The sequence below is a fragment of the Heloderma suspectum genome, chromosome 7 (genome assembly GCF_057233095.1).
Source record: "Heloderma suspectum isolate Gila_16-S chromosome 7, 16-S_ref, whole genome shotgun sequence".
Lineage (NCBI taxonomy): Eukaryota > Metazoa > Chordata > Lepidosauria > Squamata > Helodermatidae > Heloderma > Heloderma suspectum.
In genome coordinates, this window is record NC_139464.1 from 4,303,259 (window position 1) to 4,444,166 (window position 140,908).

General features: G+C 51.0%; 3 protein-coding genes across 4 annotated transcripts; 2 read left to right on the forward strand and 1 right to left on the reverse strand.

The window, feature by feature from the left end:
* Positions 1–2,662: 2,662 nt before the first annotated feature.
* Positions 2,663–39,768, forward strand: IRF5 (interferon regulatory factor 5). Of its 2 annotated transcripts, none has more exons than XM_084808925.1 (9): positions 2,663–2,761; positions 22,995–23,198; positions 25,907–26,096; positions 28,908–28,954; positions 30,231–30,264; positions 32,614–32,952; positions 33,970–34,359; positions 36,321–36,439; positions 37,912–39,768. In XM_084808925.1, the coding sequence occupies exons 2-9, from the start codon at positions 23,025–23,027 to the stop codon at positions 38,149–38,151; spliced, it is 1,533 nt and encodes a 510-aa protein (XP_084665051.1). In that variant the 5' UTR covers positions 2,663–2,761; positions 22,995–23,024; the 3' UTR covers positions 38,152–39,768. The 2 variants fall into 2 exon arrangements, with proteins under 2 accessions (XP_084665051.1, XP_084665050.1); XM_084808924.1 differs by lacking the exon at positions 2,663–2,761 and adding an exon at positions 3,095–3,324.
* Positions 39,769–41,520: 1,752 nt separating this feature from the next.
* TNPO3 (transportin 3) lies at positions 41,521–87,837 on the reverse strand. Its single transcript, XM_084808923.1, has 23 exons — positions 87,359–87,837; positions 69,444–69,644; positions 69,111–69,184; positions 68,393–68,549; positions 66,070–66,213; positions 64,288–64,463; positions 62,448–62,586; positions 62,117–62,263; positions 60,477–60,584; positions 59,931–60,022; positions 58,043–58,182; positions 57,468–57,659; positions 56,812–56,903; positions 55,747–55,823; positions 55,392–55,452; positions 53,987–54,127; positions 52,507–52,635; positions 50,988–51,082; positions 50,338–50,494; positions 49,339–49,506; positions 47,966–48,078; positions 43,447–43,539; positions 41,521–42,570 (listed from the first exon to the last, which is right to left on the reverse strand). The coding sequence occupies exons 1-22, from the start codon at positions 87,518–87,520 to the stop codon at positions 43,479–43,481; spliced, it is 2,826 nt and encodes a 941-aa protein (XP_084665049.1). The 5' UTR covers positions 87,521–87,837; the 3' UTR covers positions 41,521–42,570; positions 43,447–43,478.
* A 20,898-nt stretch (positions 87,838–108,735) lies between these two features.
* TSPAN33 (tetraspanin 33) lies at positions 108,736–140,176 on the forward strand. Its single transcript, XM_084811677.1, has 8 exons — positions 108,736–109,008; positions 119,210–119,267; positions 120,904–121,031; positions 125,390–125,464; positions 127,472–127,567; positions 128,982–129,110; positions 136,883–137,044; positions 138,182–140,176. The coding sequence occupies exons 1-8, from the start codon at positions 108,898–108,900 to the stop codon at positions 138,281–138,283; spliced, it is 861 nt and encodes a 286-aa protein (XP_084667803.1). The 5' UTR covers positions 108,736–108,897; the 3' UTR covers positions 138,284–140,176.
* Positions 140,177–140,908: the final 732 nt, after the last annotated feature.

A 140,908-nucleotide genomic window follows, 5' to 3' on the forward strand; every position in this document is an offset into this window, starting at 1 on the left:
GTAACTGTGCATTTGGTTTCTTTGCCCTAGGTATACAACTTGGCATTTATCCCTATTAAATGTCATTCTGTTGCTTTCTGCCCAGCGCTCCAGTCTATCCAGATCACTTTGAATTTTGTTTCTGTCTTCCAAAGTATTAGCTATCCTGCCCAATTTTGTGTCATCTGCAAATTTGATCAGCATTCCCTGCACCTCCTCCTCCAAGTCGTTAACAAAAATGTTGACGAGCACTGGGCCCAAGACTGAGCCCTGCGGTAGGCTGCTCGTTACCTCTCCCCAGTTTGAGAAGATCCCATTCATGAGCACTCTTTTGAGTCCGATTCTGTAGCTAACTGTGGATCCACCGGATCGTTGTTTCATCTAGCCCCCTTTGAGCTAGTCTGCTCATCAGGATATCATGGGGCACTTGTGTCGAAAGCTTTGCTGAAGTTGAGGTATATGATGTCTACAGCATTCCCACGGTCCACAAGGGAGGTGACTTGATCAAAAAATTAGAACCTGGGAACTTCGGCATGCAAAGCAGGTCCTCTACCCCAAGCCATGGCCCCTCCCTAAGGAGTGCAACCACATCCAGAACAGGTTGAACACCATCTTCCCATCCAATTAAGAATGGAGCCACTGAAGCACAGTGCCTGGATTCCCATCCTATACGGCTGATTCAGAAGGATGCCATGACTGGTGGGGCTGAAAGCTGCTGGGAGGTCCAAGCAAATTAGCTGGGTCACACTCCCCTTGTCCTTCTCCTGACTTAGGTCATCCATCTACCCATCCATCAGGGCAACCAAAGCCGTTTCAGTGCCAAATCCAGGTACTAAAAACCAGGGACCGACTGCCCCAGGTAAGCTGAATTTCTGCTGTTTGTGTGCATCGGTGCGTGTGCCTGTATTAGTGTGTTTTGGCTCAGCCCCTTTCGTTACAATGGGGCTTGTACTAGAGAATTGTTCAGTGGTTGTGTGAAGAGTGCCTCCACTGGACAAAAGCAACGGGAAATCATCAGTGGCATAAATTGTTGGCCTCTGATTCTGTATGAGTGACATCAGGAGATTTGCTAATCAGCTGCCTATTGCATATTGCTTGGCTGTATTACAGAAACTCTTAGTCAGAGCAGTCACCCATTTCTGGGGTGAATCCTTGCTGATGTAACTGGTGTATTTGGGTAAGGGCCCTGGAGGATTTTGGGGGATATCTAGGTGAGTAATTTCCTCAGAAGCCAAGTCATCCATTTAATGATTGCCAGTGGAAGAACCCTCAGGGGTTGGAGGAATTTGCTCTGCCTGGCTTTTCATGAACTTGCCATGTCCTGGGTGGGGTGTCTGGTGGAAGAGAACCAGGGATTTCCCCTGCCATTGCAAAACATCAGAGCTCCGGTTTTGTTCACATGGCAGTCCCAAGTCAGTGTTGGCAGGATCTGAGCCCTGACTGACACTCAATGAGATGGTTGTGAGAACAAGCAACAAACCTTGTATTGTGAATCATGGGATCTTCATGTCTTTTGAATAATGAAAGGAAGAGAAAAAAGTCCCCTTGGATTTCATGCAGGACCCAAAACGGAATAGTTGGACTGTCTAAATATATCTTAATGCCTTAGGTCAGGCTTCCCCAACAGGTGCCCTCCAGATGCATTGGGCTACAACATGGCTGGCTGGGGGGATGCTGTGAGTTGTAGTCCAACCCATCTGGAGGGCGCCAGGTTGGAGAAGGCTGCCTTAGGTGGAAAATCCAAACGGCACACCCTGCCACAGGTCACTGTGGGGCACAACTCACCAGGAGATTCTTCCACACACACTTCATTGAAAGGAACAGGAGTTGCACACGTAGTGCTGCTGCAGTTTATGTTTGGTTTCAATTATGTTTGCACAGAACTTCTTGGTGGATGGTGCCACATGGGGTCAGATCCATATGTCTCCCCCACTGCTGCCATTAAAGGGTCCCTGATAACCTGTGTCTCAGTTTGCTGCATGGCAGTTGGGAAACGTAGCCTTCTCTGACCATCGCCTATCCAGACTTTTCTCAAAAGTTCCGTGATTTCACCATGGAACTGCTGTTACACCACACTACATATGCAAGCTCATCCCCTTGTACTTCCCACCTCGTTGTGAACATATCTTTTTATGGATGGAGGACATGCCCTTTTCTCATGGTTTTTGCACAGCAAATTGTTAACCATGCATCTTCGATCCACAGTGGTCATCAGAAGATGCTTGCTTAAGAGTGCAATCCTGTGCATGTTTAAACAGAAAAAAAATCCTGCGACTCCCAGCATTCCCCAGCCAGCCATGTCTAAACATGCATAGGATTGCACCCTGAGTGTCATGAACTGGATTTTAAATTGGAGGATCCTCAGGGCATGGACCTGGCTTCTTGTACACGGTCTGTAAAATGCCAGGCGCTGATGGTGGACTATATGATTATGATTATTGCTGCTGCTCCTACTAGGAAGTATTTGAAAGATAAAGGAAGGGGGAGTGGGGAGGAGCTTTTTCTATAGGACAGCAACGCACAGGAGGTTGGTAGTTCAGGCAGGTCCAAATCTGGGTACGGGACAGGTAATGAGCACGGACTTGGGCAGTGAAGGTGGCAACCTGTTCAGGTTTAGGAACACATGAGATTGGTGCAGGGCAGATAAGGGGGAGTGCTCTGTGCAGGTGCGCGCGATCCCTAAGAGGGAGAGGTGTGGTCTGCTACAGGCGAGGGCCCGGAGCGGCTGCATTAGGGCCGGGCCGGGCCGGGCCGGGCCGGGGAAGAGAGGCTCGCTGGGCAGGTGGGCTAGGTGGCTTGCTAGGGCAGGGTCCGGGGAGCTGTTTCGCTGGTGGGCTGGCTGCGGGCGCCGGGCGGCGCGCGCAGCACAGGTGAGCGCCGCGTGGGCCGGGCCCGGCCAGGGGAGAGGGGCAGGTGCGGGGCCAGGCGAGCGCGAGGAGCGCGCCGACGGGGGCGCTGCCCCCGACGGGCGGCTCCGGGCGGGCCGGGCTGGCGGCGGCCCGGAAGGGAGGCCCCCGCCGCCGCGCCGCGCCGCGCCGCGCCGCGCCGCCCTGCCCGCCTCCCTCCCTCCCGTCGGGGCGGGCCGGCCGGCTCCTCCCCGCGGAAGCTCCTCTGGGACTCGCCGCGGGGACCGAGGAGAGCCGCGGCGCGCAGCCCCGCCGGAGAGGGCAGCCGCCACGCCGCCGTCCTGCCTGGGGCCCCCGCCTCGGCCCCGGGAGCGAGCCCGCCGCCGCGCGCCCAGCGCCGCCGCCGGCTCCTGCGGCGGCGAGGAGTCCGGCTTCCCGCACCGACGACGCCGGGCGGCCCCGCCGGCGGGCGCCCCGTCCTCGCTCCGAGGAGAACCAGGTGGGCGCCTCGCCTCCCGGGGAGTCGGGCCGGGGAGAACCGTGGCGCCCCCGGTCCGCCCCCCAGAGCTCCCCCTCGGCCCTTCCCCGAACGTCACGATTGGTAGAACTTTGGCTTTCCGCGGATTTCACGTCCGGCTTTTCTGGGGATGGACGGTGGGAGCGCCTCGCCCGTGAGCGTGACAGGTCGAGGGGTTCCCAGCATGACGGTCCCTGTAGACGGCCTTCCCGCCAGGAGCAAGGCCGCTTACCGTAATATACCCGCACAGCTCGAGGCTAAAATTAGTAAATCGTGTATATACACACGCACACGCACACGCACATGTCAAAAAAGTGCTTTTTGCGGATGAGATCAGGTTGGGGAAAGCAGGACGTGAGCCCCGCTCTTGTGCCTTTCAGATGTGTTGGACTACGACACCCATTATCCCCAGCCAGCAGATGGTACCTGGAGTTGTCAGCCAACCCAGGGGTGGGCAGAAAGTAGCTCTCCAGATGTTTTGGAGTCCTGACCATTGGCCAAGCTGGCAAGGGCTTCTGGGAGCTGACGTCCAAAATACCTGGAGAGCTACCTTCTGCCCACCCCTGGCCTAACACATCCGGGGGCACCAGGCTGGGGGAGGCTGGCACCCCATGGCCTTCTTAGGGAAGGGGGATCCCCTCTGTGCGAGTGACTGACCAGACGGCTTGCCGCGTTGCATGCCTTTTCCATGCTTACCTTCCGTATAGTTTGAAGGACCATTTTATTTCTGAAGAGATAGGGGCTGTGAACACTGAGGTAGCCCAGGTTGCTTCCAGAGTTTCTCCTGTGTGCCCCTGCGGTGAATTGTCGAGCCCCTGAAGTTTCCCGCCAGGGCAGCTGTGCAGCACTCCACCCCGTCGCAATGTATTTTCACAGAGGACAGGTCAGAAAGACAACCTAGTTCCAAAGGCAGGGGCCTGGGAGACAGAGAGGACACCAGGCAGAGAGGAGGAAAGGGGTCTTGCCCCCTGCCAGGACAGGTGTCTTCTTAATGCTCCCTGAACTTCATTTGCCTGCCCAGATCCTGCTGTGAGTGAAAGGCCCTGGGTAGCTTGCTGGCACAGTCTCGCTTTCTTCTGGCTCTGTCAACAATGCAGAAAAGTCTTGCTTTGGAATGGAAAGCCCTTGTGATATAAAAGCAAAAATATTTCTACCAATATTACACCCATTGAGGTGCCTAGCAAAAACCTTTTTATATACCCAGGCATTTTAAGTATGATATATATATTTTTAAAGTCTGCCTCTGTAATGTTGGTTGATTATTTTATTTAGTTTGCATTTTAAGTGCTGTAAACTGCCCTGAAATCTGTTTCGATGTAGGGAGGTGTATAAATATTTCAAATAAATTACATAATGCAAGAGCCAAAGTAAACCCCTCTCGGTATTTTTTTTTTTTTAAGGACCTTGTGTTTTTGGTCTGTGGGCATGGATTGCATTCTCTGTTTCAGTCTTGGGACCACATAGGTAGTAGCTGTTGTTTTAATGAATATTACCTTGTGTATATGTGGTCCTTTTAAGATGCAAAGTGCTTTGGAGCTCTTCTGGTGTTTGCTCTACAAAACAGCCACCCTAGGGGGTAGACCATTATGATTCTTTCTGTTTTACAGTTGGGAAACTGAGGCTAAGAAGGAGAGAGGAGGATGTCACCAAGCCATGGCAAAACGATTCTGGATTGGAACCCATGGCCCCAGTGCTAAATCCAACTGGTTGGGACACATCATTAGCTTATATCTGACATCTCAAACCCCACTTCCTTCCTTCCCAAAAATTGTGTTTCATTTTTTGTGTGTAAATAATTATGGAGTTCTTGATCCAATCTATCTTGTGTTTAATCTGGAGGCTAAGACACAAGCAAGGTAGCCTTATCGCTTAAATGCTGGAAAGACAAACTCTGGAAAAAGATGGAATCAGTTGTGGTTTCAGTCTATTCTTTCACCAGTTGTGATAAGAGAGGCTACATCAACTGGCTAATATCAGTTGGTGGTGGTTGTGAGGAATACGCTTTCTTAGTGCCTTTTGAATAACATTGAACAACATCCGTTTGATTAACATGCTCATGCAGTCGTATGTTCTGTATGTTTGGGTCTTCCTGTAGCACTTGGTTAAACTGTGGAATTCACTGCCACAAGATCTCGCGATGTTCACAGGCTTAAAAGTCTTTAAAACAGGATTGGGCAGATTAATGGAGGATAAGGCTATTGGCAACTATCAGTGATCGAGCCTCCATGTTCAAGGGTAGTGTACCTCTCTAAATATCAGTTGTCAGGGGACAAATCGTGGAGGTGGTGGTGGTGTCTTCCCAAAGACATCTGGGTACCCACTGTCAGAGACAAGATGCTAGACTTGATGTACCATTGGCCTGATCCAGCAGGGCTCTCTTTAGGTTCTTACGTCATGAAGGACTTAACGCTGCATGGACGCTTTTGCTCAAACTGCATCTCAGAAATTGCTTAGATTTTGCAGATATGGAGAGGAAGCAGAAGTGAGCATGGTTGTTTTCTGATGCAGAGGCCAGCAGTGAGACGTAGAAGGGAGGGGCAGGCTGGAATAGCAGAAGAGAAACTCTTTCGGAGCCCACGGTGAAATGACAGGAAGAGGTGCGCAGGGCAGAAGGAAAGCCTTTCAGACTGAGTCGTGGGATATGAGGGAGATCCTTGTTTGCTAACCAGTCGCTGAACTGTATTTGTGTACATGTACTGGAGAACACCAGAGTTCCCAGAAGTTGACCGTATGTTCCCCAATTATTAGAAAAATAACCCTACCCCCCCCCCCACAACCTTCCCCTGCATGAAACAGGCACAGAGTTGCGTTGAAGGCTTGCACTGATGCTCTCCTGGTTCACACAGGGCCTCGTCGGTTCCATGTTGAGAGTGAACTGAGTGAGCATCCTACAATATGTCCAACGGCGGGTGTTCAGAGGTCTGCAATAGACATTACTGCAGAAAGGGTTCCCTCAAAGTAGAATATCTACATACTGCTACAGTAAGGTAAACTGGAAATTGTATCCTAAGGAAAGCAGGATTCTGTGGCTAGCATTAATTATGCAAACAAAGCAAATTTTAATGTATCTATATGTTTTTGCCTGATTTATTCAGCTTTTCCTAGTCATGGGGAAGGGCAACGCATGACACCATAACCACATCTTCTTTGCTTTGAGGTTTGTCCAGGAATCGCATCTTCACATGCATGAGGGCTAAAAACTTGCTTCACACTGAGATGCTGATTTCTATGCTCAGTACTAGATTCTATGCTTATATGGTGTTTTAATGGAACCACAGAATAACCCACAAACGTAATAATAAGAGTTTAGCTTGGCAGTAGATGGCATAGTAATTTTGTTTTGTTTTCGTTAATTTGGCAGCTGTCCAGCATAAACTCCCAGGGTAGCATACAATTGAAAGAGTTCAACAATACCGTCAAAGAAACATCAATAAGAGTCAGTTAAAAAGGGGGGCATTTGAACAGTCTTATGAGTCAGATTTTACAGAGTACTGTGCCAGACAAGATCACAGAATCGTAGACTTGGAAGATATCTTGGAGGTCATCTACTCCAACCCTCTCCTAAGTGCAGGAATCTGCAACTACTGCATTCCTGACAGACGGCCATCCAACTTTTGCTTACATTGCTCCCACGAAGGACAGCCCACTGCTTCTCGGGGCAGTCTGTTCCTCTGCTGAACAGCTCTTACCATTAGGACGTTTCTTCTAGTTCTTCGCCGAAATCTGCTTCCCTGCTATTTCCATCCCATGGTTCTAGTCCTGCCCTCTGGAGCAACAGAGAACAAGTCTGCTCTATCTTCTGCATGGCAGCCTTTCAGATATTTGAAGCCCGCTATCATGTCTCCCTCTTAATGTTCTGCGCACTAAGGCCAAGCACACAAGACGTGGACAGGGCTGAGGCCAAGGTCTCCAGCATCAGTGCAACACTGCAGCTGTGATGTTGTGCCAGTGAAGGAACCCAGCTCAGAGCAGCTGTACCCTGAAAGGCCTTTCACAATTCAGGTCTGAGCAGTGAGGGGGATTGGTCAGGGCAATAGTAATGGTAAGCCAGGTTTGTAGATGGCCGCAGGTAACTGGAAGAGCAACCAGGAAGGACAGCATCCAGGAGGCACGGAAACTTTTCTGAACTTGGTTCTTTATTTCTTTTGAGCCCAAAATGACTCATGCTGTGTACAGACCCTTGTCTCTCATGCACATGTGTGTATAAATTAATGCAATTGAACACTAAGGTACTGTGGAATGCAAGGGCTTCCATTTCGTGCACAGCAGCTGCTGAGGGTATGTTTTGAACTGATGTGAACATATTGTAGAACCATTGGTGTGTGTTTTTTCTAGTATCCTGCAGTAGCCTGTCCTGAACTGTTTTAAAAGCAAAGACCATGTCTATTCATTTGGTCTGGCAAATCTGTATCAGAGATGTATAACTGTCAGACGGTGTGCTATTACAGCTGAAAATGTGTCTCAGCGGCTGCGGTATGTATGTGAAATGAAAGGCTATGTGCCACATGGCGGTGCTTCGGAGTTCATGCTCCTGCATGAACTATGCATGAGCTAGATTAATCCTAACACAGTTTTAACAAGGCAGCCCCGAAAGGCAAAACTGGGGGTGGGGGGAACAGGGACACTGATCTACCAGGAACAGGTAACAAACAACAAACGAACAAAAAGAAACTGTCCCTATTAGCAGGATTGCAGGACCTCTTTCAGCCTGAGGGCCAAATTCCATTTTGGAGAAGCTTTCGGGGGTGGGGGGGACCCCAGGAGGGCCAAATTGGGGTCTGGACCTGGGGATCAGCACCCCTGCTATTAAGGGATAGTTGGAACATATGCAAAAGTACAGATTTCTGTTTTGCACAGCCCTGAAGTAGAGTTGATCTGGGAGTCCTTTTCTGTCTTCTGGGCCTGCTGCCGTGATCAGCCGTGGTTTTCAGCCGACCCCTCTGATTTCCACTGGTGTCATCCTGTGACACAAGCTCCTGACACAGCTGGAAGCCAGGAGAGGCTGACTCATGGTGCCGAGGCCTGAGCGGGTTGTCAGGAGAGGCCTTGAGCTGGTTTAGCTGCTTTCTCTTGCTTCTGAAATGGCATCACGCAATTTTGGAGCTTGCAGGTTGGCTTGGAAAAGGTCTTTCAGCCCAGTCTCCTGTCCTGAGGTGGTAGAGATTGCCAGCAGAGTATTTCTAAATATCCTTGGTAGATGCTTATCTGAAACCCTTTTTTATGGTGTTTAGAATGAAACTTGGGGGGGAGAGTGAAAAAAAGGAGGTAAACTTACCATGGAGTTAATTGCACTGATTTGGGGATTGTTTGTTAAAGCTAAACTGGAGGATCAATAAAAGTGTTGTCTGGGCTTTGCACAGAGCTGTTTGTAACAAAGAACGAGGGAACCATTAAATAAGGAAAATAGGTGAAATAATGGCCACTTTGATTGGGCTAGTTTTGGTGGTTGTAGCAATATGCCTCCTACCGACTTTGGACCCTTTCCCCCTTGAGACTAATGAGACAACCACTACCTGCTGAATCAAAGTGGGTGAAGACAGATATAATCTGCAAATGGAGCATGCAAGTGCATTTCTCCGCCATAGGCTGAGCCCAGCTTTTCCTTGGTTTCACAAGCTAAACGGCAGGCATACCAGCAAACTGAAGCTGTTATTCCTATCCTTTGCCCTGTACTTCTGGGGGCTTGCCCACGTTTTGAAAGGTTAATTTTATTTTAAAGATCACTTTTTTAAAAAGTGCAAAATTGCCCTGAGAATTGGTGTGGGGAGTTTTCTGGATGACGTTGCACTCGCCAGCCAATCGACACTGAGCACAGCTAGGTTCTCCTTCAAAATTGCAGAATTCTCTCTCCGCTCCAGGGGTGTGATCCTGAAGAAGAAATTGTAAATTTGGATTGAACAGAATGAGTGTGCTTGTCAGAATGGCCCCACGGCCCTACAAATATTACATCTGTCTTCATCTGTTCGTGTTGCCTGGAGGTCTGTCTTGGTTTTTATCAGCATTTCTTGAAAATTGTAATTGCCCTGATCCCTAGGTTAGGAGTGGGCAGGGAGTAGGTAAAAATTAGCTTCTTGAAGGAAAGGATAAAATATAATGGGAAGAGAACTGGACTGGGGTTTGGGTTCAAGTCCACCTCTGCATTTGGGCCACGGTGAAGCCTTGGCCTCGTCACTGTCTCACTGCCTTGGTTCCCCATCTGTAAAATGGGAACGATTTCAACCTCCCTTGCAAAATGGTAAATAATGTAAAGCACTTTGTAAGTGTTGAGGAAACGATAACTATGATTGCTAAGGAGCACTGGCTGAGAGTGATGGGATTTGCAGTTCAACACATCTGGAGAGCCCCAGGTAAGGGATGCCTGGTATAGAAGGTGCAGCAAGCTGGATTTCGGGCATATGGAAATGTGCGACCTAACTTTCAGAAGAGCTGGACAATGGAACTATCTGCCCAGGTGTGACAGGGGTCCCATCTACACCAGGCTTTTACTCCGTGGCGGGTGCAAGTCAAGGTCCCTCGTGATAGATGACATGGTCGCAACTTCGCAGCCATCCATGGTTTTCGCCCGGGAAATGTGGCAATTTACTGCGATTAGGGGGGTTTGCTGTGGGTTTCCCCAGGGTTGTGGGCCGTCTGTTTCTTCCCCGAACTGACTTCGTATTTTACAGTGGGTGTTTTGTAGGCATGCGTAATGCCTGCGTCACTCTGTAACGCCCCTTTACTCCCCCATCCCTTTGCAGCTGCGCAGTTACAGGGGCACAGAGGGGTGTTTTCATCTTTTTAATCACACTTTCACACGGTTTTGTAGCTTCGTATCTTTGCAGCGGTTGTGGCCTCAGTACCCAAGAGCTGGACGGGGGTGGTGTCTTGAGCAAGGACCAACATCGCTCCGGCCACCATTTTGGAGCAATGGCTAGGCACGTAGTGCTCACGCTTGTAGGTGCGAACCATCGTAAGAGTCTCGGGCTGGGGAACTGACAAAAGAGCACAAAACACTCACTTTTTACTTTAAAAGGGACAGAAAGACACAGCACAGCCCTCAAATACAAAACAGCCGCTGAAATGTCACATCCCCATGCTCACGGGACTGCACAGTAAAATGGCCAAAAAAAAAGGGCACAGTGAGACTGTAAGGGACGAGCGCAGTACATCGCGAGTGTATCGCAGGGCATGCTGACTCGAAGCCAAATTGCTGTGCAGTTGCAACGGGGTGGGGGGTCAAAGCGGTGCCATATAGATGCGGCCAGGGCCTCTCACCAAAAGTTTCCAAGAGGAAACCGGATCAACAAGAGTAGCTTTCTGCAATAACTGAAGTTATTATTGGTAGTGCGAATCTCAACTTTTGTTTTTTGTTTTTAAAGGCAAGGTTCTAGTCCTCATGGCTGTGGAAGTAGGATTGAAAGTGTGTGGGCAATGTCTACGTTCTCCTTTGTTTCATCTCACTTTCTGCATCATGCAAGAAATAAAATGTTTCCATCAGAGAGGGGAAACTGTTGATTAATTGAAAATATTAATATTAAGCGCTGACAAATGCATGAGGTCTAAAACAAACAGACAGCTGCAGTCCATACAGCAATTAAGTCAGGGTATTTTGGTACTTAAAAAAAAAGTCTAACACTTGCTAAACTGGTTAGGGGGATCAGGGCCTGAGGGTTGTTGTAAAGTTAAACCTTGGAGTCTGTTGAATAATGTCAGAAAGACTGTAATTTATGGAGTTTTGCATTGAGACAAACACCAAGAATGCAAGGAGATAATTTCAAGAGGACATTGGAACAAATGGTCTAATTTGATGGTGTTGCAATTGTAAAGCAATATGGTTCAGTTTAGTCTTGGGAGGAAAATGCGCCTGTTTATGCAGCTAAAATGACTTTGGCCTTTTGTGCTGTAGTATCACAATGCTGGCTCATGTTCAGTTTGTCTTCTCTCATAGCCTAAACCTTCTACACTGCCTCACCTTCTGAGACACAATCTAAGAGTAGATTTTTGCTTTAACAAGTTTTCATAGGTTCTTAGTGTTTTCATTGACTGTAGTCCCTAAAGGGAAAAAAAAAAAAGAAGCTATTGTCACAGTTGGAGATTAGGAAGGGGGAGGAGTGGATTTGGGGGATAGAACCAAAGAAAGGGTGAAATGGATTTGGGCATAAGGACAAAGGATTTTTTTCTGGGGTACACTTAAAAAAGGCCCAGTCTGCAACGAGGTCTAGTTTAATTATACAACACTTTTCTCCAAAGACCCATGGGAGTTGTTTAGTATATGCTGAGAATTCTCAACCAGAAATTCTCCAACCCCTGCCTTGCAGAACAACAGTTCTCACAGTTCCCTACGAACAGGGCATGACTATTAAATGAGATTCTTTGTAAGGTAGATCTGTCCTAAAAGCAGATGGATTTTGCGCTACATTCAGAGTCTCTCCGTCTATAATGCTTGTTCTGTTCTGCCCTTCCTTCAAAAGGAACACAGAGTGGTTTACAATATTAATAAAGCAAGTACCAAATAAACAATAATAAAACCATACTATCTCACTAAAACCATTAATATACAACAATAAAAATCTAACCTAAAGACACCCAAGCCAGGAGCCAAATATGTGTGTAAATAAAAAAGTCTATAAGGGCGCAATCCTGTGCATGTTCAGAGAGAGAAAAGTCTGTTGCATTGCTGGCTGGGGAATGCTGAGAGTTGTAGGACTTTTTTCTAAACATGCGTAGGGTTGCGCCTTAACGTACATTTAAAAATAGTCACAGTGGGGGCTAATTGCTTGTCTCCTGGGAAGATTTTTAAAAAGATAGTTGTGGGGAGGGAATTCCCCCCCCCCCATTCACATTGGTGAGTGGCCAGGGGCGGGGTGCACAGACAACGCAAGTGGCGAGGAAAGCGTTGACAAAGCAGTGTGAGATTCGAGAAGCATGCCCCACCAAGAAGGATGTTGTGAGATAGCAAAGAATCCTGCCAGTGTGTACCACGTTTGGAGTGTTAGAACTGTGAGGATCCAAAGCGTTAAGGACGCACCCGCTGCTGTCAAAACCCCGCTTCCGAATTCTAGACGTGTGAATGTGGGCTGTGATCACTCAGTGCTAGGGTCTCCAACATGGCAAATCCCACTCCTGGTTCCCAGCAGGCTCCCTGCTCCTCCGGATTCTTAGTTTATTTCTTAAGATTTTATAAATTATGTTTAATTGGGAGGCTGGCCACTTGCAAAGTGGAGTGCTGCCCTCCAGAGCCATCTTTATTTATGTTCAAAGTAGCATTTTTGTGTTTTGGAGCTCAGATCCCGCCTCTGCCTTATACTTCACTTCTTGGCCAGGTTACTTTTCTTTTAGTCTCACCAGTTTGCCTCCTGGGAAATGAGTGTTTTATGACCAGCCACACCCACCATGGTAGCTGTTTTATGAGTGGGCAAGCCCCTGATGGCAGCCATTTTGTGAGAGTGCCCACAAGACCCACAGTTCCAAATGTGCCCACCGACTCAACAAGGTTGGGGGATCCCTGACCCCCTGGCTCCTAGGGAAAGGGCACTCTATAAATCAGTCTGGTGGGACGACAGAGGGTGCATGTGCAAAGTCTGGCCGTGCTCAGTTGCTCAAGGTGGAGCCCAATTAACATGGGGGTCAGGCTAATTGCAAAGGCTCCCCAGCTGAGCAGAAAATACCCTGGCCCCCTTGGTTCTGTCCCCCCACCCTGAGATCTTGATCTAGACTTCCCTACCCTGGTGCCTCCAGATGTATTGGAATACAGTGATGGGAGTTGTAGTCCAGCACATCTGGAGGGCACCAAGTTGGGGAAGGCTGAGATACAGCTTTGGTCTGATCCAGCAGAGAGCTCTTTTATGTCCTTTTCTCTCGTATGGCCTGACTACACTTTACAAGCAAATGACTGTAGCCGAACCCAGGTGGCCATTTTACCCTTCAGGAAAAGCTGCGGTTTGGAGCAACCAAGATCGGCTGGAGCCGCTCTATAGGACTGTGTGGTTTTAAAGGTTGTGACCAGGGCCTTGAATTTGGCTCAGAAACAAACTGGCAGCCGTTGGAGTGCTTTCAGGTTTGGTGTAACGTCCTCTGTGCAGCCAGCGCTGGGCAACAGCCGTGCGGCTCCTCTCCAGGCTAGCCGAGTTTTCCGAGCGGTCTTCAAGGGCAGCCCCATGTGGTGACGCGCCTCATGTGGGCTACAGTGGGCGATGTTGATTTATCCCTGTGTGTCATATGAGGTCCCCCGTTTTGCAGGAGATTTTGTTTCATTTCTTCACGAGTTGGCCTCTTTCCTCATTTCAAAAGCTCCCCCTCACACAATGAGTCATATTTCCAGGGGAACAGTAATCAAAGCAGACACACACTTGTTGCACTTTCAGTTCCTGCAGGCTCCGTGGGAGAAGATCACACAGGTCACACCGGCGGTGCCTCAGCCCCAGCTTTTCAGTCCTCCTGCCAGTGGCTCTTCCCATTCCCCTCTAGCCATCGCAACAGCAAAGCCATTGCCGGGGGGGGGGGGTATTTGAACTAACCAGCCAAGTCTTTGACAGCAGGAGGATGCTAATGGGTTAAAATGCATTTAAACAGCAAAGTTGTTTGTTTGTTTGCTTGCTACATTTATAGCCAGTCTTTTGCTCCAAGGAGCCCAAGGGTGGCATATACGATTCTCCTCACAACAACTCTGTGAGGTAGGTTAGGCTGAAAATCAGTGACTGGTCCAAAGGCACTCAGTGGGGATCGTGGCAGAGTGGGGACTAGAACCCGGGTCTCCTGAGTCCCTGTCTCTCACTTTAACTACTACACCACACTGGCTGTACAGTTCTTGTAGAGGGATGTCTGCATGTCTGCTTCTGAGCTTGCCTAGCTGCTGATGTTGTGGTTCTCCTAGGAAAGTAATAATGATGGGAATGTGTACCGTAATTAAATCTGAAGAAAAGATGTTCAGATAAGGCAGAGGAAAGGTTGCTTTAGGACTTTTAAAAGCATTGATCTCCTGGGAGAGATGAAAGCATACTTTAAAAAAAAAAATCTTTCCATATAACAAATATGTAGCTTTGGTCTTTTAATTTTTCAAAATAAGGTTCTGAGAATGGGACACAAGCACAAAATGTCCTAAGGAGTTTGAGATTAGAAAACGCTGTTCCAGATGAGTTCAGGACAGGCAGTCTGAGGAGACTGGTGAGGACAGATGTGAGTGGAAGGAGAGCTAGCAAGGAAGAAGTGACACGAGTCTGGATTGGGTTGACCACTGCTGAGCATGGACAAGAATTGAGAGGCACTGCATATGTGGGACTAAACACTCTTTTCCCCTGAGGTAACTTGGCTGTCAGTATTATTGTGCCAAGTGCTAAGGAGGGTGTTCCCACGCTTCTAGTGTAGCTGTGTGGCAGAAGACGTGGTAAAATGGCCACTTGTCTGGGCTCCAGCTCATCTATGTATTCAAGTACAAGGTCTAGAAAGCAAATCATATGAATGTTGAAGGTACAGTTTAGTGTTATTAAAACAGAGAGGGAAGCAATTCCCCCTTTATTAATTCATTATATGTTTAATCTGCCCAATAACAGTCATTCTCTGGCCATTAGAAACCTGGGCCTGCCATTATGTCATTTATAAAATAGCCCCCAGACAACTAGCTTCCAAGAGAACAGCTTTTTGGATTGGATAGGCTTCTGTCAGGGATACTGAGAGATTGCTTCCAGAAGTCTCCATGGGATACTGAGGCATAAATACAGTTGCCCGAACTGAAATCATCCAGCAAGGCCAGAGCTAGTGTAGATTTTGTTAAATCCATTCTGTCTCTGTTTTGCAGATTGTCAGACACCTTTCGTTCTGTCACGTGCTGATTGATGGAATCGGATTTGTGTGCTTTTTAGGAATGTATGAAAATTTCATTCCTGTTTGCAAATGCGCATTTGCGCTAATGTGCAGTAGCGCAACCTCACACAAGTGCTAATGCGCACCAGCACAAACCCCTCCCAAAGCTAAAAAAAAGGGTCAGCAAGCCTGCACGGTTCAGAAAAAGCTGCTCCACTGTGGAATCCTCAGGTCAGAAATCCAAACTCATTTGACTCCGTTGCCGATTTCTCTGACATTCCTAGCTAGAGCTTGAGCTGGGATTTGAACTCACGTCTTCCTCTCAAGAGAAGAATATGTCCTGCTTTCCAAAATGTGGCCATGGGATGTAAACAGATGGATAAGCCTCTCTCATGGGGATTGTGTAACTGCAGCCTTTGGGGAGTGGCAAACGCCCAGTGCTTCCTCCTTTCCCAACAGGAGCAGGTGGGTGTGAAGCCAAAGGCCTCTCGCTGCTGGTGACTGTTATTAAACAGGAGTCACCGAGTTGTCAGACTGGCCTTTGCTGGGACCTGCGTGCCCCTGCGGTGGTGCAGAAATGTTGACACAGCGCTTTGTACAAAAGCATTGTTAGGAATTCTCCTTAATGAGAGGAGGTCTTTAGCCCCTCAGCTGTTCTCTCTTCGGGCTGCCCAGAACCCTCTTTATGGGCCGCTTGCCTATGGTCTGCCCTGGACAGGCAAATGGGCTGTTCCAGGCCATCCCTGCTCCCGAGTCTCTGCCCAAGAGACAATTGGTGGATCAGGAATTGTAGTCCGAGCCTTGGACTTGGAGAAGGCTTGTCTGATCCACCAATCGTTAGCCACTTATTTATCGATGGCCTTGTAGGCCCCTTCCAACCCTACTATTCTATGATTCTATTGAAATAATGAATTTTGTATTATGTTAATTGAATTCTTAGTTTTTCTTACAGTATTTTTGCCGTTAGGTCATCTGTTATTGTTAAAATTGTATTTGTTTCGGTAAGTTACTGCCAGCCGCTTTGGGCGTCTTTTTTCCTACCTTGTTCGACTTGTGTCATGTTCGTTATACTTGTTTGAAGCAGAATGCTTGTCCAAAAGGCCAAGCAGTGCAGGAGAGAACAAAAGGCATGTTGCATTCAAGAAAAAACAAGAATTCAAGATACATTCACTGGATGTATCTAATTAAATGAGCCTCTGGCACACACAACCTTGTGCCACACTATATTTCTGCCTTCCCCAACCTGGCACTCTCCAGATGTGTTGGACTGCAACTCCTCTAATTCCCAGCCAGCGTGGCTCTTTTGCTGCAAGTAGAAGACGTATGAATACAGTAGAGACAAGTGGAATTTGCAACACGGTGTTGCAGTATATTGCTTCCTAGCAGGGGTGCTCCTGTGCAGGCTTCCAGCCACTCTCTCCATGCAGAGCATTCCACTCCCCCCTACCCATTTCCCTTCCCACTGATGCTCAGCATTCTATGGCTACTGAATGTGCTCAGTCTTCATTGAGCTGGTTTTGGGGGGCAGGTTTTTTCCTAAAGTTTTTTGTTTTGATTTGTTACTCCCACAAACCTCCCCAGAGCTGATACCTCCTCCTCCTTTCTCAGAGGCTCCATTTCGGCTCCATTTCGGTTGGCACTCACCACCTGAATTCGCTGTTAGAGGGAATGATGAAGATTATCTGCTCCTTTTGAATTTATACCCTGTTGTTGAGTATCTCTTTTCTGCATCAGGAAGCAGGAGACAACTGTTCCTTGAGAGAATGTTTCCTCACTGGGACATACACACAGCAAGTTCCAAATAGCATTAAATAGCTGTGGGGAGCAGGCAGATCCACCACTGTTTCTGAGGAGGAGGAGGAGGAAGCAAGGCAGGCCCTCTGTGGAAAAATCCCAGTTCCATGTGATTAGTGGTAGTATCAGTAGCCGATGTGACTAAATTTCAAGGTTAAGCATTCTTTACTGCTGATCCCTTGGGGCAACTGCTGTGCCTCAGGAGCACCTATTTCCTGGTTGCCTAACCAGTATTTTCACTAGAGCAAAACTTCACCTTTCTCCCTGTGGTGATGCATTTTTCCTTAGCAGCCCTGTCGGGAATGTGTCTTTGAATCTCCCTGGTTTATTCCAGAAGCGCGGCCACACATATCTATGTATTTATTCCTTTCCAGCATTTACGCCCCATCTTTCTATAAAAAATGTTCAAAGTGGCAAAGAACAGTATTACAAAAAAACATACCAAATTTAAAGCAGTGTTACCCAAAATACAAAGTTAAAAATTAATCTAACCAGCTGCTTAAAAACTGTGGCAATCGAATCTCATCCAAAAAGTTTTGAGACATGGTAGATTGATCTAAGTCAAGGCGATTTAAATCAGTGATCTAATCAGCAAGACAAATGGCCAGTTTAAACCACTGCTTTAAGTCATATTTCCCATTGAGTTTTTCATATATTTCCTAAACAATGGTGCAAATGTGACCACTGAACCATGTTGATTTTATGAGTAAATAGTGTTATTTACGCTGTTTCATTCTTATAACCACTAGGCCTTGCATCTCTTTGTCACAGGTATATATTTTGCACACTTTCCTTTCTTTTAGCTATAGAGGGAATGTCTTTAAAATATTCCTGTATAGGGTCTGTCTTATGATCAGCAGCCAGGACAATGTGTGAGGTAAAGTATGAGAATATAAGAAGCTGCGCACAGGACAGTTTTATCTTCTTTCCAGTGTTGCTCCTTTCTGCTTCGCGTGCCTTGGCCCAGTCTCGCCTTGACAAAAAACAAACAAAAATGAAATGCCCATGATTGATAAGTTACTAGGCAGATGAGAGCAGTTTATTTTCATAATGTGAAAATGAAATATCCATGTTTAGGAGGTAGAGTATAGATATCCATATTGAGAAATGATCAAATTGATTAACTTTAGGTCTAACCTTAAAGGCAAAACTGAAGTACTTTGGCCACATCATGAGAAGACAGGACACCCTGGAGAAGATGCTGATGCTAGGAAAGTGGAAGGCCGAAGGAAGAGGGGCCGACCGAGGGCAAGATGGATGGATGATATTCTGGAGGTGACGGACTCGACCTTGGGGCAGCTGGGGGTGGCGACGGCTGACAGGAAGCTCTGACGTGGGCTGGTCCATGAAGTCACGAAGAGTCGGAAGCGACTGACCGAATAAACAACAACAACAAGCTCTAACCTGCTTAAATTCAGATTATTTAATATAACTGAGTCATTCTTTAAGAAAAGCTTAATATTTGCCTTTGAAAAAAAAATCACTTTTTTTTGTCCACCCTGTCTTAAGGTGCAGCAAGCTACCTCACAGGCGAATGTCTACAGACTTAATCTTGATGACACAAATGATTTTATGTATCTAAATTATTTATACTTCACTTTTCCAATGAATTTTTCAAAGCAGAGTATAGGATCCAGTCCCCATAGGTCCATCTCCTGCAAGGATATCTCCTGGAGATCTTAGCCATCCACCAGGAGATCTTATGTGAGAAAATGGATTCCCTTTTGCTGCGTTTACTGCTCAGCGTATCTTAGTTCCCATTCGTAGCTTCATATGCACAGTTTCAGATAATAATATGTTGTGCCTGAGGCAATTGACTTTAGCCATTCCCTCCCTGAGTTGGGATGTGCCGAAACAGCAGGTTTTGAGCAGCAATTCGCACTCCTGTTGAAAGCGGATGCCCTCCATATGTGTCAACTTCCAAGTTCTCTTGTTAAAATCCATGGCCGCTCATTTTCAGTTGTCAAGGTGGCCAAACTCCCATCCCTGTATGAGGCTGAAAGAACAGTGGCTTGCTCAGGGCACCATGCGGGCTTCATCTGAACAGGAGACTCCCCTGCGCTCGCTCGCTCTCTCGTTCACGTTACAGAGGGTACACTTTTGTCAGGGCTTGACCTATCATCACGGTCGTGCTTTATTTGTATCTCACTTTTCCTTCCAAAAGAAAGCCCAGAACGGCTCACAATATTATACAGAATACAATAATATCAGGAAACAATATGAAAAATTTAACATTTTAAAAATACTACAATAAACTCATTAAAAAAAACCCTTTCGATTCAGAACTTAAACATCAGGTCAGTTAATAACACAAAATTTGTAAATACATTAAACAAACCAGGGAATAGTACAATACAACACGTATTTTCACCAAAAATACAGACTTATATGCCACTCCAGCAGCCAGTATAGCAAATTATTTGGATGTACCACCGCGGTGGCTTAGTGGTTAAGACGCTGAACTGCAGACTGGAAGGTCGGCAGGTCAGCAGTTCGAGACCCGAGTGCTGCGTGACGGAGTGAGCTCCCATCTTCAGTCCCAGCTCCTGCCAACCTAGCAGTTCGAAAGCAAGAAAGTGCAAGTAGATAAATAGGTACCACCTCGGCGGGAAAGGTAACAGCGTTCCGTGCACCTCGGTGTTCAGTCATGCCGGCCACATGACCACGGAAGCGTCTTCGGACAGCGCTGGCTCTTCGGCTTAGAAACGGGGATGAACACCGCACCCTAGAGTCGGACACGACTGGATGGGGACACCTTTACCTTTACCTTTTTACCATTATAAAAGGCAAGTCTCCCCTGAAACCAGGAGGGAAAAAGTAGGCATGATCAATTACTACAATAATTATACAAAATACAAAGAGCTACTATACCCTGAATACTGGCCCCCCCCCCCCCCATGTCAAGTCTGCCATCTCACCACAGGTTAATACAGGGAGAAAAAAGGAAGGGCAGCCAGCACTGCACTCATGCCAAAGAAGCTTTATGGACCGAGGAGCCTGGGATTTCTTGACTTTGCCTTGTGAGCTACTCAGGAAGATGAAGCCATGGTGGTTGGTTGCCCAGATGGAAGTTTTCCAAGGTGGAAAAGGAAGGCTGGCCAGTAGGCAGCCAGGTTTTCGGGAGGGCTACTTAAGGAAAGGGAACAGGGAAATGTGGGTAGCAGCTGTTGTTGTTGTTGTTCAGTGGTTAAGTCGTGTCTGACTCTTTGTGACCCCATGGACCACAGCACGCCAGGCCTTCCTGGCCTCCACTCTCTCCCGACCCAGACTAAATTTGTACAAATGAACGTGTGTGTGTGCGCGCGTGTGTGTGTTTGTGTGTGTGTGTGAGAGAGAGAGAGAGAGAGAGAGAGAGAGAGAAAGAGAAGGCACATGAGCGCCAGGGACTGTCCCACTGCATGTTCAGTGGTGTGGTCACACCTGTGGAACCAGAATTGGGAGGTTTTGAGTCATCCTGGGAGATCAGAGTCATCTCAAGAGTTTGAAAAAAATATGTGTGGGATGCATTAGAAGCTTGCAACGACAACAGACAGAGAGAAAAGGAAACACGTTGGGATGTACCAAGCAAAGCATCCAGAAGGAATAGCGCTGTTCTTGACTACTCTGGTAAAATCTTATTTTTCTGGGCCCAACACTTTGTCAAAATAGGGAACTGGCAAGTTCTTGAACCGATGGCTACACCACGCCAGCTGCTAGCAAGCTTAGGTTGACAATCGGGAGGTGTTCCAGTGTAAGTGATCTTTTTTAGGAAACTGGCTGCATGTCTGCTTAGTTTAGCCTTCCCCAACTTGGTGCCTTCTGGAGGTGTTGGACTGCAGCTCTGATAATTCCCAGTCAGCATGGCTATGTAAGATTCCATTTGTTAGAAGCAGGATTTCTATTACGCCCCCCCACCCCACCCCAGCTCAGTCTTTTCTTTCCTCGAGGATTACTTGTGTACAGAATTACTTGTGCACAGTAAGAAAGTTTGGGCCAATTTACTCTATTTGCATAATTTATCCGTTTTACTGAATTCTGCTTTTCCTGATGCAGAATTCTGATACTTTTAAAGTGTTCATGCAGTCCTGTACAAAATAGTCATGATGGTTGTGGGAGGCGGGGTGGGGGGCGGCATGGAGGATTTCATAAGGCTTACTATTTCGGGTGGGGAGAGACAGGTAGCAGTTGAAGAACGAGTCAGTCTTTTGGTTTTTATTTAAAAGATTTGTACCCTGCTTTTGCACGAATGTTCTGCGAGGTGGCTTATGTAACAGAGATTAAAAGCAATATAAAAATGGAGCACAGAACAAGTAAGAGTAACGTGGACAGCAGACATGGCATCCGCATCCTAAGTAGCTCTTCATTTAACAGAAAAATCATAAGCAGTGCCGTATTTATTTCCTGCCAAACGTTTGGGTAAACCAGATGGCTTTCATCTGGCATCTAAAAGAGCATAACTCAAGGGGGCATTCCAGAATCAGGGGACTGCCACAGAAAAAGCCCTCTCTCTGGTACAGGGAGCAGGGGCTCAGGTGAGCATCTCATAACAGTGGCAAGTTCATATGGAAGGAGGGGGCCCCTCGGATCTAGGGTGGTCCAGAGAAGCCAAGGCTGAACTCAGGGCTCCTCAGGAGACACTTCATGGTGAGGAGCCTTGAGGGAGAGCCTTTCCCAAATGCAAGGAGCCAACTTGAAATGTGTCTACTTCACCTGGCTTGTCAGCTTAGCCTGCCAGCACTGTGGGTTTTCTCCAAGGTTAGTCTAACTTAATTCCCATTCATTTCAATGGGTCTCCATACTTAGTGAAGTAAGACAAATATTAGATACAACCCTGTATCTTTTTTCATTTAGTTTGTTCTACATGTTTGGCTTTAAGCCTTGTGGCTGTGTTTACAGTCTCACTTGCAGTTGGGTTCCTGGCCGGAACAGGTTTATACCTATTGCTTCTTAGCTTATGTTGATTTTATATCGTCGGTTTTCCCCCAAAGAATCCTACAAGTTGTAGTTCTAGGTAAGGTGCATTGTATTCTGTTTTTAATTCCCCTCCCTCCAGCCTACTGGTTTAGGTGTTGTCTCTTGAGTTGTTAATTTGGGGGAGGGGGACAGTATTTGATTGTTTTCCTATTTTTTTATATTTGCCCTTTTTGTAATTGTGAATTACCTTGGACAATGCAATTGAAAAGGTAGTATATGAAACGCTAAAATAAGTACCTTCAGGAATAGAATGATTTCAGTCTTCAGCGCTTTGAATCTGGTAACCAGACGTCTCTCCTTCCCAGTCCCCAATAAGACAGCTGCTCCTCTCTTTCTCACAAACTCACCCCCACTGTTTAAACTGCTGTGTCCCCCGCCATCCCCTGCTCTGGGGCATAGCCCCCACACAATCGCAACTGTTGCCAAGGAACCCCTGAGAGATCACCAGCTTCTCCCAGCACAACGGAAGCAGGCTTTGTGTTTCATCCCACGTTCTGTGGTCTCGTAAACCCCAGCCAGATGTGGAGGTGCGCCATTGGACAAAAATGATGTCTCCAAGCTGGTGTTATAGTCTAGTGCAGCCTTCCCTAACCCAGTGCCCTCCAGATGTGTTGGACTACAACTCCCATCATCCCATAGCCAGCTAGGGCATACCAATTTTCAGCTGCAAACCACTGTGGATTGGTAAAACAGCCAATTTTAGCATGAAAGCAAGCCATCTTAGCCTTCTGTAGTGGTTTGCCACCAAAATTCAGCAGCAATCCACCAGGTTTTTGCCACAAATTTTGGTGGCAGTGATGGTCACATGTTGCCAAGCCCTGATCTAAATCCGCAGTGTGCCAGAGTAAGTGAATACACAAAGCCCCCTGTCTGATGGTGAGACCTTTGGTGTATGTAGCCCAGCATCATCTGCTCCTGTGATGCTTTTAGCTGGATAGGCTGTCGGGGGCGAAACCTGGGCCTCCGGCACGCAAAGTTTGTGCTCTCCCCCTGAGCTGTGGTGCCCAAAGCAGGGAGCACGCAGACGATTGCCAGCACTCCTATCGTGCTGGATGGCTTCTGGGCTGTGCTTTCTATCCTGGGGCCAGGCTTTGGGCTTCCTGACGGCTTCTCCCTTTACTTTCCAGGTCAGGGTTCCTCTGGTTGGCAGCATCGCCATGAGCTCACATCCCCGCCGCATCCGCCTGAAGCCCTGGCTGGTGGCCCAAGTGAACAGCGGCCAGTACCCTGGCCTCCGCTGGATGAACGCTGAGAGGAAGTGCTTCTACATCCCCTGGCGCCATGCCACCCGGCACATCCCCAGTCAGGACGACGAGAACACCATATTCAAGGTGTGTGAGGGTGGGAGGGGCAGGGGGGACGGGCAATGAGCCAGAGGCACGTCTGCTTACATGCTTAGATTTCCCACAAATGGATAAGAATGCAGCCTGCAATCGCAACTCAGAAATGCAATAAACTCAATAATAATAATAATAATAATAAAAAAAACACAAACCTTTAATCAGATTGATTTTAATTACTAAAAGGCATCCCTGATTAATTGGGCAACATGCTTGGGGTAGGGTGAGGTGGATTTTTTTTAATGAGTATGCATGAAAACAGCAGATAGCAGATGCCGTATTGGAAGAGGCCTTCCCCTTTTACTCCTACACACCAGTGGATACCTCTGCTGAGACAGCACCTGCTACGATGTAAAGCTGCACCTTCTAAAGCAGAGGTGTTGAACCTCAGGTTTGGGGTTCAAATCCAGCCTGCCTGGGATTCCAATCTGGCCCTCTGGGGTTACCCAGACCACCACGCCCTCTTCCCTGGCCCTACCACCTTTTCCCCAACCGCCAATTGGTTGGTGGCTTCCTGGCTTGTGCACAGACCGCCCCCCCCCCCCGCTTCTGAAAGGTTAACGTGCCTCTCCGAAGGCTTATTTACTGCCTGTCTTATTAAGAATATAAGAGTTATAAAAAACGCCATCGTATATTTAAGCAGAGGCTGGTCAGCCGGGGTTGGAAGGACGATCTCAAAGATCCCTTACACCTCTACGACTGAGATGGTCTCCTACTTATCCTCCACTCCCAAATGCTCCTTTCCAAATGGAAGATGTCTCCAGATTCCACCAGGGTCCAAACAAATCTGCCATTCCTGCAGGAGGGGAACAGAAACGTATCAGACTCTGCCTCAGGGGCTTGTTGAGTGCAGGATGCCCCTGTGCACGTTGAACGTGGCTGGCCACAGAAGTGGGTCACCTGGTCCTCTGGTGTGAGATTGGGGAGGGAATTCTACAGAACATGATCACAAAAGCACCAAAGTCCAGCTGTTTAAGACTGCTCAGCTAAGACTGCTTGGAAAAAAAGACTGCTTGGCTAAGCTTATCTGGTGGAGGAAGCTTATTGGGAGGGTGGGGAGGGGTGGAAACCAGCCATAGGTTCTCCTGCATAATCTCCACCAAATGGGACTGTTTGTCTTGCTTATTTAAAACATTTTTATCCTACTTCTCAGCCAAAAAGGCTGCCAGGGAGGCTTACATGCAGTCAGTAAAAACAAGACAGTCCCTGCCCTCAGGCTTTTTACAATCTAAGAAGACGGTGCACAAGGAAAAGCGGATGTGGAGGGAAGAAGCATGTGGCCTTTCAGCAGGACTGGTGGAATGACCACACTTCCCATCTCATCTCCCTCTGCTGATGTGCAGTCGAACTTTCTGCTGTATAGTGGGCTTGCAGGCTTGCATCTTTGGGCTAGTATCCTCACTTTCCTGGGCCTATTAGGTGAGATTAACAGGGACACCGAGCAGATATTAGGAGCTTCTGTAACATGTACTGTATGGCCACACGTAATAGTTTTGTGTTCTTCTATGTCCTTTAAAAACAACAACACCGATTCCAGATCAGAATATTTTGTCCATCTAGCCCCAGTATTGACCATTTTGCCTGGCAGTGCCTCTTCTGGTCTCAGGCAGAGAATGCTTTTTCCCATCCGAAGATCATTACTTGATGGTTTTTTAGCAGATGCCAGGGGCCAAATCTAGGACTATTGAGCTACTGTCCATCTCCTTCTCAGAATTTTCAATGACACCTTGGAAACCCCTGCCTAAGAAAGTCCCTTCTTATGATACCGTTTTGCTCTTTGTCATTTAATTAAAATTTGTCTGTTTGGGAGCGTTCTCCATGGGGTTGACTAGCTGCTTTTGCTTTCATACTACTGTCACTGCTGTGTTATGGTATGTTTCTTTTGCGTTTGGGTTATTGATTGGTTAATTTTGGTTGATTTTGAGTTTGGGTGGTTGATTGGTTAATTTTGGTTGATTTTGCGTTTGGGTTGTTGATTGGTTAATTTTGGTTGATTTTGCGTTTGGGTTGTTGATTGGTTATCTTTGCTTTTCTTTCTCCACGCTATATAATAATACTATTACATAGTCTGGGACCAGGATACATTAGAGGGCATCTCCTTTTGTACAGACCTCCCCGCTTGCTCAGATCTTTGACTGGAGCCCTGCTCTGAGTGCCTAAACCAGCCTCCCCAACCTGGTGTCCTCCAGATGTGTTGGGACTGCAACTCCCATCATCCCCAAGCAGCATGGCCAATGGGAATGATGGGAACAGCAGTCCTAACACATCTGGATGGCACCAGGTTGGGGGAGGCTGGCCTAGGCCTTTCCAAGGCCAAATCGTCGTCACGATGACAAGGAACTGTGTTTGCTCTGGTGCAGCGGCCATTTTGTAGAATTCCCTCCTCAAGGGAGCACATCTGGTTAGCTCCTTTCAGTTGTTAAGCAGGGCAATAAGGATGTCCTTGTTTCACATGGCGTTTAGAGTTAGCTGAGGAGTGTTTTTATCCAGCTGCTCTCTGTCTTGACCTTGTCATTTTGACCTTGTTTGTTTTTATTTTTATTGTGGAGTTGTTTTAAAAACAGTGTTACATTCCTATTACATGGCACCTTCCTTTTCCTGATAGTGTGGAAAAGCGGTATAGATGTTCGTTTAAAAACTGATCTCCATTTAAATGATCTCCCCCCGCCCTCACCTTTTGCTCCATTGTCCATTTGTAGGCCTGGGCCAAAGAGACTGGCAAGTACAACGAAGGGGTGGATGAGCCGGACCCAGCCAAGTGGAAAGCCAACCTGCGTTGCGCCCTCAACAAGAGCCGCGAGTTCAACCTGATCTATGATGGGACCAAGGACACCCCGATGCAGCCCTACAAGATCTACGAGGTTTGCGATGTGCCACAGCCCAACGGAGGTACCAGCTGGTCTGTGCTGTTGCAACCCAACCTTTCTGGTGCTCCCCTAAGGGCTGCTTCTCTCAGCCTCTTTCCCCAACGCAGGAAACAAAACATGAAACCGACTGACTGAAGCAGAGGAGAGGGTTCTCTCCCCCCAACCCCCAAGAGTTGAAGGTGGTACACTTAGAGCCATGGCAGCCTGTGGTGTACCCATGCTCATTTTATTTGACCCATTGTCATCTCTTGTCCAACAGGTTTGGCAGGATCTTGAAGCACTACAAAAACCTGCACAACCTGTTTGACCTGGGTCAGTCATGGGATGAGTATATGTACACCATGGGCAACAGTGCCTCTGTCATGCTTCCTTCAACTCTTCGAGGGGAAAAGTGTTGTCTGCCTCCAGCCTCTCTAAGGAAGTGTAACTTCATCCTTGTAGGCTGCCATTCCTGTACCCTCCAAGATTTCACAAATAAAAATAGTAACATGCTTTAATACCCCAGTTTCACATCAAGGATTGCTGTCCGAGGCCCAGCCTCACGGTTACATGCTGCCAAAGGCTTTTCTCCAGTTTCTCTACTTTGTTTTTGTTTGCTTCCCAATTGCCTGACTTCTACAGTTTTAAAAGCCAGGAGGTTTTTTGTTGTCCTGATTAGAGAGTTGCTAGAAAAGCTTGTCAACAGTTCAACATATATTCTAGCTCAGCTTTCTCCAACCTGGTGCCCTCTAGATGTGTTGGACTGCAACTCCCATCATCCCCCAGCCAACACTGGAGAAGGCTGCATAGTGTGTGGCCCTTAGCGTCCACATGCATGCGCTGGCAATGCGCCTGCTCCCCACTCTAATTAATGTCAGGAGCGCCCTAGCTGCCTCTTGCAGTCCCCACCAATTGCCAACTCAGGACACAGACGACGAGGAATTCTTTCTGAGACTTTATTCCTTTATTACTTCATGACTCTTTCAGATACTAATCACTAGCGACAAAGCAAGGAACAGCACTGGGGAAAGATAGCAGAGTAGCCTAAGCTCCAGGTAAGGCAGTTGGTCCTCGTTTGAAGGAGAACTGCGGGAAGACCCTGAACTTATGGGCTAGGGAGAGATCCTCCCTCTTTCCCTTGGGTCCTCGGGACGCGACCGTTGTTTGCGCGCCAAACGAGTGCTACGCCTCCTCTCCGCGCCCTCCATCTGTCGTCGCTCCCTGCATCTGCACCGAGCGTCCAGCAAGCCCCCCTCCAGCGCTCTCTCACTGCCAGGGTCACTAGCTATCCCAGGAATGCTGGCAGGAGGAATCTCTGCCAGCTGCTGTGCCTGTGAGGGATGAGCTGGCTCCTCTCCCACAGATTGCTGTTCCTCCTCAGAATCAGAACTGCTCTGGGGCTCTATGGGCTCAATTTCCACCGTGACAATTAACTCCTAGAGACCATTGGGGGGAGCTGATCTCTGAAAAATGACAATGCTAGGGACTTGCACTTGCCGATTTTACCGTGTCATTCCCCCAGATGCAAAAACAGGGGCGGTTGGAGCATGTCCTCCCTTGCCATGTCTTCATTCGAATATGAATGCCTCTGCCCAGGCTGGCTGATGACACGCATGACCCCCTTCAGGAGTCTGAAGCACCAATACTTGTAGGGATACCAGCGAAGCCACATTAGATCTGAGAGGTGGATCCCCGGTGCTTTGCTGTGCTACAGGATCCTGGTGTGCAACTTGCGGATTGTGCACGGAGCATTCTACCTGTGCTTCGTTCACCTTTCTCGCTTCTACAGCCACATTGATCCTCTGTTTGAATTTTAAAACATTTCTCTCCCACCTGTCTTGTTTCTGATCTGATGCCCCTTGCAAATGAATGTCCTTTCTGCAAAATCCACTTGTGCAGTTGTTATTAAGGTGTAAGTGGAATGAAATGTATTTTCTGAATGGTTCCCCACTCCCCTTGCCCCCCAGACACTGCCATTTTTGCTACTGGGAATACACAATCTTTTTGACATTTCCAGAGTGTCATGACTGTGATTGTCAGAGCTGTGTGGCACGGCCAATGTCAAAGACTGGCACGGTCGAGCACTGATGGCCCACACCCCAGCAGGGGCTGGCAGAGAGAAAGCAGGCTCACTGAGGGAGGGGCCCCATGGAGGGTGTCTTCATAGAATCATGGAAAGGTAGGGTTGGAAGGGGCCTACAAGGCCATTGAGTCCAACCCCCTGCTCAGTGCAGGAATCCAAGTCAGAGCATCCCTGGCAGATGGCTGTCCAGCCTCATCTTGAATGCCTCCAGCGTGGGAGAGCCCGCCACCTCCCTAGGGAATGGGTTCCATGGTCGTATTGCTCTAACAGTCAGGAAGTTTTTCCTGACGTTCAGCCGGGATCTGGCTTCCTGTTGAACATCAGGAAAAACGTCTTGCCCAAGAGCCCTCCAAGACCTGGAGCAGGCAGTGCTGTGTGGAATGTGGGCGAGCAGTCCCATTGGTGGCATCATCAACTGTGAGTGACATAATTCCATTTCTCCCTTCACCCACACCCGTATGCCATTTCCTTCCCATTTTTACTTTTAATTGGGGCAAGATTTAAAAAAAAAAATGTAAAGGGGTACACAAGAAGCTAAGGAAGCCATATTGGTCCGTAAGGGGGAAAAAATCTGAAATCCGTGGCCCAGCAATGCCTTTATTAGGACCTACCCGGGTGTCACAAAATAGTGAGCAAGCTTTTGAGATCTCCAGAACTCTTCATCGGGCCACGTGTTAAGCATGGCTGGGGTTGGAGCGGGAGAGAGAGAGAAATTGACTTGATGTTGAAGCCACAAAGTGTTCTGGGAATTCATGATATTTTACCTTCCAGAGTCCTTTGCTGGAGACGAACATGTTGGATGTGAAGATGAGGAGGAGGTGAGAAACAGCACCTTACTGTGTGTGTGCTGGTTGATTTTATCCACCAGGAAATCTACAGGAATGTACCTCAGTGTGTGAGCACAGTGCTGACCCCTGTTGATGATCCGGCAGAATTTGCAGATGGAAGCAAATGCTTCCAGAAGTCAGGGGATTTGGGTGTTTGAAGAGGACAGACCCTGTCCTCTTAAGACCCTTAAGACCCTTCCGCTTCTTAACTGCTGCATCTGTACATTCTGCAAATCAGTGGGCTTCTATCCTCCAAACAGCTGTGATTGCAAAGGAGCCTGTAGAGCAGCCTTCCCCAACTGGATGCCCTCCAGAAGTCTTAGGTTACAACTCCCAGCATTCTTGACCATTGGCTGCCTGGGTCTGATGGGAATTGAAGTACAAAACATCAGGAGGGCACCAATTAGGGAAAGCTGCTGTAGGGCGGGAGCAGGGAACCTGCGACCTTCCAGACGTTCTGGACTCTTGACTCCCATTATCCCTGACCATTAGCCATGTTGGCGGGCCTGATGGGACCTGGAGTCCAATGACTATTTTATTTTATCTATTTACCGGCAAATGCCCTTGAGGTGGTTTACAATAATTAAAAAACTGAAAAGCCGTAATAAAATAACGTAACAAAAAATATTACAGAGCCAGCAGGAAATTAATAATCAAAGCAACAGATTGAAGAGGAAATGCCTGCTTAAAGCGGAAGGTCTTACCTTAGCATCTAAATGTATACCATGACGGCTCTGGACAGATCTCCCTGGGGAGGGCATTCCACAGATGGGGGGCCACTGCCGAAAAGGCTCTTCCTTGGGTAGCCACCCATCATCGCACCATTGTGGGCGACAACACCCAGAGAAGAACCTCTGAAGACAATCTGAGTAATCAGGCAGGAAGACAGGTTAATGTATTACATTTCTAAACTGCCCAATAACTACAATAAAACCTGTGGAGGGCTGCAGGTTCCCCAACCCTGACTTAAGCTCTTGCTAGCCCAGCATCCTGTTCCCAACTATGGCCTGCCAGATGCCTCTAAGAAGCCCAGGCAAGAAGGTGTAGCCTTACCTTGTTTCCGTGGTATACTGCTTTTGCATATGGAAGCTCTGCTGCATTCCATGGCTAATGCCTGTTGAACCGCAGAAGCTGGCTTTGTACCAAGTCAGGGCATCGATCCCTCTAGCTCAGTGTTGTCTCTTCCAACTGGCATCCAAGCTGTCCAAGGTCTCAGCCTGATGTGTTTCCATTTTCTCATCACTAACACTGGCTGCTTGATTTGCAGTTGCAGAAGATGATGCCAACGCTGAGGATTGCAGGTGGGTGTTGGAACTGCCAGAGAAGGGGAGGGAGCGGGGGCTGTGGCCCTAGGAGGGAAAAGGGGCAGAGGTGTTACCGCCCTGGTCAGGGGACACTTGCTCTCACATGTTCCCAATTGCCATTGTGTTACCATTGCCAGGAACAGTCAGAAATTCTTGCACTGGGCAGGAGACCTTATGTAAAGCACTGTAAACCTTCCTCAAAGGAGAGTGGAGTAGAAATAAAATTAAATGTATCTTATACTATAAACAAGATAGCAGGGATATCTAGGCCCAGGTCAAGGTAAAGATAATCCTGTCTTAAGACCCATTAAAATCATAGGAACGTGAGTTGAGATAGGACTACTGACAATTAACTGTCACTGGAGAGGGGGCAGAAAAGAGGTATTATAAATAGGGAAGTGAGACCTGCAACACAATACCAGGAGAACTTCTCTTCAGGGTGCTAGCCACCCAGCCACGCCCTCCTCTGGGATACTGTGGGGTACCCAACATGGTGCCTGTGGGCACCAATGTCCCCAGAGACACTTCTGTTGGTGCCTGGCAGGGCCCCTGTCACTTCTGATTAAAAAAAAATACCTGGGAGACTGGCTGGTGCAAGGTGGAGCTTCAGCTATTAGGCGGTTTAGAAATGAATGAAAGAAAGAAAGAAAGAAAGAAAGAAAGAAAGAAAGAAAGAAAGAAAGAAAGAAAGGTCTCCATCACCATCTTTATTTCTAAGAATGGCTCTGGGCCACACCCCTGCCTCCTCCTCAGTTTCACAGCCAAGTTGCTTGCCTCTGAGCCTCATCAGGTTGCCTTCGGGGCAGAGAACTGTGGGTTCAAAAGAGTAGTTTTGTGTTTTCAAACTCAGACCTCACCTCTGCCTACTACATGGGTTCTTGGACAGGTTAATTTTCTTTTAACCTTGCTAGTTTGCCTCTTGGGAAATAGGTGTTTTGTGACTAGCCATGCCTGCCATGGTAGCCATTTTGCGAAGGGCAAGCCCTCCCCCATGGCAGCCATTTTGTGAGAGCACCCACAACACTCTCTCAAGGTTTCAAATTTCAGCCCAAAATGCTTGGAAAGCCTAAATGTGCCACCACCAGCTTTCTGGGTTTTATTTTGTCCAACTGATACTCAATTTTCTGTGGCTACAAAGCATGCCCAGTCCTCATTGCACTGGATTCTCCTCGACCACCACCACCACCACTTTAGCGTTTTGGGGGGTAATATTTTGCTGTGCTTCTGCAACCCTCAACACCCCCACCGCCCCCGAGCAAGCTGATACCGAGCTCTTGTTTCTCAACGGCACTTTTTTTCTAAACTCCCATTGGCACTCATCACCTGAGTTTACTGTTAGGAGGGGTGATCAGACATCCTGCAACTGAGTAAGAAACATTGGGCATAATCCAGTCGGAGGTTCGCCTGTTGACATGAATGTGAGCTGTGGTAGGAGAACTTCCTGCTGGATTGTGTCCATAGCTTCTCTCTGCCAATTTGTTCTGCCTCCGTATAATAATTGCAGGGAATGCCGTTTTTCCATGCGTGCAGAATCTCCAGACATCTACTGCATAACTGGGTGGGGTGCTGTGCACTTGTGCCCAGGGCCCAAATGACCAGTACAGTTTAGAAGGGACCCTCCAGGTCAGCTTGGCTAGTAGTGACCGCAGGTGGGTGTGGACCATATTGTCTTTCTTCTTCAGTCATGACTTGACTCACTTGTATGAGTCAACTGAACCTATTTGCTCCACATTTCATATTTACCTGACACACCTGCTCTCCAGTTGGGTGAGGCAATTAGGAGCACTTGCCCTGGACTCAGCCTGGTGCGCAAAAGACGGGAGGGGACCAAACGTCATATTATATATTCCCTAATTATTAAAACAACAAGATACAGAATGTTCCCTTTTCAGCGAGGCACAGCTGAACATGTTGACAAAATGGTAACAAAAGCTTCCTGTCACTTTGCTCAGGGGCTCAGTGGGGGCAGCAGACCAGGAGGGCAGAGGGGCAGCCTTGCAGCTTCTCACTGGCCCTGTGCCTGCAGCCTAACACAGTCAGGCGCATCCAGTGGTTGAACAGTGCTGATGGGAGAGAGGAAACCCCTGGCGCTGGATAGCCAGCAAGGTTTTTGCATGATGTCTTTGAGCAAGAGCAGTCAGTCTACCCCAGCAGTAAAAATTTTGACTTTTAGCAGTTTTATTCCCCTCCCTCCCCCGTGCCTATGAAAGGACGAGTATGCCGGCTCCCCTTGTAGTGTGCTGTGGTCTACACTGTGTGTGGGGAGCTCCGGGGGAGCAGTGTTGAAGTCCTTGGCACTGTGATTCCTTTCTAAGGTGTTGTGTCTGGCTGTCCCTGTTTTTGCAGACCCAAACCACAGTGTGGAGCCCCTGCCCCCCTACCCGTGGCTGAAGCAAGAGGTCCTGTACTCCAGTGCTTGCGGCAACGGCTCTTTTCCCCACTTGGCACACCAGGAGGTCCCGGTCATCCCCCCTCCGCCGCCTCCCGTGGGCGCGTTCGCAGTCGGAGGGGATCCCGCAGCCGCCAACTTTGCCGAACCGGCCGGCAGGATGCCTCTTGCCCCCCTTGGACCCTTGAACATGGTTGTGCCAGGAGACATGCAGCCGTTGCCCCAGGAGGGCTGCCCCGGGGCACCCATGGAGCAGTTCATCCCGAATTTGCTGATCAGCCCTCACATGCTGCCCTGTAAGGATTCCTGCTGTGCTGGGGCCAGGGTGAGAGGGGATGGCAAAGCTCTCTTGGGAAGCAGAAAGTGCTGCAGAGGAGCAGTGGCCATGAAGACACTTCTGGGATTTGGGGCCGAAAAGGAAGCCCACCCCCAGGGCGCGTGCTGCCATCTCCTGCTGGTGGCTGGGCTGGCTTGCCTCGAGCGCTCTCTTTGGTTTTAATAGATGCCTATCTCTTAAGATTGTTTGCTCACATGAAAATGGACATAAAATTATTATTTATGTAATACATTTATATCCCACCCTTCTGGTACTTACGTGCCACTCAGGACAGCTAACAACAATGAAAACCAAACATCAAATGCAATTAAAATCCCCCCCCCCCAACAATTCAGTGCAACAAAAAAGCAGACACACCTGTGGCAGATGAAACGGAGGCATCAGATGGAACCTCACCCATTTGATGAAACCAACAGCTGCCTAAGCAGGAGAGCTTTTGCCAGACAGCAAAGCACGATAAGCGAGGGGGCTGACCAAGCCTCCTGGGGCGAAGAGTTCCACCATCTGGGTGTGGCCTACATGGTTGTGCAGAGAGGCGTGATGGTGATTAGAATTAATGCTAGTAATAGGAAGCGTTTATATAGCGGCACTCTTCACGTTTCCAAACATTGGTTGGTGTTATTACCCCCGTTATCTCAGGTGGGAAGGCCGAGGGGTTTATACCTTGTGCAAAGGACCTCTTCTGTCCTCTCCTCTCCCCTGCAGCCCTGACGCGCCCCCAAAAGCTGTTCTGGGGGTTCCCCAGCCCTCCAGAGCAGATTTAAGGTGGGGGTGGGGGGATCTCTGTTGACCGGTGCCATTCCGCCGGTGGATGGCCATAACTGGATTTCACCCCTAGAGAGAGCGCGGCTGAATCAGAACTTGAACCCGAGTCTTCCCAGCACCCGGGAGGAGAGCACGGAGCCCTCTGTGCGACAGCAGCGGTATAGGGGTGGTGATCAGCAGTTGTGATGCTAAACATGGTTCTCCCCCTCAGTGACAGACCTGGAGATCAGGTTCCAGTACCGTGGCCGCCTGGTGGGGACCCAGACCATCAGCAACCCCCACGGCTGCCGCCTCTTCTACAGCAACCTGGAGCCCACGCAGGAGCAGGTGGAGCTGTTTGGGCCGGTGACGCTGCAGCAGGTACGCTTCCCCAGCACGGAGGCGGTGCCCAGCGAGAAGCAGCGCTTCTACACCCACCAGCTGCTGGACGTCTTGGATCGGGGCCTCATCCTGGAGCTGCAGGGCCAGGACATCTACGCCATCCGGCTGTGCCAGTGCAAGGTCTTCTGGACAGGGCCCTGTGCCAGGGAGCTGGCGGGGCCCAACCCCATCGGGCGCGAGAAGAAGATCAAACTCTTCAGCCTGGAGAACTTCCTCAATGGTGAGCAGGGGCCACCGGATGGCGTCCCGGGCGGGGGCTGCCCACCTCCCCAGCTGCGCAGCGGCCGGGTTCCAGACTCGCCCTCCGGCGCAGCAGCCCACCGCGCTGGGGAAACGCCTCAGGTCCCCGGGGCACACGCCTCTTCTGCGGATTGAGTTTCTCCGCTGCAAGAACGCTCGGCTTTGGTGGAGCCATTTCAGGAGTTCCCAGGCATTTCACCAGCATTCTCCCGGGGCCAAGCGAAACGTGACAGCGGGAGCATCTCCCAGTGTTTTTTTCCTTATCTTAATGCATCTGCAGGGAAGTGCCGGATTTAGTCCAAGCCGAAGCACAAGGGTGGACGTCCTGCACTCTTTGCAGGCAGGCCGTTGTCCTGATGAGAATCACGCCCCCCCCAGAGCTGCATTTCTACCCAAGGGGGGAAGTAGATGGGGTCCAAGCAAGATAGAGGGCAACTGCGATAAGAAAAACAACCAAGATGGGAGAGGATTAAGGACCCCCCCCCCCCCCGGCCACTGCTTGGGTCAAATATGGAGCTTGCACGGTTGCAACGAACTTTATCATTAGACTATTTTTATTATCATATTGCAGAGGAAGCGCTGAGGCCTGGAGAGAGCGCCTTGCCCAAGGCCACCTGGGTTAAGCTTGGCCTCCTTGCCACTCCACCAGGCCTGGTTCTTTCTCTCACCAGGGCCTTTCCAGGGCAACAGGTTTTAGCACAATAAAGGCACAGTAGCTCCTCCTTTCTTGTGTAGGATTTCCCCCAGGTCACATTTCTTTTGCAGGGATGTTGCTGCTTTGATTTAGGATTTAGTTCACCCACTGGAGTTTTCCGAGTAGAGCGGCATTGTGCAGGTAGCATGGGTGGGCCCTGCCTCAGGGGTGCCTGTGCTGCCGTTAGAGAGGAGCAACGCTCCTCTCCCCTGTGCTTGCAGTATTTGGGGAAGCCCCCTCCCCACTTTCCTCTGTTTTTTCCTGTCCTGTTGAAATGTAGATGGTCAGCTCCTCTTGGGGCAGGGACCTGCCATTGGGGGTTTCTTTATCCAGTTGCTTCTTATTCACTAAAGTGCTTCATACATTGATGGTAGTGTGTAAGTAGCAACTTCCTAAAACTTTAAACGTGTTAATTCCTTGGGGCACAGGGGTGGGCAACCAGTAGACCTCAAGCTGTTGCTGGACGGCAACTCCCACATCCCATTGGCTGTGCTGGCTGGGGCTGATGGGCATTGGAATATCCTAGAGAGCACCATGTTGAGGAAGGCTGTCCTAGAGCCATACTGCAGAGATGCCGAGAGTACACCTTTGCCCTGTCCCAGAGACCTGCCCGCACTCAAGACACATGGGTGGAGCCGAGAGGCATGTGCATGTTGCCCCAGTCTTTTAGTGGGAGGGACCCCCTCACTCACTCCTTCTTGTGTGTGTGGATTGGGTCCCTCATCTCGCAGGATTAGCCCTCTCCTCCTCCACAAATGTCTATTTTAGGCCAAATGGCCAAGCGAAGCCAACACGTTCGGAGACAGAATGCCACTGAATACCAGTTGCCGGTGGGTAAAAATAAACACAAAGACGGAGGGCTGATTGCCTTGAGACCCTCTTTGCTGAAGGTTTGGCTAACCACTGCTGGAGACAGGAAGCTGGGCTAGAAGGTGGACGTTTGGTCTGATCTCACAGGGCTCTTGCTCTGATGGCTGAAATGGATAGAAAACCTTTGCAAGCAGAGAACTCCATGCTTGCATCTCCCTTTGGAATGACCGCATCTCCCAACCATCCCTGCGTCCTCTTCAGGCGCCCTGTGGCATTTTCTTACCTCCTTCCTCCACTTTCTGGATCTCTACCCTTTAATAGCTCCCTCCAACCCCCTCACATCAGACCCCTCACTGCCATCCCGCCTTCACCTCCAAAGGGGTGCTAGTCCTGTCGTTAATCCTGCGTTCTTAATCATGCTTTTTCTTCCCCTGGAGGACTCATCATGTTCCAGAAGGGGCAGAGCACCACACCACCGCCCTATGAGATTTTCTTCTGTTTTGGGGAAGAGTGGCCAGACCAGAAGCCTAAAGAGAAAAAGCTTATCACAGTCCAGGTGAGAAGTGAGCAAGAGAGACCTACTTTGGGGACAGAGCGGGCAGGACACCTTCATCCAGGAGCAGGACCCCCAATGATCACCTCTCCTCTCCCAGCTCCCGTCATCCCTAAATTGTACTTCCTGCATCTGTGCCTTAAAATACTGGCGCCCAACGGTAAATTCCAAGTCTGAAAAGCCAGCCCCAAATTTCCCTGCGACAGCTCAGTGATGCCCGCTGTTAGCCAGAACTCAGTGGTGGTCTCTGCTGGCTTTCACAGCCGCTAAGAGAAACAAGCGGCCAGTCGTTAGTAAGACTCGGGTGACGCACTTAGAGTGGAAGGTGGGGATGTGGCTCGACCTTGGGAAGATCTGCGAGGTGTGAGCAAGTCTCCACTATTACAATCTACGTTGTTGACTGATGCAACCCCCCTCTTGGGCTGTCCGGACTATGAGCTAGAGATTAAGGCTGCAATCCTCAACAGACTTACTAGAAAGTAAGCCTCATTGAATGCAGTGGGAATTATTCCTGAGTAAACACAGCATAAACACACAATGAATATGAACTTGAGCACGCTCCGGGAGAGAGCGCAGGACAGGAAGGCCTGGCGTGCTATGGTCCATGGGGTCACGAAGAGTCGGACACGACTGAACAACAACAACAACAACAAACACAGCATTGTGCTGTAAATCTAGTGTGTACATGTTTTTTCTATGCATATGGATGCCATGTCTTCCTGTGGCAATGGGTTCCATAAGGTATGAGAGAAGTCAGTGAGAGCTTGTGAAAACCATCAGAGGGAAGGGGAATGAATTTAAGAAGTGACTAAACGTGCATTGTGAGACACCTTTCCTTTCGTACATCACTAACCTGCCCCCTTGTACATCACTAACCTGCCCCCTGGGGTAAACCCCCCTCCCTTAAAAAAGAGTCACTTTTCCTTATCTACACAAAGCCTCAATGCTGTGACAGTTAAGCCTCTTATGTAGATATTGATCCACAGTCCCGCTCATCTAACAACACAGTTCAGTACATGCTTCCTCCAAAGTCCTAGTGAGTTGAACAGGGCTTACTCACAGGAAAGTGTGCATGATCTACAGGAAACTGCAGTTCTACAGTATCCTTTCAGAGGTCGGATGAACAGAACTGCTCCCAGTATTCTCACCGTGTTCACATTTCAACCTCTATTTTTTTGCAAATTAAGGTTTATTGTAGTGCTAGATCCTGGGTTACTTCTGTAACCATTGACAGACCCTGTGGTCTATCAGCAGTTACTACTAATGAAAGGTATGTGGTTACTCTGAATACTTATGGGGGGGGGGGGACATGACTTCTTGCCTTCATGTCTTGCTGGTGGGCCTCCTACTGGAGCATCCGGTTGGCCACTGTGGGCAAGAGGATGCTGGCCTCAGTGGGCCTTTGGTCTGAGTAGGGCTGTTCTCAACCCCGCAGGGAGATTATGCCAATTCTTCCTTCCATGTCCCCATCGCAGGTGGTGCCGGTAGCTGCCCGACTCCTGCTGGAAATGTTCTCTGGGGAGCTGTGCTGGTCAGCTGACAGCGTTCGTCTGCAGATCTCCCACCCGGATCTCAAGGACAAAATGGTGGAGCAATTCAAGGAACTGCACCAGCTCTGGCAAACGCAGCAGAGTGTCCAAGTCCAAAACCTGGAGCCGCCAGGGGCCAACACCTGGGCCATGCAGACCAGCAGCAGCAACAGCATGCAGCAGTGAGGACAGCCGCAGCCCGCTCTTGCGCCTGCCGCCGAGTCTGCCGTGAGCTGGCTCCAGGGAGCTGGGCCATGTCCCTTTGCGATTCTTGCAGCGCTCTCGCAGTTCCACAGGGATTGATGTCTCTGGACAGCACCCCCCACCCCTCCCCTGCACACTTCTTTGCAGTGCACGTGAAGTCCATCAGGCGCCGACGTGGACACAGCACACTTAGCGGGGGCCTCATCCTGCTACCTGGCAATCTTTCAGTTCCGAGGGAACGCTGCTCTGCATCCTAATGCCATTAAAGGATGAGCGGCCAAGAGGAAGAGGGGGGAAAGACAGGGGGGGAAATGGCGGGGCCCGTGCCAGGGCTGGCTACCATGCAGTGCAAGAAGGGGGGAATTATTTTGACTGGGCTCGCTTAATAGCAGACGGCTTTATTAACCATAAGCAGTGCCTTGCAAAAACAGCAGAAAATGCAAATACCCTGCCTCAAAGGCTGCCAAGCCCTGCGACCCCCGGGAAGCTCCCCTGTAGGGCATCTACAGAGAGCCATGCGCTGCTGTTTGGCCCCAGCAATGCAGAGGCAGAAGCCTTTTCGTGGTTTGTTCATGGAGAAGGATTGGATCACGGCCATAGGGTGCTCTTTGCCCAGGTCAGTCTATGAGACTGGATCTCCTTTTGGAGTTTGAAAGGGAAATCTCCCCTCCGAACCAGATTGGCTTTGTTTGATGCAGGCAGCAGAAGAGGGAGTCCCTCTCACAAGGATCTTTATGTGGGAGATACTGCACCACCCAAGCGCCGCATAATGGGCAAAGCCATCCCATTTCTGCCTGGGGCTGTGTTTCACTACCAGGGACAGTACAAATGTCTAGTTATTGAAATTCTTAACTTCCATTTTTAAAAAAAGTTCTCGGCACTGAGAAGAGATGTCTGTGAGAGTATGTGAACAAGTTCTTGTGAAATCTCAGAAGGCAAAGAAACAGCAACTGAAAAATTGCTGGGGAGCAGGAGGGCCAGATCCTGCGTAGCCCCTTCTAGCAGAACCAGAAGAATGCGAAGGGCTGTGGCTTGAAGTTTTTATACAGGTTGCAGGACTGCACTTTCCTGGGCAGCAAATCCTAGTGTGTTTTAGCAGAGGCACCCTCAGCCCATCATGAAGAAAGCAGCCACCTTCGCAGTTCCAGGAGCCTGGCAGCTGCACAGCACAATGCTTTGCAGCTCTGGCGTCCCGAGACTCCTTTTTGAAAGAGCAAGGCTCATTGCCCTCATGATGGCTACTAGTCTTGGTGGCTATGTGCTATCTCCAGTAGCAGAGGCAGCGAGCCTATATCCACCAGTTGCTGGGGAACAGGCATAGGAGGGAGCTGTTGCACGCATGCCCTGCTTGTGGGTTTCCTGTGGACAGCTGGTTGGCCACTGTGTGAACAGAATGCTGGACTAGATGGACCCTGGGTCTGATCCAGCAGGGCTCTTCTTATGCTCTTATGATTTGCAAAGTGTTGCTTAAAAGCGTGTGGGCAGTTCAGTCTGGGTGACTCACTAGACCCTGAGAGACCTCAAGAGGATTGAGGAGAAGGGAGTGCAGGGGCCCTCCAATGACAACTGTGCAAGAATAAAGATGTTTTGTGCAGGTGACTGAATGCAACTTTTCTTGACGTAGCAGAAGAGCGGCTGTTTCTGTTTAATCAACTGCTCTGGGCGAGCTGCCGCCGACTGGGGCGGTCCCTGGCCAGGTGGAAAAGGGTGTGCCTCACTGACGGCAAAAGGCTCCTGCACAGCAGGGCAGGAGCAGGACAGTTGTAGGCTGGAGCCACTGCAGCGTTGTACGTTTACTCGGGCTCATTCCATCCACGCCGTGCTGGTGAAATAAACGCCTTTGCTGCTGCCTGCAACGGCTGACCAACAGTTAAGATACTGGGAGAAGTATGAGCACTTGGCCAAGGCTGCTGCCGTGTTCCGCACAAACACAATTTAAAATGGGGCGCAAGAGAAAGGGAAGGGGCAGTGCTGGTGTGAGATGGAATCGCATTACCCACATTGTGCCTGAACGCAGTGGTGGGTCTCACAGGGCCACCATCGCCACTGCCAGGGCACAGAACAGGGGCAGCGGCCACATTTCACCAATCATTTCTGCACCCCGTTCCTATTCCCAAAGCTGCTGCTGCTGCTGCTCCCTTTCAAAAACTGGGTCGGAAGAAGTTGGAGCACATCATCACTTTTGTTCATAAAGAGCTGGGCTCCTCTGCAGCAGGCATGGACCTCTCTCTCTAGCAGGGCCCTCCCCAAACATTAGCAGCCTGCTCCACTGCCCAGGGAAATGGTGCCCTCCAGCTGTGCTGGACTACAACACCCACTGGCCAGGGATGGAAATTGCGGCTCAACACCTCTGGAGGGCACCGGGTTGGGGGGAGAGCGCCTTAAAGCAAATGGAAGGGGGGGTGACTGAGCCTCCCACCGCCCCTGCTGAAGCGGGGCAACTGCAGGTTTTGTCCTTTCATGCAATCACAGATACACAGCGGGAAAGTGGCCTTCTACGGGCCATGCCTGAGGAAGGGCAGAGTTAAGGGCAAAAAGAGCAGGCTGGATTTTCAAGGTGGGACCAGTGGTAGGGGCGTGCGCAGGCAGTGAACAGCATGAGATGCACCTGGTTACTTTGAGACCAGCCCTCCTGTCTCTTCTCAACTCAAATATAAGGTGCTACTTCCAGAAATACCTTGAGAGGCGAGGGGCACAAGGAAGAACACGCACGTTCACGATTTGAACCATTGCTCCTTGCATTTATCTCCCCAAACACTCAGAGATTCCAGTAACATTTCCATTTCGGATCATGCAGGTTCTCTTGCAGCTCCTATCATCTCGCCCACTTCGGCGCTCCAGTGCCCTGGCCAGTCCATCCTCAGGGTCTGCCTTGCTTTCTCTGCCTCAGAGTGCACCCACCATCATGCCTCTCTTGGTCGTTCTTAGGGCCCTGCTGATTCTCTCTAGGGAAAAGACCACGAACTCAAGTGAAGGGCCAGCACAGACAGAACAAGATGCTTTCACTTCCACAGCTGCTGGCACAGAACAAGCTAGGTCTTGCGAGCTGCAAGCCTTCGAAATAAACCCGTAGCAGCTTCCTTATGCAGTGTGGATGAGGCGCCATGCTGAATTCAGTCAGGGATAGACAAGTGTGCGCCAATCCACATGCGCCCACGCAAAACGAGCACCAAAGGTGACATGGCAGCTCCCTACCCTCAAAGCTCTCGCGCGCCGTTATTCCGAGACTAGAAAGATCACCAGCCACAGCAGACGACTTTTTGTCTCCACAAAAGGCACGTCACGCCACAGAAACAGGGAACGCCAACCCTCAGCAAGCCTTAGACAAAAATGCTACTGAGACAGCGGCAATTTGAAATTTTTTTTGGTTTGTTTTTATTTCTTTTTGTGTTTATTTTCTTGTTCTCGAGATGGCTACAACACCAGACGGAACAGCATCCCCTCCTGCCTTATGTCTGCGCAGGGCCCGCGACTCTTTCCCCCATCCGAGTCGTTGCCGGATCGGTTCAACGGAATAGTCTGCCCGCCCTTGTGTTCTCCAGAGCCCCTCCTCCCCCCGCGGTAAAAAATCCCAAACCAATCTAAACCAAATTTTCAAAAAACCCAAATCAATTTAAAAAAGAAAAAATATATAATATAATATATATTATAACAGTTTATCAAAGTAAGCAACGCATTGATGGGACCAGAGAGGCTCGGTTTTCCTCACCCTCTGCGGGGTGGAGGGAGCAAGGTCAGCCCCCTCCTGCCCACCCGAAGATCCTGCGCTCCACGGCAGCGACTCGCGTCAAGCAATCTCTCCTGGGCGTGGGGAGGGGGAGGCAGAGCTCTGGATATCTGGAAGGTGGATTTGGAAAAAATGGATTGTGCTCCCCATGTTCCCCCCCCCTTGCAGGGCAGACTATTGATTTTATTAGATTCTTTAATCCCCACGGATCCTTAAGTAATTTTTTTATTTTCATTTCACAGAAAGTTTTCTACTTTGTTTTTGTTTTTCCCATCTTTTTTGCTGCCAGGCAAATTAGTTTTCTATGGTTTCATATTTTTGTTGTTTTTTTAAAAAACTTTTTATTACTATTTTTCCTTTTTGTGTGGTTTTTTTGTGTGTTTCTTTTTTAAAGCAAGTCCATCTGGAAAGCCGCTCCCCCTCCCCCCGCGATGCTGTAGGTCAGTTGCAGCCATCGATAGTCGCGGATACGTTGCGCCTCTGGGTTTTTTCGCGTTTATCTCTCTCTCTCACTCACAAGCAGGAACTTCACCGACTCGTTCTTGCGGCGAAGTGTCTCTTCCGGATTGGCGGGACACACCAGAGCGAGTCAGAGCCCTCGGCCGCAATGAAGTTTGCTGGTTGTGGGACACCATCTTGGTTGTTTTATTTCCTCTTCTGAAAATAAGACAGTCCTGGGAAAGGTGGATGGGGGCATCAAAACAGGAACAGCGTCTCTTCGACACACACAAGGACCAGTTCTTATAGAAACGGTCCATCTAAAGACTTGCAACTACTCTACAGTGACGGCAGCCTTGTCAAAAGACGTTTCAGGCAAGGGAAGAGAGTTTTCAGTGGTGCTGCTCTCAGGAAGGCATTTGGCCACCATCCAGAAGTCCCACATGCAAGCCTCACTAGCTGCACATCACATGTTCATCCACAAACACCCATTCAGAGAAAGCTCAGATTGCTCTTGTCCCCAGCGAGCACGGGACATACTTGGGCCCCTCTGCTAGGCGTGAGAGAGCTCCCCTCCTGTGCTGAAGCATCACAGGAGCACAGAATGAGGCACCATGGGACTCCTGCGCTGGTCGTTACCTAGTTGATTAGGAGGACCCTCGAGTTGGTGGCAGCCTAACCCGATGGGATGGGAGGGAGGAGACAGCAGGAAGATGGGCGTACACAGGGCAGGAAAAAATGCAAGTGGAGCCCACGTGTCAGCTTGGGGGCTAGAAGCAGCTCTTCGGTCGAAGTGAGGCTGAAGGCTGCCGCAGGTCCTCCCCTGTCTGTGTTGCGGGCGACGCCCCCTCCCCGCCGCCCATGGCCTCAGATGTGTCTGGCTTCACTTCTTGCAAATGGGTGGATGTGCAGGAGCGCCAATTGAAGCCAACAGCCAGACAGAAGGGAGGCTTCCGCTAAAAGCGTAAAACAACACGAGGGGAAGCTTCACTGGGGAGTGAACTCGTAATGTGGGCACCACCAGAGGAAAAAGCCAGACTATGCAGGGGACTAGCATCCATCCCGTGTCCAAGCCCAGGAAATCTCAGAATCAGACAATGGTTTCCGCTCACCTGGGAGACAGGCAGAGTGAAGGAGGCGCAGGCTATCGGAACAGTCTGGTGAAGTCCCTCAGAGCCCAGCAAACCTGTTTGCACTCCTCAGCACTTGGGGGTGGGGGAGAGAGGAGGGAGGAAGAAAACAAAGATTCTCACTGTTTGGGCAGGGGGAGGTACGCAAAGAACACTGCACACGTTGCTGGGGTCCAGGCACAATCCACTCGCAGCAGCCCTGGGCTCAAATGCCAGCCTTGGGCAGAGGACTGGCGCAGAGAAAACAGATCACAGACAGCTGGAGTTCACGCGGCCTGGTTCCAAACCCTACCCAGCTAGGAAACAGGCTGGGGTGGCCTTGGGTAAGCCGCTCGCCAGCTGATGCTGCGAAAGGCTCTTCCCTGCCTGGGGCTTTGGAAAGCGGCAGCCACTCAGGCAGACCAGCCTTTCCCCACCTGGCACTGGCAAGAGGCGCTACACTGCAACTCCCAGAATCCCTTGGCCAGCCAGACGAACCAACAGACTGATGCAGGAGCCATTTCTGCTGCCCCCTTGCGCCGCCGTGCAGTGCATGCCCTGGGCCCCCTCCCGGGAGCAGCAGCCAGGGCCCATTCACTCCCAAGGTGTTCAGGAGAACCAGAAGCCCCATCTCGCAGGGTGCCTATCTGGCGCACAGAACTTGCTGGTCCAAGAACTCCCTTCCCGAATGCAGGTCAGATAAATTCCCATGACAGATGGGGGCCTAACAGCAGGTCGCAACCATGACAGGGAGACAGAACTTCCTCGTCGAGAGGCAGCAGACCTCGAAGTGCCGTCTGCATGGACCAAGTGCCGAAGGGAGGTCCTCACCTCTGTGCCCAGCCCGGAGTGCAGTGCCAGACGAAAGGGGCCTTGGGCATCCCCCAGGGTCCTACTCCAGCTAGGCTTAAAGCCATTCCCTAAGGGGCTCCCCGTTTGCAGCCACCCCATTTCTGCAGGGTTCTTGTGCCTGGTAGGCCTTTCTGCTCCTTCCCTGGACGTCCCAAGCACGGCTGAAGCAGAGCTCTTGACGGCAGCTCCATTGCCCCTGGCTGGCTCTTCCCTCAGCCTAAAGCACAAGGCTCGCCTGACCCAGGGCCACCGCACGGGCCCGGAAAGAGCCCAGAGGGAACAGTGGCATGGTGCAGAGGCACTTCTCGATGCCAAGAGTGGGGGGAGCCTCCCATTAAGCAGAACGGGAGCTGCGTGCGTTTCAGTCTGTGCGCAGGACAAGAGTCTGCGCCCTCCGCCCGGCAGGCATGCTCGCGCAGGACTGTGCGTGCACACGACGTCCTCAGCACAAGGCGCTGCCTGATGGCGTTGGGCAGACAGACCCCACCCGCCCTGGGTCTGCGGAGGCTGCCTGCCGTGAGGGCAGACCATCACACAGCTGCCCATGCGCTGCCCTCGCTAATGCAGCCGTGCCCAACTGGGCGCCATCCAGGTGTGCTCAGCTGCAAGTCCCAAGTCCGTTGGCCATTCAGGCTGGGAGCCCATCTGGAGGGCGCCAGGTCGGCACTCATGTTTCATATAAAATGTGCTCTGCTGGCATAAAAAGTGCTCCGCACAACTGTTTTTTGCTCCTGCAGAATTTACAATTTCATTTTTGGGATGGGAAACTGTACAATGACAGGTAATGGCAGGCCAGGAGCAAAGATGCTCCACCTCCAGAACAGAATCTCTTTCCTCGCATTTTCAAATACATGTTCACAAAACTGAGGGCCGGAAACATGAGCCTTAAAGGAAAACCTGAGCGAGTGAGCAAGCTGAGGGCTGCTGTAGACATTAGGGGAGAAAAGAGACGTTGCCACAGAGGTCGGTTTGCATCAGTGGCCCAACGCTCCTGGAGCAGGTTGAGAGGTTCTGTGCGACTGAGCTTTTGGAGAGACGGTATCCGCTCCTCTCTCATCTGCCTTCCGCCCTCACTTCTCTCACATCGGGGGACAGACCACCACAGGACCTGAGCCAATCCAGAGGCCACAGGCATGCACAGATGCCCTGAATATTCAAGTCTGCCCCAGCTATGGGGGGGGGGAGAAAGCACAGTCCGGCTGCTGGCTGAGGAGGCCCCTGGCCTGAGCACCTCCGCCTATCTGCCTGCCACTGCGAGGTGTGGAGGGACAGGCCGGGGCTTGCCTCAAGGCAGTTCACCCAGAGCGCCGGGGGCGGGCAGGGAGGGAACCTCCGCCACTGCCAGCCGCAGGTGCCAGCAGGGCCTCAGGAGCACAGGAGGGCGAGAGGGCAGTGTGGGCATGCCCGAGCCAGTCCTGGCACCCTGGCAAAGGCTCCGAACCAGGGCAAAGCATCCTTGCGGTTTCCCCTCCCAAGCCTTGCATAGCACAGGCATAAAGGCAAGACCAGAAAAACCAGATGGGTGGCGGAGAGGGGGCGGGAAGGGCAGACCCCCAGCCAAGGCAGGGCTGAACCCAGGGACCTGCCAGAGGGTCCCTTGCACATGACACAGCATTTCCGCACACAGAAAAGGGGCAGCACCAACCAGGAGATCTCTGTGCAACAGGCACTTGCCCGAGAAATGCACGAAGGTGTTGTTTTTAAGCATGTGCAACACAGAGTCGGACTGAGGGATTGGCAGCGCCCAAGGTGTAAACTCCAAGATGGCGCATCCCCCTCCCCACACACACCCCGCCTCACACAAACATCGATGTAGGGCCCAATCCCCTGAGGAATTCCCCTTTCCTTGCCCAATAAGAAGAGCCCTGCTGCGTCAGACCCAGCCCAGGATTCTGTTCACACAGTGGCCAAGGAGCTGCTCATGGGAAGCCCACAAGCAGGACAGGAGTGCAACACACCCTCCCACCCAGGTTCCCCAGCAACTGGCGTAAGTACGCATCCTGCCTCTGATACTGGGGTAGCACATGGCCATCAGGACTAGTAGCCATCAACAGCCTTCTCCTCCAGGAATTTGGCCAACCCCCTTTTAAAGCCATCCCCTTTTGAAATGAACAGGAGTGCTTTCGCATAGCTACCATCCACTTACGTGAGGCTTGTGCAGAATGCCCCAGTGGATCATGTCCCATGGATCACTTCCACCTGGCTCCCACAGCTGCCCTCAAGAGAGGCCCCAAATCCACCAACTGAGGCAGCAGCCCACAGTGCAGAGAGGCGGCCCCAGGCACAGCATGGAGAGACCTGATAAACACGGGCAGGCATCCAAAGGCACCGATGACGCAGCCCAGAGCTCTGGCACCGCTCTCCTCCCTCCCTCCCTCCGGGGGTGCGCATGACCCTGGCAAGGCCCGTGGCCGGTGTTACTCGTCCCACTCCGAAGGGGATCAACACCCACCCCCGCCTCGTTCCAGGGCTGCTGCCTTTCACACACCCGCCCTCTGCTCCCGACGGCTGCCACATCGCCCACCCACCCTCCTCGTCACATTTCTTTTGGGCACAGCATGTGTGTAGCGTCTGCAGGGACCGCCACGGGCAGGGAGGCAGCAGCCACCAGTACCAAGTGAACAAGCTGCACGAGGGGAAGCGGCAGAGGCTCAGTGCGACAGTTGTGGGGGGGGGGGCGCTGGTGGGTCTCGTGCAGCCTTAAGTGGGACAGAAGTGTGCTTCACCCTGGTGAAAATTAAGCACGCCTGAGCAGATGCAGAGTCCAGAGCACTGCCATAAGCTGTAATCTGTTGAAGCTCAAAGACAAGAATACTGTCTGTTTTCCGGGCCAAATTCAACGTGTTGGTTTTGACCTTTAAAACCCTATATGGTTCCAGCCCAGCCTACCTCAAGGAGTGCCTCCAGCGACACCAGACAGGCCGCTCAACAAGATCAGCCTCGGATGGCCTTCTCTCTGTCCCATCAGCCAGGACAGCTAGGCTGGTGGGGATGAGGGAGAGGGCCTTCTCTGTGGTGGCCCCCACTCTGTGGAACTCCCTCCCTAGGGAACTCCGCCATGCCCCCTCTTTAATGAGCTTCTGCCATGCATTGAAAACGTGGTTGTTCAGGCAGGCATTTGGGGTGGGTTAGGGTATTTTAGAAAATGTTTTTATTGTTGAATTTTATTGTTTTGAACTGTTTTGTTGTGTGCTGTGCATCGCCCAGAGCGGCTGGGTGATCAGCCAGATGGGCAATTAATAAATTTAATAATAATAACAATTCTGGTGCCACAGAGCACTGGCAAGCGGCGTGTGCCGGACCATGGCGGCCCCCCTGCCTTCAACGTCTCTCTCCGCTTGGTGGGCCCATCTCCGCATGGGCCAGTCCTTGGACCCCCACCCCACGTGCCCTGCAGCTCTCCCCGTGACTCCCCCCTGCCCCCCAAGGTCTTGCACGGTACAGAGGGCGCCATTTTCTTTGCCGTTCAGGCACAACATGGGAGCCTCTCTACACGTAGAAGCAAAATAAGACCTTTCAGGAGCCAACCGTCGGCCTAAGGCAGGCCAGGAAAGCAAGTTGCAGGCACCTGCTGCTAGAGGCACCCCCTGCTCTTCCCTGCCATTTCCGCCTCCGGCCTGAGCCCCCTCCTCCCTCCCTCCCTCCTGTCGGCCGTGAGGGCCTCACTGACCTCGTGACCTGCTTGTGGAAGTCTGTCAGCTGCTTGTGCGTCACCTGCACGGCTCCCCCCGTCGTTTCCTTTGGTAAGCCTTTCAGCGAGTTCTCCAGCCAGCGGCAGAAGGTCTGTTGCCATGGGGGGGTGGGGTGGGGCGGGGTGGGGTGGGGCGGGGCGGGGAGGCAGAAAACAGTATCTCTGTGAGCCCCATAAGTGGAGCCAGCCATCACGTTCACGCCGTTAACTAAGGAAGCGCATCCTGAGGCCTTCGAATCCTGGATGCAATTCTAAAGAACGCTGACTGGACAACAGGCCGGGCCCCTCTTCCACCAGGCCAAGCTCCCAGCAGAGGTACTTGGATCTGTGTTCGGCGAGGGTGGGGCCCGGAACTTAGCAGGGGAGCCGTGCTTGGCACACGGGAGGTCCCAGGTTCAATCCCTGCACCTCCACGTAAGAGGACCGTCAGGCAACGGGGCCAGTAAAGACCAGTCGGGGAAGTCCAGAGACCACCCTGGGCGAACTGGACCAGGGGCCTGGCTCGTGCTTGTAGCGAGAGCCGCACTCGGCTGCCCACAGCGGGATATTGGCGGCGCCCCAGCCCCTGACACGGTTGCCGCCTAGACGTTGCCAGACTTCGTCCACAAGGTCTCAAAACTCGGCAGGGGTAGATTGTTTTATTAATTAATTTAGACCCTGCCTTTCCACTAGGCCCTCAAGGCGGCTAATGATAAAAGCCAAAATTTGAGATAAAACATAATTAAAACAATAAAAAATACATTAAAAAACAAAGTACACAAACAGCACCCACTTGGAAGCCAGACAGCTCACCCGGCACCCGCATCGTGGGCTTTTCAGCGCCAGGGGAAGGCCGTTCTATTTTCTCACGCTTTTTAGCCCTCCAGTTTCAAAAGTGGTGTTAATGCATTTTTAGGTCTTCGTACCATGCTGTTGGCTTTGATCTCGGTTACTACTTAGGTTTTATTCCTTTTTAAACGTATGGTTTTATATTATGTTTTATTGTGGTATTGCATTTTATGGTTTAAAGCTTTGTCCTCAGCTAACGGGTGGAACAGAAATGTAATTACTAATATAAGCAGAGATTGCCCAGACACCACATGAGGGTGGCCAGAAAAGAATCCACCCGCTTGCAAGGGTTCCACTCGCCAGGACAAAGGACGGCCACGCCTGGCCGGATGGGGCGCCTCGCGCAGGAAGCATCTGGCCGCTGGCAGTGCTGGTGGAGGCAGGCTGGGCGAGCCCAGAACGGCTCCAGCCAGAAGGCCCCTGACACCCCGGCAGCAACAGCCCCCAGCCCCTGCATGACTGTGCCCCTGCATGACTGTGCCCCTGCATCCCCCCCCCCTCCCCTCCCCTCCCAGCCCGCTCACCGGCCTGTCGACCTGCATGATCTCCCACAGCACCTCGGCCACGTCTGGCAGGGTGTACGGCGGCAGACAGAAGCAGCTGGTGTGCAGGAGCTGGCTCACCAGCTGCTGGCCCAGCTGCGTCATCACCTGCCCGATGAGCTCCTTCCGCGCCTCGAAGTCCTCCTCATGCTGCAGAGAGAGGGAGACACAGGCAGGCCGCCGTCACCCAGAGGAGAGGAGAGGAGGGGCGGGGGGAGGCGGGGCTGCTGGCTCTTCCACCCGAACGCGACGCCCCGCCCCCCGCTGGGGAGAGCCACAGCCTCTCCTCCAAGGCATGCAGCCTTGCGGGGGGCCCTGCATGTTTTCAAGCCGCCCGCAAATCACACCTTCCCATCCTTTAGGGACCCGTTTCTCCCTGCACTCTCAGCTGTCATCGGGGCACCCTCGGGCGGCGTCTCCCCACTGCTAGCCTTCCCTTTGCGGGAGGCCGTTGCCACTGTGACTGTGCCAGCCCCGTAAGCCTCTGCTCTGATGCTCTGCCTCACTTTGCTTCAGCTCTGAAGTCCTGGCCCTCCTGCTTAAAAGCTCTGGGACCGACGCTTCTTGCACCTCGCGTGGAAGGCCCCGCCACCCTGGGTTCTGGGCGTGCCACAAACACTCAGGAGCAGCAGCCTCGCTCCAGCCACCCGGGCCGGCTCCCCCTTGGGATGTGTCGAGAAGAATGCTTCTGAGCACGTTTCTCTCCCCACTGAGAAACCAAAGCGAGCCTCTGCCTTCTGACACGAGGGGAAAGCCTGCCCAGAGCAAGGGGCCAGCTCCCAAGGAGGCACAAGGCCCCGCCGCTGGCCAGTGGCCCTTGGCGGACATTCTTGGGGTGGCCACAGCCACGCCAGGGACGCTGGGGGGAAGAGTGCTGTGCCTGTAGCCTGCCACCCTCCATGCATGGCTGGGACATGGGCCCAAATCCATATCTGTGACATTTCCAGACAAGGCTCTTTAGGACAGCCCACCACCACTCACGTCATTGGCCACTCCCGTGTGGACAAGATCCCGCAAGAACTTCATGACGCTGCAGTTGGCATCACGGTGGTCCAGGGTGGTGGCCGCAATGGCCCACTGCAAGATGGGGAGGACCACCTGGCTGCGCAGCAGCGTGATGGGGCTGCGCTGGATGAACCTGTGCAGAGGATGGCACAACCTGGTCAGAGCGCAGCTCGCACAGCAGCAGGGCTGCGAGCGCGGCGGGCAGCAGGGCTGCGAGCGCGGCGGGCAGCACGTGCGCCGGATGCATGAACTCCCAGCCCCAGCTTGAGCGGCCCATTCAGCTCTTCTCGAGTTTGGGCTTAGATATCCCGGAGCCCACGTGCGCGCCCCCCTCCCTACCAGTTAACCTACCTACTGGTAAAACCCCACTTCTTGCCCCCATGGGGACAGAGCAAAGCCTTTCCAGTCATGGCCCCTGCCTTTCGGAACACCCCCCGCCCCCGTATTTGGGAATTCTGCCCTTTTATCAGAGAAACTGCAGTGCATTTTTGCTCCAGCCGGCCTTGCAGAGGGGATACTACCGAGGCTGCAGCAAGGAGGCAAAGCCATTTGGATGGGGCCACCTCGCCTGGTTATGCAACAGCCTGGAACAAAGCGGCCAAGAACTGGCATGGGGCTTAGCCTACCTGGTTGCTAGCCGGAAGAGGTCGTCCACCGTGTCCGGATGGTTCTGGAGGCCGTTTGGCTGCTCGACAAGCCTGAACGTGGGGACGCAGAGAGCCTAGGGCAAGGGCGACAAGGAAAGCGGTTCAGCCGCCTGCTACAAAAGCAGACAAACGCCTCTGCGCGCTAGTGCGATGGCCTTCTGTCAACAGGCGGTGCGGCTGCATTGGGAGCCCTCGGGACAGTCCGGGTCGCCTCAAGAAGGGTATCCCAGGGCTGGAAAAGGTGCAGAAAGGGAGAACCAGCATGATCAAGGGGTTGGAGCACTTTCCTCCCAACGAGGAAAGGCTAGAAACATTTGGGGCGACTGGGGAGGGGGGCAGGGGACATGATAAAGGTTTATACAATTACGCATGATGTGGAGAACAAGGCATTTTTCTCTCCCTGCACTGCACTGGCTGGAACTCAGGGTCACCCAAGGAAAGTGGGGGGCAGCAGTCAGGGCAGACAAAAGGAAGGGCCTGGTCACACGGCCCCTTATTCCCATGTGGGGCTTGCTGCCACAGGAAATGGCCGTGGACATGAGCTCAGAGGCCTTTAGAGGGGCATTGGACCAGCCTTGCCCAGCCGGGCACATCCCATTTGTGTTGGACTACAACTCCCATCATTCCCAGCCAATGGTCATGCTGGCAGGGAATGGTGCGAGTTGTACTCCAACACAAAACTAGATGGGCCGTCCCGCTCCAATGGGCACGGAGTGGCAGAATTATCCATCATGGTGACTACGTTTTTCAAGGGTCGGTTCAGCCCGTTTCATGGCACGCTATGAGAACTGCTTGCAAACCCTCCCCCGCCATGCCCACAATACGATACGAAGGAGCTGCATCAGATCTGGTTCCCGGAGTAACCTCTGTGGGTAGGAACCCCCAAGTGGGTCCCAAGCAGGAATTGCTGCATCCCTCCCACTTCCAAAAAGTTCGTTTCGAAGGGGATTTGGAGAAAACGTCTGCAGAACTTGTCAGGGCAACAGCTGCTGTCCTGCCTTTTTGGGGCGGCAGGCACCTCTGGGATTTTGAGATAGTGTCATGGGTGCTCTCACAAAGTGGCTGCTACATTGTGAGCATGGCTGGTGACAAAACGCTCATATCCCAGAAGGCAAAGTGGTGAGATTAAAAGGAGCTTGCCCCAGAACCAAAATACAAGGCAGAGGTGGCGTCAGAGCTCCACAACACAAAACCGCTCTTTTGAGCCCAATCAAGATGGCACCAGAGGGTGGCCTTTTGCTGTGCACCATGCCAGCTTCCCAATTTTTTTTTTTTTTAATTAATAAAAAATCCTAAGAAATAAAAACCAGGAGGGGCAGGAAGCCTGGAGACCCCAACCCCACATGTATTCAGATCAAGACTCTAAAGCTCAGGGAAGCTGCCTCACGAGGAGCAAACCTTGCAGCAAAACACACCCCAGAGAAGCATCGGGGGGCCGTCACGTGCCAGCCAAGCAGCTCTGCCTCGGCCCAAGCCAGGCGCAGGGGGAACGACCTACCTGCAGCATATCGAGCAGCCCCTGCCGACAGCCCTCCTCCATCCCGTACTCGTCCACAAGGATGCTGCCCAGGTACAGGAAGCAGGAGTGCTGATGTTCCTGGTAGACGCTCACCATCTGCCAAGGAAGCTACACAAGGGTCAGCAAAGGAGCAACAAGCCAAAGCAGCTGTCCAACAAACCTGCCTCGGCCTTTTCATCTCGTCGCAAACTGCTTCAGCACCTCCTAATTCTAACGCTGCCATTGTCACTTGCGGTATTGTATGTAAGCTGCTCCAATTATTTTTTCTATGGCAAGGCAGGGCAGAAGAGCCAGAAATCAATTTAAAAGGGGCTCTATAGCTCCATGGTAGAACCCTGCTTTGCGTGCAGAAGGGTCCCGGGCGCAAACTCCAGGTTAAGGGATCTGGGAGGAGGCGACAGGAGAGACCCTGCCGCTGCCAGTCAGGGTGGACCAGGGCTGCAGAACTGTTTCAGGGTGGGGGGATGGACTGCCCCCCCGATGTCATGCCCCCACTTTGTTCAACACTGAATGGTGCCTCTTCCCAGCGCGGAGTGAGAAACCCAGGCCGCCCCGCATCCCCGCTCCTACAGCAGAGACACCAGCAGGGATGCGAGGCGGCCTGGACCAGGGCCTCTCCCTGGCATGGCTGAGTCTCGCCCTCTGCCATCTCCGAGCAGAGGCAGGTGTGATTGAGGGGCGGCAGGACTCGCCCGCCTGGGGAAGAGTGAGTCTGGCCCAGGCCACCTGGCATCCCTGCTGCTACTCCGATCCCAGATCAGTGATCACAGCAGGGCTGTCCTTGGAGCCTAAGCCCCGCCCCCGGAGGAACTCCAGTGGGCTGCACAGGCTGGACAGACTGGACTGGTGCCTTGCAGGCCCGATGGCCAGAGGTTCTGCACCACTGGAGAAGGCAATACTGGGCTAGATGGACCAGTGCACTGGCTCCGTGTACAGTGGCTCTGGGGGGAGAAACAGCCTAGAAAGGTGCTTGGCTGACTTTTTGGATTGATTTGGTTTCAATAAGCCTCCAGAATCCTCATGGGGATGCCCTGTAATGCGGAATGCTTCACAGTTCAGCAGCCAGGCACCTCCACTCGTTGTCATTACAAGAGTCACAAATAAACAGGACCCATCAGCGCTACAGAAGATCAAGGTCTGGATTCTGTACTGAGCAAGCATTCCAACGGAGTGCCACCAGTTTTAGTGCTCTATAGCACTCTTCATCGCTTCTCGGGCCTTGTGGAAACAGGCCTTGTGCACAACAATTAGATCCGCACAACTTTGCTAAATTGACACAAATTTACTTGGGATGCAGAACTTGGGACACTTTTGGTCGAGCATCAGAAGCCCTACACAGAAATGCAGACGGGTGCAGATGTCCGGACGTGTCTGCAGGCGCCCCCGGTTGCCAAACCCAGATTCTGACCTATTTGCTCCTCCTTTCGCATCCTCCTCCGCCTCCTGCCCCGCGTATTACCTGAGTGACCAGGGGCTGCAGGAGTGCCGCTGACCCTTTGCCCACGCAACGGACAGCAAAGCGCAGGCATCGGCAGCAGCGCTCCACAATGCGGTTATCGGCACGGTGCTTGTTCAGGGTCTCCGACAGGACGGGCCAGATCTGGGCAGGAGAAAGAGGAGAGACAGCGACTGAGTGGAAGCAGGCCACAGACAAAGGCTGCAGCGAAAGGGGCAGAGGCCCGTCAGCAAGCCCCCATCCACAAAATGCCCGGGCTGGGGGGATTTGCTGGGCTTGCGAGACTGTCGTATCTGCATGCCTTTCGGGCAACCAGGATAGCAAAAGCCTGAACTGGGGCCGGGGAGAGAGCGTGGGCCCAGCGGCCCAAAGCCCCGACATTGCAAGTGCGTTGCATGCTCACATACAGTGCTGGGGCAGCACAAATGCCAAGAGGCTGAGACCAAGCTGGGAATCAGCATGATTTAATTTTTGTGAACTGCCCAGAGAGCTTTGGCTATGGGGCGGTATAGAAATATAGTAACTGAAGTGAAATCCGGAAGTCCCCCGTTCAAGTGCCGCCATGAACGCACTTGGCTGCCTTGCTCAGAAAGGCCCTATTTCTAAGAAATAAACAAATCACTCAACTGCCTCATTCAGAAAGGCCCTATTTCCAAGAAAGAAATAGCCCACTCGGCTGCCTCACTCAGAAAGGCCCCATTTCTCAGCTTCAACTTCCTTCCCCTGCCAACTGCAATAGAGCGAGAGCAAGTCATGACCTCCCTGGCGGGGCTGTCGTCGTAAGAGTTACTGGGGTAGTGTTTGTGAAGCACCTTGGATGCTCTAAATCAGCCTTCCCCAACCAGGTGCCCGCCAGATGTGCGAAACTGCAACTCCCCTCATTCCCAGCCAGCAATGGCCATGCTGGCTGGGAATGATGGGAGTTGCAGTCCGACGCATCTGGCGGGCACTTGGTTGGGGAAGGCCGCTCCAAAGCACTAGGTGATGACGGCTCCTACGTGCTGCCCCTCCCCTCCCCAGGGATGCCACGGAAAAGGGAAGGAGGCTGGCCGGCACGTGGCTGCTCCCCCGCCCCTTGTGCTGCCGGGCTGAGGGGAGCGGCAGCCCCAGAGCTCACTAGCACACTCCACCAGAGCTCTCAGCTCCTGTAAACTGGAATCCAGCCCACGATGCCAGGGACTGTCAGAGCAGGGGGAGAGAGGCCAGCCCCCAGCCCCCTCGCCCCCCCGGCTCAGTCGTCACAGCCCAAGCTGCCGCGCGCTGCGGGCAGGGAGAGCAGGCCCGTGGCAAGAGGGGCAAGTAAGCAGAACAAGTGCCAGGGGGCTCGGCCAGCGAGCCAAGCTCACATCACCGGCTCTCTCTGCGGGTGCTCTAGAGCGAGGAGGGGACGAGCCCCATCCCCACCTACCTCCTGGATGACCTTTTGGCACGGGTGGGTCTGTCCATTTTCTACAATGGGATTGGTATGCCTGCGGAAAAAACAGAGAAAAAGGGGGGGAGAGGTCACAACCAGACCATTGGGGGGGGGTCTCCTAAAGGATTTCTTGTACTACAGTTCTCGGGTCACCCCGAGCAGGCAGGCAGCTCCCGCATCTTGCGTGGGCGTGCCGCCATTTTGGCAGCGAAAGCGCCGGCACTTGGAGGGCCGAGCTGGAGACAGAGGGAAGGAGGAGGAAGGTCCCCCAGCAGCTTGGGGCACATCTCAAGAGCAGACCGACAGCCACCGCTGCCCCCAGGAATCCCCCCCACTAGTGGCTCCTTACCGAAATATAACAGCAAGGCGATCTAGGGGCACAGTGGGGTCTGAGGAGAGGCCGTTGCTTGGCTCCTGAGAGAGCAGCTGAAAGACACACGCACACACCAGAGGAGGAATTCAGGGGCGCACGCAGAGCTTGCCTTCTTCATGGAGGAGGCCCAGCAAAATGCGTCCTCTCGCTGGAAGTCAGGAATCAAAACGCGCAGGCCTGCTTTGCATTCTGTTAGCTTCTATGTGCCAGATGTGTTGGACTACAACTCCTGCTCCCCTGGCCAGCCTGGCTAGGAGTTGTAGTCCAACACATCTGTAGGGCATGTGGTTGGGGGAGGCTGACTCATACCGAGGGCAGAAACTCACATTACAGAGAACACGGGGAGATGCTGCTGAAAATGGCAGCCCAGGGTCAAAATCCCTTCCCCCTCCCGTAACATCGCACCCAAATTGCCCCATGGCCACGGTGAGCATTGCCACACCCTTCTCCACACGCAGAAACCAATGAAACGCAGAAGGGATGGAGAAATGTGTTCCAGGACTACAGCAGGACTCAGGGGCAGGGACACCCCGACCGGGGGTGTGGCCATTTTAAGCGGCAGCCCAGGGGTCTGCACAGCATCCGCTCCTGCCCTTAGAGCAAAGTAAGCAAGCGATGTTTTAAAAAATACTTCTGGAGCTCCTCCGGGATGCCTGCCAGGCCCCACCCAGACCCGTCTCCAAGTGGGCCCTGACCACCGCTCCGGTCAGCTTGCCCTCCAACATGGCCAGGACTCCGTGTCGTGAATATATAGTGTTACCTGTATCTACATAGGCAACGGCTCGTTTTTATTTCATTATTGTTTTTATTGCTGCTTTGTGGTCGTAATTCTGTGAGAGGGCTTCCCCTCAAACGCGGCTCACGAATCTTATGAAGTCTTATTTAAATGTATATATTTAATGAAATAAAAGGGTTTGCCCGAGTCCCAAGCGTTGGGACTGGCCCTCGGAGTCCTCCCTCAGCCGACAGTTTGCATCCTGGAACTCAGTCCATGGGAAACCCGCCCCTACCCCGTAAGCCACCGCCCCCCTGAGCACGTACCTTTTTCAGCGCCATCACCTGAACAGCACAAAGTTCGCTGAGACACGCGGAGATCTTCTCCAGGGGCAGCCTGGCAAGCACCAGCGCCGTCCCTGCCAAGCAAGAGGGGGAAGCGAGGAGCAGCCGCATCAGTGGGGCCAGGCCAGGGCTCCACCGCCGCGTACCGCCAGCCCTCCTCGCCACCCACCGCTGCCGCCCGCGCTGGTCTCCAGCAGGGGTCTTCCCCTCAGGAGCCAGCGTCGTGTGGTGGTTGGAGCAGCTACATGGGACCCCTCCAGATGTGTTGGATTACCACACCGATTGTTCCCAGCCAACAAGGGGCAGAAGCTGCAGTCCAGCACTACTGAAGACACACCAGGCGGGGGAAGGCTGGGTTAGAGTGCGGGATCTGGGCAGAGGAGGCCCGGGTTCAAATCCCCACTCAGCCAGGAAGCTGGGTGTGTGGCCATGAGCCAGCCCCCACATCCTCCAGCCAGCATGGTTGAGCTTGCCTTTCCAAAGAGAGGGACCATTATGTCCCAAGTCCCAAAATTTTGATTCCCACCATTATTCGAAGCCGCTCTGAAGGCCGCTCCTCGCTCCCTGCCTCTGTCCAGGGACAGTGCTCTACTGCCGGGACTGGATTGGGGGGGGGGGAGGAGCAGGAAAGCACATACCTTTCAGGAGCCCCACAGCGGCCTCCGGTGACAGCATGAAGGAGTCCAAGGAACGGGCAATTTCCAGCAGGCCACTGAAGTGCTGGGCCATGTGGTCGCGGCACACCGAGCAAATGTTGTGGATGGCTTTGGCCGCCACTGAGGCCAGTGACTTCTCGCACAGGCCCTTCATCAGATAGCCGAGTACGGGATCTTCAAGGGCGGGAAGGAGAGAAGAGAGTGAAACCTGGCAGCAAGAGGCCAATAATGGGCAGCCGCTCCTACTCCGCATAAAGCCAAGGCCACGCTGGCTAGGGCGACGGGAGCTGTTGACCAATCCATCTGGAGGGAGCCAGGTTGGGGGAGGCTGAACTAGAGAGATGACGAGAAGCTGCATCTTTCCCCTGCGTGGCTGGCATGGCTTTTTAAACCTACAATTAAAACTTTAGCCGATTCGTCAAAGCTTGCGCCTGACAGCAGCATGCAACAGTTTGGGCTGGCACGGCAACATCTGTGCTGGAGGAAGGATTGCCCAGAGCTGGCATAGACAATGATGGCTGAAGCAGCCAGAGCCGGGACCCTCTCCTTCCACTCACCGAGGAACTGGGGGTTCCTGTCCACAACCTCGCTCATTTCGCCAACCAGCTCGATGCTCGTGTAGCGGACCGCTGTGTGCACCGATTCGGGAAGGCGCACCACCCCATCCAGCACCTCCACCAGCGTCGGGTTGTTCTCCCTGTGGGCAGGAGGATGCCGGTTGTCACCCATCAAAACAACTCCATGGGGAGCAAGTCAATCTATGGCCTGGACGGATGGACGACAGGCGGACAGATGGCCTCCTTTGCGCAAGGAACAGGGCTCCGTTTGCTCAGCCCCTCTTCTCCCCACAACCAGCAGCTCACCCCCCCCCCCCCAGTCTGTTGCACCAAGTGCCTTTTCCTCTATGGAGAGGCGGCTGCGGGGAGGAGAGTTAAACCAGGACAAGGAACCTTGGGCCTGGGGGCCAAATCCGCCCCTCCAGGCTTCCCCAGATGGCCACACCCCCTTCTTCGGGTCACCAGGTGGATCCTCCCTCCCTCCCTGGCTCCCAATCAACTGGTGGATTCCCAGCTTTTGTGCAGCATGTTCCCCATCCTGAAATGCCTCTCCAAAGGCCTAGTAGAAGCTTCAAGGTAGAATACGCTGGTCCTTGGGCCTCACGCCTCTGGCCCTTGGCCCTGCACACCACCGAAACGTTGCCCCGAGTGCTCCTCTGAAACGGAATTCAGCCCCTGGGCTGAAAGAGGTTCGACACCCCTGCCTGGAAGCACACGCCCCTCCAGATGGGGCCCTTGGGACAGGGGGCGCTGCCTCACACGGAGCCAGCCCAGCGTGCACCTGGCTCAGGACTGACTGCACCAGGGCTTCAGAGAGGGGCCTGCCCCGGCCCTCCCTCGGCAGCCGGGGCCTGAAACTGGAACCTTCTGCACGCAAGCTTCAGCCCTCCCCCGTGGAGACCACCCGTCCACCCCCTGCTTCTATGCAGCGCAAGGAGACCCGAGCCTAAACACCCAAATCTGTGAGGCTCTCCCCATGGCCCCCGCACTGCCAAGTCATGGGGGAAGGGCGCCCTCTGCTGGCAAAAGGTGAGGGTGCTCCTGCCCGCATTTGGGACTCGCAGCAGATACGCTTGCCGGGCACCCCAGGTCTCCCCTGGAATCTCATGCCGGGAAATCACTGCACACAGACACACTGGATTGAACAAGACTGCGGCACAGTGAGAAACACTTCCATCAGCCATTGAAAAAGGCTTTCATGCCAATAAAGGCACAATGCCCATTTCTGAACCTCCAATTTCCATTCTTTTTTTTCGAATTTCTCTCTGCAACTGGTCGTTTTGGTCTGATTTTAACAGCTTACTCCATTGCTCTGTTTATTATCTGCTGTACCAAACTGCTACCAAGTCTTCAAGAAGAGACATGGTTTTAAAAACACACACAAACATGTACCAGGGCTAGAAACATTTTTTTTTCAAAGCTAGGAAACTTGCATGCCAGTCTTTCTGGGCTTTCCCTGCTCCAACTCTTCTAGCTGGGTGTTCCAAACTTTTTCTGCTGTTAAAGAGGCAGGCTCATTAAGGGCCCCTACCTTAAGCAACATCAGTGGTTAGCAAGAAGATTGACTGGCGGGCAAAGTCCCTTGCCCCTTCTCTTCCACCAGGGGATCCATACCCGAATGAGGCAGAAAGCTGCAGACTTCCTGAGAGGGGAACTGCAGGCAACGCCTGAATGGGGCAGCCCATATTTTTCAGGCAGTTTCCTCCTGAGCGAGCTGAAAGCTCCTTCTAAGCCACTAGGAAAGTCCGGGGTGCACGAGGGACCAGCAGGGAACCATCCCTGGGCTGAATCCGGCCTGCAGGCTACTGGTTGCTTCCTGGGGCACGTATGCAACGTAGACGCCAAGGGGCTGAGCCCTGCTGCCCCGGGAGGGCCCCCCAGTACTCACTGGTCAACGCTCTTGGCTATCGAAGCCATGATGAAGAGAACGGCTTCCGTCACTTCCCAGGGAGGGTTGCCCTCTTTCAGGGTAGCGTAAAGCTGTGAAGGAGAGACTGTTATCAGCCCAGCTGAACGGAAGAACAGTCAGAGCTTTGGCTAGGAGGAGAAGTGGTGCATGAGGGAGAACTAGGTATCCAAAACACTGGATTGAGCATTTCTGTATCTCCACGGAGGCTACTGTGCCACAGAGCCAGAGTTAGTAGGATGGGCCAGCTCAGAAGTGGAGCAGCTGAGGGTTCAGGGGCATCAGGGCAGCTATATTGTAATGTAATGTATACATAATACTTAGAGCCAGCAAGAGGGCTGGAGCTCCAACAATGGCCCACCAGCAACTACTGATCTGCAGGGGGTCAGGTGCACACCAAACACAGAACCAAGACCCCTCAAAATCACCCCTCAAAGTGCCCTCAAGCCAGACGGAAATCCTGGAGCACCTGTGGCAACCAATAAGCTATACAAGACCCACCCACTGCCTTTGCACCCAGCCTCTCACCTGGGCAAAACATTCCACAGAGCCAACCAGGAAAATCAAATCCTTCACGAGGTCCGACACCCTCATCCGGAACTCCCCGAAGTCGTCCGTCTCCTCGGGGATCCCCTCCTGTTAGAAGCAGTGGGGTGGGGTGTTGAGGAAGGAATCGGTGGAAACTTGTCACTGAAAGGACTCAGGCTACACGGCAAAACAGAAGTCAGCACCTGCCGATACTCTGATACATCCAGGGGTTAAAGGTTATCCAAGGCCCGTAAATAGCTTGTTTCTCTGGGTACAAGGTAGAGAGGGCAACCTTTTTCAGGTGGAGGGCCACAGTGATGGCTGGGGAATCTGACAGGGGCTACACTGGTGGGTGGGGCTACCCCACCGTCAGTGCTCAACAAGGGGGAGGTTTACCCTCCCTGCATGCCAAGACTCCTGTGCACCTCCCTGTCCCACACATGGCCCAGCTGGATTAGAACTGGGAACAGCCATGGAGCTCTGCCTACCAATCAGCTGGGGGGGGAGGCATGCAATTTAAATAGGGAGGACAGTGCATGGGGATACTCTGTGTGCACTGCCTTCCCCACTGAAATCCCACCCCTGTCAAGCCACCAGAGGGCCGTCTGGCAGGCTTGCAGGAGTGCAACTGCGCTGGGAAAGGCGGCACGGAGGAATAGGCATCCCTCCACCCAATGTCTTCCCCAGCACAATTGTGCTCCCCCAATACTGCCAAACAGTTGACTGAAGGGCCTGGGGGAGCACCAAGTCAACACCTATGGTGGATGACACGGAAGACCTCCATGGAGCCCAGGTGGCCCATGGATGGCCTACATTTAGTGGAAGGCAAAGTCCGCAGGCCCTCTCCTGCTGCTATTCCAGTTACTGAGAAAAGTATAAACCTCTTCCCCTAAAACCAAATCAAAATCACATCTCAGTATATTTTCCTTCTTCTCACAGTACTGAAGAGTGTAACTGCTGAAAAGCACTTTCCAGGCATGTTGGAAGTTTGCAGCTTTGATCTGATTCTGTTACATGGGGCAGAGGAATGAGTTAGGAGTCACACCAGGAGAACTAAAGCAACCAAAGGCGTGTTTCCACTCACACATGGGATTACAAAACTAAGTTTTAAAAGGCTCTCGCTAGTTCAGTAATTATTGCAGGTTTCATTGTAGTGTTCCTAAACAGGCAGGCCTATTAAGTAAAGCAATTCAGACTGAATCCAGTGCAAGGTGTAAAATGCATATTTGTCCCCCTGCCCCTTCCACTGCAGTGTGAGCGTTTCTTGTGCAAGTAGCACTTTGTTTTATAGGTACACTTGTTAGACTAAATCCCTCTTCTACCCTTCCTTTCCACTTCCTGTCATTTTCAATTTATTTTCATGGTAATGGCGGGTCAAGCAGACCTCTGCATGCAGGAAAGCAAAGGAGAACAGCACTTCCTCAAGGAGGAGAGGAGAGGTGAGCTCAGTAAAGCCACAAGTGTGTGTGCAAGCGAGAGAGAGGAGGCGAGAGGGTGAAGAAGGCTGAACGGCAGACTTGCAAGTGTTCCTAACCAAGGGGCAACATCTGGGGTCCACTCCCTCGAGCCCAAGGGCAAAAGCTGCAAGCGTGTTTTGCCAAGGGGGGGGGGGGACAAAGGTAAAAGGACGACAGGCTTACGTGATCCGGATCCAGCTGACAGTGCCGAGCCAGTGCGTGAAGGAGCCTCTGAATGTAGGCCTTGAAAATGCTGTGGATGACGGCGTCCTCTGTCTTGTAAAGGTGCTCCCCCAGCCGGTACCAAAAGTTGAAGGAAATTTCTACCACCTGTTAGCAGAAGAGCCTTTTAAACTGATGGTCCCCAGTCTCTCTCTCTCTCTCTCATGCAGCAGTCGCAGCCAACACCTCCACCTCCCTCAGAAGCCCACAAAGCCAAATCTCCCTGGCCTTGTAAGGAGGTGAGATGGCGCTGGAAACAGACAGCGACCAGAGGTGGGGGTGGGGGTCCTACCTCATACTGCGGGTGGCCTGCACAGATCAAGAGCAGTTCTATCGTCCGCAGATCCCCCAGGCCGTGGCCAGGAGTGCACACAATTTTATCCAGAAAGGTCTCACAGAGTTCGGTGAAGATCCGGCAGTAATTCAGAACCCTGAGAGAAAAGGCAAGGAGGTGGCCCAAGTCATAGCAAGCCACAGCGTTTTGCCACAGAAATGCTCGTCCACGATGGCAGAAGGAGGAAGGTCGTGCCCCCCCAACACCTCCTCCTCTCTTCTTGGTACCTGCAGCCACACCCCTTCCCACGTTCCCTTTGGGGAGGGGCCACCGCTGGGCCCGTGCTTTGCATGCACAAGACCCACCCAGCATGGGACCTCAGGAAGCAAGGCTAAGAAAACCCTCTGCCTGAGACTGACCCAGGAGTCCTGTGGTACACTGACATCCAGCCTTTTCTTACGGGTACTCGAGGCAACGTAGATAGGATGTCTCCCATCCAGATCAGCTTCACTTCAGCAAGGTGACTGCACCAGATGCCTTTAGACCAGGGGTGCACAAGCTTTTTGGCCGCAAGGGCCACATAGGATGTCTTGCTGGGGTGTACATATGTGCGCATCTCACTCCCACCCATGCCCCAGCAGCAAGAGATCTTGCAGCAGCAGCATCTGTTCCATGTCACAGCATCAAGGGGCTGAAGCCCCTGCCCACCCCCAGCTGCTAAACCCCATCGCCAAAAACCCAGAGAGGAAAAAACACTCCAGGAACGGGCTCTATGTTTCCCCAGACTGTCCAGGGAGCAGGTAGGAAACCTTTAAACATGGATTCCTAGGATACTCCAGGGATGCTCTAGGAATGAGGCTTCTGTGACAGGAACTACAAAGCCTGTTTCTAGAGTGTTCTCCCCACCTCTTTTTTCAGTGGTGGCAGATGCTGGGGACACCAGACATGGCTCAGGGGGCTGCACCTTTTGCACCCCTGCTTTAGGCCATAATCCTGGCACAGCACAAGGCAACTGCGTATGTTCATATATGCATATTGCCCCCTGATTCTCCTCAAACCCATCCTCTCAACTTGTCTGTCTCTCTTACACACCAGTCCATCCAATAACAAAGTGATGTCCTCTGGAAAGGGATTGCACCACCCCTCTGTGCTCTACAGCACCTAATGCACCTTTAAGGCCAAGTGTTAAGGTGTGGATGATGTTGTTACCTTCCAGCTCACATGGGGAGCCTCTTTGTGAAATTTACAATATAGAACTGTCAAACAAAGAACTCTTCAGGGACCTGCTATTCTACCAAAGGGGAAACCAGATTTGAGCGTATCTAGTTAAACACTAGAACAATATAGTTAAACATCAGAGCACTCATGACTGGGGTTCTTCAGAGGCAGAGGGTCAGGAACCCTCTTCCCAAGGAAAGAAATGATGCTTGAAACTCAAGCCAGGATCAAAGACCATAAAATGAGTTCCAAACGCCCATGGGGGTTGGGGGTTGTGTTCTTAAACAACAGCTCCTCTCCCATCCCAAGAGCAAAGCACTTTTGAATCAGAGGACTTCCAAAAGCAAACGGATATGGCACAGTGAGAGGGAGGCAGGCAGGGACGGAGGGAGGGAGGCGGGCAGGCGGGGAGAAGTGAGACAAGTCTGCTGTTCAAAGTCCAAAATCCATGTGGGCACACACCCATGTCCTCAGGAATACCTCTTTGGATCCAGGCCTAAATTTAAAAACAAAGAACACTGCGACTGAGACCAGAAATTCAGCACAGATGCGCATTCGACCTTCACTCTCCTGAATTTGTCAACGCCAAACACTTCCCAGAAATTGCTGTGACTCCAGGCAGGGCCTCTTGGCAACTCACTTGTCCAAATCCTCACGGGCCACGGCCATGTGGTAAGCTGTCTCCAAAGTCAGGACCCCCTGGAAGAGCTGCAGTGCCAGGGGCAGGTTGGTCTCCACGTTCTCAATGGCGTAGAGGGCAGAACAGACGCAGTCTGAAGCCGCTTCGTGCAGGTTCGACGATGTCTTGTCCTGTTGCTGAAACCCACCAGAGAGGGATCTCACTCAGCTCTTCCCTGGTGGGGTCTCACCCAACATCTGGCCTCCTGAGCTGTGCGTTCCCCTCCCTGCCCCCTGCCCCAAAGAGTACTGGACTTTGTCATCTACACTTTCCTTCCGCTGTGACCACTACGCAGCATCTGTTTAGCATCCCAGCTGATGGACGAAACACAGAAATGAGCAAGACACTGCTCAAACAGCATTAGATGGACAAGACTGGAGGAGAAGGGGGTGACAGGGCCTGAAAAGGAAGGAAGAAAGGGGAGGGGGGTACGAAAGCATCAGGTGGCACCGGAGGAACAAGCGAGACAAAAATGGTCCAGGAAAGACGGTGTGGAAGAAGAGTCTTTGGCAAAGGGGAGAGGCTCCTGAAAGGGTGGAGAGGAAGAGTGACAAGTAGAAGGAAGTTGGTGATGGAACACTTCAAAATGCATGACAGGATTCTTTGGAGAAGCCACAGAGAAGGAGTCGGTCGTTGCCCCACCCCCCGGACACCTGCAAGACTAGCACACTCAGGGTGGCAGAAGCTTTCATGGGTTAAAGTTCACTTGGATGGATGCATGATGCAGCCGTATCCTAAGTCAGGAGAGAGATACACAGCGAAACACATTTGGCGGTGGGCAGGGGAGAACCACCCAGCTTTGACCCAGGAAGGAAACACAATCTGTCCCCCTGTGCATCTCTCTCCCACAGCTTACAAGACCCCTTCATGCATCCGACAAACCTTCCAACGCGATACACTGAAGTTCAAAATCCAAAGGAGGTTTGTTACTAATTGTTCGGTGTTAGAGATCTGGAATAGTCCCCCCGCCTTGAAGCTGAAGCCTCAGGCGGAATTTGGAATATTGTGCAACTTTTCTGATCTCTGTTATGATCTGACAGTGGTGGAAAAAGGGGTGGGGTTATTGCTCTTTGCTATACTGGCCTTCTCACCCAGCCACAAGGACCAACATGACCAGGGACAGAGCATTAGCTGCTGTGGAGAGCTATGAAATCTGCAGAGAGATAGCTCAGTGGATAGTTTGCTTCCACTCAAAGCAACTGCACTGGCTGGGGATGGGAAGAATTAGATCTTCCTAGTCAGACTGGAAGAGACAGCGGGCTGCTGGGGAAGGGAGAGGAAAGAGCAGCCTACCCTGGAGCCGGGGGCCTCATCCAACTGCAAGAGCCGCTGGAAGACATCTGCGGAGTAAGCTCTTTTCTGCACTGCAAATGCACTGGGGGATAGTGGTGTGTGTGTCCGCCCCACCTCCCAGGAGGGTGGGGAGTGGACTAGATGGCATTTGGGTTCCTTCCAACTCTTGGATTCTACTGGAGTGGGGGCTATTCCTTGCAAATTCTGTGTGCACACACTAGAAGAACACACACAGCTGTGCAGACATCCGCACATTTGCATTCAGTGGTTGATCAGATCCAAGTACAACACTGGATCATCCTTGGTTCAGACCTGCCCCCCAAAAGACCTTTGCAACAACTGGGGGTGCATTTAAAGCCTCCCCACACCATCCTTACTCCCCAGCAATGAGCGCCTGGACACGTAAATCAGGCTGTCCTTCAGAGAGCTTTAGGGTCCCAGAAAACGCACCAGAACCTCAAAGAGCAGCGACAGTAACTTGCTGTTGGCCATGAAGGTGCTGTCGAGGACCCCCAGGTTGAACCAGCTTCCCAGGCAGCGAAAGATCTTAATGAGCATCTTCTCGTCATTGCCGGCCTTCTCCACACAGGTCACCTGCGGCAAGGAGGAGGAAGAGCGGCGCTTAGCTCATCTCAAACAATGCAGCCAGCTAACACCTTTTGGCGGCGCACGCGCGCTCTTGCTTGTGGAGCACTGGCTGGTGGAGGGCTGATGGGTGGAGAGGCCAGACAGCCTCTTTTCGTCCCCTTCAGTTCTTTGAGGAAGTCTAGGATTACTCCACCCATCTCTGGCCAGACCAAAGACAAGAGATAAGAAGTGATGGGGGATCAGCCTCTGAGCATGTGCGGAGCACCTTTCCCTCCACATCTGGCAACTGCAACTGTGCCCACACACTTAGAATTCAGGAGGACTTCTTTCCAGGACACACACAGGCCCACAGCCCCCTCCTTCCAGAATGTAAGTGCTTCCTATCATCTTGGGAACTGTGCTGAACATGCCAACACGTCACCTTACAAAGCTAGACTGCTGCTGACACAACCTTTTGTTTGACAACACCTGAAAACCGGCTCCTTGATGGGAGTCCAGAACATAGGAATTGGGAGGCTGGGAATCCAGAAGCAAAGAATAAGGAGGTGACACCCCTCCCACTCCCCTCCCTCCGTCATCGCCTGTGCTGCGTCAAATTTAAGACCATCACTCTTTGGGGAAACAGACTTTCCTCTTGTCCTCTGAAAAGGGCCAGGCACATGGATGGCATCATGGCCATCACCTAAGAAGCTGACTTGCGTGGATTTGCGATACTGCAGGATGTCAATGTTTGTAAGAACTGAGCTGTGTTTGCTTCAGCTTTATCTTATACTCTGAGAAGGAATTCCCTGAATAGAATGATTCACAGTTTGTAATATCGAAGCCTCTATCATCCATCCGTGCGCATGTTTGCTTGTCCAAGAAGAGACAGCATGGGACCCTAGGCCAGCCTTCCATAACTTGGCACCCTCCAGATGTGCTGGACTACAATTCCCATCACTGGCAATGCTGGCTGGGGGTGGTGGGAAATGTAGCCCAACACATCTGGAGGCTGCCAGGACCAGAGAGAGAATGTGCCTTTTCCCTCCCCAGGCGACACTCTGAGGATGTGGAATACTGTCGGTTGTCATGACTTCCAAGGCTGCCAACCCACATGCGCCCGGAGCGTGACTCCAACTGTCAGCTGCTGCCGAGAAAGAATTCCGGATGAGGCCTAAGCGGGCTGCAGTGTACTCTGAGATTCACAGAGGGATCGTGTCAGGAGAGAGAGAGAGAGAGAGAGGTGTCAGTCAGTGGCCAGTTATTCCTGGGAGCCTGAGTGACCTGAAAGTGGGGCCTCAGCAAAATCTTGCAGAAAGAGATGAAGCCCCATGCTGAGCTCAGCTCCTTCGCCTCCAGAACAGACCCTCTGCCAGCTTAGTCAAACACTGGGCCTGGATCACTGCAGCGCGTCAGCAGGGGAAGAAGCCTCCCATGTCCCACAAGGCTGAGGTGCTGGGGGACAGACAGTACTCATCTCAGTCACAGTCAGAGCAAATCTTTAGGGAAGGCTGCTGCCATTTTGCCCATGAGGACAGAAAGCTTTTGTTGCTGGATCCACTACAACATTATATCAACCTTCCCCAAGATGGCGCCCTCCAGATGGGTTGGATGACAACTCCCAGCATTCCTCAGCCAGCTGGGGAATGCTGGGAGTTGTTGTCCAACCCATTTGGAGGGCGCCATCTTGGAGAAGGCTACTTTAACTGAAGAGTTAAAAATGTATCCACTCCCTTAGTTAATTGATGGGCTAGCGATTTGTTAATTGATCAGGAAACCGGCATTGCGCTTCCACCTATGTCCAGATTGAGATTCTCCAGGCTAACTTAGCACCATGGGGTGATAATACAACATGCTGCTTCTGGCTGTCTGCTCCCAGAGTCCAGCAGCTCAAAAGCAACAGGACCATTTTCTTCAGCAGGCAGCTTTATCACAGACATACCTCTGACTATCCCATTTTAGGCTCACAACAACCCTGAAAGGTAAGTTAGCTTGAGAGTGCGCAACTGGCCCAAGATCACCCACTGAATTTTTGGCTCGGCAGAGACTGGAATCAAGATTTCCCCCATCCAAGTCATGTCCAATTCGAACCTCTACGCCCCACTAGTTCTCAAGCCAGGTCTCCAAGCCTCTTCCTCTCCCGACATCGTCTCCCTGCTTGCATTTGGGGTGAGGGTGGGCGGGTGGGGTTTCACTTGCAACTCACCAGCAGAGAGATCACCGTGCTGGAGTAGTAAGCCAGGTCTTCGATGATCTCCGTGCGGCGGTTGGCCCCAATGCGCAAGGATCGGCTGTGGACCTCTTCCGGCAGCACCGTCAGGATCTCCAGTAAGAAGGGCAGCGACGTCACGTCGTTATTGTACCTGAAGCCCCAGGATGGGGAAGGAGGTAGAGAAAAGGCTATGGAAGGGGGGAATGCCAAGCGTGCTGAACATCAAAGCGAGAAGAGCGCCCCAAGCAGCAGGGCCCTCATCGTCTGCAGACTTCACCTTGGAGCGTGAAGCAAACGGCAGAGGATATTAGGTCTCCAAAGGACAAGACAGGCCTTCTTATAGGAACGCAGGCAGTTGTCTCGAGGTACCCAAGCTTCTCGCTCAAGGTGCCAGAGTGTGGCTTCCCTCACTGGACACAAGAGCCTGGGTGAGCGCAAGCCCCACACAAGAGTGCGCTAGAAGGGTGATAAATAGATTTTGAAATAAATGTCATGTGTCTGTCTCAGCAACCAGAGCTCTGGTGCAATCCTCTGGACTGTTTTTAACTTAGCCTACTTTCTTAATGTCTTGCCTCCAAAGGAAATCAGGATTGGACCAGCACGGGCTGCTTCACATTGCCGACATACAACCACTTGCAAAACCATTACACACTATGAGGTTCAATCAGCTTGTGAGAAAAGGAAAGCAAGATCCAAACACTGCGTGACTTACTTTTCGACCAGTGTGTGTACACAGCCCTTCCAAGAGGCCATCTGTAGGGCAAGGTCTGCTATGGCTAACGCAAGCTGCAGAGTGGAAGAAGGGAAGGCGAAGGTGAGGGCTTCTGGCAAGAGTTCAGCCCTCCTGGTGAAACCACACCGGCTCCCAGCCCTGCTGTGTCAGACCGGACCGGCAGCCAGCTTTTCACAGCAACCGGACAGACACCACCAAGGAAGTGGTGCCGTTTGGTTAGCGACCATGGCCAATCGGTCTTACCCGGTGGTTATCATCCCCCATGACGCCTGCTTTCCACACACACCCCGGAACACGGGCCGTGCTGCTCACCTGGGTGACAATGACGGGGGACATGTCCTTCAAGTTCTGGATGTGGGAAAGCAGCGAGTCCCGCAACGAGACATGCGAGTCCGTGGGGAGCTCGTAGAATGAGGTCTGGATTTTCATCTTCATGGTTTGGGCTGCAAAGTAGCACGATTCCACATCCTGTCGGATTTGCAACAACTGATCCGAGATCTCCCAAGCATGAACCTTAAAATGCAAGGGGGAGGGAGAGAGTGGAACAATGCCATCTGTATGCCCTGGCCGTAGAGGTGCCGAGAAAGTGGTAAGTCAGATCCAGGTTTGCTTACAAGGAGACTTTATTGAGCACTTACAGCGCACAGGCGTACCCAATGGTTGGATCAGACAACAGCTCTGAACAAAGAGCTGTGCTGCAAGATGGGTTTTATATCATACATGTTATTCAGGCATAGCAGTGAGGTAGAATGACAGGTGCAAGCATCAATCACAGTTCATTTACAACTTTCCCAGCATAGCCTGACAGTGCTTAGTAACGTAGTTGGCAGAAGCAAGACTATCCTAATTTTCCCAGCACAGACACCTGTAGCTTTAAGATAAACAGGGCTTCACTCTCCGGCACATCCTAGGCTCTGATAAGATACACGGTACCAGAGCTGATTAGCATGGAATGTGCTGAGAGGGCGCTACCCGGCCTTTGACTCATCTTACCAGCCGAGAGACCCACTGCAAGGAAATGCAACTAATAATGAACCAAAGCAGAGAGCATTATGGATCTGTAAAACTACTGTTAGTAGTTACAAGCCCGGGGCCCTACACTGTCAGGCCGAGAGTGGCAGAAATGGGGTGAGCATTTATCAGGGGCTTCAGAGAGCCTGTCCTATAAATCAGTGTCACACGGAAGAACTAGGCAAGGGCTTCCCAGATCAACCAAAAATCATGGATCAGGACTTTCAGGAAATGCAGCTCCTAGTTAGTGCAGGCACCAGTTATCGCAGTCAATGATTTCACTCAAAAGCAAGTTTCTAGTTCTCAAGATGGCACAAAAAGCCTGAACACATGACTAGTTGTGGGCTCATAGTGAGGTAGTATCTTGCAACTGGAGAGCATCTGTGGACACATTTGACCCCCTGGGCAGGACCTGTGCAAGGGCCTCTGTTCGCAGACATACAGTTGCACCCTTCAGCGGAATTCTTGTCAGGAATGGTGCTGGATCAGCCAGGCTAAGGATGGAGGGAAGGGTTTGCCTTTTCTGGCACAACAGTGCCTCCAGGTGCAGCACTTTATGTTCCCCATAGCCATGAATGGCAGCCATTCACCTTCGACAGGTGAAAGTAAACAGACTCAGCTTAGGCATGTAACTGGAAGGGGAAGGGGGGACCCTGCTCTCTGCCCCAGGTAACCCCAGTGACCTCAGCCACTGAGAATCGAGCCTGCTCCTGATGGCGTGGCCCCACCTCTTCCTCTGCATCATCCCACCCTGGTTCTTTTTTTCGTCACACTAGAGTGAGACACAATGTTGGGAACTGAGTTTTAGACAGAGATAAAGCACTTTAAATTGCACCAGGCTCAGGTTATATACAAACATTTCTCCCAAACATGGCTCCCAAAACACTTGCACATCACTTGCAACTCGGTGATCCCCAACTCATACCTCTCCCTTCCCCTCTGCCCATCGAAAGGTGCCTCGCAAACAGTAATTCACATGGAGATCATCAAGCTATTCAGTTAAGCAGCTTGCCAGATTAACCACTTACGTCACAGATGGAGGTTGAGTTGGCAAGAGTTCTTGCAGACTGGTGGTGAGTTTATTTATTTACTAATAAACTCCGTACACTTTTATCTACAGGACCATTCTGGGCACCAACAGGGATGCTTCTGCCCTGCCCGATGCGCACCTGCACACACGCTAGACAGAGGCACGGCCAAAGCCCCTTGCGGTACGATGCCCTGCACAAGGTCACTGGAACATGGGAAGATGCCTCTTGTCAAGTCAGAACTTTGGTCCTTTTCGCTCAGCATTGTCAACATGGACTGGCAGCCATGGCTCTCCAGGGTTTCAGGCAGGGTTTTTCCTAGCCCTACCTGGAGGTGCTGCTGGGGACTGAACCTTCCGCATGTGAAGCAGGGCCTTGACCACTGAGTTATGGCCCCTCCCAGGGTCTTGGGAGAAAGATTTCGAGTGTCTCATTTTGACACTTCTTTTTTTCTTTTTCTTTTTAACAAATAGCAATTCAAACATGCAGCCACAGAACATCCCGACCTGGAAAGGGCTTTCAGGTTAAAAGCCAAACTAATTCAGAGCAGCACATCTTTCCCGCTCTGCTGACCTTGGGCAAAGGGCAGCTCAGGCCCTGGGCAAGGTGCCCCAGGATCCGCCTTGGCCGTAGCGCGGGGAAAATCCTAAATGGACGACTGTGTGTATTCATGGCACTGGAAACCAACCCGATCCAGAACGCTCAAGATGGAGTTCCCCAGCCACCAGCCCTGCAGTATTACAGCTGGGCTGGGAGCTCAGCTCAGCAGTAGAAAGAGCAGTTGCTTGCCATGTGGAAGGTCCCAGGTTCAGACCCCGGCATCTCCAGGGAAAAGGGGCCCATGTAATAACGGGGCTGCAAAAGGAAAAGGTGTGCAGAGCTGCCAGTCAGAGCAAACAAGACTTGGCCAGGTGGGCCAGCCGCCTGACTCGGTATTAGGCAGCTTCATCTCTTCAACTGCTGTAAAAGGCTAAGATGACAACTCCAGGCCATTATTTATTTATTTGTTAACATTTCTATACTGCCTTATCTGCTAAAAAGCTATCAAGGCAGTGGTGGGCAACCCTTTTCCTACGGAAGTCAACCAAGGGCCAGAGCCAAGAGTGGGTAGAGCATGCGCACTCCCCCACACACTGCATCTCTCTCTCTCCTTCTCTCTGTCACCAGGACATGCCCCAGCCTAGAGATGTGAACATCTAGGGGGGAAAAACCCAGAAAAATATTTAGGGGGAGGGCAGGAAAGAACTGGAAAAATTCAGGAAAGAAAATTGTTTTTTTTCCCCCCAGGGATTTTTGGAAATTTGCGGGGAAGTAGTTCCCCTCCCCAATTTTTTCTATTCCCCTCCTCTGCCCCCAGGATTTTTTCCGAAGCCTTCACATTTTTACCCCACTCCAAGGAGTCGGGGGCTTATCGCTGACCTCGTGCGGCATCTTTGAAAAGATTTGTTACATTTTGGGATGATACATTCCAAGATAATATTTGCCCTCACTCTCTTTTCATTAATATGAAGTTGATATTTTTTGAATCTACTGAAAGGACATTGTATCACCTTCAACCGATTGTACAAAATGTAATAAAAAAAGAGAGGAGCACAAAGCCCAGGACAAAAGGAAGAATCTCCATCATCCGGCTCTACCCCAGAGCCGGCAAGGGGTGACGGAGACACGCCGGCTTCTCTGCCTCTACTGAGCTCCATGGCTGGAGCAATATCGGGCGGGCAGGGGCATCAGCAGAGACAGCATCCTGGGGAAGCAGCAGCCGACACCCCTCCATCTTGGGCCTTTCCCAAGGCACAGGCCAAGCGGAGAGGGGAATGAGCTGCTGCTCCTCAAAACCACACACAGCACCTTGAGTCAGCTGCGCCAAACACTCCTGCCCGAACCACTGCTCTGTTGTGAGGGGGAGGCCGGGTGCGGTAGGAGCATTCACTGGGGACTGTGAGTCAGATGAAATTGGACCGTGGGCCACCTCCTCTCCCGACCCAGAAGGAAATGCAGCCTCTTCGCCCAGATAAAAGTCGTCAGTGGCCTTTCAGCTGTTGCAAACCCTGTTCCTTTGTGGCTAGGACAGTTGTTTGGAAATCCACCCCCGCCCTCCACAGAACATTACAGGGATTAGAGAAAGGTTCCTTTCCCATCTTCCCTACCCACATGAAGGATCCTCCTGGAATAAACAACAAACGCTGTTGTTCAGGCAGGCATTTGGGGTGGGTTAGGGTATTTTAGAAAAAGTTTTTATTGTAGAATTTTATTGTTTTAAACTGTTTTTATTGTATGTTGTACATCGCCCAGAGTGGCTGGGTGACCAGCCAGATGGGCGAGTAATACATTTAATAATAATAATAATAAATGTGGTTTTGAAGGAAAAGACAAGGGCAAAGTGCCTCACAAACAAGATGGGGGGAGTAGAGATTTCGGGCCTTCCTGCACATTTGCTTTAGCAGACCTGTCTTTTATTTTATCGCATCCAACCATGCGGCTTATCGTAAGGTTGTCCTTCTGCAGGGGGATGCACTTTCCCAGCATCCAAAGCAAAAGATTTGAGACCTGAGTTTTGCTTTTTTTTCTCCTTCCTCCCAAGCCATTTTCCTTTTATATCATGCCTTTTAGATTGTAAGCCTAAGGGCAAGAACAGTCTTATTAGTAATCTCTTTCAGCCATTCTGGAAGCCTTTTTGGGCTGAAGAGCAGGGTAAAAATGCTGTAAACAATAAACCAACAAACGTGCAATTCTTGCCCCAGAGTGCATGTTCACTCTGGTTGCGCCAGTGGCACAGACACTTCACGGGCAACATTTGTGATGGACCTGGTGATGAGCTGCCCCCCAAGCCCCTCACCCCAGGCCATTTGGCTTTATTTTCTTTGCAAATCTTTTTAAATCTTACACACCCAATGTATGAAACTAGGGCAGGAGTGCTCATGTGGCTTGCCCACCTCCCATCACAAACATGGCAAGCTATCAGGTTTGGCCAGGATTCGCGCCCCCAAAGTATGTGCTAGTGACCCCCTTGGTGAGCAACTGAAGGAATGGCAACCTTCTTCCAGGTGCCAACCTGGGCCTCTGACTGCACTACAGTTCACCAGGCACCAGCTCTGGGGCTCAGGACCATTTCCTGCTCCTGGGACACACGGACGGGCTCATGACCTCAGCTCTCCTTGATGAATCTGGCCTGCCCACTTGACGGCAGCTTTGGCTGTTCCTGACCTTGGTCTTTCTGGCACTTTCTGCCTGTGACTGCGCTGCTTACCAGGGTCCAGCTCTCACTGTGCCACTGACACTACAGCCACGCCTGCCCAGCAACCCAGCCCCTGTTCTGCAAGAGGCTGCTGTAGCAGCACTCATGTTCAGGACAGGATGGATTCAAACTTCAACCAACTATACCTACTCTCTCCCCCTGGTAACATCCTCTTTGGCCTTTTGGCTACTATAATACTATAGGGAAAGTCTGCTCCCTTTCTCCTGTGATGGAGCACTTTTTCTTTCTTGAAAAGAAATGTCAGCACATTTTTCAAATCCACTCTCTCTTTCTCTGGAGCAAAGCTGTTATATGCCACCCAGTATTCTTCCAACTCCAGGTAGGACGTTACACTGTTGTCATCAAAACGAGGGGGTGCAGATGTAGCTGGCAAGCCCGTGCTTGTAAAAAATAGAACAGTAAATTATATGCACTGCCAGATCTGCTGCCTTTTAATGGTACTTCAAGATCCACCATTGAAGGAAGTTGCCACACCATGCCTACTGGAAAGGCCAGCACTGCACCACGCAGAGCTGGACACACTACTGAGAAACACTACGATTTCCCCCCATCTTTCCAACACTACAAAAAGGTTGCTGGCAGATCTGAAATGCTCAAGCAGGCAAAGAAAGGCAGCATTAAAGATTCGAACCTTGGTACGGAGATGCAAACTGTATTTTACTTTGTTATTTTTAGGTGGTCCTTGGACTAATTCGATAAATTCTGTTCAAACAACTCTACAGACAGAATTGAGTGCCCCCTGCTTAAAAAAAAAGGATCGTTGACTTGAAAAAGTTTGCAAGAATCACCATGGGAAGTTGACTTGGGGCAAACAAGTTTGCAGAAGCTATTTACAGAGATTGAGCTGAAATACTGATGAGTTCTCAGACAAGGTGGCCTTGCATTAGAAACCCAATTCCCAAAGCTACTGTTAATTAGCAAAAATTGTACTCAGGGGAGCAGGGGGAGAGCAGAAATCAACTGCACAACCCAGAAATGTATTTAGAGTCCAGAAAGCAGTCCGCAGCCCCACTCCAATGACCTGGCTGCATGTGGCCAGAAGGCCAGGATGTGCTGGAACACCAGAGGCTGTAGCAATTTTTACCATGCTGCTTGTTGGGAGAGCCCAGGAAATGTTTAGTTAGATGTTTCCCCATATCTCAATCTGCACTAAACACAGTACATGTAGAAGCTCTGTTGGACAAGGTAGAGATGGCTAAAGTCCCTGTATCCCAAGCTTTGAGCTGAACAAACAGGAGGGGAGGGGAGGCAGGCAGCTGGAGAGGCCTCGGTCATCATCCATAAGAGACCCTTTCAAAAGTTTTTAAATGTCAGCAGAGATAGACCACGACTCAGAAGTATGAGTGCTTGGAGGAGAAGAAAGCAATATTGAAAGTCACCCAATGTAGCCTCCAGAAGAGAAAGGGACTGTCATCGACCCAAGTGCATTTGAAGAGACACTCAGCAGGTTATGCGTCAGAGCTGGCTTGTCAAGAGCTACTTTGTCTAGTTGCCCTGGGCAAGTAACAATTGAACCTATGGCCCAGTATTGTCTCTGCCCACTTGCAGTGCCTCTCCAAGAGCTCACAGAGGGAGGTGGCATTTACATCACCTGCTGCTGGAGAACCTTTGACCGACAGAGTTATTACAATCCTAGATCAGCCCATTACATGTATAATACTTATACACAGCATACAAAATTATACAGAAAATCAAAAACAGTAACATGGACCCAGAGTATTTGCCTGGTGGAATCGTACTGCATTACTAAAAGTTTTCAGCAAGCACTAGCACCTGCACAAAGCCTGGCCACCTTATCTGTGATCTGAAAATCCTGATCAGGAAGAAGAACATAAAGATAAAATTCATTTGATCTGCCTGGTGTTTTTGTAAAATAGGTATAATAAAAGCATGATGAATTTCTCAATAAAAAGAATATAATAAAACATGCCCAACCATTTCCACTTCCCCTCCATCACAAGGGGTATGGAAGTTTCTGATATCTTCCCTCTCAAAGCACAGATGGGAAAACATAAAGAGCTTTCACATAAGGGCTTTTCTAAATGTGGAGATTGTTAAATTGGTCAAATAATTTGCAGGCGCAAGTACCTTACTCACAGAGAAGTGGTATTTAGTGACAGAACATAAATAGTTCTTCTGCATCCCATATCCATTGCTTAATAGTTAGTTTGGCTTTAAAATATCCAAGGGCTATTAAGCTGCCAGTTGTAAGCCCATACTTTTCACTGGAGATGCCAGGGACTGAACCTGGGACCGTCCGCATGCATGCCAAGCAGGGGCTCTGCCACTGAAATAGGGCAGCTGTCTGTGGCTCAGGTCAAGCACCCGGAGGCCTCCAGGGGATCCATCAGGGGAGCTATACAAAATTTATTTATTTCATTTCTGTAATGCCCAACAGCCGAAGATCTCAGGGCGGTTCAAAACTTGAACGGCGCCTACCCCCTAGAATTCGTGCCAATGAACTGGCAGCACTGCTCAAAATAGATTAACGGCACCATGACAAGAAACGTCATGAGAAGGCTTTCTGAACAGTCTTCCCAGGCTGCCACCCTCCAGATGTGCGGGACTGCAACTCCCGTAATTCGCAGCTACTGGGAATTGTGGTCCAACATATCTGGAGGGTGCCAGGTAGGGGAAGGCTGTCTGGGCCAAGCCATAGGCAGCTGCCAGAGATGGGCAGGGAGACGGAGCCCAGGAACACAATGGAGCCAGGCAAGGCCCCAACCCAAACAGGAAGGCTTTTATAGTCCTTCTTGTCCAGGAGGGCCCAATGGGCAGCCTGGGGGGGCAGGGCCACTCCAGAGTTTGAGCATACTTCACCACCCAGAAGATGCCCCAAGCAACTGCTCTATGGCTCACCACGCGGGGCAGCAACACGCCGAGGAGCTAAAGGTTCTCCATTCTAGGCGGGGAGGTTCCTGGCAAAGCCTTTCAAAGGGTCGACCACCTTGAGCACTGCCATTTTGGGGAGGAAAATAAAAACAAACAAACAAAGGTTCCTAAGGGCTTTTTAAACCTTCTTTTGTTGCAGCTGCAGGAAATTTACACTTGTTAAATAGAGCAAGTACCTAATCTAGACAAACTTTTGGGCGATGTTATCTTCTTCTCCACAGTCTGCCAGATTTAATGTGATGAGAGGGATGGGGGCCAGGAGCAGGATACCCCAAACTTACTGAGAGGACAGAGGAGGACTGAAAAGTCCTCTGCACAGCAAAAGCGCCACAAGCAGCCAAAAATGAACTGAAGGAGAATCTGTTTGCCTGGGAGCACTGGCCTCTGTAAACTGGAGAGCAAAACAGAGAACCACCCACCTTCCTGCTCTTCCTTGCAGTGGAGAACACCTCACAGCGCTGTTGCACACCCCTTTGCGCAGGAGGGACACAGAGCATGTTATGATGGTACTTGTAGAAACTGAGCACCGCGGCACACTCCCCATAATTGTGTTAAAGGGTCCTCCAGATGTTTTGGATTACAACTCCCACAATCCCTGCTGGCTGGGGCTTATGGGAACTGTAGTCCCAAACATCTACAGAGCAACAGGTTGCCTGTCCCCAGGTAAGGGCAACTGCAGAGCTGGTGAATGCCTCTGCCACTGACCCTCTCTGAGGCCTACCTCGGAGATACCCAGGGTCTGGCCTGTACCACTTCAGACAGAAAGCTCTTCTATACAACAACTAGCAGATCAGGGGAAAAAGCTAGGACCACGTTCCCTGACATGCTGGTTTTCTATTCATAAGGATTTTATGTAGTGATGTCCCCCCATATGGAGGAGTGTTCAATCATGTGAGCCCCCACCCCATGCAGCGTGAACTGGTACAGCCCATGCCTGAGCCTTGTGGAACTGTCTCCCTGGCTACATCATTCACTGCTCAACGCCAAAGGCATCACGAAAGCCTTGCCATGCCGTCCTGTCCTGACAGGCCTTTCAAGGTGTGCCTCAGTCACCTGCTGCGGATCATCCCCCTCTCTTAACGTGGCTGCTGGTGCTGCTCCACTTTGGTGGAGCTGACCGGTTTCTGAACTGGTTTGTTTTCTAGGTGCAAGGAGCTATTTTTGTAGGGAAAACATTCTAACAGGCAAACCCTGACCTGCCATCTGAAGGGGGAGCAGTCCGGGAAAAGTTCCAACAGACAATTCTTCCGACTGCAATATCTGGCCTCCGGGCTAAGGCAGCCATCCCCAAACCGGTGCTCTCCAGATGCGTTGGACTACAACTACCAGTTCCCCCCAGGCACCTCTGTTGGAGACTACCATACATCTATGTCAAGAGCACCTTTCATTCACCACCAAGGAATGGCTGCCTGCTCTCATGTTTGGAGCTAGGAGAGAAGGCTGACAAAACATTAGCCCTAGCAACAAGGTTGCTGAAGCGGGCATGAAGCAGATTTCTACTCCTTGGCTGCACGTGGGGACTGGTTGCCACCACCACTTGCAACCTGCTTTCTCCACAAAGCTTCTTCCTGGAATCCTCCCCTCCTCACCCGCAATCCTTTGCTGCAGAGGTGAGCTACCTTTTCAGCCCTAAGGGTTTTATGAATAATGCTTGCTGCTTTATTACTGTAACATTTTATGAATGTTAATGCTGTGAGCTGTCTTGGGAGGGCTTCTGCCCTGAAAGGAGGCCTAGAAATATTTTAAATAAAATAAATAAAGGGTGGGAGCTGTATACATGTACACATGCACACACGGGCATGCACGAGTCACCATTGAAACAAAATCCCGCATACCCACCCCCTCAAAAGATCCCCTCAAAAGATTAAGAGTTATATAAATATACTGAAAGGGGTGAATAGAATTCAACCTTGGGAACAGAATGGAATTTCATCCTTCTGTGTTCATGTGTGTATTCTAAGGAAACCCTCATTTGCCTCCTGATTCCCCAGAGTGCCAAGGCCCTGTGCAAGCATCAAATGCCCACAGAGAAAGCATAAATCTGGAGTTGGATGGGCTTGGTTTTGTTTTGGAAAACCTACACGCTAGGTGAACACGTGAAAGAGGCCAGGCCAAAGCCGGAAAGAGAGTACAGCAAATCAAGGAAAGTGAGTTCTTAAGAGACAAGCCCAGTGTCTTGTTTCCTTATAAATGGAAACAGGATCCCTCAAGTAGGTCAGTGCCCTTACCAACCCTCCGGCTTGCACCGACAATCAAAGAGGAAAGTTATAAAGAAACTCCTGCTTTGCACACCTTGTAAATGGTTTGGTGGCATGTGGTGTCAGGGAGGGAGCATGCTAGAAGGTGATTAAACACAGGAAACCAAAGGCAGTCAAGACAGGAAACCACCCATTTTTGTTGCAGCACATTTTGGCCCTGGGGTTGCCACTTATCCCATATTTCAAGGCAGATGGCCCCTGGTTCCTGATCACCGCCATGGCCATGAAGAACTAGATAAAACAGCAAGAAAGCACTCTTCTGTTTCTGAAGTTCTGATAAAGCACTGCACTGGTAACTGAAAAATGATCTGACCAAGTCAAGTTCACACCAGGCCTGGAATGAAATGATTAACTACACCTTGAAGTAAACAGCTTCCCTCCAGACAGTCTTGGAGATCCAAAACCGACTCTGACACTTCTCAGCAAGATAGACTAAATCAGCCTCTCCCAACCTGGTGCCCTCCAGTTATGTTGGACTGCAGCTCCCATCCCATATTGGCTGGAGAAGATGGGAGCTTTAGTCCAACACTGCTGGAGGGCACCAGGTTGCAAGAGGCTGATTTAGTCTATTTAGTCCACAGGACCTTGGCACTCTGGGGAATCTAAAGCAGAAGGAGCGGAAACATCCAAATCCGGCACCAGAGAAACTACAATATTTCTTTAACAGAGAAGTAAGATTAGTCGCATTCTGAGGATGCCAGTAGGGTCCCACATTCAAGGTGCAATTGCAGCAACACAAAAGGACTAAGCCCATAATGCCTAGCACATGTAACTGAAATAATTGAATCTCCTTCCCCCAGTGACTCCTGCCTCCATTTCTCTCCCCTGCTCTGCTGTCTTCCCTGTGCTGTTTGCTAAATTGTAATCTCCTTAGGGCAGGGACCCCCATCGTCTCACTCTTTGTAAATCATCATATGTACATAGCTGGCACTAGGTAAACAAAAAGGTACATCCCACTGAAAAAGGAGAACATCTAAGAGTCCAGCATGACCCAGATAGTTTTGGACTTGGATGAGGGAGGGCAGGGTTTAGTCTTGGACAAGCAAGTCTCTCCGTCTCACTCCTCAAGCTATTAGATGAGGATATAGGGCCGTTGCGGGGATAAAAACACCTCAGCTGTCCTGCTGGGACAGCCCAACAGCCAACTTAGCTCAGCACTGTTTTTACATACTATTAAATGGAAAACACTGCAAGGAAATTCACAAGAATACGACAGCATCCACTCCCCCATTGCTTATACCAGCATCAGGGAGTTGAAGAGGAAGACTGTTGCAGAATAAGGTTGCTGCATTTTTAGCTACTGTCTCCAGCAGTGACTGACTGACAGACCTGTCCCTCGCACATTTTGTATAAGCCAAGCTTCCTCGACATCGTGGCCCACCAGATGTTTTGAAATACAATTCCCAACATTCCTGATGCATCCCAGCATTCCAGGCTGGCTGGGGCTGATGGAAGTCCAAAACAGCTGGAGGGTGCCAGGTTGGGTAATATGTTCCATGAGTCGATATTTCACGGGACAAAAGAGGGATCATAACATTCTCTGCACAGCAGAAGCGTTACAGAATTGTACAAAGGAAATATACCCAGCAGAACAGAAAAGGATCCATTTACCACAGTCAGCATATTATTCATGTTTTAATTTTAACCACCCCACCCCACCCAACACAGTAGCAGCCATGTCGTTCTCGCCATGCAAACATGGGCGCGTTTACCTTGCTTCCCCTCAATCAGGAGGACAGACCTCGTGCGGGATGACAGAGCTGGACCTACCACGCAAACAGCCCTTCTTTGATTGCTGAGCTCCTTCCATGCAGTGCCCCTCTGCTCCGTTTTTAAAGGCCACAATCCACAGTGGCTTATTGAGACTTCCTTCCCAGTGTGAAGGGCTCCATTCCAATCTCGGCTTCCCTTACCTCAGTTTTACTCTTCTAACAACCCGGTGGATAGGCTGAGAAGGAACCATTTGCTTACACTCTGCAGCTAGTTCCAGTGACATCTTGGAAGAAAAGATCCCTGAGGCTATGCTTACGGAGTCACCCCTAATGAAGAAGAGAGTGGAAAAGTGGAGCCTCAAAGGTTACGCAGACTTGATCTAGTCATAAAGTTGATAGCCTTCGGCAAGCTAAAGGCACATGGCAGTCTGTCTCAGCAGACCCTCTTAGAAAGTATTACAGGACCAGGTAATAAAGATTCTACATCAGCCTTCCCCAGCCAGGTGCCCCGCAGATGTTTTAGGACTACAGCCCCCACCATCCCCAGCCAGCCATGTCATTGACTCTGCTGGCTGTAGGTGATGGGGGTTGTAGTCCCTGGAGGGTGCTTGGTTGGGGAAAGCTGTTCCCCATCTTCAGTGGGAAGCCCATTCCAATGCCCAGACAGACTTCTTAGAGCAGAGGTACGCAACCTTTCTGGGCCATGGTCACATTTGACAATTTGAAAAACTGTCCTGGGCACCACCACAAAATGAATACTGTGGGAGGTGTGGCAAAGGACATGTAACCTGCCCAAAAGACAGAGTACAAGGCGGAGGTGGCGGCTGAGCCCCAACATGCTACACAACTCCTCTGAACCCACAGTTTTCAGTACAAACAGAAACCTATTTCACAACAATCTTAGCTGCAGGTAAGAAAATGGTTGGGTTTTTTAAAGTGGCAGGGTGGCACTTTAGTGGGTGCCAAGAAAGGTGTCTGGGGGCACCTTGATGCCCATAGGCACCACGTTGCCTACTCCTGTCTTAAAGGTAAGGTATTTGTCCCAACACAGCCAGAAATGGCACACCTGCAACTCAAAATCTACCATAACTTGTCCTCCAATGATTCTAGCCAGAACAACAACAACAAAAGGAAGCAAGCTCACTCTCACCATTTTGTGACTGCCTGTTGGAGAAGGGAAAAACAAAAGCACCTGGTTGCCATCTGCTCCTGAAAGTTTAAGGCTGGCACCTAAGTACTGAAGTACTTTGTCAGGTCTCTAGAGAGTAAGGCTCCCAAAGAAGTAAATGTTTCCGGATAAGATACTTTGAAAGTTCAGAACAGATCTCTTAGAACTGCTCTCTCAGCACAAGGACTAGAGACTTGTTTGTAAAATGAACAAAGAGAGCCTTAGAATGTCCAACGTGATGAATGAGGATGAAGATGGTATCCGATACATTCAGCTCAGTTTTGCAGTTACATTACCAACCCTGACCTGAAACGTTGACCATTTGTCTGTGTGCCACAGGGCAGGCAACTCAAGTGGAGCACCACTTGCTGGACGAAATCATTGCTCACCCAGGACAGGCGAGGCCAGGACAGAGGCAGAAAGTTAACATGCAAGGTGGCCACTGAAGCCTTCCCACTCAGCAGCAGACAGCGAGAAAGACCAAGGAGACTGAATGCACAAGAAGGCCCTCGTCTGGACAAGCTGCACCCACACATCCCGCTCAAGTCCTCCTCTTCAAAACCCGGGTCATGGCAGCATCCACAGACATAAGTGAGAGAGAGTTCCAGCTCCAGACAGCACATTCTTTAACCTGCCTGATCCAAGGCTGGAAAAAATATTTCAGATTCCGAAGACGTAACTCTCCACAAGACATAGTTGGGATTTTAACAGCTCTACTTATCACTGTCATACTGACACACAAAGACATGAGGCAATTAATCTCCAACACAAGGTGGATGCCTTGCCTTGTGCCAATCACTCCCTCTGCCTACCCTACATCACAGGGTTGTTGTGGAAAAAAAGGAGGGGCCATGCATGCTGCTCCAACTTCATTGCCCAAATAAATTTGTCTGTTGGTAAGGTGCCAAAAGACACAGTTATTTTTGTAACACAGACAGCAAGTACCAAGCCTAGGAGACCGAAGCTGGACAAATCGACATCTTCCCTACTCTTTGCACGAGAGAGATTTGGACAGCCTAAGTCAACCTTCCGCAACCTGGTGCACTCTAGATGTCTTGGACTCCAACTCCCATAATTCCATTGGCCATGTTGACTGGGAATTATGGGAGCTGAAGTCCAACACATCTGGAAGACACCAGGTTGGGGGAAGCCTGGCCTAAATCCTTCAGCCACGAGTTATTTTGAAAAGTAACATGGCAATCTTGGGATCTGACCACTGTCTCAGGACCCCAATCTCACACCCGCAGTATCCATAGTTTAAATGTAAGAAAAGCCAGAGTGAGCATTTCTGAAATAAATTAAACAAAATAATGTACTCTAAAATGAACTCGCTCTTTTTTGAATAAGAAAGGTGTGTTATAGGCCTGGTATTATACATTACACAGCAATTTTGAGTTTGGAAACTGTTTTACTTTCTATTCTTGGGATCAACGGGCAGCCCTAGTTGATCTGGCCCTATAGTTACCAACCCAGAGGCTAGAGAGGTGTGAGGAGGCTATGCCCATAATATTTCAATTGCTTTTTAAACACTGGTACTTTTTATTAAATAATTTCATAGCACTTTTAATTGCTTTGAGTGCTTAATAATTCTTTATTGCTTATTGCATTTTATTGTTTATGAATTTTTACTGTGAGCCACCTTGGCATTTTTTATATTTATATCAGGATTATATATTTTATATTAGGAAAGATGGTATATAAATGCTCTAAATAGAACAAAGTTAAAAGTATGCTGGGGGGGATATTGTGGCCCACCACCCTCAAAGCAGTCCTTAAAGTAGTTCTCCAGTAGAACTAGTTGCAGACCAGCACTTTGGGACCAGGTTACCAGAAAAATCACCTTCTCCTATACGAGCCTGCCCAGGTTTTAAGATCTTTGGGGAGGCCCTTCTTATAGTACACCACCTCCAGAGGCATGTTTGGTGGCAATGCGTGAGAGAGGGCCTTCTCGGTGGCTGCTCCCAGGCTGTGGAACTCCCTGCTGAGGGAGGCCAGGTTAGCTCCCTCTTTGCTGTCCTTCTGCTAGCAGGCAGACCTTTTATTCAAACAGGCTTTTGGCATGTAAAACAGATCTGTCTTAATTGTGTTTTAATGCATTTGTTTTATTATTTTTTTAATCAAGTGTTTATTTATCTATGATTGTAAGCTGCACTGAATGCCATTTTCTTGGTAGAAAGGCAGGGTACAATTCAAATCAAATAAATAAATAAAACTTTTGTTGTTCAGTCGTTCAGTCGTGTCCGACTCTTCGTGACCCCACAATGATGCTGAAAGGTAGGTCACTTCTTTAATATAACTTCTAATGCTCTACAATAGTGAGAATGGACCCATAGCAGAGGCTGGGCTTGAATACAGGTCTAACTGGCCCATGCCAGTTTTCAACTATCTTAAGACATGGGTGGGTGTGGCTCCCAAGAATGCACCCATCTATCAAAATTCCCATATGGAAGCTTACTTGCTCCACCTCTGACTACAGAGAGAAGAATGTTATATGGCAGCTTTACCCAACCTAGCACCTTCCAGATGGGTTGGACTACAATTCCCTGCAGCCCCCAGCCAGCATAGGTGGCTGAGGGCTGCTGGGAGTTGTAGTCCAACACATCTGGAGGGCAACAGTTTGAGAAAGGCTGCTATCACGAACGAGGAACAATCCTTGCTCAATCTGTTCAGAGTTTCCCAGTGTATAAGCCTGCAAATCTTCCGATGAAACCTGTCAGTCTTGTCTTAGAGATTTACAGCTTCTCCAAGAAACAACAAAAGGCCAGAAGAGGGAGTCAAAGTGCAGGCAGCTTTCCTTATCACACACCACACACAAAATAAGTTTTGCAACTGGGCAAAAAGACAGGCTCAAAGGCCTGTGCCAAAGTAGGGGAAGCTGGGTCTTTCTTCCCACCAGCCCTTGCTGTCGGATGCTGGGGCTTCTGAGTATAGTCAATTGTCCGCATTCAGAGGCAGGCTTAGCATTTCAATGGCAAAGCACTTGCATAAGCTACCACAGTGCAAACCAGCCCCATTTCCAAATAAGCCAGACATGCAAGCTCAGCACTGGAGGGAATAAAGGAAGTTACGTCTCCCCCTGGTGTCACAACCCAGAGTGGCTGGACAGAAAGGCATCACGACAAAGTTACAGATAAGAAAAACACCAGTATAGAAACCACAAGGGGCAACTCCACGACCCCTCAGTTGTAGCTTTGCCAAAGCATCACCTACACTGCCAGAAAAATAACTTTGCTTTTTAATGTGAACAATTTGCTAGGCTGCACAGTGCACAGCAAAATATATGTGCTGCTCCTTAAGCTGAGAAAGATTTTGAGCAAAGCCAACAGCACCATGATTCAGGTTTTATGTTTATAGCACAGCATGATTTGACAACTCACACATTTGCCTACCTCCGTATAAACATATGCCAAGTTCTGAAAAATCCATACACTATGCCAGTGATCCATCGTTACAGTGAGGTCTAAACGCAACAACATCTACATCTTCAACTCTTAGGAACAAATTCTGTACCGGGATCAAACGGGGCTGCTCCAAATGCCCATTTTAAAATGAAGGCTCCCTTCTTTGAAGATGGCAATGACTAACATCATTCTAAGTGTACAACCAGCCCAATCTGACACCAGACACATCTACCAAACTTCAAGGAAACAGCAGCAGTTCTCCAATGAGGTCATTCATCTACCAAAGGAGCCTCAGGGCCTACTTCTCCTGCACCGATGCGCCTGCTGCTGCCAAAGCCATTGAGAAAGGGCACCGGGCGTGCAACTCCAGACATAACCAGCGCAACTGGGAGCATGAAAGAAAGAACCCGCTGCCTTGGGTTCCTTAAGGAGGAAAAAAGGCGGGATAGAAATGTAATAAATAAATAAATAAACTTGGATCCTAGCCACCTGAGAAACTATCAACCTTGCAAGGACTCAGAAGAAAAGTCTTAAACTCATCATCTAAAAATGAGTTTCAGCAGCCAAGTTCCTTTCCCTTTAACACCTACACCTTTGGGAGCTCGCCCCTATGCACTTCCAGGCACTCAGCCCCAAGTATGTCCCAAGTCAACTCTCCCATCCAAAACCCTGTCCCTGGCCTTTCACGGCCTGCATCCCACTACCGCCGTCCATTAAGACTTGCTAGTTGGGATCCATCCAGAATCCACAGAGCCCCTCCCTTAAACCCCTTTGGCCATGTAACCCCTCTCAGCTCCTCTGGCACCCACCCACCCGCTCTAACCCCCTCCCCCCACCATTCTTCTGCTAAACCCAACACACACACCCAAGTCACCTTCCTATCGGGGCCTCCTCGGCTGCCCCACAACTCCTCCCAGTTCCCAGATCAGGCGGAGAGAGTCCCTCCAAGCATGTGGTTCCCCCAAGGGGAAGTCTCACCCCTTTGACTTTGTAGCCCTCTCCCCGTGGGAAGTCTCGTCCCAGCCCCTTCCAACCTGACCCCAGCTCCTCACCGCCCCTTCTCCCAACCTATCCCCTCGGCCTCCCTCGACCCTCTCCCGAACCCTTAATTCCAGTGCTCCAATTCACACACACCCAGCCAGCCCCGAGTTCTTGCGCCCGGGCCTCTTCCTCTCCCCCTCCCCACGTGCCCTCCCGCTTGACCCCGCACTCCTTTGGCGTCTGATCCCCCACCCCACGCCTTTCCCCAGCCCCAGGCTTCCCGCGGCCCTTCGGGACTCCCACTTCCGACCCAGTATACTCCGCTGGCTTCCCACCTCCTGCTCTTCCAACCGCGTCCCCCGACTAGGCCCCGTTCCTCTCCTCCGCCGCCCCGAAGATCTCCCCCCGCCGCCGCCCCCGCGGACCTCCTTCCCCCGGACCGCCATCGCCTCCCTCGGCCCCGACACTCGCAGGCCGCTCCCTCCTCGGGCGGCCTCCCCGGGGGGCCCGCCGCACTCACCGATCGCTGGAGCTCCCCGAGCCAGAGGCTGGCGCGCTCCTTGCCGCTGGGGTCCGGGTCGTGGTAGAGCGCCTGCACGGCCTGGTAGACCACCTGCAGGCTCGGCTTGCCGGCGCCCCCGCCGCCGGGCCCCGGGCCGCCGCCGCCGCCGCCAGGATCCATCCCGCCGCCGCGCCTGCTCGTCCGCCGCCGCCTGTCTCTCCTCAGGCCGCCGAGGCCATCGCGGGCGGCGCCTCGGCCGAGTCCGTTACCGGGAAGGAAGCAGCAGGGAAGTGGGGCGGGGGGAGGAAGGGGGCCGGTGTCACCCGGAGGGGCTCCCGCGGAAACCCCGCCCCGCGCGCAAAGTTCCGCGCCGGCCCCGCCGCGAGGGGAGAAGGCCGCGAGGCGCAGGGGCCCAGCGGGGCCCGAGCCACGCGCCGCCGCGAGACAGCCCTCCCCGGCAGCCCCACACGCCGCCGGCCGGGCAAGGCCCCGTCCCGTCCTTCGCCCTCACTCGCGGCGCTCCCGCCCGGAACCGACGGCAAGCGACGACGCACTTCCGGCCGGGCGGCGGGCGCCACCGACAAAGGCGTCCGGGCGGCACCACGCGCCAACCCGGAAGTGGCCCGCCCTGGCTGGGAGGCGGGAACGGCCCGGCCCCGCTCCGCTCCGCTCCGCTCCGCTCCGCTCCGCTCCGCTCCTCGGCGGAACGGCCCGTTGGCGCCCGCGAGGCCCGCCGGCGCTGGGCCGAACGCGGCTGGCGCCCTCACGCCCACGGCGCGTTCTCAAAAACAAGCCCGAGGCGCAGCCTCCCCTGCCCTGGCGCCCCCCAGATGCGCTGGCCTGCGGCTCCCATCGTCCCCAGCCAGCATGCTTCGTCGGGGGAGGCCGCCGCTGCGCTTGGAAGAAGCGGCTGCCTGCTGGCAGGCAGAAATCCAGCACATGAAGGCTTCCCCACGTGCCCGCGCTCAGCCCCTCCCTTTTCAGGGAAGCTGAGACTCCTGCTTCTGCCCGGCTCATGCCGCTGCTTCGAATCGCCGGGCCGGGCTGGGCTAGAGAGAGAGAAAGGGCCTTCTTTTCCTGTGGGGCCCTTTTAGTTATTTATTCATTTGGAGTGCTTTGATGCCACTCCTCAGCCAGAAAGCCTCCCCGAGCAGCTGACAAATCGTCAATAAAAGACGTCGGTCCCTGCCCCGTAGGCTTACAATCTAAAAAGACACCACGCACAAGGAGACACGAATACGGAAGGAAGAGAGGGAAAGGAAGCCTTTCAGCAGGGCTGGTGGAATGGCCCTGCTCTCCCCGTCATAAGAACTTAAGCAGGGCCCTGCTGGATCAGACCACAGTCTATGTAGTACAGCACTCTGTTGACACTGTGGCCAACCAGCTGCCCCCCGGGAAATCCACAGGCAGCGCATGGGTGCAACAGCACCCTCCTGCCCATGTTCCCCAGCAACTGGTGTACACTGCCTCTGATATTGGAGGGAGCACATAGCCATCAGAACTAGTAGCCATCGACCGCCTTCTTCAGGAATTAGTCTAACTCCCTTTTAAAGCTATCCAAATTTGTGGCCATCGCTACATCCTATGGTTTGCAAATTCCTTAGTTTCATTATGCACTGTGCAAGTAAGTCCTTCCTTTTATCTGTCCAGGATCTCCCACCAGTCTGCTCAATGGGATGAGCCCATCTAGTATTATGAGAGAGGGAGAAAAATGTCTCCATATCTGCTTTCTTCACACAATGCATAACGTTGTATGCTCTTATCATGTTTCCCCTTCTTTTCTAAGGTAAACCATCCCAGATCATCTCCCTCAGCACAGCCTGCTGGAGATGACCATTGAGGAAGGAGAAACCTTTAGTTCAATATTGTATAGAGCCACCTCCCCCAACATAGCGCCCTCCAGATGGTTTGGACTACAGCTTCCATCAGGCCCAGCCGGCATGGTCATGGGTGATGGGAGCCAAATGTCCAAAACATTTGCAGGGCACCAGGTTGGGGAGGGCTGGTATGGAGAATGAGGGCACGATCCCACCAAATGTAAACATTTTTTTAAGCCTCATTGATTCCCATTGAGAAAAATGTGCACATTTTAATTCCCATTGAAATCACTGTGACTTCTCCATCTCAGTAAACTGTGGTGGAGTTCATAGAATCATAGAATAGTAGGGTTGGAAGGGGCCTACAAGGCCATGAAGTCCAACCCCCTGCTCAATGCAGGAATCCAAGTCAGAGCATCCTTGACAGATGGCAGTCCAGCCTCGTCTTGAATGCCTCTAGTGTGGGAGAGCCCACCACCTCCCCAGGTAATTGGTTCCATTGTTGTATTGCTCTAACAGGAAGTTTCTCCTGATCTTCAGCTGGAATCTGGCTTCCTGTCATTTGAGCCCATTCTTCCGTGTCCTGCACTCTGGGATGATCAAGAAGAGATGCTGGCCTTCCTCTCTGTGACAACCTTTCAAGTACCTGAAGACCGCTATCATATCTCCCCTCAGTCTTCTCAAGGCTAAACATGCCCAGTTCCTTCAGTCTCTCCTCACAGGGCTTTGTTTCCAGTCCCCTGATCATCTTTGTTGCCCTCCTCTGAACTCTCTCCAGTTTGTCTGCATCCTTCTTAAAATGTGGTGCCCAGAATTGGACACAGTACTCCAGAGGAGGCCTAACTAGTAGTAGATTATGAGTTTAGAGCAGGGCTGGGGAAGCTGTGGCTCTCCAGATGTGGTTGGACTCCAGTTCCTATCAGCCCTGACCAGCATGGCCAATGGTCAGTGATGATGGCACTTGAACTTCAACATCTGGAGGGCTGCAAGTTCCCCACTCCTGGTTTAGAGGGTACAAATTCATTTTGACATGTATTTCCCCTATTTTGATTTTTTTAATCTTAGTTTTGTTTTAGTAAAGACAAAAGACAAATTATTGTATATGTTTATATTTGAAATTTATTTTATCTTCTCTTTTGGCATGGTCACAGTAAAAATAGGAGCACTTTTGTGTACTTTTGGAGTTCCCTGCTTTTCACCTCAAGAATTACTGTCTGAGCATATTGTTGATTACACATTGCTATAGATTTTTATCTTCTTTCTGTGTCTCTTTACCCTGCTTAAGTTTGTCCTTCACTGATTTAAAAGCAAAGAGAGTGTTGGTTCTTTTGTTTACATCTATGCTTTTCTTACATAGTTCTTCGTATATAGTTTTCTTATATAGATAACTCAGAGAAAACATGTAAAGCCCCACAAATCATCCACAAGCTGACTGGAATAAAATGGTCTTTAGAGCCCACCTAATGGCCAGATAGGAGGGCGCCAAAGAAACATATTCCCAGAGGGAGGATATTCCAGAGATGTGGGGCCGCCACCAAAAAGACCTCATCCCTTGTACTTGCCAGCCTAACAGCTCTCACTGGCAGATCAGAGAAAGCGGGCCCCAGCTGCCAGTCTTAAAGCTTGGGCAGGTACATATGAGTGCAGGGAGTCCTTCAGATAGCCGAGTCCCAAACCATTTAGGGCTTAGAAGGTTAATAGAAATAAAGGTTCCTCCTGTGCAAGCACCGGGTCATTACTGACCCCTAGAGGGACACCGCTTACGCTGACGTTTTCATGGCAGACTATAGCAGGGGGGTTTGCCATTGCCTTCCCCAAACGTTAATACCAGCTCCTTAAATGGGACTCGGAAACTAATAGGCAGCCAATGTAACTTGAACGGAATGGGTGTCATGTGATCAGAACACCTAGCTCTGTCTCGCTGCCACCTTGTGCACCAGCTGAAACTTCCCAACCATCTTTTAAGGGCAACAGTGCATTACAGTAATACAGCATGGATTTATTTCAAAACATCAAAATCCTACTGCAGAGAACTGTGGTTATTGGGCTGACTAAAACGATAACAAACAAATAAATAAATATGCATTATACAGAGTCTTGTGCCACCTTAAATACTAACAAGTTTATTCTGATAAAATTTTTCTTTGATACTGTCTACTTCAGATGCTTGAAGTGTTAACCTCAAATTGGTTGATACACAAGCTAGGGTGGCAGGGGAGACCAGGGTTGCATCAGTAGCCACAACAAACATTTCAGTGGGCATTGAAGACCATTTTATTTCAGTGACTGTAGTCTTAATTTGCCCCAGTGATGTTTTGAGTGTGGCTGTTACTGTTTTACTGTTGGGTTACATTTACGATTTTGTATTTTATTAATTGTAGTTGTTTTATATCGTAAGCCGCCTTGAATATCCTTGGGTGGAGAAAGGTGGGATTGAAATTATTAAATAATACATAAAATGAATAAACAAACAGCAGAGGAAGATATGGGGAGTGATGGTGAAGAAGAAAGAGTAGCGTGGAGGGCAAGCTGAGGTAGTTCTGTGGGCAAGGCCGACCCTACTATTGGGCAGAGTGAGACAGCAGCTTCAGGCAGCAGATGCTGGGGTGGGGAGCACTGGCAAGGTGCTGGAGGACAGAGGTGTGGGTGCGCCATGTAGCCTGCCCTGGACCCCCTAAGCAGGCCTGCTGTTCTCAGGTGTAGTGGGAGACATGGCCTTGTAATCAGCATTGAAATAAGTTTCAGCTGCCACTCTAGGATGGTCTCTTAGACATGGCCAAAAAAGAGGATTTGCATCACTCCAAAAGAGGGCACATATTTGTATGACATTTGCATGTGCGAATTTGCGTGTATAGATGCCAGTTTTGAAATAATTACTGTCATTTTAATAGTAATACAATACCTGACCACAGCGGAGAAGACTGCGACCAGGTGCATGGAATGGTAGTTTGGGCAGGGGTGGGGGGAGAGAAATGTGACGTGTGTTTCACAACTGTAGTAATACATGTGGCCATCTATAGACTTCTACTCTTTCCCCATAAGGTCATTACGTCCAGGATCTAAAACGTCTGTCAGCCCTAGCCATCATGGCCAATGCCCGGGATTTATGGGAGCTGCAGTCCAAAACACCTGGAGGGTACCAGGTTGGGCAGGAATGGGGAACGCATGGCCATCCAGATGTAGTTGGACTGCAACTCCCATCATCCCACACATTGGCTGTGCTGGCTAGGGTTGCTGGGAGCTGCAGTCAAGCAACATCTGGAGGGCCACATGTTCCCCACCCCAGAGGTTGGGAAAGGCTGCTAGTCAAAGTTTATCAAAGAGGCGGCATTTGGTGACCTCTAGTGGGCATTACTTATTATTTTGTTTTTATTTACAGCATTTATATACTGCTCCACAGCGAAACAGATTCCGGGGCAGTGAACAATAAAAGATAAAAGAAACAAAACACCATACTAAAAATTGTTATTTTTAGAAACAGAGTGCCGATAAAAACTGTGGCTGGTCAGCCAAGGAAGACCTGTAATAAAGATGTTTTCAGGAGGGGCCGGAAACAACACAGTGTTGGCACCTGCCAGACCTCCAGAGGCAGCAAGTTCCATAGAAAGCGGGCCACCACACTAAAGGCTCTTCGCCTGGTGGACTCCAGTTGGGCCATAGGTTCACGTGGAACCACTAGGAGCATGCCCTCTGATGACCTCAGTGACCTGGCAGGTTGATAGGGGGGAAGGCGCCCTTAGACTAATGGAGATTTCTGTTCTCCCCCACTGCTTCATTTTCCCCTTCTTGCAATTCCCAAGGGGGTCCTCAGCCCCTTTTCCTTGCTTTGGCTTAAGAGCTCTGGTGGCCTGTCATTGCAGAGAGAAAAGTGGACTGTGCCAGGGTCACCTCAGGACATTTTGACACCCTAAACCAGTCTCCTCCAACCTGGAGCCCTCCAGGTGGGTTGGACTACAACTCCCAACATCCCCAACCAGCATGGCCAATGGCCGTCTGACCTCACTGTTTACATTTCCTCCCACCACTACCATACAGTCAGGGCCAGAAATATTGGAACAAGGATAACTGTTTTGGCAGTTGGTCTCTGCACACCACCACACTAAAGTTGAAAGGAAACACACCCAGATGGGAGCGAAGTCCGGACTTTCAGCTGTAATCCAAGGGGTTTGACAAAAGTGGGGCACTAACCATTCAGGAAGGACAGCCCGTGGCATACACCCCCCCACCATCGTTGGGGGCTCATAAGTAATGGAACGAGTGGCTGACAGCAGCTGCATGGCCAGGTGTGGCCTGTTTCCTGGGTGCCCCATGACAAGTCAAGCAGATAAGAGGCCTGGAGGTGGTTCTGAGTGTCACATTTGCATTTGGTAGCTGTTCACTGGAACTCCCCACATGAGGTCCAAAGAGGTGTCCATGAGAGTGAAGGAGGCCATCATTAGGCTGAGGAAACAACATAAACCCATCAGAGAGAGAGCAAAAACAGTGGGAGTGGCCAACGCAACAGTTTGGAACATCCTGAAAAGAAGGAATTAACTGGCAAGCTCAGCAACAGCAAAGGGCCTGGAAGACCATGGAAGACAACTAAAGTGGATGACCACAGAATTCTGCTCATGGTGAAGAGGAACCCTTTCACAACATCTAGCCAGGTCAAGAACGCTCTTGCGGAGGTGGGCATGTCATTGTCAACATCTACAGTCAAGAGACGGCTTTATGAATGTAAATACAGAGGCTTCACAAGAAGGTGCAAACCACTGGTAATGCTCAAGAACGGACAGGCCAGATTAGCCTTTGCTAGCAAACACCTGAAAAAGCCTGCCCAGTTCTGGAATAAGATTCTTTGGACTGATGAAACCAAGATTAACTTGTACCAGAAAGATGGGAAGAGAAAAGTATGGAGAAGGAAAGGAACAGCTCAGGATCCAAAGCATACCACCTCATCTGTCAAACATGGTGGAGGCAGTGCTATGGCCTGGGCATGTATGGCTGCCAATGGAACCGGGTCACTGGTGTTTATGGATGACCTGACTGCTGCTAAAAGCAGCAGGATGAATTCTGAAGTGTATAGGGCTATACTTTCTGCTCAGATTCAGCCGAATGCTGCCAAACTGATAGGGCGCCGCTTCATATTGCAGATGGATAATGACCCAAAACATACAGCAAAAGCTACCCAAGAGTTTCTCAAGGCAAAGAAGTGGGATGTTCTTCAATGGCCAAGTCAGTCACCTGGTATCAACCCAACAGAGCATGCTTTTCACTTACTGAAGACAAGACTGAAGGCAGAAAGACCCACAGACCAGCAGCAGCTGAAGGCAGCTGCAGTGAAGGCCTGGCAAAGCATCTCGAGGGAGGAAACTCAGCACTGGGTCATGTCCATGGGTTCCAGACTTCAGGCAGTCATTGACTGCAAAGGATTTTCATCCAGGTATTAAAGACGATCCTTACGTTTGAAATGATGTTGGTTTGTTCCATTACTTATGAGCCACCAATGATGTGTGTGTGTGTATGCCACTGGCTGGACTTCCTGAATGGTTAGTGCCCCACTTTTGTCAAACCCCTTGAATTACAGCTGAAAGTCCTGACTTCACCCCCACCTGGGTGTGTTTCCTTTCATCTTCAATGTGGTAGTGTACAGAAGCCAACTGCCAAAACAGTTATCCTTGTTCCAATATTTCTGGCCCTGACTGTATATACCTGCAACTGAGAGTAACACTTCATGCCTCTGCTGAAGCGTACTCTACTCAGCAAAATCTTCTGTGGTAATAAAGGCGTTAGCCTTTAAAGTGGTGCAAGACTCTTTGTTGCTTTTGCTGCAACAGACTAACATGGCCACCCCTCTGGAACGTGTCCACAGCCATAAGGCCTAGAAACCTTTTTTTTTTTTGTTAACAAAATCAAAGTTAAGATTTTCAACCCTACCCCCTTTCTGTACTTACCTCAAATTAGGATGTTGCCTTTTGCCATGATTTGGAAACAAAATGCTCTTGTTGCTACAATGACAAAAACAACAGGTAAAATTTCTCTCCAGTCTTCCAGGAGGAAAAGAGGTACTGGAAGTCTGATATGGAATTGTAACTTATTTGCAAGATAGCATGACCAAATCTGACCTATTGGCCTGCATATTTAGCTTAGGGCGCAATCTTATGCATGATTAGACAGAAAAAAAGTCCTGTAACTCCCAGCATTCCTCAGCCAACCATGGTTGGCTGGGGAATGGTGGGAGTTGTAGGACATTTTCTGTCTGAACATGCATAAGGTTGTGCCTTAAATGTACAAGGAAAGCTGAAAGATGCCTCTTCTTTGCCCTTAAACCATGTTGCCATGTTTGTTACTGGCTTTGCTCCTGTGCTTTTAACAAAAGCTGCCTGGGACACAAAAATCGAGCAGGTAATGCTTTTCTTGTCACTTACACTTCTGTACATGTCTAGTCAGGAGTTAGTCCCATTGAATTCAATGGTGCTTACTCGCAGGTAAGTGGGTACAGGATTGCACCCCAACAGCTTGCAGCCTTCCACCTTGGTCTTGCCCCTACAAGCCCTTCAAAAGGCTTTTAAAAAGCTCCCATTGGAGCAAATGGGAGGCTTTTTTCAAGCTTAATTACATTAAGGGAAGGGGCATTTGGAGGGGAGGTTGCAACTGGGGTAGGAAGGATTATCCACAACTCCAGCTGTGACCCCCTCACCCCGCAATTAATGTGTGTGTGTATGTGTGTACACCTACCTGGAAGAAAGTCTAAATTGACCCAGTGGGGTTTACTGCTAAGTCAGGGGTGGGCAACCTTTGGCCTACAACTCCAGTGATCCCTCACAATTGGCTATGCTGGCTAGGGCTGATGGGAGTTGTAGAGCAAAACATCTGGAGGGCCACAAGTTGCTCACCTCTCTAAGTAGACATACATAGAATTCCACAGCATATCTCTATGTCAGCATGTTTTCTCAGAAGTAAAGTCTCTTTGTGTTCTGTGGTATTTACTCCTAAGTAAGAGTAAAGGCAGGTAGCACAGAATTGCAGGAATGGCATCAGGAAGCCTAAGGCTGAGAACGAGCCGAGGATAGCGAGGGATGCTAAAAGCAACAAAAAGGCTTTCTTCAGCTACGTGCACAGTAAAAGACAGAGGAAAGAAATGGTGGTTCAGCTATTCAATAAGGATGGCAAAATGATAACAGATGACAAAGAAAAGGCAGAGGTGCTCAATTCCTACTTTGGCTCAGTCTTCTCCCCAAAGAGGGTCTATGAGCCCCCTGGCAAAGGCGAAGTACAGGCTGAAGGAGCAGGATTGCAGTTTGAGATTGATAGGCATATGGTCAAGGAACACCTAATTACTTTGAATGAGTAGCCAGATGAACTGCACCCTGGAGTAATAAAGGAACTGGCAGAAGAGCTCTCGGAACCACTCTCTATTCTCTTTGAGAAATCATGGAGGATGGGGGAAGTGCCAGATGACTGGAGGAGGGCTAATGTTGTCCCTGTCTTCAAAAAGGGCAAAAAGGAGGAACCTGGGAACTACAGATCAGTCAGTCTGACATCAATCCCTGGGAAAATTCTGGAGCAGATGATAAAGCAATCCATCTGTAAGCACCTTGAAAACAACGCAGTAATTAGTCGAAGCCAACATGGATTTGTCAACAACAAATCCTGCCAGATGAATCTGAGATCATTTTTTTTATCAAGTCACCTCCCTTGTGGACTGTGGGAATGCCGTAGACATCATATACCTCGACTTCAGCAAAGCTTTCGACAAAGTGCCCCATGATCTCCTGCTGAGCAAACTAGCTCAAAATGGGCTAGATGAAACAACGATCCGGTGGATCCACAGTTGGCTACAGAATTGGACTCAAAGAGTGCTTATCAATGGGATCTTCTCAAACTGGGGAGAGATAATGAGCGGGGTACCACAGGGCTCAGTCCTGGGCCTGGTGCTCTTCAACATTTGTATGAATGACTTGGAGGAGGAGGTGCAGGGAATGCTGATCAAATTTGCAGATGACACAAAATTGGGAGGGATAGCTAATACTCTGGAAGACAGAAACAAAATTCAAAGTGATCTGGATAGATTGGTGCGCTGGACAGAAAACAACAGAATGAAATTTAATAGGGATAAATGCCAAGTTCTGCACCTAGGAAAATCAAATCACAGTTACAAGATGGGGGATACATGGCTCAACAACACGACAAGCGAGAAGGATCTTGGAACTGTCAATCACAAGCTGAATATGAGCCAGCAATGTGATGTATCTGTAAAAAAGGCAAATGCTATTTTGGGCTGCATTAATAGAAGCATAGCTTCCAAATCCTGGAAAGTACTAGTTCCCCTCTACTCAGCACTGGTTAGGCCTCATCTGGAGTACTGTGTCCAGGTCTGGGCACCACACTTTAAGAAGGATGCGGACAAGCTGGAGAGGGTTCACAGGAGGGCAACAAAGATGATCAGGAGACTGGAACGCCCTATGAGGAGAGCCTGAAAGAACTGGGCATGGTTAGCGTTGAGAAGAGAAGACTGAGGGGAGATAGGATAGTGCTCTTCAAGTACTTGAAAAGTTGTCCCAGAGAGGAAGGCCAGGATCTTCTCGATCATCCCAGAGTGCAAAAAGCATCCTGACTGTTAGAGCAATACGACCATGGAACCAATGACCTAGGGAGGTGGTGGGCTCTCCCACACTGGAGGCTTTCAAGACAAGGCTGGACAGCCATCTGTCAGGGATGCTCTGACTTGGATTCCTGCACTGAGCAGGGGGCTGGACTCAGTGGCCTTGTAGGCCCCTTCCAACCAGTTCTATGATTCTAACCTGGAAGCTCTTTCATGTGAAATTGCTGTTTACCCTCTGCTGGCCTCTTATAATGTTTTGGGTTTTCAAATAATGTATTTGCGATAAACTGTCTGCCTCTGAATTTCATCTGCTGTTTTCCTCTTTTAGACCTTATTAAGCACATTGGACATTTTATGGAAAAACAAGGTTAAAATGTTTTAAATCCTATGCATGTTTAGACAGAAAAATCTCCTACAACTCTCAGAATACCTTCAGTCAGCCATGCTGGCTGGGCATGCTGGGAATTATAGGACTTTTTCTGTCTAAACATGCATCGGATTGTATTTGTTGTTGTTCAGTCGTTCAGTCGTGTCCGACTCTTCGTGACCCCATGGACCATAGCACGCCAGGCCTTCCTGTCCTGCGCTCTCTCCCGGAGCGTGCTCAAGTTCATATTCATTGCATCCGTGATGCTATCTAGCCATCTCATCCTCTGCCGTCCCCTTCTCCTTTTGCCTTCAGTCTTTCCCAGCATCAGGGTCTTTTCCAGGGAGTTTTCTCTTCGCATTAGGTGGCCAAAATATTGGAGCTTCAGCTTCATTATCTGTCCTTCCAATGAGCACTCAGGGTTGATTTCCTTTAGGATGGACTGATTTGACCTCCTTGCAGTCCAGGGGACTCGTAAGAGTCTTCTCCAGCACCACAGTTCAAAAGCATCAATTCTTCGGCGCTCAGCCTTCCTTATAGTCCAGCTCTCACAGCCATACATTACTACTGGGAAAACCATAGCTTTGATTAGACGGACCTTTGTCGGCAAGGTGATGTCTCTGCTTCTTACTATGCTGTCTAGGTTGGCCATAGCTTTCCTCCCCAGGAGCAAGCGTCTTTTAATTTCATGGCTACAATCACCGTCTGCGGTGATCTTGGAGCCCAAGAAAGTAAAATCTGTCACTGCTTCCATTTCTTCCCCTTCTATATGCCAGGAAGTGATGGGGCCAGATGCCATGATCTTCGTTTTTTTAATGTTGAGTTTCAAACCAGCTCTTTCACCCTCAACAAGAGGCTCTTTAGATCCTCTTCGCTTTCTGCCATTAGGGTGGTATCGTCTGCATATCGGAGGTTGTTGATAATTCTCCCAGCAATCTTAATTCCGACCTCTGATTCCTCCAACCCGGCGTTTCTCATGATGTACTCTGCATATAAGTTAAATAAGCAGGGTGACAATATTCAGCCTTGTCGTACTCCTTTCCCAATTTTGAACCAATCGGTTGTTCCATGTCTGGTTCTTACTGTTGCTTCTTGACCCTCGTACAGGTTTCTCAGGAGACAGGTAAGGTGGTCTGGTACTCCCATCACTTTCAGAATTTGCCACAGTTTGTTGTGATCCACACAATCAAAGGCTTTAGCGTAGTCAATGAAGCAGAAATAGACATTTTTCTGGAATTCTCTTGCTCTCTCCATGATGCAGCGAATGTTGGCGATTTGATCTCTAGTTCCTCTGCCTCTTCTAAACCCAGCTTGTACTTCCGGTAGTTCTCGGATTGTATGCATGTATACTAAATGAATTAAATAAGGGTTTGTAGGATTACAGCCTTACTTTCTGCACGTCTCGGTGCTGTTTAAAGGCAAAGCCAGCGGAACAAAAAGCAGCTACTCTACACCCACGAGAAAAGATTGAAGCATCCCTCTTTTTGGATTCTATTCCACTTAAGAACCAAGGATCTCAAATAATGCTGCATGGCTTTCAAATAGGGAGAAAAGGGGTTTCCTTGTTATTATTTTTTTCCAGCAGGCCCTAAAAATGTGAGCGGTTGCCAGCAGAGGCTGTGCTGAATAGGCAATCTGAGAGGGAAGAATTACGGACCAAAATCATTTCCGCCCAGGTGAGAACAGACAAAGCTGCATTGAAATAGGAGAGAGGAACAGTAATGATGGCGAAGAATGAACGTCTGGGTTCAAGGAATGTACTGTTTAGAAATTCACAGCAGGGGCAGAACTTCACAGATCAGGGAACATGAATCTTTGGCAATGACTAGGGGCCTGATGATCTCATCCAAAGCCTCTTGTTGCCCCCACCCACAGCCCGTAGAGTGTAAAACCTGCCTTCATGTGGAGATGATGTAAAAGTCGGGTCCTTCCCCGTGTAGGTTTGCAGCCTGATCCTATAGTCTTTTCCTAGGAAGTAAATTCTGGTTCAACGGGACTTGCTCCCTAGGATGTGTGTGCAGGATTGCAGCCTTCTGGAACGTAGGAGGCTGCCTTAGACTGAGTCAGGCCCTTGGTCTATCTAGCCCAGTCCTGCTGATGCTGATTGGCAGCAGTTCTCCAAGGCGACAGGCAGGAATTCTTCCAGTCCTACCTGGAGATGCCAGGGCTTGAACCTGGGACCTTCTGCATACAAAGCAGGGTCTCTGCTGCTGAGCTACGGCAGTGGGACGGGCTGCTATCATGCATGCCAGACTTTGAGGAGACTCCAGACAGGCTGCAAAGCGAGCCCGGCGTGCTTTTCCATCTCCCTGGCTTTTTTCCCAGGAGGCTGTGGGGCCCCACTTTTGTCCTGCCAAGCGGTTGTTCCAAGCACCTTAGAAGCCAGTTCAGCAGAACAGTGGCGCAAGATGGTGCACATGATTCCAGGACCCTCTTGGAGCTGGAATACAGCAAAAGGGAACACTGATCAAGCGACTGTGAAGGGGGCTCAGAGGCCCTGCCAGGGAAAAACAAAACAGCGTTTATGACACCCGCAGAGCTTCATGATTAAACGGAGGGCTTCTGCTTGGATCCCCAGCTCACCTTGGCTGTTTTGTACAGAGCTGTTTGCTCAGCTGAAACGGGCATGTAAATTGTTCTGGTTCTTATGACAGCGAGGGTTATAGAAGAGAACCTCTGTGTAAAAAATGTTTTCACAGAAATGCTGATCACGGCCTGGTTTGCAGTAATTTCCCCTCCCCAAGTGCTGCCCTCAGTGCGTGTGCCAAACTTGACACCGTCTCAGAAGCCAGGACGCCAATGCCGTCATGTTTGGCTAGATGTTACAACAAGCCTGTTTTTGTTTTTAAGGATACCATCAACACTTTATTCTTCGGCTGCAAAAATGCAGCTGCCAGAGTCTTCCAAAAAGTCTTCTCCCCCATTCTGAAGGTTTGTGTTGGAACACTCAACATTTAAGCTGTGCCCTACACTTGATTGATAAAATGAGGCTCAAAACTCCCTGGAACTCAGGTTGTTTATCCTGGAACACTTTGAAAGTGTCAGTAAACATGTGGACAGGGGTGATCCGCTAGACGTGGCTTACTTGTACTTCCAAAAGGCTTCTGACAAAGTCCCCCACCCAAGACTCCTCAGCAAACTTAGTAGTCCTGGAATAAGAGGAGAGGCCCTCTTATGGATCAGTAACTGGTTAAAGAACAGAAAGCAGAAAGTAGGAATAAAAATTAATTCTCCCAATGGAGGGAAGTAAATAGTGGGGATGGGTACTGAGACCAACGCTTTTCAACTTATTCATAAACTAGTGGGAATTAGAAGTGAGCAGTGAAGTGGCCAAGTTTGCTGATAACACTCAATTATTTAGGACACAATCCTGTTCAGATAGGCGGCTGCCTCCAAACTCGGAGGCGACCACCTATCCAAAGCAGGGCAGGAGAAGCACGGAGGGGATCGTTCCCTCTGCGCTTCTCCTGCCCTGCATTTTCGGCTAGACAGCCAATTGCTGCTGTCTAGCTGTGGGAGGGCTGAGCAGGGGAGGAGGCTGCTGTACAACACATTGGATGTGTCGTACAGGCATTTCCGCCCTCCCCGCCCCGGAACACCCCGTTTCAGCTGCTCCACACTCCTCTTGCGAGTGCAGAGCATGGGCCTGTTCCTCGCTGCCTCCAAGGCAACGCGGAAGTGGGGGGAAGGTCAGTTCCCGGAAAACCAGTTATCCTATGGCCGTCTAGCCACTGTCTAGCGGCCATAGGATTGCTCCCTCTGGGTGGTTAAAACAAAAAGATTATGAGGAGCTCTAAAAGGATCTCTCCAAACTGGGAAAATGTGGATAAAAATGGCAAATGGGGTTCAATGTAAGCAAGTGTAAAGTGATGCACGTTGGGGGAAAAAATCCCAACTTCAAGGATAAGCTGATGGGATCTGAGCTAGCAGTGACCAACCAAGAAAGAGATCTTGGGGTTGTGGTGGACAGCTTGATGAGAATGTCGACCCAGTGTGCAGCTGCTGTGAAAAAGGCACATTCCGTATTAGGCATAATTAGGAAAGGAATTTAGCTTAGAAAAGAGGAAACATGGTAGAGTACAAAATTATGCCTGCTGTGGGAACAGCGGATAGGGAGACATTTTTCTCCCTCTCTAAAAATATTAGAACCCGGGGTCATCTCTTGAAGCTGACTGGGGGAGATTCAGGACAGAGAAAAGGACGTCCTTCTTCACTCAGCACATATGGAATTCACTTCCACAAAATGTAGTGATGGCCACCATCTTGGATAGCTTTAAAAGGGGGTTGGACAAATTCCTGGAGGAGAAGGAGACTATCAATGACTACTAGTCCTGGTGGCTATGTGCTACCTCCAGTATCAGAGGCAGTCTGCCTGTGTACAACAGTTGCTGGGGAACATGGGTGGGAGGGTGCTGCTGCGCTCATGTCCTGCTTGTGGGTTTTCTGTGAGCCGCTGGTTGGCCACTGTGTGATCAGAATGCTGGAAGGGGTGGACCCTTGGTCTGATCCATGCAGTGACCAGTCTTAAGGCCAGTGCAGGGCTATTTTAAATAAATTGAGTATTTTGTTTTTAATAGGGGGTGTTAATCTCTACTTGTTAGGATCCACCTTAAGATGTTGATAAAGGGTGAGCTAAATAAACAGTAGGAAGCCCTCCAGTAATGACAGACACAGGACAGGAGAGAGATGATTCTGGGGCAAAACCCTGAGCCCCTAAACTGGGCATGACTTTTGCCCTTGTTACCTTGCCTTTATTTCAGGAATGGGAACGGTAAACTGGGTTGCATACACATCTTTCTCAGTTGATGACAACTCGCATGTGTGTCTGAGTGAGCAAGCAAGAATCATACACCCCTGGCAGACCCCAGCTGAACTCAGTCATACATGCAACTCTTCCCTTGAAGGTCAGTTCACATAGCCGGGGCCAGATGCACACAAGCGGGTTCACCACTAGATAACTGCAACCCACCCTGCGCGAATATGTTGCAGCAGATCTGACATCACAAGTGCACCTTGCATCACCTCCTGCAGTATCGTCATCGTTACTTGTTGTTGTTGTTCAGTCGTTCAGTCGTGTCCGACTCTTCGTGACCCCATGGACCATAGCACGCCAGACTCTCTCCCGGAGTGTGCTCAAGTTCGTATTCATTGCATCGGTGATGCTATCTAGCCATCTCATTCTCTGCCGTCCCCTTCTCCTTTTGCCTTCAGTCTTTCCCAGCATCAGGGTCTTTTCCAGAGAGTTTTCTCTTCGCATTAGGTGGCCAAAATATTTCAGCTTCAGCTTCAGTATCTGTCCTTCCAATGAGCACTCAGGGTTGATTTCCTTTAGGATGGACTGATTTGACCTCCTTGCAGTCCAGGGGACTCGTAAGAGTCTTCTCCAGCACCACAGTTGGAAAGCATCGATTCTTCGGCGCTCAGCCTTCCATATAGTCCAGCTCTCACAGCCATACATTACTACTGGGAAAACCATAGCTTTGATTAGATGGACGTTTGTCGGCAAGGTGATGTCTCTGCTTCTTACTATGCTGTCTAGGTTGGCCATAGCTTTCCTCCCAAGGAGCAAGCGTCTTTTAATTTCATGGCTACAGTCACCATCTGCGGTGATCTTGGAGCCCAAGAAAGTATAATCTGTCACTGCTTCCATTTCTTCCCCTTCTATATGCCAGGAAGTGATGGGGCCAGATGCCATGATCGTCGTTTTTTTAATGTTGAGTTTCAAACCAGCTTTTGCACTCTCCTCTTTCACCCTCAACAAGAGGCACTTTAGATCCTCTTCGCTTTCTGCCATTAGGGTGGTATCGTCTGCGTATCTGAGGTTGTTGATCATTCTCCCGGCAATCTTAATTCCGACCTCTGATTCATCCAACCCGGCATTTCTCATGACGTACTCTGCATATAAGTTAAATAAGCAGGGTGACAATATGCAGCCTTGTCGTACTCCTTTCCCAATTTTGAACCACTCGGTTGTTCCATGTCTGGTTCTTACTGTTGCTTCTTGACCCTCGTACAGGTTTCTCAGGAGACAGGTAAGGTGGTCTGGTACTCCCATCACTTTAAGAATTTGCTACAGTTTGTTGTGATCCACACAATCAAAGGCTTTAGCGTAGTCAATGAAGCAGAAATAGATGTTTTTCTGGAATTCTCTTGCTTTCTCCATGATCCAGCGAATGTTGGCGATTTGATCTCTAGTTCCTCTGCCTCTTCGAAACCCAGCTTGTACTTCCGGTAGTTCTCGGTTCGCATACTGCTGAAGCCTAGCTTGTAGGATTTTGAGCATCACCTTGCTGGCATGTGAAATGAGCGCAATTGTGCGGTAGTTTGAACACTCTTTGGCGTTGCCCTTCTTTGGAATTGGAATGTAAACTGACCTTTTCCAGTCTTGCGGCCATTGTTGAGTGTTCAAAATTTGTTGGCATATTGAATGCAGCACTTTAACAGCATCATCTTTTAAGATTTTAAATAGCTCAGCTGGAATACTGTCATCTCCGCTAGCTTTGTTGTTACTAATGCTTCCTAAGGCCCACTTGACTTCACTCTCGAGGATGTCCGGCTCAAGTTCAGTGACCGCACTCTCATGGCTATCAGGGACATTCAGATCTTTCCTGTATAGTTCTTCTGTGTATTCGTTCCACCTCTTCTTAATCTCATCTGCTTCTGTTACGTCCCTGCCTTCTTTGTCCTTGATCATGCCCGCCTTTGCACAAAACGTTCCCTTGAGATCTCCGATTTTCTTGAAGAGATCTCTAGTCTTTCCCATTCTGTTGTTTTCCTCGATTTCTTTGCATTGTTCATTTAAGAAGGCCTTCTTGTCTCTCCTTGCTATTGTCTGGAACTCTGCATTCAGTTGGATATATCTTCCCCTTCCTCCCTTGCTTTTCGCTTCCCTTCTTTCCTCAGCTACTTGTAAAGCCTCATCAGACAGCCACTTTGCTTTCTTGCATTTCTTTTTCTTTGGGATGGATTGAGTTGCTGCCTCCTGAACAATGTTACGGACCTCCGTCCATAGTTCCTCAGGCACTCTGTCTATCAGGTCTAATCCCTGAAATCTATTCCTCACCTCCACTGTATATTCATCAGGGATATGATTTAGGTCATACCTGGTTTAGTGGTTTTGCCTACGTGTTTCAATTTAAGCCGAAATTTTGCAAGAAGCAGCTCATGATCTGAGTCACAGTCAGCTCCAGGTCTTGTTTTTACTGACTGTATGGAGCTTCTCCATCTTTGGCCGCAAAGGACATAATCCATCTGATTTCGATATTGACCATCTGGTGATGTCCATGTGTAGAGTCGCCTCTTGTGCTGTTGGAAAAGAGTGTTTGCTATGATCAGCGTGTTCTCTTGGCAAAACTCTTATTAGCTTTTGTCCTGCTTCATTTTGTACACCAAGGCCATCGTTACTTAGAAGTACCCAAATTCACCACAAGCAGCGCTTTTCAGTGGGGGGATGAGTTCACACAATCAGGTGCCAGGTGCCAAGCGCGCGACAACTGACGTCCTTAGATATTATTGTTGATGTTACTTTTCTTTACTGGTTTTAATCACTTATTAAATATATTATTTATTTATCTAATTTTTTGTTCAAATTCTTCGTTGTTAGCCACCTAGGGCTTTTTGTATGGGGGGCGGCTGAAATGTGGGCCCTGAATTTATTAGGGCACGATCCTATGCGTGTTGACTCAGAACAAAAGTCCCACAACCAGCAGTTGAAGGATATAACTTGTTCAAAAAGAACAGGAGGAACAGAAAGGGAGGCGGGGTTGCACTGTATGTGAAAAATACATATCTCTGCACAGAAATACAGGAGGAGGAGCTTGGTAGCCCCATCGAGAGCATCTGGGTTGAAATAAATGGAGCAAAGAATAAAAGGAACCTGGTGGTCGGAGTCTACTACCGGCCACCCAATCAAGGAGAAGCCAAGGATGAAACTTTTGAAAAGCAAATAGCCAATGTTTTAAGGAAGCATGATGTAGTAGTAATGGGGGACTTCAATTTCCCCGATATTTGTTGGGAGACAAATTCTGCAAAACATGGCCCCTCCAGGAAATTCCTGACTTGTGTGGCGGATAACTTCCTCCTACAGAAAGTAGAGGAAGGAACTAGAGGATCGGCTATCCTTGACTTGATCCTAACCAACAGAGATGACTTAGTGGATAAAGTAGCAGTTACAGGAACTCTGGGGGAAAGCGACCATGTTGTACTTGAGTTCTTGGTTCTAAGGGAAGCAAAAGCCGAGTGTACTCAAACGCGTACCCTGGATTTTAGGAAAGCTGATTTTAATAAACTCAGAACAATGATCAGTAAGGTCCCATGGCAAACAATGCTAGCGAGAAAAGGAGTCCAAGATGGGTGGGAACTTTTAAAAAAGGAAATTCTCAAGGCACAATCACAAACAATTCCAACAAGAAGAAAAGGTGGAAGACAACAGAAGAAGCCAATGTGGCTTCACAAAAAGCTTAGGGATGACCTGAAAACAAAAAAGGACACATATAAGAAGTGGAAAGAAGGCCAAGTAACAAAGGAAGAGTACAGGCAGGTAGCACAGAATTGCAGGGATGGCGTCAGGAAGGCTAAAGCGGAGAACGAGGTGAGGTTAGCGAGGGATGCTAAAAACAACAAAAAGGCTTTCTTCAGCTACGTGCATAGTAAAAGGCAGAGGAAAGAAATGGTTGTTCAGCTATTAAATAAGGATGGCAAAATGATAACAGATGACAAAGAAAAGGCAGAGGTGCTCAATTCCTACTTTGGCTCAGTCTTCTCCCAAAAGAGGGTCTATGACCCCCCTGGCAAAGGCGAAGTACAGGCTGAAGGGGCAGGATTGCAGCTTGAGATCGACAGGCATATGGTCAAGGAACACCTCATTACTTTGAATGAGTTCAAATCTCCAGGGCCAGATGAACTGCATCCTAGAGTAATAAAGGAACTGGCAGAAGAACTCTCAGAACCGCTGTCTATTCTCTTTGAGAAATCATGGAGGACCGGGGAAGTGCCAGATGACTGGAGGAGGGCTAACGTTGTCCCTATCTTCAAAAAGGGTAAAAAGGAGGAACCTGGGAACTACAGACCAGTCAGTCTGACATCAATCCCTGGGAAAATTCTGGAGCAGATCATAAAGCAATCCATCTGGAAGCACCTTGACAACAATGCCGTGATTACTCGAAGCCAACATGGATTTGTCAAAAACAAGTCCTGCCAGACAAATCTGATCTCATTTTTTGATCAAGTCACCTCCCTTGTAGACCGTGGGAATGCTGTAGACATCATATACCTCGACTTCAGCAAAGCTTTCGACAAAGTGCCCCATGATATCCTGATGAGCAAACTTGCTCGAAGTGGGCTAGATGAAACAACGATCATGTGGATCCACAGTTGGCTACAGAATCGGACTCAAAGAGTGCTTATCAATGGGACCTTCTCAAGCTGGGGAGAGGTAACGAGCGGGGTACCGCAGGGCTCAGTCCTGGGCCCAGTGCTCTTCAACATTTTTATTAATGACTTGGAGGAGGAGGTGCAGGGAATGCTGATCAAATTTGCAGATGACACAAAATTGGGAGGGATAGCTAATACTTTGGAAGACAGAAACAAAATTCAAAGTGATCTGGATAGACTGGAGTGCTGGGCAGAAAACAACAGAATGGCATTTAATAGGGACAAATGCCAAGTTCTGCACCTAGGAAAAAGAAACCAAATGCACAGTTACAAGATGGGGGATACGTGGCTCAACCACACTACGAGCGAGAAGGATCTTGGAATTGTCGTCGATCACAAGCTGAATATGAGCCAACAATGTGATGTGGCTGCAAAAAAGGCAAATGCTATTTTGGGCTGCATTAATAGAAGCATCGCTTCCAAATCCCGGGAAGTACTAGTTCCCCTCTACTCAGCACTGGTTAGGCCTCATCTGGAGTACTGTGTCCAGTTCTGGGCACCACACTTTAAGAAGGATGCAGACAAACTGGAGAGGGTTCAGAGGAGGGCAACAAAGATGACCGGGGGACTGGAAACAAAGCCCTATGAGGAGAGACTGAAAGAACTGGGCATGTTTAGCCTTGAGAAGAGAAGACTGAGGGGAGATATGATAGCACTCTTCAAGTACTTGAAAGGTTGTCACAGAGAAGAAGGCCAGGATCTCTTCTTGATCATCCCAGAGTGCAGGACACGGAATAATGGGCTCAAGTTACAGGAAGCCAGATTCCGGCTGAACATCAGGAAAAACTTCCTGAGTGTCAGAGCAATACGGCAATGGAACCAATTACCTGGGGAGGTGGTGGGCTCTCCCACACTGGAGGCCTTTAAGACGAGGCTGGACAGCCATCTGTCAGAGATGCTCTGACTTGGATTCCTGCATTGAGCAGGGGGTTGGACTCGATGGCCTTGTAGGCCCCTTCCAACCCTACTATTCTATGATTCTATGATTCTAACCCCCAGCATGCCGCAGGCAGCCATGCCGGCTGGGGGATGCTGGGCGTGGTGGGTGTCTTTTTTTTGTCTGAACGTGCGTAGGATCGCGCCCTGAACTGACAACCCAGCGGTGCGCGGGCGGGCGGGCCGCGGCTCCTTTAAGAGGCTTTTCCTCCGCCTCGCAGGCTTAGCCGCCGGCGCCTCGGGGCGGCACGCAGCGATCACACAAGAGGGAGGGGAGCGCGGCCAGTGGGCGGCCAGCCTGGCGCGAAGGGGCGGGGCGGGGCGCACCGCACGGCTCGCTGCGCAGGCCGGAGGCTAATCGGCGGCGGCGCGGGTCGCGCCGGTCGCCGCTCCTGCCCCGCCGCCGTGCCGCGCCGCGGCCATGGCCAAGAGGCCCGCGGGGGGCTCCTGCGGCCCGCAGCGCGGGGAGGACTTCTCCTTCGTCAGCCCGCTGGCCAGATACCTGCTCTTCTTCTTCAACCTGGTTTTCTGGGTGAGCCGCGCGCGGCGCGGGGCCCCGGCGCCCGCGACCCCCGCGCCCGGGGAGCGCGCGCGCGCCGGACGGCCCGAGGAGAAGGCGGCGGGCTCCCCGCGCGTGCCCTCGAGCGCGCGTTCGTGGTCGGGTCGCGCGCCGCGAATTGCTCTTTTGCCGGCTGTCGTCCTGTGAGGAGCGGGATATATTTTCTGGAGTGGGAGGGATATGAGTGGAAAATGGGCATCGGAGAGCCGCCCTAAAAAGGGGGAGAGAAAATTGATTGTTTAGGTTTAAAGTCGGGTGATCTGGGTTCAAAAGAGGCTCACAAGAGGCTGGACACTTTCTCTCTCACACCTGAATCCAGAGCCAGAGATGCTGGGAGTTGAACCCAGGGATCTTCTTAGTGTGGAGCATGTGTGCCGCTGCAGAGTTATGATCCCTGTCCAGAGAGAAGGAAGCGGAGGTGATAGGGTAGGGTGGCCTCCAGATGTGTTTGGGCTACAATTCCCATCATCCCCAGGCAGCATGCTGGCTGGGGTTGAGCGGAGTTGTAGCCCAAGTACATCTGGAGAGTGCTGGGTTAGAGAAGGTGGGCTTAGGGTCAGTCCTTTGCAGGTGCAGTGCCATCATCAGTTTGACATGGAGGAGAAGGGCTTCTGGCCATGGTTCGTCCAGATCCCTGACCAGGGGCCCTGGCCAACAGCTCCCTAGAAATGCAGAGCTCAGCATGGAGTGTTGGATCCAGTGCATAGTTAAGCTATGGAACTCACTTCCACAAGATGTAATGATGGCCACCACTTTGGATGGCTTTAAAAGGGATTGGACACATTCACGGAGGAGGAGAAGGCTATTGATGGCTACTAGTCCTGATGGCTGTGTGCTTTCTCCAGTATCAGAGGCAGTGTGCCTCTGTACACCAGTTGCTGGGAACCTGGGTGGGAGGGTGCTGCTGCACTCGTGCCCTGCTTGTGGGTTCCTGGTCAACAGCTGGTTGGCCACTGTGTGAACAGAATGCTGGACTGGATGGACCTTGGCCAGATCCAGCAGGGCTCTTCTGTTCTTATGAGATAGGATAGGAATGAAGACCTGTGTCCGAGGCCTTGCCCATCCCAAGAGATCCAGCAGATGAACACAGGAGGCTGGCTGTTCTCTCTGGCCCACTCTGGAATGCCCCCTCCTTGAAATCCCCCTTCCTGCATCCTTTGCCAGACACTGAAGACATGTTTATTTTGGCAGGCTTTTAACGTGTGGCACCTCATTTTGCTGTGGCTCATTTTAGCGTAGAAGAGCCTCCCCCAACCTAGTGCCCTCCAGGTGTGTTGGACTGCATCTTCCATCATTCCCAGCCAGCATAGCGAGAGTTGTGGTCCAGCACATCTGGAGGGTACAAGGATGGGGGAGGCTGCTGTACAACATTTCCCTTTTGATTGGTTTTTAGTGTTGGTTGTGTTTTGCCACTTGCATTTAGAATTTCTTTGTGTTTGCATTGGTCATATTATGTAGTTTTATGACTGTGCTGTGTGCTGCTCAGGATACTTTCAGTAGAAGGGTGGGTTCTAAATCAACAGTGATGTTGATGTCATGTTGAGCTCCCGCAAAGTAATCTGCTTTGCATATTTTGGGGAGGTAATGAAATGCTAAAAGAAATTGGAGCAGTTTGACCTGCATGGTTGTGGAAAACTGCTTTCTAACAGAAGTTGGAATGTTGGTGTATCTGCCTTTTACCCGCTTGTCGGCGGTGTAACTGTTTCTGGTCATTCGGAGGTTTTCTACTTGCAATTTTCTACTTGCTGTAAAGCCCTCTTGAAAGTGCTGCATCTTTGTCTTTCCCCTGTGTAACACTCTTTTCTTTCACTTTCCCATTTTGTTGTGAATTTGGGGGTCACCCTTCAAAGCAGGGATGGGGAACATGTGGTCTGCCAAATGTTGTTGGACTGCAACGCCCATCATCCTACAGGATTGGCTATGCTTTAAAACATTGCCAGGCCTTTCAAGGAATAACTGTTGTCTACAATGTGAATGAGTGGCATGTCCATCCCTTTACCCAAGTCGCTGCCGATGAGAAATAGCGCTGGTCGCATCAGGACCCCTCTGGAACTTCGGTGGCATCAATTTCCAAACCATATGCCAGCTGCACAAAAGCATTCCATAAGCAGGGCTGAAGCAGACCGAGGAAAATGAAGCCAGCTTCTTGGATGCCGCCACCAGTCTGTGCTCAGAGCAGGGAGGGAAGCCCTCTGCAGCACTGATCCCTTCCCCTTTCTTCATCATAGAATAGTAGGGTTAGAAGGGGCCTATAAGACCATCGAGTCCATCAGTATATGAATATCAATGTCACCCTGAGGGAGAGAAGTAAGGATGCCCCAGGATTCCCGATACTGCCCACTCCACAGCTAAGAACAACATAAGGGAATCCCAGAAGCACCACCCCTTTTCCCTTAAAGCCCAGCCCTACCCTGAGCCCCAAATGACTCAGCAAAAAGGAACGTGGGACTCCCCAAAGGCAATACTAATATCTTGCAGAAGAATCCTTGTCTGCTTCTGGACTCAATTCAAGGTGCTGGTCTTGGCCCAGAAAGCTGTAAATCAGGGGTGTTGAACCTCAGGGCCGTGGGCCAGATCCTGCCTACTTGGGGCCCCAATGGCCCTCCGGGTTCCCCAGATGGCTTCACCCCTTCCCTGGGACCACCCCTTTCCCTCGAGTACCAATTGTTTGATGGTTTCCCAGCTTTTGTGCAGACTTCCTCCTATGCTTGAGGGTTGAAATGTCTCTCCCAAGGCTTAGGTGTCTGCAGGAAGAGCTGTAACCTAAAATGTGATGGTGTGTTTGTATGTTTGGCCTCATCCCTTTTGCCTCTTGCCCTGGCCCCTTTTGCCTTTGGCCCCATCCACCAATGCAGTGCAGCCCCTGAGAGCAACACTGAAATTGAATTTGGACCTTAGGCTGAAAGAGGTTCAGCTCCCCTGGCCTAAATGGTTTTGGGACTAGCATTTCCCCCATATGAACCTGCTCGCTTGCTCAGATCTTCAGAGGTGCTTCCCTAGTGGCTATCAGAGACAGGGCCTTTTCTTCAATGACTCCTGAACTGTACAACTCCCTCCTGAGTCACATTCACCAGGCACCTTCATCAGTATATTTTTTAGGCGCCTGACAAAGTTTGTATTTGTGAGATTTTAATGGTCTTTAATTTCATAGTTCCAGACTTTCCCCTCCAGACTTTCCCCCTGGGTTAGAACTGAGTTTTCTTGGCTGCTTTTATTCTTGTTCTTATCTGCCATTTTAGGGTTTTTCCCCATGTCGTACGAAAAACAAAAGCAGCCGTGTTGGCCGTAAGAAAAATTCCAAAATCAGTATAGTGGACTATCTTTATTAGGTTATCTCAAAGATCAGCAAAATGTGCAAGCTTTTGAGATCTCCAGATATCTTCGTTGGGCAAGATATTACAAATACCTTCTTGTAATCTCTTGTCTGATCAAGAGATCTGGAGAATTTGAAAGCTTGCACATTTTTTTGTGATTCCCCCCCCAAGAGTGGATGGAAATACTACATTGTTCTTGTAGTATTTACTCTTCTTAGCTGCTTTGAGACTTTGGCAATAAGATGGGATAAAAATCTAGAACATCAAGTAATAACGAATGCTGACCCGTTGTTCTAAATTGAGAAAATATATACCTTTTTGAGTGTGAGAGTGAAGTATGCTTCTGGGTTTAACTAAAAGGGCGGGGGAGCACACTTTCCCAGCTATCAAAAATTAGGAGACACTGCTTCCTAAATGTCTTTTCCAAGCTGATATTTATCCATTCATCGGCTTTTCCCCACCATCTCATAGCAATCCTTGTAGCCCACTTTGGTCAATTAATTGTTTCCATTAGAAGGATCCCTGATCCCACATAGGTTTGAAGTAGCCCCTGAGTTCACTGTTCAGCTGCTTTTGCAGGGGATATACAGACTACCTGAATTATTTTCAGTTACTGCGTTATTTGCTCTGTGTATAATTTCTCCTGGGACATAGTAATCGACTTTTAGGTGAGGACATTAATTTCATTTAGGTTGCATCAAGCCTCCCTGCCTCTGCCAATTTCCCTTCTGCTGCTGCGGTCGTTCTTTGCTTTAGAGCTTCCATTTGCAGGAAGAAATGGTACATACAAGCCAAAACTCAGTGGTAAAGCAGTTGCTTTGCATGCAGAACATCCCAGATTTGACCCCTGGCATCTCCAGCTAAATAGGTCCCAAGCTGTGGGGTTGGGAAAGATCTCTGACCCTCCACTTCAGACCCTGGAGAGCCATTGCCAGAACAGACCATAACCAGACTAGGTGGTCTGACGTAATGTATAGTAAAGCAGTTTCCTTCTTGTGATCCTATGTCAGAAAAGCTGCTTGCTTGGAGTGGGGCTACAAAACGGAAGCAAGCTGTGTGTTTTGTTGTAGAAAATGTGTTAACCTGAGATGGCCTTCCCCAACCTGGACTACAACTCCCATCATCCCTGCCAGCATGGCAAGTATATCTGGAGGGCAACTGGTTGCAGAGGGCTGTCTTCAGTAACCGTCTGGCCTCTACAAGAGAGAAACCAGGGGGCTTCTAAATATTTAAAAGTTTTTCCCTTTCCAAATAAAGAGGAAGGGTGGAGCTTGTTGCCAGCCTTTGCTGTAGGCTTCAGTTAGGAGGGATGACATTGGTTCTACAGATCATAGCACCGTATAAACAGGGATGAAGGCATGAAGCGATCGTTATCTCATGTCAGACCATTGATTCATCTAGCCCAGATCATGTCTCCTCTGACTGGCAGTAACCCTAAGGGTAGAACGGGGCAAAACGTAGATCTCCAGTTGGTTTGGATTTCATATCCCAGCATTCCTGACCATTGACCATGCCAGCAGGGGCTTCTGGGAGTCAAGCTCCAAAGCATCTGGAGATTTGTGCCCGCTCCTGCCCTAGGGTCTCGGGCAGGAGTCTCTTTGTGCCCTGTTCCTAGGGATCCTTTTAACTAGAGATGTCCGGGGTCGATCCCTTACCATCTGTGTGCAACGCATGCGCTTTCCCACCGAGCTACTGGGTCCTCTTGAGTAGATGTCCTTTGGCTTGCCTTGAGCAGAATTGCTCAAACATTTGGGCCACGAATCGTCATCCTTCGGATACATACCTGTCAGGATGTGTTCTGGATTGGCTACACGTAATGTAGGAATGGGCAAATTGTGGCCCTCCACAGGAAAAGACCCTGATGCTGGGAAAGACTGAAGGCAAAAGGAGAAGGGGACGGCAGAGGATGAGATGGCTGGATAGCATCACCGATGCAATGAATATGAACTTGAGCACGCTCCGGGAGACAGCGGAGGACAGGAAGGCCTGGCGTGCTATGGTCCATGGGGTCACGAAGAGTCGGGCACGACTGAACAACAACAACAGGACTGTAGTTCTCATCATCCCTGCCTCTGCCTAGGGCTGATGGGAGTTGCAGGACAACATCATCTGGAGGCCCACAGGTTCCCCATCTCTGATGTGACAGGATGTTGCTGATTTCACACCCACCACTTCAAGTCCGTGCTGCTTGCCTGATGGTGAATCCAATGAATCAAAAACACATGATTATGAGTTAAATGTGGTTTTTAATATTTATATGTGAACTGCTTAGAGATGTCATTATATTAAATGGTGTATAAGTATTACAAATAAATAAATAAATAAATGAGGGGTGGGAAGCGTACTCTGGGTTGGTGGCGGACCCACTGTAGCTTGGGAGCAGGTGACATGGCGTGTTCCTCAGGCTTTGTATAGTTCAGCCTTCCCTGACCTGGTGCCCTCCAGTTGTGTTGGACTGCAATTCCCAGCCAGAGCCCTCCAGATGTGTTGGACTACAGCTGCCATAAGCTCTGGCCAGAATGGCGAAACGTTGGTGCTTATGAGAGTTGTAGTCCAAAACATCTGGAGGGCACCAGACCCTCTGTCCTAGGGCAGTATTCCCCAACCTGGCACCCTCCAGATGTGTTGGGTTACAACTCCCATCATCCGCATGGCCTAGCTGGCTGGGGATGATGGGAGTTGTGATCCAACACATCTAGAGGGCACCAGGTTGGGGAAGGCTGCCATAAAGTGTATAATAACACCTGTTTACCTGGGGCATCCTTGCAACAGGACATGTGCAGACCCAGTGACTCCAGCCTCCACTGGTCTAGATTCCTATCAGGCTGAATGTTTCCCTCACCTGGTTAGCTGCAGGTTATGCCAAAAGGAGGGCAAGACAGCAACAGGTCAGATTGATAATGTTCCATTTGCCTTCCCCAACTTGGTGCCCTCTGGATGTGTTGGGTTACAACTCCCATCATTCCCAGCCAGCATAGCTAATGGCTACTCAGCTGTGGAGGTCAGTGAGTCATCTTGGACCAGTTGCTCTCTTTTAGACTAACCCACCTCACAGGATTCTTGTGAGGATAAAATGTGGCAGGGAGAACCATGGAGGCCACCTTGGACTTTTGCTCAGAGTGCCGGCCAGCCTATCATGTCGTCTTCAGGAAACTCTGTTCCATGCCCTATTCTCCCCCCGCCCCATGTCTTCTGTTCCACGGGGTGCACAACCCATGGCCCAGGGGCCCACTAGGGCCTCAATTGCGGCTCAGCAGTGCCCTGACCAGCCCTCCCTCAGATTCTTTTCCCCAGTGATCCTAATACAGAGGGCTCTTTCCTTGCTGGTATCAGGAAAGGGTGATTTGTATCAGAATTACTTACATGCATATATGAACACACATTGTGTACATGCATGTGTGTGGCCCCCAAGCTAACATCACATGTGGCCCTCGGAGCCAAAAAGGTTGTGTGCCCCTGGCCTAATCTGATAGATCTGAAACCAGCTCATTTTTGTACCCTTGTTGATATCCTTTATGTCATGTGTTTGGGGTTTTTAAGAGGATGATTGAGAATAAGATGTGAGAGGTAAAACGGGTGGGGCAGGTTTATGATCCCAAGATCTCCAAACAGGAACAGTGGCTCTTGTAAAAAGGGTTAAAGGTGAACGGTGTTGTTGTTTTAAAATGGAAAAATGGCTGATAAATGTGTGTGAGGCGGGAGTGCTTAAGACCACAATGCAAACTCGGGCAGCCAATTGTTACAGCATTTTTTAACCTTGGGGAGCAGGCCCTCTTTGCACTTCTTCCCTTAGAAGTTGAAGTGTCCCCCCTACTGCCTGTTCCTGCTGCTCTTCTCTTGATGGTCTACACACCCCTAGCAGTGTTCCTCAATCTGGTCATGCTGGCTGGGAATGATGGGGCTTGGAGTCCAATGCACCAGGGCCACAGCTCAACTCACCGTGGCCACACACTTGCTAAGATGGGGGCACGCAGACAGTAGGATTGGATCTACTTTTAGATCTCTGGGTGATTTGCAGTAGATCTCCCGGGCCCCAATACTCATACCGAGAGCAAGGGAAATGGCAAGGGGAAACAATCTCTGCCATGGCTCATTGCCCAGCCTCAGTGTTCCTCATTTGTCAAATAGGGGTATTAACTGGATGCTTTTGGCCAATGCTCTGTTCATCTCTGCTGGCCAGTTTCAGAGTGATGTGTTTGAATCTCCAGTTATAAAAAAACGAAGATCATGGCATCTGGCCCCATCACTTCCTGGCATATAGAAGGGGAAGAAATGGAAGCTGTGACAGATTTTATTTTCTTGGGCTCCAAGATCACCGCAGACGGTGACTGTAGCCGTGAAATTAAAAGACGCTTGCTCCTTGGGAGGAAAGCTATGGCAAACCTAGACAGCATAGTAAGAAGCAGAGACATCACCTTGCCGACAAAGGTCCGCATAATCAAAGCTATGGTTTTCCCAGTAGTAATGTATGGCTGTGAGAGCTGGACTATAAGGAAGGCTGAGCGCCGAAGAATTGATGCTTTCGAACTGTGGTGCTGGAGGAGACTCTTACGAGTCCCCTGGACTGCAAGGAGGTCAAATCAGTCCGTCCTAAAGGAAATCAACCCTGAGTGCTCATTGGAAGGACAGATACTGAAGCTGAAGCTGAAATATTTTGGCCACCTAATGCGGAGAGAAAACTCCCTGGAAAAGACCCTGATGCTGGGAAAGACTGAAGGCAAAAGGAAAAGGGGACGGCAGAGGATGAGATGGCTAGATAGCATCACCGATGCAATGAATATGGACTTGAGCACACTCCGGGAGAGAGCGCAGGACAGGAAGGCCTGGCGTGCTATGGCCCATGGGGTCACGAAGAGTCGGAGATGACTGAACAACAGCAACAAATAGATTTGTCTTTATCCCTATGGGTGGTTCATGGGTTGCAGTAGATAATAGCCCAGCACATCTGGAAGGCACCAGTTTGGGGGAGGCCGGTTGAGTCTATAGATCCAGAAGGCCCCCTCTTCTTCCAAATTTCCTTGGATTTCATGGTTGCTGTATAGCAGGGGTGGCCCTCAGCACCTTTGGATCCAGTGCTGTGGGTCACAGCAGCACCTTTGGATCCGGCCCACGCTATCCCCTCCTCAGCCCTGACTCCCATGCGGCAACCAGGCGGAGGGCGATGGATCCCAGTTGCGTAAGTGGGATCACTTAAGCTTTTCTTAAGCCAAATGCCGTGCGGAGGTGAGGTGATTTTTGGGAGCCGGAGTGCATTTCAGCTGGCGGGGCGGGTGGGGGGAGGACTAAGTCCCCAGGCCAATCTGTTAAAATGTTTTTCTAAGCTTAATTGCTACATTGGGGAGAGGTGGCAGGGGAGAGGGAGCGGGGAGAGAGAATGGGATGGATGGATGTGGATGCCTTCTGTGTGTGTGCGCGCCCGCACGCGCTCGCTCTCTCTCTCTCTCTCTCTCTCTCTCTCTCTCTCTCTTATCTACACTCACACTAGGGCTCTACAACAGTTTATGTGATGATAAAACTGCAATCCTATACCCACTTTTCTCGAAGTAAGCGGGGCTTCCTTCTGAGTAGACATGCATACGATTGCATAGCAAATCTTTAATGTACCCCCCCCCAATCTGGGGCGCTCCAGATGTGTTGGGAAACAAGCTGGGGGCTTCTGGGAGTTGTGGTCCAACACATCTGGGGGGCACCAGGGGGAAGGGTGCTTTAAGGTGCTACAAAGCCCGTTCTCATTAGGTGTAATTATGCTTGGCATGGTTTGGAGAAGCATTGAAACCAAAGAGAGGAAAAGTTGCTGCTGCCAACAAGGCAATGTGTGGGGGGGAGGCCTTTGTCTGAAGCCTCCCCCCCTTACTTCTTGCACTGCACCTGCTGTCCTGTGCCAGGGACAAAAGGTTGCCACCGGGCAGCTAATGGCCCACTTAGCTCCGAATGTTCCCGTCTACTCCCACGCTCTGCTTTTCTGAAGAACGCTGCAGCCTGGGTGGTGGCAGGGAGAGGGAGATTTCTGGGGTGGGCATGCCTGGTCTTTTTGGCTGGTGCTTTCTCTGTCGAGTCTTTGCCAAGGGTGTCAGTGGGGATGCCAGTCATCTGGCACCTGATGATTTGGGGTGGGCGGTGGAGTGAGACTTTTCTGCAAAAGGTTGTGCCGTCCCCAGCATTGTGGATCTGGACCATTTCTGGCACCGTGTTGAGCCTGCTCATAAGTGGCACAGAGTCCTCTGCCTAGTACCTACAAACCTGCTGGCTGGGGGTGATGGGCCTTGTAGTCCAACACCCAGAGGGCACCAGGTTGGGGAAAGCCGGACTAGAGCACCTCAAAGCTCTCATTTCCATTGTGCATGCTCAACCTAACCTACCTGACAGGGTTGTTCTGAGGATTTAATATTCCTTTGGGATGTAGTGACATTATCAGTATTTAAGATGGGATTTATTGTGGCTTATATTGCTTGCTGGAGCCATCTGGACTGTTCCTGGTTTGGGGCAAGTGTCTCTAGCATGGGACTGGTTGTTTTTTCCCACCCTCCTGCTTCTGGTGCATTCAGCCATAGCGTCCAGATGGTGATCTGTAAGGTTTCCCCCCTCAAACATCTGGAGAGCTGCCTTCTGCCCACCCCCAGACTAGGGAGATTCTGGGGGTCTGGATTGGGTGGACTGGCGGTGTGTATTTGCCCCACACCTTGGAAGTCCCCTTCCCCTGCTGCAGCGGGGTTGATGAATGGCAGCCTTCCCCAACCTGGAGCCCTCCTGCTGGGGTGGACTACAAATCCCATCATCCCCAAACATCATGGACAACTCAGTGACTGGACAAGCTTCTGGCTGGGCAGCCGCTCTGACCTTCTCGGCTTCTTTGTCTGCAGATGATCTCCATGGCAATGGTGGCCGTGGGAGTCTACGCCCGGTTGATGAAGCATGCAGGTGAGGAATGGAGAGAGATGCTGCTGCTGATTAATTTGATTTATACCCCGCCTTTCTACCAAAAAATGGCACTCAAGGCAGCTTACAAAAATAATTTAAAGTAGCTTAAAACAATAAATCACATTAAAATACCATTTAAAAAACATAGCAATGAGATCTCTTAAGGCATAAGCCCACATTTGGCTGTTTGGTAAATATAGGCAGCTTCGTATGCCACAAATTCCCTGCCCTGCCCAGAGCAGAAGGTTTCCTGGAGGCCTCCGCAGAGCGAGTCATGTGTGTGGCGAGGTGGTTTGGCCTAAAACAGGCCAGCGGGGAAAGTCAATTTTCAGGTTAAGTCTGTGGAGAAACATTTCAGGCCTGCTTTGACTATCTCAGTGACGAACGTGATTCAAAGTTGTCTGCAGTAGAAGCAGCATCTGTAGTCCATAACAGTCCAAACTCAGCTGTCCCACTTGCTGCTCCTGTTGCTCAGAATTCCCACATAGCCCATATGATGAATGCTTCCCAAGGATGACCAGTTGAAAGAAATATGCCAAGATGCCGCAGAGATGGGGGGGGGGGTGTTGAGCAACTTCCCCTTTTTTGCATTGTGCTTCTTGACTGTGGCTTGTGCATTCACGGAAAAATAACATCGGTCCCATGCCTGCGGATTGATCAGCTCCGCTGGTGCCCATGTGAGGGATTGGGATTGGACCCATGCCTGCGGATTGATCAGCTCCTATTACAGGGATGAATCATGCAGGCAAATCTTGCATCGGAGCTGTCGAACGGGCTGCAGATGCAATACACGTTTGGGGATTCCAAAGTTCAGCAAAGGGAGGGGATGCCCAGGGAGCTCCCTCGTCTGAGGTGCCGTTTGGTGTAGGGTCAGCCCAGCCATCAGGACAGTTTTGGGTTGCTCTGATCTGAAACCAGAAGTCTTGCAGAGCGGATGCTGTGTACATAGACTACGATGCCAAGCTGACCTCCTTTGCACTGTTGAGGTGAAATAAATCCGTTGGGGTGAGGATGTTGAAACCCTCTGTGCTTAATATTCCTGAGCTTCCATTCAGTAGAAACATAAGTAATTTGAGCCATAGGTGAAGCTAATGAGTGATGGAATTTATATATAAATAAAAGCGTGAGTCATATCCATCGCTAGGGGGATGAAAGTAGTTCATCTAGTCCATGGGTGTTGGTCCTCAGTCCTGTGGGCCCACTCCAGCCTGCCTGGGGTCCCACTCCAGCCCTCCAGGGTTCCTCAGATGGCCATGCCCCCTTTCCCTTCTCCCCCCGCCCCCATCCACCAATGGTTTGGTGGTTTCCTTGCTTCTGCGCAGGGGTTTCCCCTCTCTAAAATGTTGAAATGCCTCCCCATGCTGTGCCCCTGAAATACTTGCCGTGCTTGGAAATATATATTATTCCTGAGGATTCATTAACCTCCAGTGCTCTGGCTTCAAGAGGAAACTCAACCAGCAAATGTTGCTATGGACATCCCAGTATGTTTATGGGAAAGGGCGCATGAACCCCTGTTGTTGGGCGAAGGAAGGATCAGGATGACAACCTTAGTCAGCGGGAAGATGCTGTTGCAATGCAGCCAACGTGGGTGCACATGTTTTCATGGCTTCCTCTCTGATTTCCTTTCTGCTTTCAGAGGCGGCTGTGGCGTGCCTTGCTGTGGACCCTGCCATCCTGCTGATCGTAGTTGGTATCCTGATGTTTTTCATCACTTTCTGTGGCTGCATTGGCTCCCTGCGTGAGAACATCTGTTTGTTGCAGACGGTGAGGGCCCCTGGGCTTCATCCCATTCCCAGGAGAAAATCTGGGGAGGGGAAGGGCAAGGTAGCCCTGATACTTGCCACAGCATGGCCATCCTTGTAAGGGAACCAGTTTCTAGCCTTGGAAGCATATGCTTTTGTCGGTCTTGGTTACGATGAGTGAGGTCCTCTGCAATGGTTTTTCCTAAAGTGTCCTATGAGGGTCAGGGATGTAACAAAATAAAGTTAATGTTTCTTGATAGCTGGGAATCTCCCCCCAGCCTTGGGATGCAACACCTATCAGAATTCAGAAGCTGACACCTTCCAGCTAATGGGAAAGGACAGATAAACAGCTTGGAAACAGTTTATAGTTTGGAATGGAATAAGAGAGGATGCAAGGTTGGGGGGAGTACAGGTTGGAACCAGGGCCAGTGTCAAGGGTAGGCATGGTTGGGCACCTGCCGAGGGCCCACACCCCAGCAGGGGGCCACTGACAAGAGCCCTTGGAGTTGCCCCTCCTCTTCCCCATTCCACCTGCTTGTTCACCTGCCTCTCGCTCTGGCCCAGACAGCTGTGGGGGTGAGAAGGAGGAGCAGGAGATACCGCGGAGCGGCAGCCGCTGGGGACAAGGGCAGTGAGAAGGTAGACTCCCTGAAGGAGGGGGCCAATTGAGAGCATCTGGCCCGAGGGCCGCCCAAAACCGGGATCCAGCGCGGTTTGTAACTGTGCATTGGCTGTGCATTATTCTCTTTGGGAATCTGGTGCCGGAAATGGTGAATCTGTCGCCTGCTGCAGGAGTGCATATTGGCTTCCAACGTGCTGTGCTTACATTTTGAAAATGAGACAAGTATGATCAAGACCCCGTCAGTCTCTCTCTTGGGCTCGCTTATTCAGTTGATCTCCAGTTAAAGAACGGTGAATTGCTGGGCTGGGAAAGGTGTTTTTCTTCTGGGACATTGTGCAGATCCACTGCCAGCCAGGGTCAGTGCTGAGCGAGATTTGTGGGTTCTGTATAAGGCATTTCCCGTTATGGAAATTTCCTTGACTGATAGGTTGAAGCAAGCTTCGGCGGTTGCTGGGCAGACTAGAGCAGTTTGTTGTAATCAGGTGGAAAGGGTACGCCTGCGTGTGGGTCGAGTGTAAATATTCGTATTTGAGAAATGGTCAGATTCTTCATTTATGTAATAAAGCCTCCTTTAATTCCGTGTGCCTGGCAGAGGCTTTGATTCAGTTTAGAAATGAACTGAACAGTTAACATGCTGATATTGGTATTATTTAATGTTAACTTAGTTATTATGTAAGAGAAGCTTAGTATTTATGTTTTTAAAATAAAAAAGTTTTAAAGGTTAAAAATCTGATATTCCTTTATTAAAAATCTATTTTTATCCCTCTTGCTGAATTCTCTTTCTGTCTTATCTAACTCCTCTGCCTTGCTTGACCCAGTTCCACCTCCACATAAGCACAGAGCAACAACGCTCCAACCCAGCCCGCCTTTACATATGTGGCTTCAGTGAGAGAAACAGAAACTGGAAGCCCAGAGCTTTCCAGAAGCAGTTAGGCTGGACAGAGCCATTTTCATGAGATGAAAAACTGAAAGGAATGCCCCTGTTTGAGTGGTAGGCAAGTCAGTGCCTGGGAGTGTGACAGGGCCATTAATTTTAATTTATGAGATTTGAAGTGTAGATTTAGTACAGGGGTCCCCAAAGTGGCACCTGCAGGCGCCGCTGTGCCCACGGGACCTCCAACAGCACCCACGAAGCTCCCTGCCCCCTTCAAAAATCTTATGTATCTATAATTCAAAGTCAGGAGTTGGTTGCTCACCTGTTTTGACTGTCTTCCCATTGACTGATTCTCATAAAACACACTTCATTGGAAAGCTCTTGATGCACAGATTCCACGAACAACAACAGGTTTCACTATAATTCAAAGTCAGGAGTTTATGTATGTCCACAAAGCTTCTTCTTTTTTTTTTTAAGAATTAGGCTATCTTAACAATGTACTATAAAGTTTTATTTTTAATATCAGAAAGGTCAAATATAATTAAACAAACATAATTAATTGTAGATTGGAGCAAAATGAAATATGAACACGAAAAGCTCTCTGTACACCATTATAAACACAGGTGCAGGGCCCAAGTACAGTGATATGCCAGTAACATACGGCCTGTAAACAAATCATGAAGGGATTAAGAGGCACCTACTGTTAAAAGTTTAGTTATTGCTGAGAAATAAAATCTCTAGCTGTTTAACAAGATAACATATTTATATATTTATTTTTATATTTATATATATTCATTCCACACATTGCTAACAGGCCTAGATGTCAAACACTTACCAGTAACTCTAGCCAGCAGGCGGGCTGCATGTCTCATGCTGCCACACTAATTCTACCCCTCCAGCCCCGAGAGAAGAAGCTTTGCCCCCCGCCTGGATGCTGCTGCGCCCACCTCAGCAAGCCTGCGTACGCAGGCGACCCATCGGCCTTTTGGCAACAGCAAAGTCTGGCCTCCAGTTCAAGCACTGCCAGTTCCCCATTCGTCTGGCCTTTGCCAGTAGTATCAACAAGGGCCAGAGACCGACTCTGAACCGAGCTGGCGCCTATCCGCTTACGCCTGTCTTCTGCCGTGGACAGCTCTCCGTTGGCGCGAGGCGCGTGCGCTCACCAGCAAGACTCACCTGAAGACTCAAGTCATGGGTGGACCAGAGCAAGGACGTTCCAGTGGCCACCCGGGAGTTTACACCAACACCGTTGCATTTAAGGAAGTTTTGTAAAGATAAAAGATGTAACACTTTGAATGTTTCAATAATCGCGCTTATGTCAAATCTTTCAGCAGATTTGATTTTTCTTCAACTGTGTTCACGAGTAACCACTTGTTTATTGTTTAAAATTCTTTACAGATATATGAGTGTCTCTGTGCTGTCTGTTTATATGTTTGTATGTAAACAGTTATGTAAATGGTTTTTATACTGTGTATAATTGTATTTTTAATGTTTTTAATCTTTGTAAACCGTCCAGAGAGATTTGGCTGTTGGGCGGTGTAGAAATGTAATAAATGAAATGAAATGAAAATATTCCATTGATTTTGGACTTGGTTTCAAGTGGGGCCATCTCCCACACTACGGAGTGGGATTGTCCCTCTTTGGTTGTTAAATTAGTGTAGCAAGAGGAGCTGCTGTGCTGTAGCAGTCAGAGCACCATCCCCCCACCTGGCCCGCTCCAGATGTGTTGGACTACAACTCCCGTCATCCTCAGCCAAGATGGGTGGTGTAGACCTGACACATCTGGAGGACACCAAGTTGGGGAAGGCTGGGTTAGAGCACTGGACTAGAAGTGGGGAGACCTGGGTTCAAATTCCCACTCAGCCATGACGTTTGCTTGCTTGCTTGATTTATGTCAGCCTTTCTGAAGGAGGCATACGTGGTTCACTAACCCCATGTTATACATGCCACAACCCTGAGAGGATAGGTGGGGGCCTGTGTGTGTGGATCAGTGGGCACACTTGGAATTTTGAGAGACCGTCATGGGCACTCTCAAAATGACTGCCACAGGTGGCTTGCCCATTCATAAAATGGCTGCCATGGGGGCGGGGGGTGACATGGCCGGTCACAAAACACTCATTTCCCGGAAGGCCTCTGTGGCTAGGCTGAGTGAACGAGAGAGAGAGAGAGAATGAGTGACTGGCCCAAGGTCACCCACTGAGCTTCCTGTCTGAGTTGACCTGAGTTTGATCCCAGCGGAAGCTGGGTCTCAGGTAGCTGGCTCAGGTCAACTCAGCCTTCCATCCTTCCGAGGTCGGTAAAATGAGTACCCAGCTTGCTGGGGGAAGGTGGCCACGACTGGGGAAGACAATGGCAAACCACCCCGCTATAGTCTGCCATGAAAATGCCAGGGCAAGTGGCGTCCCTCCAGGGGTCAGTAATGACCCGGTGCTTGCACAGGAGGAACCTTTCCTTTTTCCTTTCCTCCTGAATCCTAGTCTGAAACTGTAACCACGATGCCAGCATGCTAGAATCTCCTATTCAACATGACAAGAGATATTTCCAAACCATTGGTGGGCAAGCTTTAGTGGGAGGGTGCTTTTATATGTGATAAATTGTAAGAAAGATGGTCATATCACCCATGGATGGTCTTGGGAACGGGTCTTTGTTTTTCCTGGTGTACATTTGGACTCTGCATAGCAATGTGCCAGGCGCCTTGCCAGCTTTGCTTTAAAAAAAAAATGCCATTGCCTCTCAGTCCCATTGGTGGTATACCAGAACGAACCAGGCGTGGGCGAAGAGGCGTTTTGATCGATGGGCACGGGCTTCTGTGGCAGGGATTAACCGTGGCTGCCTCTGGCTGGTTCTGTGGCCTTCTGCTTGATGGGATTCTCTTCTCCCGCAGTTCTCAGTCTGCCTGACGGCCATCTTCCTGCTACAGCTGGCGGCTGGTGTCCTGGGCTTCGTCTTCTCCGATAAGGTCGGTGCGCAATAGCTACACTGGTGAGCGTTCTCGGTGGGTGGGAGCGGAGCAGTGTCCCAAGGGGCCAGGCCAGACGCCAGAAGGGGCAAGAGGATACTCTAGCACAGGGGTGCTGAACCTCCCTCAGCCCAAGGGCCGGATTCCGTTCTGGAGAAGCTCTCAGGGGCCGCATTCCAGTGGTGGGCGGGGCCAAAGGCAAAACAGGTGGGCCCAAAACGCCAGCGCATTTTAGCTGGAAGCTGTAACTGCCAGTAAAGGTATTTCAACCTTTTAGAACGGGGAGAAAACTACACAAAAGCTGGGAAACCACCAAACAAGCAGTGGTTGACAGAAATGGGGGTGGGGAAAGGGGTGTGGCCATCTGAGGAACCCCAGAGTGCCGGATTTGACTCCCAGGCCCGAGATTCTGCACCTCTGCTCTAAAACGGGTGCGGAACCTCAGGCCCAGGAGCTAAATCCAGCACTTTGGGAGTCCCAAAGGTTGAAATGCATCTCCTAAGACTTAGTTACTGGCAGTGAGAGTTTTAAATTAAAATATGCTGGCATATTTGGCCCCACCCCTTTTGCCTTTGACTCCGCCCACCACTGGAACAGAATCCCCAAGAGCATCTCCAAATGGATTTGGCCTGCAGGCTGAAAGAAGCTCTGCACCCTTGCTCTAAAAGAGCAGGCGCAAGCAACAAGGTCTGGATGCAGGGAAGAAAGGGGTGGGTGGGTAATGGCTTATAGGACCCCCGCTTAGTCCTAGTTCTCTTTGCATTACATCTGTTCATGGACTTTACCTCCACTAAGGGGTACAAAAAAGCCAAGTACATCCTCACACATACAAAAATAAAAGACCTCGCACATAGAAAGCTACTGTGTCAGGGTGTCTAGGTTAGAACACCTCCCTGACATGCTAGTTCTACATGCGGGGAATATTTTAATGAAAATTGTACATTGTACAGAGAAGCATTTAGCCATAAGAACCAGCACCTGAAGACTGTCTTGGTTCAGATAAAGTGTTATTGCCTCATCAACTACTTTTGAGAATTGAGCCACACAGGGAACCTGGTAACCTCATCTACCCGTCCTCCCCTCCCATAGAGTCTAAACTCTCCCTGGATTAGTAGAAATCCTATATTTGTCAATCAGCTCATTTTTCCCCCCTTGAAAGATTAAATATTTTCGACATTCAACCAAATATGTGACTGTGATGCTTAGGACTGATCCATGTTCGAACTGGGGACCGGCTCACAGAATTCATCTCCCTGGAAGTGGAAAGATTTGTATGCGTTCCTGTAAACCCTCATTTTCCTTTTTCATTTAGATGACCAGCACCCTCACGATCCCTTCGAAATTATTGATCTGACTATTGTGAGCCCTTAAAAGGGGGGGTGGGGGGGACAAAGGGAGAATGAAAGTAATCGTCTCTCTCACTTGCCACCCTACAATCCCTGTCCTACATAGCTCACTTGGAGATGAATTTAATAGAGGAATCAATGGGATTTGCTCTTAGGTACATCGGTCTGGGGGTTGGGCTGCAAGAAAAATATGATGTCTGGCTTTTGTTTTTTAAAATAAACGGAGGGTGAACATTTTTATTTATTTTATTTATTATTAAATTTATTAATCGCCCATCTGGCTGGTCACCCAGCCACTCTGGGCAATGTACAACATACAATAAAAACAATTTAAAACAATAAAATTCTACAATAAAAACATTTACCAAATGGGGAGGGGGGATTTGCTCGGCATGTCCTCAGAGGTTTTATTGCTACGACCTATCTTCTGGAGTGGAGCAGAGACTATGTTCTTAGGCAAAGTCCTTGCTGGGATGTGGAACTGAGGCCCCTTTTGCACAAGGGGCGAGACTGGGGGTGGGGGGACAGAGCGGGGAGAGCACTTGTTCACTGGCTTCCCATCTTCATTGCACTCTTTTTTCCTGTCTCACATCCCCCCCCCCCCGTTCAATCTGTGTAATCAACACTTTGGGCTCAAACGCCCCCGCTCTCCTTCCTCCAGGCACGCGGGAAGGTGAGCGCAATCGTCAACAATGCCATCGTGCATTACCGCGATGATTTGGATCTCCAGAACCTCATCGATTTTGGCCAGAAGGAGGTAGGCTTGGCGGCTTTAAACGTGAAGCCTTCCCCTGGTTTCAGACATCTGGGAGTCGGTGGGTGTGCACTCTGCACAGGGCCAGATGCTAGGCCAGGGGTCAACACACCTCCTGTTCCAGGGTCCTAGTCCAAAGAGCTGGGCTTCAGGGCCAGACCTGTCTCTAAAAAAAATAAAGCCTTGGGTGGCTCCCATATGACAAGCTTTGTTTCCCTGGGGGACACCCCCAGAATTTATAGGGAGGCAGGGCACCCCCACACAGCAGACCCCACAGCAGGGCCAGGAGAAGCCTTGGAAAGCCATTGCCAGTCGGAACAGGCAACAGTAGACTGGATAGAACGATGGTCTGTCTCGATAGAAAACCGCTTAATATGTCCATCCGTGCTTTTCCATATTGACTACTAGTGTTTCCTTTTTGGCAGCCTGATGGCCTCCAGATGTGTTGGACCGCAACTCCCACAATTCCCAGCCAGAGGCCACCAGGTTGGCAAAGTCTGGCCTATAGCAACCTACTGGCCGTACCCTTCAGTTGCAGATTCATCTTCCTGGATGAATGGCTCTCGGGTCCCAAGGGCTCCTGTTGGTCTTTGCAAAGCAAAGTAGCCCTTCAGGCAGGCCAGGGGGCAATTGCGCACACTGGCAGCCATGTATTTTGGGGAGGGAATGGGGGCAGGCTGCATCCCCAGCCCCATCGGTCTCCCTTCCACAGCTAGAATGCTCATTGAGAGCGTCCCGAAGGTGGTCCTCTGTGAGGGAGCTAAATGCAGGTAAGTGCACAGATGTGGGCTTTCAGGACATTGGTTGGGCAACCTGAAGAGCAGTTCTGCAAGCTCCAAATCGGCTATAGGAAGAGGAATCTGCCCTACAGTGCCAGGCTCTTTGTCCTTTGAGATTTGGGGTGTTTAACATCTAGTCTCTGGGCCAAATCTGGCCTGGCTGGGGTCCCCAGATAGCCACGCCCCCTTTGGCCCCACCCCCTTGGCCTCAACCACCCATCATTTGGTGGTTTCCTGGCTTTTGTGCAGTTCACCCCCCCCATTCTAAAAGGTTGAAATGCTTCTCCTAACTTATTGGCCATAAGAGCTTTGAGCCAGAGGTGGACAGACGATAGATCTCCAGATGTTTTTGACTTCAGCTCCCAGAAGCCCCTGCCAACATGGTCAGGAATTCCGGGAGCTGAAGTGCAAAATGTTTGCTTTATGCCCACCCTTGCTTCAAGCTTCAGTATGCTGGTATTTTGGCCCTTCCTTTGTCTTTGGCCTTGCCTGCCTTTGGAATGTGGCCCCCAAGCGTCTCTGAAATAGAATGCTGCCTTCAGGCTAAGATAGGTTCAGCACCCTGGCCTTAAGACACATTTCTCTCTCTCTCTCTCTCTCTCTCTCCCTCCCTCCCTCCCTCCCTCCCTTCGTTGCAGTTCAGCTGCTGTGGGGGCATCTCCTATAAAGATTGGTCCCAAAACATGTACTTCAATTGTACAGCGCACAACCCCAGCCGGGAACGCTGCTCTGTGCCTTATTCCTGTTGCCTGCAAGCTGACGACCAGGTAAGCGAAGCGGGAGGCGCTGCTACCTTTGTGGAAGGGCAGTAGCTGAGCGGGAGATCCCTGCTTTGCATGCAGAAGGACCCAGGTTCAAGCCCCAGCATATCTAGGAAGGGCTGGGAATGACACCTGTCTGAAACCCCAAAGAGCCACTCCCAGTGAGTGTGGAGGCAATACTGAGCTGCATGGACCCATGATTTGACTAGGTGTAAGGCAGCTCCGTATGTTGCTTTGGCTGTGCCTGCTGCCCTGAAGCTCTTCTCTCTGTGTTCCCCTCAGTTCTCTCTTGGAGCTCTTCTCTCCGTGTTCCCCTCTCTCTGCTGCCCTGGAGCTGTTCTCTCCGTGTGCCCCTCTCTCTGCTGCCCTGGAGCTGTTCTCTCTGTGTCCCCCTCCCTCTGCTGCCCTGGAGCTCTTCTCCGTGTCCCCCTCTCTCTGCTGCCCTGGAGCTGTTCTCTCCGTGTCCCCCTCTCTCTGCTGCCCTGGAGCTGTTCTCTCTGTGTCCCCCTCTCTCTGCTGCCCTGGAGCTCTTCTCTCCGTGTCCCCCTCTCTCTGCTGCCCTGGAGCTCTTCTCTCCGTGTCCCCCTCTCTCTGCTGCCCTGGAGCTGTTCTCTCCGTGTCCCCCTCCCTCTGCTTCCCTGGAGCTGTTCTCTCCATGTCCCCCTCTCTCTGCTGCCGTGGAGCTGTTCTCTCCGTGTCCCCCTCTGTCTGCTGCCCTGGAGCTCTTCTCCGTGTCCCCCTCTCTCTGCTGCCCTGGAGCTGTTCTCTCCGTGTCCCCCTCTCTCTGCTGCCCTGGAGCTGTTCTCTCCGTGTCCCCCTCTCTCTGCTGCCCTGGAGCTCTTCTCTCCGTGTCCCCCTCTCTCTGCTGCCCTGGAGCTCTTCTCTCCGTGTCCCCCTCTCTCTGCTGCCCTAGAGCTGTTCTCTCCGTGTCCCCCTCTATCTGCTGCCCTGGAGCTGTTCTCTCCGTGTCCCCCTCTCTCTGGTGCCCTGGAGCTGTTCTCTCCGTGTCCCCCTCTCTCTGGTGCCCTGGAGCTGTTCTCTCCGTGTCCCCCTCTCTCTGCTGCCCTGGAGCTGTTCTCTCCGTGTCCCCCTCTCTCTGCTGCCCTGGAGCTGTTCTCTCCGTGTCCCCCTCTCTCTGCTGCCCTGGAGCTGTTCTCTCCGTGTCCCCCTCTCTCTGCTGCCCTGGAGCTGTTCTCCGTGTCCCCCTCTCTCTGGTGCCCTGGAGCTGTTCTCTCCGTGTCCCCCTCTATCTGCTGCCCTGGAGCTGTTCTCCGTGTCCCCCTCTCTCTGGTGCCCTGGAGCTGTTCTCTCCGTGTCCCCCTCTCTCTGCTGCCCTGGAGCTGTTCTCTCCGTGTCCCCCTCTCTCTGCTGCCCTGGAGCTGTTCTCTCTGTGTCCCCCTCTCTCTGCTGCCCTGGAGCTCTTCTCCGTGTCCCCCTCTCTCTGCTGCCCTGGAGCTGTTCTCTCCGTGTCCCCCTCTCTCTGGTGCCCTGGAGCTGTTCTCTCCGTGTCCCCCTCTCTGTGCTGCCCTGGAGCTGTTCTCTCCGTGTCCCCCTCTCTCTGCTGCCCTGGAGCTGTTCCCTCCGTGTCCCCCTCTCTCTGCTGCCCTGGAGCTGTTCTCTCCGTGTCCCCCTCTCTCTGCTGCCCTGGAGCTGTTCTCTCTGTGTCCCCCTCTCTCTGGTGCCCTGGAGCTGTTCTGTCCGTGTCCCCCTCTCTCTGGTGCCCTGGAGCTGTTCTCTCCGTGTCCCCCTCTCTCTGCTGCCCTGGAGCTCTTCTCCGTGTCCCCCTCTCTCTGCTTCCCTGGAGCTGTTCTCCGTGTCCCCCTCTCTCTGCTTCCCTGGAGCTGTTCTCTCCGTGTCCCCCTCTCTCTGCTGCCCTGGAGCTGTTCTCTCCGTGTCGCCCTCTCTCTGCTGCCCTGGAGCTGTTCTCTCCATGTCCCCCTCTCTCTGCTGCCCTGGAGCTGTTCTCTCCGTGTCCCCCTCTCGCTGCTGCCCTGGAGCTGTTCTCTCCGTGCCCCCTCTCTCTGCTTCCCTGGAGCTCTTCTCTCCGTGTCCCCCTCTCTCTGCTGCCCTGGAGCTGTTCTCTCCGTGTCCCCCTCTCTCTGCTGCCCTGGAGCTGTTCTCTCTGTGTCCCCCTCCCTCTGCTTCCCTGGAGCTCTTCTCCTTGTCCCCCTCTCTCTGCTGCCCTGGAGCTGTTCTCTCCATGTCCCCCTCTCTCTGCTGCCGTGGAGCTGTTCTCTCCATGTCCCCCTCTCTCTGCTGCCCTGGAGCTCTTCTCCATGTCCCCCTCTCTCTGCTGCCCTGGAGCTGTTCTCTCCGTGTCCCCCTCTCTCTGCTGCCCTGGACCTGTTCTCTCCGTGTCCCCCTCTATCTGCTGCCCTGGAGCTGTTCTCCGTGTCCCCCTCTCTCTGCTGCCCTGGAGCTGTTCTCTCCGTGTCCCCCTCTCTCTGCTGCCCTGGAGCTGTTCTCTCCGTGTCCCCCTCTCTCTGGTGCCCTGGAGCTGTTCTCTCCGTGTCCCCCTCTCTGTGCTGCCCTGGAGCTGTTCTCTCCGTGTCCCCCTCTCTCTGCTGCCCTGGACCTGTTCTCTCCGTGTCCCCCTCTCTCTGCTGCCCTGGAGCTGTTCTCTCCGTGTCCCCCTCTATCTGCTGCCCTGGAGCTGTTCTCCGTGTCCCCCTCTCTCTGCTGCCCTGGAGCTGTTCTCTCCGTGTCCCCCTCTCTCTGCTGCCCTGGAGCTGTTCTCTCCGTGTCCCCCTCTCTCTGCTGCCCTGGAGCTGTTCTCTCCGTGTCCCCCTCTCTCTGCTGCCCTGGAGCTGTTCTCTCCGTGTCCCCCTCTCTCTGCTGCCCTGGAGCTGTTCTCTCCGTGTCCCCCTCTCTCTGCTGCCCTGGAGCTGTTCTCTCCGTATCCCCCTCTCTCTGCTGCCCTGGAGCTGTTCTCTCCGTGTCCCCCTCTATCTGCTGCCCTGGAGCTGTTCTCTCCGTGTCCCCCTCTCTCTGGTGCCCTGGAGCTGTTCTCTCCGTGTCCCCCTCTCTCTGCTGCCCTGGAGCTGTTCTCTCCGTGTCCCCCTCTCTCTGGTGCCCTGGAGCTGTTCTCTCCGTGTCCCCCTCTCTCTGCTGCCCTGGAGCTGTTCTCTCCGTGTCCCCCTCTCTCTGCTGCCCTGGAGCTGTTCTCCGTGTCCCCCTCTCTCTGGTGCCCTGGAGCTGTTCTCTCCGTGTCCCCCTCTATCTGCTGCCCTGGAGCTGTTCTCCGTGTCCCCCTCTCTCTGCTGCCCTGGAGCTGTTCTCTCCGTGTCCCCCTCTCTCTGCTGCCCTGGAGCTGTTCTCTCCGTGTCCCCCTCTCTCTGCTGCCCTGGAGCTGTTCTCTCTGTGTCCCCCTCTCTCTGCTGCCCTGGAGCTCTTCTCCGTGTCCCCCTCTCTCTGCTGCCCTGGAGCTGTTCTCTCCATGTCCCCCTCTCTCTGCTTCCCTGGAGCTGTTCTCTCCGTGTCCCCCTCTCTCTGCTGCCCTGGAGCTGTTCTCTCCGTGTCCCCCTCTCTCTGATGCCCTGGAGCTGTTCTCTCCGTGTCCCCCTCTCTCTGGTGCCCTGGAGCTGTTCTCTCCGTGTCCCCCTCTCTCTGCTGCCCTGGAGCTGTTCTCTCCGTGTCCCCCTCTCTCTGGTGCCCTGGACCTGTTCTCTCCGTGTCCCCCTCTCTCTGGTGCCCTGGACCTGTTCTCTCCGTGTACCCCTCTCTCTGGTGCCCTGGAGCTGTTCTCTCCGTGTCCCCCTCTCTCTGGTGCCCTGGAGCTCTTCTCTCCGTGTCCCCCTCCCTCTGCTGCCCTGGAGCTCTTCTCCGTGTCCCCCTCTCTCTGCTGCCCTGGAGCTGTTCTCTCCGTGTCCCCCTCTCTCTGCTGCCCTGGAGCTGTTCTCTCTGTGTCCCCCTCTCTCTGCTGCCCTGGAGCTCTTCTCCGTGTCCCCCTCTCTCTGCTGCCCTGGAGCTGTTCTCTCCGTGTGCCCCTCTCTCTGCTGCCCTGGAGCTGTTCTCTCCGTGTCCCCCTCTCTCTGCTTCCCTGGAGCTGTTCTCTCTGTGTCCCCCTCTCTCTGCTGCCCTACAGCTGTTCTCTCCGTGTCCCCCTCTCTCTGCTGCCCTGGAGCTGTTCTCTCCGTGTCCCCCTCTCTCTGCTGCCCTGGAGCTGTTCTCTCCGTGTCCCCCTCTCTCTGCTGCCCTGGAGCTGTTCTGTCTGTGTCCCCCTCCCTCTGCTGCCCTGGAGCTCTTCTCCGTGTCCCCCTCTCTCTGCTGCCCTGGAGCTGTTCTCTCCGTGTCCCCCTCTCTCTGGTGCCCTGGAGCTGTTCTCTCCGTGTCCCCCTCTGTCTGCTGCCCTGGAGCTCTTCTCTCCATGTTTCCATCTCCCTGCTGTCCTGGAGCTCTTCTGTCCACGTTCCCCTTCCCTCCAGTGCCTCTAGGCCCACTGGGGCACCTCTCTAAAATTAGTGGCAATGCCAAGGGTCAGAGAGAAACACAGTTCCGTCAGAACTTCAGAGAACAGGGTTGCCCTGGCTTTTTTTAGTGTCCTTACTCCTATAGCAGCAGATTCACATGCTGGCTTTTAGCTGGCAAAATGTTTCCTGGCATGGAGATCCAAAGCTTCTGTCGCTCCAGAGGGCAGGACTTAGAACCGAATGGGCAGAAATAGCAGGGAAGCAGATTTCGGTGAAACTTGAGGAGAGAGCTATCTGACTGTGCGGCAGACTGCCTTGGTGCTGGGAGGCAGTGAGCTCTCCTTTGCTGGAGCTTTTCAGGCGGAGTCTGGGAGGCTGTCAGTCAGGGATGCTGTGGTTGTTGCAAGATTCCTGCATTGAGCAGGGCATTGGACTACATGACCTCAAGGAACCCTTTCACCTCTAAAACTCCACGATGGAAAAAGCTTCCCTTGCTTAATTTTTGTTTATCAGGCAGTTGTTAAAAGGTACTGGAGCAGGCCTGCTTTGTTCTGAAGGTGGCAACCTTACCTAAGAAAGGGTTCCTGGGCCTTCTTGGGCATTTCCTTCTATCCTCGTTGCCAGTGCTCCCTTGCTGGGTGGGGAAACCTGTCATTTGGCATTGTCTAGGTCAGCTTCCCCCCATCTGGCACCCTCCAGATGTTTGGGACTACAACTCGCAGCATCCCCTAGCCAGCTGGTCAAGGGTAAGCCTCCAGTATAAATACTAGACCAGCCTTGCCCAGCCTGGTGCCCTCCAGATGTGTTGGACTACAAGTCCCGGCATCCGCAGCCAGCATAGCTGGGGATGCTGGGAGTTGTAGTCGAACACATCTGGAGGGCGCCAGGCTGGGCAAAGCTGCACTAGTCGGTGGTGTTGTGCCGACTTGTTTGGAGGGAGGGAGAATTCGCCTTCCTATCAGTTTGCGGTGTAGGGGGGGCGGCAGGTAGTTAGAACCTGTCCAGATCTCCTTAGATGACATGTGCCCTGAGCCCAAGCTGTTCCTGCGGCCACAAGCGTTCCCTGTGGGGGCCAGATGAGTCCCCAGTCCTCAAACAGCCAGTCAGACTTTCATGCTAGAAGTAGGAACGATGTAGCTGAGGCCTTGTAACCCCTGCGACAGGGCGTTGAACCTCAGGCCTGTGGGCTGAATCCAGCCCTCCTGGGTTCCTCAGACAGCCGTGCTCCTTCCCCTGGCTCCACCCATTTCCCACAACCACCAGTTGTGTGGTGGCGTCTGGCCTGTGCACAATTCTTCTTCTGAGGCAGTAAGAGCCGTGAGCTAAAATAGGCTGGTCTCTTTGGCCCTGCCCCATTTGCCTCTGGCCCCACCCACAACGATGGCAGCTGCCCAAGAGCTTCCCTGAAATTGCATTTGGCCCTTGGGCTGCCAGGGGTTCGGCACCCTCTCTCTTGCCACTAGAATGGGGAGGGGGCATATCTCAGTGTGGCGGAGCCCCTGCTCCGCATGCAGACGTTCCCAGGTTCAATCCCCGGCTTCTCCAGGTAGGGCAGGGAAAGAATCCTGCCTGAACCCCTGGGGAGCCGCTGCCAGTCCGTGTCAACAATCCTGGGCTACATGAACCAATGCTCTGACCCAGTACAAGGCAGCTTCCTCTGTTCCTGACCCAACAGGGTCATCCCATGAAGCCGAACCATGGGAGGTTCAGGACAGGTAACAGGAAGGACTTCCTCACACAGCACAGAGTTAAACTACGGAATTCACTTCCACAAGATCTAGTTTTGGCCACCACTTTGGAGGGGTTTAAAAGGGGATTGGGCACATTCCTGGAGGAGAAGGCTGTCAATGGCTACTAGTCCTGATGGCTCTGTGTTACCTCCAGTATCGGAAGCAGTGTGCCTATGTACACCAGTTGCTGGGGAACATGGGCGGGAGGGTGTGCTGCACTCATGTTGTGGGTTTCCTGTGGGCAGCTGGTTGGCCACTGTGTGAACAGAATGCTGGACTAGATGGACCCTGGGTCTGATCCAGCAGGGCTCTTCTGATGTTCTTAACCCCCCTGGCCTACAAGGTCTTCAGGATGCGGATGGCTGAATGGTTAGCTGGATTTGGCAAGACCTTCGTGTCCTGCTGCCTGCAGGTCGACGGGGTTCTCCTGCCAGGATGCTATTCATCCGGAAAACGGCTTTTGCCCCACTGGTAGACCTTATCACTGGCTGCACTCTCGGTCCTGATGGCTTATAGTCAAGCAGGCGGCAAGCCTTAAAGTGCATCCCAGGGATGGTGCCCTCAGGTGGTACTTGGGCACGTGGCAAAGTCACCACTTAGGTGCCACTTGTTGAATTGGTCCCCGTCCCATAGAAACCCTTCCCTTGTGAGCTGTCTGTGCTCAGCGGCTGGTCATTTATTTTGTGAAGTTTGAGGAGCATGGAAAAATGTCTCCTCATCCGTGGGGTGAGCTGCTGCACATAGAATTCGGGGACATGCTCAAGACTTTAATTATGGAAATGTAAAATTCTGAAATGCCTTCCTTGGGAGGTTTGCCTGTTTATTTGGCTGGGGGGCGAGTTGGGTGCCAGGTAAAAAAAAACCTTTTTATTTGTCCCGTCCTTTCATGTCCTGTTTGTTTATTTCTGGAACTCTTTTATTTGCTCTAAAAGTTCTACTGTCTTTATTATTGTTGTTGTTATTGTATACCTTTCTAGGAACCGTCTTGAGGATAATAAATGTTGCAATAAAAACTATTATTTTATTTCATTTTAAGCATTTTTACCTTGCTGTTCAGCCAAATGGCTCCCAGAGCTGCTTACAAAGACCAGCACTATGGCTGTCCCAGCCTGCAGGCTTACAATCTAAAAGAAATTACACAAAAGGAAAGGGGATTGGGAGGGAGGAGGAAAAAAGCGAACTTGGGCACTATGAAGTTTTGATGGGTGTTCTTTCTGGCAGGGAAGGGTGAAGCGTGTATGGGGCCAAGATGGTCTGGGCTCCCCATGGTCTGGTCTCCCCCTTGCCATGATACTCTTCCTGAGAGGCAGGGGGGATAATCTGCCAGTGGACCTCGGCCCCCCACCCCACCCCCTGGCTGATGGATGAGGCCAGGCTGTGCTGTCCTTCCTGGGCCCCTGTCAGCTGGAGCTAAGAGTTCCTCCTGAGAAGTACTCCACAGATGAAAGTAGCAGAGGGCAAACGTGTGTTGAAGTGTACCAGGAGAAGCTGAGGGAGGCAGGACAGGCTGCCTTGGGGCGCAAGGGGCATCCCCTCAATTTCGGGGGCAGCGTGCCAGAGTCCTTCGGCCCGTTCTGTGATCCTGGGCTGCCAGGGCATCCTTCCCCGTGTGACGGCCCTTGTGCTTCTTCCTGCTCAGTCGGTCATCAACACCATGTGTGGCCAAGGGATGCAGGCCCTCAACTACCTGGAGGCTGGGGAGTTCATCTACACCAACGGCTGCATTGACAAGCTGGTGAACTGGATCCACAGCAACCTCTTCCTGCTTGGCGGAGTGGCGCTTGGCCTGGCCATCCCCCAGGTAACCCCCCTCCCCTCCCGCACCTACAAGCGCCCCTCCCCTTCGCATTCAGGAAGAATAGGACCACTGCTGTGCAGGATCCACAGCAGAGGCTCTGGCCAAGGGGGCTTGAGGGCCCATTGCCCTAGATTATTTTGGACCGGGTTATCTAAAATAAACTTTTAAAAAAACCTGGATGCTGCTGGACTGGAACTGGAAAGCTTCTGATTGTTTTCTAGAACTGGGCAGGTTTATAGGGAGGAAACTGCACAGCCCCGCAGCAGCTGCACCCAAAGGAATACTTAGGGTGTGTGTGTGAGAGAGGGAGGGAGGGAGAGAGACGGGCAGGGAGAGGGAGGGAGGGAGAGGCAGGCAAACACACACAGGCAGGCAGGCAGGCACAGAGAGAGAGGGAGTGGCAGGCAGGCAGGCAGAGAGAGTGGCACAGAGAAAGACAGGTAGAGAGAAGGGAGGCAGAAGGCACCCACAGGGCCAAGAGGCAATGAGCCAGCCAGCACCACCAGCAGCCCAGTCCCAGGCCTGGCAAGCAGAATCGCACGGAGCTCTCCGCGCACCCAAAGCACATGTGCGAAGAGCACCCCGCGGGCCATGGAAGGGCGCACGTCTGCTTGCCAGGCAAAAGGGTAGCGGGGCCCCACACAGGCCCAGAGAGGGGGGCCAGATGCCGGTCAGGTGCACCCACGGGGGCCTCTGCTGCCAGCTTCCACCACGATGCCTCTTTAGGGGAGCCTAGGCTGCAGTTGTGCCTACATTTACTTGGAAGTAAGCTCCACTGAGCTCGATGGGCCTTGTGTATGAGCAAATGTTCGTACGATCGCACCGTTGGACTACTGGCCTCTCAAGGATGTTGAGCCGCATTTGAGATTCCCATCCATCCAGGCAGCAGGGGGGAAAGATGTGGCGGTCACAGCAGTACCGAGTGAAGGTGGCAGCAGTGGCGGAATCTGCCCCTACCCCCCCTCGGTCCCCCAGGCAGGGCTTCCACCTGGCCCAAGGCAGAGCCAGGCTTGCTCTTTGCCTGGCAAGCCCCCCCCCCCAAAACTCCAGTGAAGGCCGTTGCAGGATGTGCTCGCCTTTGATCTGTGTTCACAGTTCTGCTTTTCGTGTCTGTTTCCCTCCCCCATTTGCCTTGGACAGCTGGTGGGAATCCTGCTCTCCCAAGTTCTCGTCAACCAGATCAGAGACCAGATTAAGCTCCAGCACTACAACCAGCAACACCGAGCCGACCCCTGGTACTGAACGGACTTGCACCCCATGGAGGAGTGGAGGGGCACGCTCAAGCGTGGGCTCCCCCCGCTGCCAGGAACTTTCTGGGCGGATTCCTCGTTGGCCTTCACAGGAGCAGGAGAGACCTTCTCCCAGCTGAGCCTGCAGGAAGCTTGAAAGTGGGCTCTCTCTGCCCCCCTCCCCCCAATCTGGGTTTTTTTCTTTTTAAACAGTCATACAGGAGAACGGAGCTGTTAGAAGCCCAAGTCTCACTTTCATTTGCCATCTGTGGGTGGATTCGGAAGCCATGGAAGAGATGGTTTGAGAGGACTGGGGCTGGCAAGCTTGCACCGGCAGTGTTTCTCAGCTCCTTTGTTGGTGTGCAAAATGGGATTGGGAGGGGCAGCCTGCAGGTGGCCACCTCCGCCGAGGTAGCCTCGCGTGCCGTGCTCCTGGAGAAGGCAGCCCTCCCCAGCCTGGGTCTGTCCTCACCAGCAGCGCTCTGAATCTGTAATGTATCAGGAATGTCTCTTTAAAAACAACAACCCAGGAGAAACTTCGGATGGCCCGAGCTTCTTGGACAGGGGAACAGACAGCCTTGGGAGGTGGTGGGGAGAAAGGCAGGAGCAGAGAGGCTGGTTGGTTGCTGCGGATTGCCCTTTGTTGCGACTGAATCCTCTGCCTCCCTTGGTCCCATGACAGCAGTGATGTCTGCATCTGAGCAGGGAGAGGGCAGCACCATAGGATTTCAGGATCATAGCAGTGGGATGTCCAGAGAACCTGAAACCCAGGCCCCCTCCCCAAACTGCAGCTGGAGTTCTGAACTACAGCAGTTCCATAGGCGGAGAAAGGAAACGTCTTTGTGGGGAGGGAAAGACTCCAGGACACCACATCTGGGGGAAAGAAGAGAATAATAAGCTGCCTCCAACTCCTCCACCATGAGGCCCTCCCCTTAGGCCAAGGCCTCTCCTGGCACAGTCTGAGGTACCATTCAAGGGCAGCAAGTTGTCCATTATTCAGTTAATCATTACATCTTCACTCTGTGTGTGTGTGCCCGCCATTTTGATTTGTCATCTTAGGACCCCAAAATGGCTTAAACTGTCTCGTCAGCGGCAGTGTCCGCCACCCTCCACACACCGTGGGGAAAGCTCAGAGAAGTCTGATAGTCCCGGCTTCAGTGTAATCCAGCCTCCAGTGAAACTGGGGCTTCCGTCCTGGGCTGGGAGAGTGCTGAGCAGGCTGACTTGAACATGGATTCGTGAACCATCCTCTGAGCTCCTTGCCCCCCCCCCCCCGGTCATTCTCTGTGCCCCATGGGATTCAGCACCATAGAAACTCTTCTGAGTGCCGTATTTCATGAGATGCAGGATTTGGAAAACGGCGCTGCATGATCCCCCAGCTGCTCGATGCCCTGTGGGGATTTCTGGGAAGCCGACTCAATGAGGACAAGTTACTTGGCAATGATCATCCAGAAATGGGAATTCTCATCCAAGACCGCTGATTTGGGGGGCTGACTGACAAATGTTAAGGGATAAATTAGCCCCTTCCTTGTTATATCGCCAATTCATGACAAGCCCTCCCTTTAAAACAGCCTTCTGTTCCTGGAGCCCTCTGGATGTGTTGGACTGCAATTCCCATGAGCCCCAGCCATTGGCAATGCTGGCTGACACTGCTAGGAGTTGCAGTCCAACATATCTGGAAGGAACCAGGTTGGGGAAAGTTGCTCGAAACTTTTCCCAGGCACCCAGGACGCTTTAAAACCTGACTTGCCGTTCCTTCACCTGGACGTTGAACAAAAATTGTGGGTGGTTGGGCCATGTATCAATTGTTTTTAAAAAATAAGTGGAGAGAATACTTTGTGGAAATGTTTTGTTCAATATGGCCAGACATTTATGTCGGAATAAACATGAACGGTGGGTGACCCGTCTTGCTGTTTTTTCTAAATGTATTGATCCCAATTCAGGAATATAGTTAGCTTCAATCTGTTCAAAGAATGGCATTCTGCCTAGAATGTTCCTCTGGAAGTGGGGGGTGGGGGAGAGGATAAGAGATTCTGCCTTTTATTCATAGTTCTCTGTCTGACACGGCTGTCTTGCACTGAGTCAACACAAAGCGACCGCCACCGGGGCTGGTTCAACAGCAGGTCACTGTAGGAAGATGGTGGTCAGGGCTAAGCGTTCATTCTTCACTCCTGAAGCTTATTAAAATACCTAACAAAATCTAATGCGCAGGCAAACTCACACAGTGTATGATGGCTAGTCCTTGACCTTGGTCCAAAGTCATGCCCCTCCCAAATTCGCCTTCACCTTTCTGGGACACTGCAACAGCCTATCCAAATCCACGTTTGCTGGAAGGTCCACCTGTGTGTGTGTGTTTATACGTGAGAAATAGATTTTGGTTCATTCCATTTCCTTTGCAGGAGACCCGTCCTGCAAAAGGAGCGGGACAGACCTGCCTTTCACTGACACAGCCAGGAACCGTCTTCCTCTTCGTCCCATACTCCACATCTGGCAGGCACTAGCTTGGGGGAAGCCTGGCATATTCTTCCCCTGATTAGCCCTTCCTCGTTTTCCCTGGTTTAGATTGTAAGCTGCTATGGGCAGGGACCTGTCTTATACTCTGTAAGCACCATGGTCGCTGATGGTGCTATACAAATAA

What these genes read in the sequence shown, in the direction of transcription:
- IRF5 (XM_084808925.1), top strand. Translation starts at nt 23,025, where the DNA reads ATGAGCTCACATCCCCGCCGCATCCGCCTGAAGCCCTGGCTGGTGGCC. An exon ending in TGTGCCACAGCCCAACGGAG is followed by an intron (nt 26,097 to 28,907) that starts GTACCAGCTGGT and finishes TTTACCTTCCAG; the next exon opens with AGTCCTTTGCTGGAGACGAA. An exon ending in GCCAACGCTGAGGATTGCAG is followed by an intron (nt 30,265 to 32,613) that starts GTGGGTGTTGGA and finishes CTGTTTTTGCAG; the next exon opens with ACCCAAACCACAGTGTGGAG.
- TNPO3 (XM_084808923.1), bottom strand. Translation starts at nt 87,520, where the DNA reads ATGGATCCTGGCGGCGGCGGCGGCGGCCCGGGGCCCGGCGGCGGGGGC. An exon ending in AGGTGATGGCGCTGAAAAAG is followed by an intron (nt 55,824 to 56,811) that starts GTACGTGCTCAG and finishes TGTGTCTTTCAG; the next exon opens with CTGCTCTCTCAGGAGCCAAG. An exon ending in ACACGGGAGTGGCCAATGAC is followed by an intron (nt 49,507 to 50,337) that starts GTGAGTGGTGGT and finishes CTCTCTCTGCAG; the next exon opens with CATGAGGAGGACTTCGAGGC.
- TSPAN33 (XM_084811677.1), top strand. Translation starts at nt 108,898, where the DNA reads ATGGCCAAGAGGCCCGCGGGGGGCTCCTGCGGCCCGCAGCGCGGGGAG. An exon ending in TCGATTTTGGCCAGAAGGAG is followed by an intron (nt 127,568 to 128,981) that starts GTAGGCTTGGCG and finishes CCTTCGTTGCAG; the next exon opens with TTCAGCTGCTGTGGGGGCAT. An exon ending in GCCTGCAAGCTGACGACCAG is followed by an intron (nt 129,111 to 136,882) that starts GTAAGCGAAGCG and finishes CTTCCTGCTCAG; the next exon opens with TCGGTCATCAACACCATGTG.